A 144179-nucleotide genomic window follows, 5' to 3' on the forward strand; every position below is an offset into this window, starting at 1 on the left:
TACACAAACCCATTGAAATGAATGGGTCCGGATTCAGTGCGGGTGCTATGCGTTCACGTCACGCTTTGCACCCGCGCGGATAACTCGCTTGTGTGAAAGGGGCCTAAGGGCTTATGCACACGAACGTGTTTTCTTTCCGTGTCCGTCCCGTTTTTTTTGCGGATCGTATGCAGAACCATTCATTTCAATGGGTCCGCAGAAAAGCGGAATTTACTCCGTGTGCATTCCGTTTCCGTATGTCCGTTCCGCAAAAAAATAGAACATGCCCTATTATTGTCTGCATTACGTACAAGGATAGGACTGATCTATTAGGGGTTCCACAAAATAGGGAATGCACACGGACGTCATCCGTATTTTTGGCAGATGCATGAGCCCTCAGAAATAATGTTCAGAAATACATTTTTACATAATGTTGGATGAAAAGTGCACATTCATTTTTATTTTAATGGCATCGGCCGCTTTTGATGCATTCTGTGGATCTTCTGCTTTCCGTCCATCACAGCAAATAATTGGAAAAATCCTGGCAGCGCTAGATTCTGGTCTTTTAACCCAGAAGAGGATTATTGCAGCGTGCTAAACGTTATCAGCTCCGTCCTGTGACTAAAGTTGCATTCAAAACCGTGAGGATTTTCTGGTCACGTTCACGGTCTCTGTAGTAAATCACTGCCCCGGGGTAAAAGCCAATATCAACCCATCCCTCATTCTGAATGAACCGCCCGGACCTTACACCGCGCAGATGTCCACGATTTTGATAACCTGATAATGGGACGATTAACTTGCAAGCGAGATGATTTTTCATGTTTATTGATTTTCCCTGACAGCGCTGAGACACCTTACACATACAATGTCATCAGGGTGACTCCTGTCATTCAGGGGCAGATGCTCCGCGGCCTGACTGCATAGAGATGGTGCATATATTTGGCTCTATCCCCAGGCTTCACAGTCAGCTACTAAAAGCGGTTTCTAAAATACTTTGCATTTTGTATTTGATTTTATGTTGTCACTAGTGCAAAGATTGAGGGAAGGCTGCAAAGCCACCTGTGACTTGTATAGGAAAAGGTTGTGCATTAAATCTAGGAGTAATAATCATAATAAAGGGAGACTAATCTTAATGTCTATTTGGTTTCCATTTGAATTTAAAGGAGTATTCTGACTAATGGCATGTATGTGCAACGTGCCGCCCCCCCAGGGCCGATCGGGTCCCAGTGTTAAGGAATGCCAAGTGGTGATACGGTTTGACAGTTTTGGGTCACGATGCTCCTACCTGGATACTGTTGCTCCCCCGGGGTTAGGCTCCGTGGCATTCAAGGAGTTGTAGTTGTTGGAGTAAGTTGAGTCCAGACATGGTGAAGTTTAACGGTTTTTATTTGAATAAACTTGCGATAACCTTGAGTCATCCAAACAATACTTGATCTTTCTCTTGGCTCCAGCAGGCTAAGGGTAAACTGGCAGGGAAACTTGAATACCTTGCTTTCTCTTTCTCTGCTGTACTAATCTCTGGCTTCAGTCTAGTTACTGGAATTTCTAGCAGTTCTGGTACCTTTGAGTGGGGTGCCTTTGGCCATTGACCCCCTCGTAATACTCAGTCTATGCATTGCAAGGAGTATGGTGCTCTATGAGCTGCTTCCCCTGGGGCGCTCCCCTCACTGCTCCATGTCTGGTCCCTTTGGACTCCAAAACTGCCTCTACCTTCCGCCAACCCCTCCCCTGATGGAAGCAGGATTAGCCCACTTCTGCCCAAAAGTGGACTGAGAATGGAATGGTCAGTTCCATTCTACCCAAAGATCTCTCTCTGCCAGATATACCCACCTGCTGGACAACCAGGCACAGTACATGAAATACAATACATACATTACATAGCAATATTAGAAAAACACAGTATCAGAGGACCTGGTATTAAATACACAGGTGACATTATTTGCTAGCCATTAGAGACAGTATCTGGGTGTAGGAATGGTAGTGCCCTCTCTGGGTTACGACATATGGAGTCAGGGGCATTATGGGAGCACCTGAAAATACCTTCTCCAAGCAGTTCAGAAAACATCCAGTAAAGGGCTACAGTTCTTTCTACTACAGTTCTTTCTACCACCACTAGAGGGAGCACACAGCAGATGAAAAAGAGCTGTACAAATCCCAATACAGTGTGCTCCCCGTGGTGGTGGTTGCAAGTAGACAGAATATTTTCATGTTACAATATGGATCTGGGGAAGGGAACCCATGTAGAAAGCTGGCAAAAAGCTAACACATTTGGACTCCCCCCCCCAAAGGAATATGCACCTAGATTCATAATAAAATGTCACTGGACACTGTTGATTGTTTTGCATGACACCAGGTTGCTTAGATGCAGGGGTGGATTTGGCATTTTGGGGCCCCTAAACAAAGTTATATATTGGCCACCTCACCTGTTGTACTGATAAGCTTCGTCCCAACAGCCCACTAAGCCCCACTCTAAGCTTAGCAGTGCAGCCTGGGCATTTCTACTATTGCACTACATTCATGAAGGGCCCCCGGACAGTATGTCTGGCTTATTCATTTTTTTTATTTTTTTTTTATTCAGACACCTGCTTGTGTCCCCCCCTGCACTTTCAAATCTCTACTGAATCATAGCTGTTTTAAACAGCAGACACCTGAGGCTAATGTCTGCGATTGGCGATAATGCCGATTGAAGACATTTAGCTCCTGAGATGCCATGGTCATTTGCGACCACGGCATCTAAGATGGCTTTCCTTAAGGAGCAGTTCGTTGTCTGCCATAGCCTGGATCTCTCTGAAGAAATCCATGCTCTTATAGCTGTAGTTCTTATGGAGGCCTGCAGGTGGCTCCATAAGAACATGGAAAATCCGCAATAGTAATTTATTGCAATGTAAATCGGAAGCAATCTGAAGATTGCATGTTCAGGTCCCCTAGTGGGGCTTAAAAAAAGTAACACAAAGTTTTAAAAAATATGAAAAATATAAAAAATACAAATCACCCAATTTCAAATAATAAAAAAATATAAAAAATTAACATCATTAGCATTGTCACATCCCAAAATGCCTGAAGTATTAAAATATAAACGTATTTATCCCATGCGGTAAACGCTGTAACGTAAAAAAAAACTAAAAATGACTTTTTCTTTGTTGCTTCACCTTCAATTTTTTAATAAAAAGTGATCAAAAAGTCATACACATTCCAATATGGTATCAATAAAAACTGCAGATCTCCCTGCAAAAAATGAGCCCTCATACAGCTCCAAAGATGTCATTATAAAAAAGCTATGGGGGTCAAAATATGTCGATAAGGGGAAAAAAAAAATTCACAATTTTTTTCCCCCCAGTATTAAAAGACAAGAAAAACCATATTGTGGTATCATCATAATCGTACTGACACAGAGAATGAAGGGTGCAGGTCAGTTTTACTGCATAGGGAACGCAGTAAGAATAAAACGCATAAAACTGTGGTGAAATACATATATATTTTTTCCAATTTCACCCCATTTAGAAACATAGAATGTGTCGGCAGATAAGAACCATTTGGCCCATCTAGTCTGCCCAATATACTGAATACTATGAATAGTCCCTGGCCCTATCTTATATGAAGCATGGCCTTTTCCTATCCCATGCATGCTTAAACTCCTCCACTGTATTTGCAGCTACCACTTCTGCAGGAAGGCTATTCCATGCATCCACTACTCTCTCAGTAAAGTAATACTTCATGATATTACTTGAAAACCTTTGCCCCTCTAATTTAAAACTATGTCCTCTTGTAGCAGTTTTTCTTCTTTTAAATATTCTCTCCTCTTTTACCTTGTTGATTCCCTTTATGTATTTAAAAGTTTCTATCATATCCCCTTTGTCTCTGTTTGTAATTGTTTCCCCATCTTCCCATTACATTTGTATGCAATATTAAATGGTGCCATTAGAAAGTACAACTTGTCCCGCAAAAAAAACAAAAAAAAACATACGACCCAGCATTTTTAGATTTCTAATCCAATAAAAAGATAATTTCAGCATGCATATGGAGAGTGTTATGCTTCCCATCACCACCAGAGGGAGACATAGATGCATCTTGTGCCAGCAACCAGTTATCAAGGCAGCTTCACTGTACGGAGCATCACTTGTGGTCCTGAGGAGAGCAGAGAAGCTGAAGATGCAGCTGTGAGGACCGGGCTTCTTCTCTGGACTAAAGCATTCATCTTATTGTCCATGGGATGGTGGTAACAGAATTTCTCATCTCTCCCCTGGAACTCTCAGTGTCTTTTTATGTCACTTGCCCGGTGAAGCGCCCAGGAGGACTATGAGTGCAGAGTGCTCCAGTTACACCACGGTTGAGAAGGTGCTGGTTGGGGCTTTTAGCTGTCCAAGGGGAGACAGCGACCTTGGAGCCATATATTGCTGCGGCTTTAAGGACTTCAAATACTGCTGCGATGACCCGAACAGTTTCTTCCCCTATGAGCACAGTTACATGTGGTGGCTGAGGTAAGTCGGCTGTCTTTAGCACTGTAAGTATCGGTTTGAGATAAAAGAACTTCCTTTGATGGTCAAGAAAAAAAATTCAAAGAACTTTTGGGTCAAATGTGTTTTCTTTGCGTTTTTTACAGATGTAGCAGAGCTGAATTTGTCATTGACGCATGGTAACTCATGGGCTTACTATATAGCGGTAGGGTTACCTGCAGTCTTATGAATAATAGTAGGATGAGCCCTGCCACATGTGTTACATCTAACGTCAGGGTAGTTGTAGAACAGTGCACCATGCCGGCGTAGTGCCAGGAATATCTCGCAGTGCTATGCAGAGTGACTCCCTGGATAGTTATAATGTCACTATAACATACTGCCATAGGTTTCATACAGTAAAGAAGCTCGGAGAGAACATAATGGGACACATTCACTAATCCTGAAAAACTTGGGCAGGCAGAAGCTGCGCCAAAGTTACCACAGGGCTGGAAAAAAAAATTGGTGCATGGATAGACTAAGAATGTTGTCACATCTTAAGGGATCATACACACGACCGACCGTATGTATTTTGCGCATCTGACATCTGTGTTGCATCCGTTTTTAGTTTTGTTTTGCGATCCAGTATAACAATGCCTGTCCTTGTCTGCAAAGCGGAACGGATGAGCGGACATACGGATATGGAATGCGCACAGAGGCGTTTTTCAGTTTTTTTCCAAGCCCCATTGAAATGAATGGTTTCGCATTCAGACCTGTAAACAAACGGCGGTACAGAACCGGAAGAAAAATAAGTTTGTGTGCAGCATGAGCCCTAAGGGCTCATGCGCACGACCGTGTTTTCTTTCAGTGTCCGTTCAGTTCTTTTTTTGCAGCCTGTATGCAGAACCATTAACTTCAATGGGTCCACAAAAAAACGGAAATTACTCTGTGTGCATTCCATTTCCGTATGTCCTCAAGTCCATTCCACGAAAAAAATAGAACATGTCCTATTCTTGTCTGTTTTGCGGACAAGGAAAGGCATTGTTACAATGGATCCGCAAAAAAAATAAAAATAACTGATGCAACACTGACGTCAAACGGTTGTCATAAATTTTTTTGCTGCTCCGTGTTTTGCAGACTGCTAAATACATACGGTCATGTGTAAGGCCTCATGCACACGCCCCTTGCCCGTATTGCGGCCATAAACAGCGGTACTGGCCGCGTGCACCCCGCATCACGAATGCGGACCCATTCACTTGAATGGGTCCATAATCCGGAAGGTCCGGGGCGGAATGGAAGCACAGAACCCCACTGAACCACTACGGAGTGCTTCCGCGAAGTTTCTGTCCGTGCCTCAGCACCACAAAAAGTAGAGCATGCACTACTTATTTGCGGTGCGGACATACCACGGACCCATTCAAGTTGAATGGGTCTGAATCCGTCTGCAGTATCCGCACGGGTGTTGCCCCTGCTTGCTTCCGCAGGTCTGGCCGCAAAAGTGCTCTGCCAAATAGACCCCAGAATGTGAACAACCCCTTCTAGTGTCTCACTCCCCTTTCCCATTAGCCCATACTGTCACCGATGAAGACTCCGCGGAAGATATTTACTGAATGCACCAGACTTCTGGCCTCATTTATACCAAAAAGCTGGCGCAGGATTGTCTGAATCCAGCGTGAGACAATATGACACATTTCTGGAGCTTTTTAGTCCAAGGGGGTGATGTATCGAATGCGCTGTGCCAGAAAAGTGATTTGTGTCTGTTTCATTGGTGGAGTAGGCAGTTTGTGACAAATTTATGAAGTGTTTGCACCATTTTTAGGCTGCTTTGCCCAGCGTTTTACATTGACTATGGGTCAGTCGAGTGGGCAGAGCTCCATTTTTAGTCACATTTATCATTGCAAAAAGTTGCAAGTGTACTCCGGTCCCCGGATGCAGCCTTTGTGAAGAATTCGTAGATATTCCATGAAACAAATGTAACAAAAGGCGCGTGACATTTTGAATTTTTTTGGCAAACAAATAGGCAGAAGCCATGACAGACACTCCAGGAAAAGTTGCATGTTGATACGTTGACCCCTAAGTTTATGCTGCCCCCTGTGTTTGCCCCATTTGCTTCGTAAATAGGTCTAAAACGTCATGTAAAATTGTGACGAGTTCTAGATGCGATCACATCAGTTGATATGTTTGCTTCAGCAATGGGGACAAACTCTTAAAAGAAGTTGTTAACCCCCGGGGACCTACTACAGACCTCTTCAACGTGGCCGGATCTGCGGTGGTAATCATGCTTACCTGATCTGTGCCGCTGGGTTCCGGCGCCATCGCTTCCCTGTCGGGTGCCAAAGGGATTAGGTCTCTCCATATTAACATTCATGACTATTGCAGCCAAAAACTGTGACCCAGTGACATGACACATGGGTGACATGTCGCTGCTGCAGCCAGTTATTGGCTGCAGCAGCTACGTTTGACCCACGTCAAACTGGATGTTGATGGAGACTTGAGACCAGCGGGCCTGAGGGAAAGCAATGGAGATGGAACCCAGAGGCTGGGGTCAGGAAAGTATGATTACCACAGCTGGTCTACTGTAGGGTCTGCCCAAAAGGCCCCCAGGGATAAACAACCCCATTAAAGGGGTTGTCTGGGTTCTGAGCTGTACCCTGACATATCCCCTTCTTCACCCAGACAGCCCCTCTGATGCTCTCCCTTGCCCTGTGCTGAATGGCGCAGAAAAAAGGGCTTTTTCACTAGATCTAGTGACATACCGGGTCTCTGCTAGGCAGAGGCTTCTACCTAGCTGTGAAATATTCTTTTTATGGGTGCAGGGCAGGGCGGACAGTTTGGTTTTCCCACATTAGACTACTGTACAATTCCAGGAGTAAAGGACCGCAAGCTTTGTACAGACATTGAGCTAGCAAGCAATGCTGAGAGATTTCGGAAGTCTGCAGCATAATGAATGCAGCTCTGGACTATAAGGCCTCTTTCACACGGGCGAGATTTCCGCGCGGGTGCGATGCGTGAGGTGAACGCATTGCACCCGCACTGAATCTGGACCCATTCACTTCAATGGGGCTGTGCAGATGAGCGGTGATTTTCACACATCACTTGTGCGTTGCATGAAAATCGCAGCATGCTCTATATTGTGCGTTTTTCACGCAACACAGGCCCCATAGAAGTGAAAAGGGCTGCGTGAAAATCGCAAGCATCCGCAAGCAAGTGCGGATGCGGTGCGATTTTCACGCATGGTTGCTAGGAGATGATTGGGATGGAGACCCGATCATTATTATTTTTCCTTATAACACAGTTATAAGGGAAAATAATAGCATTCTGAATACAGAATGCATAGTAAAATGTCCATTGAGGGGTTAAAAATAATAAACAAATTTAACTCACCTCATCCACTTGGTGGCGTAGCAGATCTCCTCTTCTTTCTTCAGGACCTGTGCCTCCACACAACCCTGTCTCTGAGCTCTACAGGCAGTTCTTTCCTCCTCATGGCTTGGTATTTTGCTTTGATATGCATTGTCAGCCGTGAGACCTTATCTAGACAGAGCTGTGTATTTCAAAATCATGTCCAATCAACTGAATTTACCCCAGGTTGACTCCAATCAAGGTGTAGAAACATCTCAAAGATGATCAAGAGAAATGGGAAGCCCCCAGAGCTTAAAGTCAAGTGTCCATAGTAAACACAACTACCAACACAAGTTTTGAGCTTGGAGAAACCTCTTCAAGAACAGATGGTATAGGCGAGAGCTGTAAGGCTCGGAAGTTGATCAGGAGGAAAAAACTTGGTGGTGTTAGTTGGACAGCTTTGGCAAGTGAGGGCTCTTTCACATATATCGGGTGGGGCCTCAGATCCATCTGCCTGTAAAAGAAAACAAAAAGATGATGTCAACAGGACTTTGCAGCTACGGTTCTACATTATAGGAACACAGCACGCAACGGTCCTACAGAAAGGAGTGACCTCTGAGAAAGCAATAGTGCATGTCCCAAGTTCTGAAGGACCTACAAGTGGAGTTATCTTCAGCTTCTTTGGTTTCATGGTGGTAGTTTGGGTCATATTAAATAGTTGACGTGTTCTTTGTAAGTAGAAAGTCTTTTACAGAAACTGCAGTTGGATTATTGTTTCTCTAATGATAACCTACCTGAACACACATTTCTAACCACTCAGGAACATACAATGAAGCTGAAGGTCATAGGCATCCACTTAGCACGCAGAGTTTAGGAGCCTTGAAAATGACTGGCAATGCATCCATATGATATAATAGGTTCATATTTCCATGGAACCTCCTGGTGAACAATACATGTGTCATATGTTGGGAAACAATGAAGATTGTTAGGTAGTTTGCTGCTTTTTTTTTAACCGTTTCTTCTCAACTCAGTGGTTTGTTTATCATTGGGGATGCACCTAGTACCTTGGAACCGAACCCGAGTTTGGGAAATGTTTCTTTACAATACATTCTAATACTCTCTAATGCTCCTGCTCCGTACAGTATTAGAACAAAGTTTTATGCGAATTAACTTCGGATGTTTCATCCAAAGTCAATTCGCTCATCCCTATTTATCATGTTTGTTGGCTTTCTTTCCATCTTTTGCAATTGCAGCTGCTGCTTCCATTAGGTGCAGGGTAAAATGTTTTGTCAATATCTTGTCTGACAAACTGGTTTCCAACAGAGACTGAGACTGGTAAAAATGTGTATTGATTGATGTCAGATACGGGGGATTGTTTAGTTCTTGTTAAATTTTATCTTAGTATTGATCCTCCAAAACTATTGTTCTTCAGCTCCAGCCCTCAGGGCCCACATGTTGGTCATGATTCGAGAATATCTCACAGAATTAATACTTGTGGTAAGTCCTGACACACTGACATTAATTATTTTACTTGCTCAACACTAAGGAAATCCTGAAAACATAACCGAAAGGTTGGCCCTAAAGACTGGAGTTGAGGAACGTTGCTCCAGAAGACAATGTTAAAGGGGCTGTGCAGCCAGTACAAATTGATGACCTATCCTCGGGATTGGTGGGGGTCCGACTCCCGGCATCCCTGCCGATCAGCTCTTTGAAGAGGAGGAGGAGGCGCTCATGTGAGAACTACATTCTCTTCAAGATTACAATGCGTGTCTCGGAAGTCTCCGTGGCACGGTATAATGCTCATTTCATTTACTTGGATGGGATGAGCACTTGTAATTGCACTTTGGTGCCGCCGCAAGTGAGCGACGCGCGGTGAAATCTTATTGTCGCACGACTCATGTCACCGTGTAGTCTTAGCCTAATAGACAAAGATAGCCATGTGCTCTGCACAATTCCAAGTACTGGTGGGGGGACAGAAGAGGCACAGCATTTTGTCAGTTCCATAGACTTCAAAGGGGTTATCTAAAGTGTAAAACATGCCCCCCAATCAGGGGTGCACCTAGCCTTTCTGCTGCCTGAGGTGAAAACTGAAATGACGCCCCACATTGCCAATTTCTTAACCTAACCCCTTCGCCACAATAAAAGCGCCTATAGCCCATCGTCCTTCCGCTGCCCCCCTCTTGCCCCTACCTGAGGCGATTGCCTCACCTGGCCTCATTGGTGGTGCACCCCTGCCCCCAATTCCCAGGCCCCTCGTATACATTATACTTACCCCGCTCCCCAGCACCCGCATTGCTCCTGATCCCCGCGCGGCCGCTGCGATGCTAGGGAGGCTCGTCCCCGTCATGGCAAGTATAATGTATTTGAGGGACCCAGGCATTGGGGGCATGTTTTACACTTTGGATAACCCCTTTAAATGGAATAGATTGTTATTCTTAATTTTTTTTTCGCACGTGATATACACCTGTAATCTGGATACAATCCGTCCAGAAAAAACGTAAATACTGAGCGCAATTGCAGAAAAAACGGATTGAACTTGTGTGCAAAACCATCCGTTTTTCCCGGAACAGATCCTGACACAATACATATCGCTTGTGTGAAAACTCTGCTTTGTTCCATTCCTTTGTTATTGGCTCCTGAATAATATGACTAATTGAACAACTATGTGTATTTCTCTTGTTAAAGGGCCATGGCGGGTGGGGGGTGGCCACAGGGTGTGACTTGGTTGCATGTGGACGGCCACTCCATCAGGACATACCCTTAGGCTGGGTTCACACCTACGCGCTGTAAAACGCTCAACAAGGAAAAACCAATGCTTCCCTATGGGAATGGTTCACACCTGGGCGTTTTACAGCGCGTACGATCGCGCTGTAAAACGCCCGACGCCCCAAGAAGTACATGAGCTTCTTTGGGGCGTCTTGTCGCGCGTTCCCGTACATAGACTTTCGGGAACGCGCGACAATGGGCGTTCGCTTGTCTCTGTATGCGCGATTGCAAACGCCGGTACAATCGTGCATACAGAGCGCTCCACCGCGAACGCTCAGGTCTGAACCCAGCGTTACACATTCTGAAACTGACCAGTCAGCACTGAGTGTGTCAGGCAGTGTAGGGTCACATCCTATTGACAAGAGGAATGGTAACCCGGCTCTGAGTCTATTCGTGCGTTGCCAAGAGGAATAAGAGAGGAACAGCACAACACAAGAGTTCTAAGAAAAAAAACTGGCATGCCAGGAGAGCCTCCCTTCATTCACATCCTCTTCCATACCTCGGTTGAACTTGATAGACATGTCTTTTATCAACCGTACTAATGTTGTTACTATGTCACATGCTGGGACAGGTCCACTTTGTAATGAATCTTTTGCCCAAATGTGGAGCATAAATGTTATTTTTTCCAAATACGTAAAATTTTTTTCTGCTATTAGCCCCATTTAGGCTACTTTCACACTTGAGATTCGGCAGAGGATCTCAATACTAGAAAAAAAAGTTTCCGTTTAGTCCTCATGCATTCTGAATGGAAAAAGAGATCCATTCAGGATGCATCAAGATGTCTTCCGGAACTTCAGCATTCCGTTTTGTGACCGGACACAAAATCGCTACAAGCTGCAATTTTATGCCCGGTTATAAAAACTACAGATCCGGAACTAAAAACAATGTAAGTCAATGGTGACAGATCATTTTTTTTTTTAGGAGTCTAAAAAAATGGATCCGTCACCCGTTGACTTTCAATTAATTAGTGACGGATCAGTTTTTTTCTGATTTGATTTCACACAACTGCATCCTAACGGAACGGATGCATCATGATGTGTGAAATCAAAACAGATCCGTTTAATTATTGAGATCCTCTGCTGGATCTCAATACCGGAATTCACAACGCAAGTGTGAAAGTAGCCTAAGGGTACTTTCGCACTAGCGGCAGGGGAGTCCGGCAGGCTGTTCCGGTGGGTGAACAGCCTGTCGGGTCCGTCCTGCCGCTAGTTCACGTGTGCCCCTGGACTGCCGCTCTGTCCCCATTGACTATAATGGGGACGGGGGCGAAGTTCCGGCGGCAGCACGGCAGCGCACGCCGAGAGGCAGCCGGACTCAAAGTACTGCATGCAGGCTGAAGGTTCCCATCTACACACCCTCTCTGTGCACCCTATGGTATGGTGGTACCTGTGGTGCACTGAGGTACACGATGAACAAATTCTCCTATATGGCAGTATTTTTTATTTGTACCTGCATTAGGGCTCATGCACACAATCGTATGTATTTTGCGGTCTGCAAAACACGAATTCGCAAAAAAAAACAACAGATGACATCCGTGTGTCGTCCGTGTTGCATCCATTTTTTTAATTGCGGATCCATTGTAACAATGCTTGTCCCTGTCCGCAAAATGGACAAGAATAGGACATGTTCTATTTTTTTGCAGAACGGACTTGCGGACATACGTTTACGGAATGCACATGGAGTCATTTCCGTTTTGTTTGCAGACCCATTGAAATGAATGGATCCGCATACGGGCCTGAAAAAAAAACGGAACGGATATGGACCAAAAATAAGTTTGTGTGCATGAGCCCTTACCGTGATGTTCCTACTTTATTGTAGTATGGAGCATACTGTGGATGGATTTTGTGTTCAAGTCCCTTTTGGTCCTGTTCAAGCAAAACAATTCTGTTACCCAAATAGAAACTGTCAGCAAGCAGTGTGTTGGATGATAATGAAATAGCACTGTTCTGGTTTCTATTAGATGAATAAAAAACGTGTTACTGAATGAGGCCCTTATATCATTCACTGACTTAAGAGAGCGGTATCAAGTCTAGTGGTCTGATTTTTATAAGTACCTTCAATTACGCCACCTCCTAGCATCCAAGAACATTACACACTCTACACACTCCTCTATGTATGCTGCATATTTCCAGAACCCCAAAATACGAAAGGGAGGTATTTCTCAGCAGTTGGCAACTTAATGCATATCTGGTGGACCTGCCCTGCTGTCCACCGTTTCTGGTCCACAATATTGTTACTTATAGGTGCTGTAATAGGGAAGGCGCTCCCCATGTCCCCGGAACTAGCATTGCTCTCCTTTGAGCTGGAATGTTTAGATTTAGCAGACCTCACTATTGCTTTTCATATACTAACAGCAACGAGAGTTGCAATAGCTAAAAGGTGGAAGAGTAGGGACATCCCAACCATACCAGAAATCATTGCTAAAGTCCACTATAATTATGGCATGGAACTACTAATTGCAAAACAGCTTTGCCGATTATCATGTGTCAGCGCCAGGTGGCGAAAATGGGCGTCTTATATATCCAAACACTATCCATCTTTGCCAGATCTACAAGTGTAGAAGATACATACCTCAATTTTACTGCTTGATTTTAAATGTGGCGCAGTGTTTGATATTGTTCGTTTGTTAGTCGTTCTTTCACGGCCTTGTTTTTTTTTTTTTTTTTCTTTAATATAAATGAAAACTTTACATCCAATGTCTTCTATTCTGCATACTTGTAATGTGATGAGCAAATTATACTGTACTGTACGGTAATATGACATTGTGGAAGATGATGTATGCTATGATTTTCTAATAAAAAATTTGTGAAATAAAAACGTGTTACTGGACATCATTGTCTCATTGTATAGTCTGATAGACATTCAGCATGTGCTCTTCTTTCTGCAGCGTGGGGGCACTGGTGGGCTTATCCATAGCAGCGGTGGTCCTGTTGGCATTTATCATCACCGTTTGTGTTCTCTGCTACCTGTTCATCAGTAACAAGCCGCACAACAAGCTGGACACTGGGCTGAGCCTACAGACAGCAGGTGAGCTGAGACTTCTCTGGGCTATGAGCCATCCGTCTGTCCTATATCCTTCATGGTAGAGAGGACACGTAGGTGCAGATCAGACTTTAGACCATGCAGCTTTGTATCCATCACCACCAGCAGTGAACCCACAGTGGATTCACCATCTATATAGGAGGTTTTTTTTTCATTTGTGTCGACTGCTACAGAAGGACAATATCTTGTATTTCACTTTCAATGACACGGAACTGCTGGAATTAAAAAGAAAAACAGCCAAAAGTTCTAAAAAAATTATAAAAAAAAAGTTTTCTATGAATATGGAGTTAAAGTGTCCCTTTAAGGCTACATGCACACGACCGTATTTGTTTTGCAGTCTGAAAATTGCGGATCCGCAAAAAACAAAAAACAAAACGGATGACGTCCGTATGTCACCCGTTTTTTTTTTTTTTGCAGATCCATTGTAACAATGCCTATCCTCGTCCTCAAAACGGACAAGAATAGGACATGTTCAATTTTTCTTGCGGGGCTACGGAACGGACATAGTGATGCGGACAGCACATGGTGTGCTGTCCACCTCTTTTGCGGACCCATTGAAATGAATGGGTCCGCATCCTATCCGCAAAAAAAACCAAAACAGAACGGACACGGAAACAAAATACGTTCGTGTGCATGTAGCCTAAGTCAAATGGGGACAAGCTAGACTAGGTTTAGTGTCCCTTTTAAAGAAATATATCAAGTGTTTTTATTAATCAAATGTAGCAATTTTTATTTTATTTTTACATTTTGTTACTATTTATTATAAAACTTTTATTATTAGAAAAACCTCCCCCATTTTGAAAACCCACCCTTTCTTCCTGTATTGCCAGTATAGCTGGCCCCTAATAGAACAGTCCTATCCTTGTCTGTAATGCGGACAATAATAGGACATGTTCTATTTTTTTGGGGCGGAAAGGACATAGGGAAACGGAATGCACACAGAGAAAGTTCCGCAAAAAAAACGGAACGGACACCGAAAGAAAATATGTTTGTGTGCATGAGCCCTAATACAGTCTCCATTCAACGTTATGGGAGTTCCGAAAATAGCCGAGCGCTGGTTCAACTATTTCCGGCAGTCCCATAGAAGTGAATTGGGAGGTGACTGTTCATGCGTGGTGCACTCTCCATTCGCCACTATGGTAATGAAAACAGCTGACCGCACTCGTTTGGCTGTTTTTGGAAGTCCCATAGCAATGAATGGAGAGCACCTGCACATGCGCAGTGTGTTCTCCTTCACGTCAGGGGGCTCTATTCTGGAGATAAGAGTGATATGCCATCAGAGTCTGGGATGGGTATATTATCTGTCATGAAATGACCCACTCTTTATTGGAAACGATACAACTCTGTCCAAACTGTCCCAGTCTAAACAGCCAAGCTTAAAAGTGAACAGCAAAATAGGGCAACTCACCCTACTGCAGGGATCAGCAACCTCCGGCACTCCAGCTCTTCTGAAACTACAACTCCCAGAGTCCTCCTTCTACTTCTATGGGAGTTACAAGAACGGGCCAATAGGTGTGCATGCTGGGAGTTGTAGTTTCACCGCAGCTGGATCGCCGGAGGTTGCTGATCCCTGCCCTACTGTGTGGGTCCCAGTTTTCAGTGTGAATATTTCATGAATTGGTTAATATGAATAGCCTTGTAAAAATGTATAACAATAACAAAGATGTTACAAATATGTTCATGGTAAAAGCATGATAGAATGTGTCAGTATGACCTTCCCTTTAATGCATGAAATATTGCACCACGACGTGGCCCAGCAAGAATGAAACTCAATTCAATGGATCTAGGGGGTAGCTGTAGTGGTACAGTGCGTGCCCTGGGGTAATGGATGCCAGGACCGGGGTATCTTTGCCCTGTGTCAAGAACTGCGTTATCGAGAAAATGAGTGATCAGTGTCGTCTTGTCACACGCCAAAATCATGACCGAGAAAATGCCAGGCTATTTATGCCGATAATGACAGCCTTGTCAGATACATACTGCAAATGAATGAACTTGTCAGCATTTCTCATACACTAAATGCTTGACTATCTGTCTGTCAGTTCCAACTATTCTCTAATGTGACTCATGTTTTAGAGATTGATTCCCCTGTGACTCATTTCCAGAACTGTAATATGGATCCTTAAAGGGGTTGTCTCACGCCAGCAAATAGCATTTTTCTATCACATTATACACTGCTCATTTTCATGGTTACGACCACCTTGCAATCCATCAGCGGTGGTCGTGCTTGCCCATTATAGGAAAAAGCACCAGTCTCTCTGCTGGCCGGCATGTAGTAATGAATCCCTGCAGATGTGTCTTTGCAAATTGAGTCCATTCCAGAATACGGTATATCATGTCCTACAACCAGGACGTGTTTCGGCAAACATGCCTTTATCAACAGGTACATCCTAATAGAAACACAAGTAGTATATATACAGAAAGTCCTGTCTCTGGTGGCCCGGGACCGTGGGCTGCACATAGGCTAGTGCTTTTTCCTATAGTGTGAAAGCACGGCCACCACTGATGGAACCATGGAAATGAGCAGTGTATAATGCAATAGGAAAATGAACCCAGCCAGCAAAGGAAGCAATATGGACAATCACAATACATTAGTAAGTAGATCGTATTAACTTCCTCTGCATAATAAATGCCACTTGCTGAAGTGAGACAACCCCTTTAACCACTTTAACCCCGCTAGCTAAAACCCCCTTCATGACCAGAGCACTTTTTACACTTCGGCACTACACTCCTTTCACCGTTTATCGCTCGGTCATGCAACTTACCACCCAAATTAATTTTACCTCCTTTTCTTCTCACTAATAGAGCTTTCATTTGGTGGTATTTTATTGCTGCTGACATTTTTACTTTTTTTGTTATTAATCGAAATTTACTGATTTTTTTGCAAACAAATGAAATTTTTCACTTTCAGCTGTAAAATTTTGCAAAAAAACGACATCCATATATAAATTTTTCGCTAAATTTATTTTTCTACATGTCTTTGATAAAAAAAAAATGTTTGGGCAAAAAAAATGGTTTGGGTAAAGTTATAGCGTTTACAAACTATGGTACAAAAATGTGAATTTCCGCTTTTTGAAGCAGCTCTGACTTTCTGAGCACCTGTCATGATTCCTGAGGTTCTACAATGCCCAGACAGTAGAAAACCCCCACAAATTACCCCATTTCGGAAAGTAGACACCCTAAGGTATTCGCTGATGGGCATAGTGAGTTCATAGAACTTTTTATTTTTTGTCACAAGTTAGCGGAAAATGATGATTTTTTTTTTTTTTTTTACAAAGTCTCATATTCCACTAACTTGCGACAAAAAATAAAAAATTCTATTTAGGGGCCCAAATGTGTGAGAAGTACCTTGCAATCAAAATGTGTAAAAAATGGCCTGTGAAATCCGAAGGGCGCACTTTGGAATATGTGCCCCTTTGCCCACCTTGGCTGCAAAAAAGTGTCACACATCTGGTATCGCCGAACTCAGGAGAAGTTGGGCAATGTGTTTTGGGGTGTCATTTTACATATAACCATGCTGGGTGAGAAAAATATCTTGGTCAAATGCCAACTTTGTATAAAAAAATTGGAAAAGTTGTCTTTTGCCAAGATATTTCTCTCACCCAGCATGGGTATATGTAAAATGACACCCCAAAACACATTCCCCAACTTCTCCTGAGTACGGCGATACCAGATGTGTGACACTTTTTTGCAGCCTAGATGCGCAAAGCGGCCCAAATTCCTTTTAGGAGGGCATTTTTAGACATTTGGATCCCAGACTTCTTCTCACGCATTCGGGCCCCTAAAAAGCCAGGGCAGTATAAATACCCCACATGTGACCCCATTTTGGAAAGAAGACACCCCAAGGTATTCCGTGAGGGGCATTCCTAGAATTTTTTTTTTTTTGGCACAAGTTAGCGGAAATTTATTTTTTTTGTATTTTCTCACAAAGTCTCCCTTTCCGCTAACTTGGGACAAAAATTTCAATCTTTCATGGACTCAATATGCCCCTCACGGAATACCTTGGGGTGTCTTCTTTCCGAAATGGGGTCACATGTGGGGTATTTATACTGCCCTGGCATTTTAGGGCCCTAAAGCGTGAGAAGAAGTCTGGAATATAAATGTCTAAAAAATTTTATGCATTTGGATTCCGTGAGGGGTATGGTGAGTTCATGTGAGATTTAATTTTTTGACACAAGTTAGTGGAATATGAGACTTTGTAAGAAAAAACAAAAACAAACAAAAAATTTCCACTAACTTGGGCCCAAAAAAATGTCTGAATGGAGCCTTACAGGGGGTGATCAATGACAGGGGGGTGATCAGGGAGTCTATATGGGGTGATCACCCCCCCTGTCATTGATCACCCCCCTGTCATTGATCACCCCCCTGTAAGGCTCCATTCAGACGTCCGTATGATTTTTTACGGATCCACGGATACATGGATCGGATCCGCAAAACACATACGGACGTCTGAATGGAGCTTTACAGGGGGGTGATCAATGACAGGGGGGTGATCAGGGAGTCTATATGGGTGATCACCCCCCTGTAAGGCTCCATTCAGACGTCCGTATGATTTTTTACGGATCCACGGATACATGGATCGGATCCGCAAAACGCATACGGACGTCTGAATGGAGCCTTACAGGGGGGTGATCAATGACAGGGGGGTGATCAATGACAGGGAAGTGATCAGGAAGTCTATATGCGTGATCACCCCCTTGTCATTGATCACCCCCCTGTAAGGCTCCATTCAGACGTCCGCATGTGTTTTGCGGATCCGATCCATGTATCAGTGGATCCGTAAAAATCATACGGACGTCTGAATGGAGCCTTACAGGGAGGTGATCAATGACGGAGGTGATCAGGGAGTCTATATGAGTGATCACCCCTATGTCATTGTTCACCCCCCTGTAATGCTCCATTCAGAGGTCCGCATGTGTTTTGCGGATCCGATCCATGTATCAGTGGATCTGTAAAAATCATACGGACGTCTGAATGGAGCCTTACAGGGGGGTGATCAATGACAGGGGGGTGATCAATGACAGGGAAGTGATCAGGAAGTCTATATGCGTGATCACCCCCTTGTCATTGATCACCCTCCTGTAAGGCTCCATTCAGACGTCCGTATGCGTTTTGCGGATCCGATCCATGTATCCGTGGATCCGTAAAAAATCATACGGACGTCTGAATGGAGCCTTACAGGGGGGTGATCAATGACAGGGGGGTGATCAATGACAGGGGGGTGATAAGGGAGTCTATATGGGGTGATCAGTGGTTCATAAAGGGTTAATAAGTGACGGGGGGGGTGTAGTGTAGTGTAGTGTAGTGTTTTGTGGTACTTTACAGAGCTGCCTGTGTCCTCTGGTGGTCGATCCAAACAAAAGAGACCACCAGAGGACCAGGTAGCAGGTATATTAGACGCTGTTATCAAAACAGCGTCTAATATACCTGTTAGGGGTTAAAAAAAATCACATCTCCAGCCTGCCAGCGAGCGATCGCCGCTGGCAGACTGGAGATCCACTCGCTTACCTTCAGTTCCTGTGAGCGCGAGATGACGCACGGATGCGTCCAGGAGGAATAGATCAACCACCTTCCGGACGCATCCGTGCGTTACATGGTCGGGAGGTGGTTAAGATAGTCCATCAATATCTGATTGATGGGGGTCTGACTCCCACTACAGCGCCATACATTTAGTTGTGGCTATGTTTGGTACTGCACCTTGTCTTGAGCTGATTGTCAGGGGTCCTGGGCATCAATGTTACAGTAGTGGAAAACCCCTTTAATCACAATTACAACAGAGGATTCTTAATGACCAGATTAACCTTTTTTTTTTTGAAAGGTGTAGAAGACAAAGTGGAGTAAGGGATGGCCACCCACAATTCTTCAGTATTTTAGTAGGTAGACCAGTGTGGGGGGAGGTATTATAGATGATATCATGGAGATCATCAGTTTACACACTAAGGCTTCATAAATTTTAACCCTGCCAAAGACAGATCTCCAACACATTGTACTTGAACCCATCTGGTCATGCTTCTTGGAGTCATTAGTGTAGGTTGGTGATGGTCTGAACATCTCAATACTGCATTCAGATACTTGTGCATTGGTCACAACCATTGTACGTCCATATCAGATACTTGCTGCTCTACAAGTCCTGTTACATAAAGCCATGACTTTCCTATCTTGGAGACTATAGTTGACCAGGCTCATTAGATCAATTTAGGACAAACATGAGGTCTGCAGCAGTTGATCTCTCTCTTTCTGTTCAAAGCAAAACGCATGCTTGCCTCATCTGATCATGTTTATGGGGGAGTCTGAAAAATAGCTACTGGCAGAATGAGTGCTCCACTGGATATGGTCGGCTTTACAAAGTGTTTGGGCTGTGTTTGGTCTCTACACCACCAGTTGTGGAGGAATATTGGTTAAACAGTTCACTTTACATTTGAATGCAATCTTGCTATGTTTTTCATGTTGTATGGAATTCTAGGGGTTAAGGGTTCTCTAGTGCAGCGCTGTATGGCCTCCTCATGCTGCCGTACTGGCACCATAGAGTGCTGCATATAAGGAAATGTTCCTCAATACATCCAGCATCTTGTAGAGCTGGACAGATTTTTTTCCCCTGTTGGTTTTTATATGGAATCTCACAGAAAATCAATCAATTGCGCTACAAAAAGTCTCTGGAGGAAATTGAATCCATTCTACTAGGGTAATTTGCTTTGAAATGTACATATATTAATAAGGTCATCTGGTGTTATAGAAATAAAGCATAAAATGCAACTGTCAGAAGTTCTGACCTTACTAAACTGCTGACTGCAGTAGGTAATGGCTGGGGAGATCAGAACAAACATACCTTTAGTGAAGCTTTTTTTTTCAAAAGTAGTTTGAATATCAAGTTTTATTCTGCTCCTGCAATTGCCCAGGAGGTGGACATTAATATGCTTCACAGCCACTCCCCTCTGCTTTGAGCGACATCCAACCAAGAGGCCTCTACAGCCCCTCCCAAAGCACATGGGCTGTGAAGCACCTGGCAGGAGCAGAATCTGGCAGAAAAAAACTTCTTATTCTCACTACTCCTGATAATGAATCTTACACAAAAGTTATTTTTGTTTTGCTCACCCCAACCCTACCTAATGCTGTCAGCAGTTTAGCATGGTCAAAACTGCTGAGAGATTTTCTTCAGTAATTGTACAATGAAAAGTTCTGCAAAATTCTAATATATGTTGGCACAGATTTACTAATGTGTCTGCTCCAAAAACCTGCCTGTAAATTGGCCTGTTTTGGCACATCCAGGGTTTCCACAGTTTTTCTAACTTGCTAGGCAAGAGGAAGAGCTTTGCTGGAAGGGGCAGTGCTTCAGAGAAAAGGGGGAGGACCTAAAATGCACAATTTTTTGCCAAAATTTCGCCACGATTCTGGCGTAAAATTCTGGCTCAAAATGAGTCAACCAAGAGTTGGCATAGAATCAGAGAAAGTGTCCATCTCTGCACCACATTTATTATCCAGCCTGAGCCCCTGTGATAAATCTGGTTCAGGTCTAGACAATCTTTAGGATTGGTAAGTCTGGGCCTTTGTCTTTTGTATAGTCACCCCTAGAGATCCAGGTTTTGCCACCCTGGATAAAACAGCTTGTATTCCCTTCATGCACTTCCCATGACCCTTGGACAATTTCCTCAAATCGGCAAAGGGGAATCCTGCATGTGTTCTCACTACCCAAGGTTGACCACCCTCTCTTCAGGTGCTCCATAGCATCTGCGGAGCCCACCTTTATGTTGTGTACAAACTTGTACTTGCAATCAAGAATATTTTCTAATCCCTCATCACTCAGTGACGTGATTATGTCACAGAGCGCTGGTAGTTAACGCTGTTCCATAATAGTATGTCATCGTCATGACTCGGGCTCAGGAGCTTGTGAGTGCCAGCTGTGTAATGAAAAGAGTCTGTAATGACCCATTATGTTAAAATAGCCCATTATTTAACTTTTACTGTGAATACCCTAGAAAAAAACTATTCCAGAATTTTCATTTTTTGCTCACTTCACCTCCCCAGAAAATTTAATAAAAATGATCAAAAGGTCTCATGCACCCCAAAATGCTATCAATAAAAACAATAGTTCATCCAGCAAAAAAATAAAACTCTCTTTTTTGAATGGGTAAAACATATAAATTTGGTATCTCCATAATCATACTGATCCACACGATAAATTTAACGTGTCATTTTTGTCACACAGTAATGACCGTAAAAGCAAAACAATGGAGCAATTGCGTTGTTTTTTTTTTTTAAACACGGTGGACTTTTAAGTTATGCAATTCAACTGATGTACCCCAAAATGTTGCCAAATAAAAAAATACTTCTTGCCTGGCACAAAACAAGCCCTCATATGGTTATGTAAAACTAAAAAAAGATCAAAAAACGAATCAAACTAATTTGCCAAGTCTTAGGGTATGTTCACACTAGCGTTAGGGATTCCGTTATGGCTTTACGTTATAACAGGGTTATAACGGAACATAACGGAATCCATAGGACGGAATGCAAAACTGAAGCCTTTAAGAGGCATTCCCTTTGGCTCCGTCCTAATAGAAGTCTAAAGGAAAACATAACGGATCGGTCTGGGTCCCATTATGCAAGACGGAAAACAAAGTCCTGTCGACAGGACTTTGTTTTCTGTCTTGCATAATGGGAACCAGACGGATCCGTTATGTTTTCCCATATACTTCTATTAGGACGGAAAGCAAATGGAATGCCTTTTAAAGGTGTCCCAATGCACCGTCACAATGCAAGTCTATGGGCAGCAAAATGGATCCGCCCTTCCATTTTATGGATTCCGTTATGTTCCGTTATAACCCTGTTATAACGGAAAGCCATAACGGAATCCCTAACGCTAGTGCGAACCCACCCTTAAAGGGGTTTCCAACTGTTCAAGCACAATGAAGACAGAGATTGACCCATGCGGCCAGAACCAAGCATTGGGGAAAAGTATGTTTCCCCTGACAAGTCCCGCTGGGTGGTGGGAGGAGGGTTAGTTAAAAAACACCTTAAGTTACATAGCCCCTTTAAAGGGCATCTGTCAGCAGATTTGTACCTATTAAACCGGATGACCTGTTACATGTGCACTTGGCATCTGAAGGCATCTGTGTTGGTCCCATGTTCATATGTTTTAATATATGCAAATGAGCCTCTCGGAGCAAAGGGGATACGCTTTAAATACCATAGTAGGCCGCTTCCTTAAAGGGGTTAAAGTGTCCAATACAAGTTGGTTGGGTCATCGTCCCAGACACGTACTTATTGACCTGACTGAGCTTGACAAAGTCATCTTCTTGCCCATGGCCACCAATACATAGATGTATCTCACAATGTTGGTTCCTACAGGATTTGGCGGGGTGATAATGATAAACCGATGTGTGGTGCAGTATACTGGACATCTCCACCACGCTCGGGTGCTTTAACCTGCTCCAGACACTTACCTGCTGACTCTAGATTACATAAGTCCATGATTAATCATTACCTCGATCCGGAGGCTCAGGAATAAAATACATTGCAAAAAAATCTAAAGCTGATATTTCTTAACTTCTTCATATTAGCCGAACAAAGTCAATTAGGTGGATAAGCGGTTTACGTAAGCTCGTTTGGCCGGCTGCCATGGATTTCCTCGGTTGGAGAGATCTTTAATGAGAGAAAGCGCTAATTTAACAGCAGAATCAAGATGAACCATAACAAAGTATTCCAAAGTGACAAAGAGCAGAGCAAATTACATCTTTAATGTCCCACAAAGACAGAACGAGGAGCGACCTATTTTTGAAGTCCTTGTCTCAGATCACTATTGGAGATAGAAAGTAGGACAATCCTCTTATCTGGCACCCGGCAAAGGGAGTTCTTATTTTCTAGTTCCTTATATTGCACGTCTGTAAGTCATTAGTCATTTGAGATAGATATATATATATCTCCTGTAAAACAATGTAAGGCTACTTTCACACTAGCGTTTTTGTTGGATCCGGCAGGGTTCAGCCAAAACGCTTCCGTTACTGATAATACAACCGTCTGCATCCATTATGAACGGATCCGGTTGTATTATCTTTAACATAGCCAAGACGGATCCGTCATAAACTCCATTAAAAGTCAATGGGGGACGGATCAGTTTTCTATTGTGTCAGAAAAAATGGATTCGTTCCCATTGACTTGCATTGTGGGTTATGCTGCGGTTTGCTCTCCGGTATGAGAACCCAACCAAACGGAACGAAATGCATTTTGGAACATTCTGTTCAGTTACGTTTTGTCCGCATTGACAATGAATGGGGACAAAACGGAAGCATTTTATTCCAGTATTGAGACCCTATGGCGGATCTCAATACCGGAAAATATTAACGCTAGTGTGAAAGTAGCCTAAGCTGACGGAGTAGTTTTGCCCTAATGCATTCTGAGTGGAAAAGGATCCGCTCAGAATGCATCAGTTTGCCTCCGTTCCTTCTCCATTCTGCTCTGGAGGCGGACACGCTGCTGAAACACAATGTAAGTCAATGGGGATCCGTCCTGAAACACAATGTAAGTCAATGGGGACGGATCCGTTTCTATGACACGATCTGGCACGATAGAAAACGGATCCATCCTCCATTGACTTTCAGTGGTGTTCAAGACGGATCCGTTTTGGCCATGTTAAAGATAATACAAATGGATCCGCTCTGAACGGATGCAGACGGTTGTATTATCTGAACGGATCCATCTGCGCAGATCCATGACGGATCCGCACAAAACGTGAGTGTGAAAGTAGTGGTTATTTCTCCAAGATGTTTGGAACAACCTCCATGCCGAGTTCCTTCAAAAACTGTATGCAAGTGTACCTAGAAGAACTGATGCTGTTTTGAAGGCAAAGGGTGGTCACACCAAAAATAGATTTTTTTAAATTTTTGTTGCTAATTGTTAAAAATAAACCATTAAGACTTTTTGAAAGCTTTCTTGCTTTGCAGCGTTCTTCCCACACCTGCCTAAAACGTTTGCAGAGTACTGTATGTAGATCAAAATTTTGGCATTTTATAGAAGGACAAGGAACCTGGTTCATAATTCATGAGATCTCAGATGGCCAGGTTTTCGTGGAGGTGTTATACCTTTCTAGATCTCATCACAAAAACAATTTACAGAAACACAATACTGAATTGTAAAAAGGAAATTAGTATTCCTTTATGGTATAAGACTAATTAAAACTTGTAAATTTAAACGAAATAAATTAAGTCCAGCTCACTCACCAGCATCCGTGCACGGAACGAGTCAAGGTCGGCACTTCTCACATGTGAAAAAATGAAAAAAGTTCCAGCACCGGATAAAATTTTCATAGCTTGTCTTTATTCGGCGTTCAAAATCGTAGAAAACAAACAGTGGACATCACCTCCAAGGTTTACATGTTTCAAGCCTCCTGGCTCTTACTCATAACCTCCAGGAGTGGCCTAAGGCCTCATGCACAGGACAGTTGTTTTTTGCGTCTGCAAATTGTGCGTCCGCAAAAAAAAGCGGATGCGGCATCCGTTTTTTTTTTTGAGGATCCGTTTTTCCCCACAGATCCCTTGTAATAAATGCCTATCCTTGTCCGCAAATGTGAAAAAAGTAGGACATGCACTATTTTTTTTGCTGAACGGGACGGAGGTCTGAACGGGACGGAGGTCTGTGCTATAAGCAATGCGCCGCACAGACCTTTCACTTACCAGTAGGAGGAGCGCCCGGCCGGCCACAGACAGCGCAGACTTTCTTCTATTATATATGCTGGTGAGCTCCCTTTCAAGCATCTCTTGAAAAGTATCCATACTAGCTGTTCGGGAATCTACTGGATAATATTTTGGGTTTGTAATCTTCAACTCTGTTCTATCATTCAACGGTTCCCGTAAATGCATTGTTTTCTTTCTGTAAGTTCATGAGGCAGACCATTGAGCATTGTTCCTGAAAAGAAAAGCCGGTAAATTCATTTTCATTTGTCGATGTGTTTTACGGACATTGTTTTCTTCCATCTCCTTCTCAGAGAAATGTCTCTTTAACGTTAGATTCCTCACAAATTAGAACTTGTGTCTGGGCACAAAATCTCCTAAATTTCTTAATGAACTAGTTTAAGCCACCGACCTTGTGGGTTTATAAATATATATCCCCTGGGCTATTGAAGCTTTGCAGGAGATTTTCTTTTGCACTTGAGATTTACTTGCACGGGCAAACTGAAGTGGCTGGCCTTGTCTGAAGAAACCTTCCGTACAGAGGTGTTCGAAATACTCAGTCCTGAAGGACACGCTCCACAGATCTATATCATCTTCTTTCTTGGCTACGGATCCTCTGCAATTGTTCACACTCCAGAATATTGTGTATTGCTTATAGCACAGCTGTGGAGAAAAGGTTGACTTCTACATAAGGTTAAGATTTGTAAAGGAAAGTATTATTAGTCACATTGATCTTTTCCACGTACATGGAAGGCAATGAACTGACTCATAGTTCTAGCATGGTCCTCAGTGAACTGAATAGTTGGTTATAGCCAAGTTATAGGTCAAGGATGGTTCATCTTATTATCAAAACTTAAGGTAAAATGCTGCAGATCTGAGTTCTATTCTTTTTTTTAAATTAAGTAATTTTTTATTAGCAGTTTTTAATATTACAAACGTAAGGCCCCAACCCCCACATACCCTCCCCCCACAAACCATCAGTGTGATGCCCTCCATCTTCCACAGCTGCAGCATCCGGTTACATCAGTGCAATTGCATTTAAAGTACACAGGCACAAGCCCCATCCCTACAACATTCCCACAAAATATTGAAAGACAGTTTATGATCTTATAATCGAAGTTGGACCATACATCTGCCATCGGCCATACCCTCCCCACATTACATATCGCAAAAGCATACCATGTCTTCAGTGAGAAATCGCCAATCACCGAGCCAAATACGTACAATGATCGATAAAGCCCTCACACTAAGCCCAGACGGTATCTGTGAAGTTCCCTGGACGCCAACCCGGGGGCATCAATCCAAGGAGTCCAGAGCTTTTCAAATTTGGCCATGGCACCCCTCTTTCTATAGACCCCTCGAGATCTGAGTTCTATTCTGAAAAAGCAGCAAGGGTTTCCCTCTAGAAGCTTTAAAGTTTAATATACAGTACAGACCAAAAGTTTGGACACACCTTCTCATTCAAAGAGTTTTCTTTATTTTCATGACTATGAAAATTGTAGATTCACACTGAAGGCATCAAAACTATGAATTAACACATGTGGAATTATATACATAACAAAAAAGTGTGAAACAACTGAAAATATGTCATATTCTAGGTTCTTCAAAGTAGCCACCTTTTGCTTTGATTACCGCTTTGCACATTCTTGGCATTCTCTTGATGAGCTTCAAGAGGTAGTCACCTGAAATGGTTTTCACTTCACAGGTGTGCCCTGTCAGGTTTAATAAGTGGGATTTCTTGCCTTATAAATGGGGTTGGGACCATCAGTTGCGTTGTGGAGAAGTCAGGTGGATACACAGCTGATAGTCCTACTGAATAGACTGTTAGAATTTGTATTATGGCAAGAAAAAAGCAGCTAAGTAAAGAAAAACGAGTGGCCATCATTATTTTAAGAAATAAAGGTCAGTCAGTCCGAAAAATTGGGAAAACTTTGAAAGTGTCCTCAAGTGCAGTCACAAAAACCATCAAGCGCTACAAAAAAACTGGCTCACATGCGGACCGCCCCAGGAAAGGAAGACCAAGAGTCACCTCTACTGCGGAGGATAAGTTCATCCGAGTCACCAGCCTCAGAAATCGCAGGTTAACAGCAGCTCAGATTAGAGACCAGGTCAATGCCACACAGAGTTCTAGCAGCAGACACATCTCTAGAACAACTGTTAAGAGGAGACTGTGTGAATCAGGCCTTGGTGGTAGAATATCTGCTAGGAAACCACTGCTAAGGACAGGCAACAAGCAGAAGAGACTTGTTTGGGCTAAAGAACACAAGGAATGGACATTAGACCAGTGGAAATCTGTGCTTTGGTCTGATGAGTCCAAATTTGAGATCTTTGGTTCCAACCACTGTGTCTTTGTGCGACGCAGAAAAGGTGAACGGATGGACTCTACATGCCTGGTTCCCACCGTGAAGCATGGAGGAGGAGGTGTGATGGTGTGGGGGTGCTTTTCTGGTGACACTGTTGGGGATTTATTCAAAATTGAAGGCATACTGAACCAGCATGGCTACAACAGCATCTTGCAGCTGCATACTATTCCATCCGGTTTGCGTTTAGTTGGACCATCATTTATTTTTCAACAGGTTAATGACCCCAAACACACCTCCAGGCTGTGTAAGGGCTATTTGACCATGAAGGAGAGTGATGGGGTGCTGCGCCAGATGACCTGGCCTCCACAGTCACCGGACCTGAACCCAATCGAGATGGTTTGGGGTGAGCTGGACCGCAGAGTGAAGGCAAAAGGGCCAACAAGTGCTAAGCATCTCTGGGAACTCCTTCAAGACTGTTGGAAGACCATTTCAGGTGACTACCTCTTGAAGCTCATCAAGAGAAGGCCAAGAGTGTGCAAAGCAGTAATCAAAGCAAAAGGTGGCTACTTTGAAAAACCTAGAATATGAAATATTTTCAGTTGTTTCACACTTTTTTGTTATGTATATAATTCCACATGTGTTAATTCATAGTTTTGATGCCTTCAGTGTGAATCTACAATTTTCATAGTCATGAAAATAAAGAAAACTCTTTGAATGAGAAGGTGTGTCCAAACTTTTGGTCTGTACTGTATACATATACACTCACCTAAAGCCACCCCAATCTCCCCGGGAACAGCCTGCCCCCCCCATGCTGACCCTTGGTGACAGGGACAGCTGGGGTGCTCGTTGGAGGACCAGGCATGGCCAGCAGGAGCGGCGCAAGCCCAGGAAGACAGGGGGTGACCGGGACCCTGCCGCCTGACGGGATAGTTAGGAGGCCATATCCACAGAGAACCTGTCCCTCACCTGAGGACCGCGGCGTCGACTAGTGCCCCCGTACCGACCCCCCCCCCCCGTACCAGTGAAGCCCAGCACCCGACGGAGGGGGGGGAACGCAGGAGACGCCGTGCGGGTCCCCCGACCGGACTTGCTCTAGTCTGCAGGGAGAGAAGTGGGGGTGCGTCAGCACTGCAATTGGGCTCGACTACCCAGCCGGGACCACTTACCGGAGGCGCCGCGGTCTGGATTCCACGAGGACGCGAAACCGGAAGTGGCATCACAGACGGGCAGGTAAGACCGACCCTAGACTATGGCCGGGCCTGACGGACCAGAATTGATACTCACCTGGTTATGGAATTTGATGAAAATTGAATAGATACCGTACTGGAGGCCGGCACCACCGACCGAGGTGGAGGCCTTGTTTATGAAAGGCCGAAGGCACTGAGACCCTCCAACGTGCTGCCGTACAAACAAAGAACAATGTTTGAAAATCTAAATGCACTGGGAATATTACCAACCTGGTTGTGTCAGGCCGTACAGTCTGCCCCTAAGGGTAAAAGAAAACATGGCCTAAATGCTTCAGGCAAAACAATGATGAGCCAACAAACCAGGATGACATGCCCCCCCGGGCGTGCTGCTAGGTCATGCATGCTGCTATGGGCGGATGTGTGCCAAGATTGGTGAAAAAGACCCCTTGGACATACTTAGACAGGACACCATGCCGCCGGGGCGGCTGACGCGACATTGCCTGAACGCTTCAGACAGACGTGCAACAACAGACGAGTAAGACAACCTGGACGTACCAGACAGGACCACGTGCCACCGGGGTGGCGGACGTAACATTTGCCCGAACGTTTCAAGCAGACGTGCAACAGGAGATGAAAATGACAACCTGGACGTTCCAGGCAGGACCACGTGCCACCGGCGTGGCAGACATACTTTGCCTGAACGCTTCAAGCAGACGTGCAACAGGAGACGAGTATGACAACCTGGATGTTCCAGGCAGGACCACGTGCCACCGGCGTGGCAGACATACTTTGCCTGAACGCTTCAAGCAGATGTGCAACAGGAGACGAGTATGACAACCTGGATGTTCCAGGCAGGACCACGTGCCACCGGCGTGGCAGACATACTTTGCCTGAACGCTTCAAGCAGACGTGCAACAGGAGACGAGTATGACAACCTGGACGTTCCAGGCAGGACCACACGTCACCGGAGTGACCAACATAATAACGCCTGAACGCTTCAAGCGGACGTACCACATGAGACGAAAAGACACCCTAGATGATCCAGGCAGGACAATGTGCCACTGGAGTGGCGGACGTAACATTGCCTGACCGCTTCAAGCAGACGCACCACAATAAACAAAATGACAACCTGGGGTTCCAGGCAGGACTACATGCCACCGGCGTGGCGGACGCAACAATGCCTGAACGCTTCAAGCAGACGTACCACAATAGACAAGTGACAACCTGGACGTTCCAGGCAGAATCATGCGTCACCGGGGTGGCCGACAGAATAGTGCCTGAACGTTTCAAGCAGACGAGCAACGAGAGAGAGAGAGACGGGTATGACAACCTGAACATGCCAAGAGGGACCACCTGCCACTGGTGCGGCGGACATCACATATGGGATGTGTGAACGTGCCTGCGGCCAAACCCCCGTGACACCTACCATACCCGTATAGAAATCAGGACGTACCACCTACTGCAAGTAAGGAATCCTTGGCATGGAGTGGAGCGTCAGATAACTGACCAGAGGCAGACACTGCAATATGATGAAGCATGACAACAATAAATATATATATATATATATATATTTTTTTTTTTTCTGGCTCCAACCAAGCTTTCCACAGAACGCCGGCCCTGCTGTTCCCGCACGGAGAGCCCCACAACACCACTCTAGAGCAGGTAACGTAGAAATATATAGAAGCTTGGGGTCTTCATATCTGACAATCACAGCTCAGTGAGGCCGCTGGTTAAAAGTACAGTAGAAGCAGATCTATGTGGTATAGTTGGACAGTGGAACCGTGGTGGCGAATGTACACTTTTTTTTTTTTTTGCACATACCTAATACTATGCCACCAAAAATGGCCGTGCGATGCACCAGGATGCTGCCACCCTGGCCAGGAACCTAATGTGCGCCGTGAAAGGAGCCTGTGCATATGCCCTGCCGTATGAAGCAGGGTGATGACCTGTCATGCGGGGACACCTGCCGTGCTGCTGAAAGAAAAAACAGAATGGAGCACGGCCAAGCGAGAGTTAAATAGGACAATGATGCAACCGGACCCCCCTGATCGCGCCTTATAGGAGATCATACCGTGAATGTGGTAGCTCAATGCGTATGACCATGAATGACAGCAGCTCCCCCGGCTGCAGGAGGGGCCCACTGGTACGGCACGTGTGTTGCCGGGGGGCGGGGCCGCCGCGCGTGCCTAGCAACCGGCACTCGCGGCCGCCCCCTGAACATGCGCCTGCACGAGACTGGCCAGCGCCGCCCGACATGGATGTGAGCCGGCCAAGGCACTCCCCCCAACGGACATCGGCTTCCACCGCACCGGGGTAGGTACAACACGAGCCGCGCGCTCGCCTCTGCTGCCGCTGCCGATGCCCGGCACCGGCTTCCTAACTTACCTGAGACCGCACGAGCCGCTGGACGCCGACCTGTCCTGATACTCACCCAAACCCTGGCTTAAAGGTGCGGGACGTGCAGGAACCAGACGTAACCGGAAGTACCTGGCTGCACGACCCGTCCCTTGTGAACCGAGGAATATATATAGCAAAGGGGCGGGGCCTCTTCCCCTCCCACAAATTCAGGCTGCACGGCAGCCTTATCTACATATATATATGGGCTGGGCTGCGAGCGACTGTTCCGGCGTCTAGCTCGTGGTGTCTGTGATCAGTGGACCACTGACGAAGGGAAGGAGTTCCCGAAACGCGTCTGGGCCGCACACCTGTATCAGAAGCATCTCCGCAACAGACGCATGGCCATGCAAACAATCTAACTAGCGGAAGAAGCAAGATCCCTGAGACGCTTAGTACAGAACTTCCAACTACTGCTGTACAGTCCAGGGACATACTACTTACGAAATCCCGCGAGACCTGGGAACAGCTGATCACAGACACCACGAGCTAGACGCCGGAACAGTCGCTCGCAGCCCATCCACCGCACACGTCCGGCTGGACGTCCTCGAAACCAGAGGAAGGTAGGAACATTATCAGTTCATACCTCATGCGGTGAGGCTTACCAACGGAAGGTGCATATCTATAAAATTATTGGCATCTAAGGATATCAAGTCCTACCTATGTGGTAGCGGACATTGCTGAATCCATCTGCATTATTGTTGGGCTGTTATTGGAGCAGTACATAAGAGCCAGCTAAATTTATTGACTGTTGCTATATGCGCATGGGACATTGTAACACATCGGTGTAATTCATTTGCTACATTATCAGCCTTGAACAGAAGAGACTGTTACTATTTAACCATTCCCTAAGTGGCATCTTTATTGTATTTTAGTTTATATGGTCCATTTGTATGTTATATGTCACATTGTCATATGGTGATTTAATAAATAATTTTATGCATCACTAACTGGTTCCAGGTGTTGAGTGCTCGCCCTCACTTTCAATTTCTGTTACATTTATCACTAGAGGAGGGGTGATCCTCTATATTGGGCTAGCAGCACCATCCAGAACCCCGCCTGAGGTGAGCCACCAATTTTGAGATCTTAGACCATATATATATATATATATTTATTTATATATATATTTATAACCATCTATAATTTATGTCTAATATTATAGGTGTGAATGACAGGATTATATATATTTTATGTCAACACATTTCGGCACATCAGTAAATCACATCTCTGTATTTAAACCAAAGCAATGACAGAATTAATTAACCTCTTGATGGAGGAAAATGCAAAGCCCGGCAGAGTGCTCTTATCCTGATGAGATTTAATTTTGGTTAAGGTAAAATTAAAGTCAATGATGTACAAAAAAATGGCCTAATGCAAGTAATCTAATCATGGTACAAAATATTACTTCTCTACCCACTTCATGGCAAGTGCCTCACGGTGGCCTGGGTGCAGCAGGAATTGATGTCCCCGGAAATCGTGGACCAGAATTTCCGTTCCTCTTGCGGTTTTCAGAGTCTGGATCCAGTTCCTGAGGTCTCTGCGGCTGGGAGAGCTTCTACTGATGCCACCAACGTTCCGGTCCAGTCAAGAAGAAGGGGAAGGCGCAGAGAGGGACGGCGGCCTGTGCAGCATTTTTCCCAGCAGCTCCACTTAGGTGTTGAGCACGGAGGGAGTGCGTGCCTGGAAGATGGACCACAGCTGCAGGATTTCCCTAGATCTTCTTAAGGTGTCCAGGCTTCTGCTTCTGTGGGTGGTGAGTGCACCAGTGGTCTGAGTTCTGTGATTGCTTCCTTATCCTCTGTGCTTTCCTCCTTAAAGGATTTTGTCCCCCCCCCTCCCCCACCTCCTGAGCCGGCTGGTGTGACAGGCGATTTTTTGGACGCTTGGCGGTTTTCCGGTCAGGAGGTGGGAGGGGATTCGGATAGTGAGAAATCTCTCCCAAGGCCAGTTGCAAAACGGAAAGGTGTTTCCGAATTGTGTTATAAAGAAACATTGCCATGTGAATTATCTCCTTTAGGTTTTCATCTCTCCATGTCGGTGAAGGAGATGATATGGAGAAATTAATTTGTAGATATGTGATCTCTTCTTCCCGCTTCTAAAGATTTTGTTTCAAAGCTTGAGAAGCGGGAAGATAAGTCTGAGGAGGACAGAAGGCGTCCCATTCCACGGACTTTTAATAATTGGCTTCAAGCTTACTGTATTTTTTGTAGCGTGATGGGAGAGAAATTTCCTATTTCCTTTTTCAGCATTTAGATAATGTGTTAGAGGCGTATAAAAATTTCGGGGGAATTGGTTGGTTTATATATGATGAAGGTTTCAGACAGAGGCTGTCGGTGTATCCTAGCATGCGTTGGGGTGCAAAGGATGTTGGTCTGTGGCTGAACTTATTGTTGCCGCAGCGTTCATCCTTTGCGACTGTGAGGCAGCAGGCAGCTCCGTCAGCCTCGCATTCGCAGTTATTTAGGAAAAGCACTTGCTTTGCATTTAATGAATCGCAGTGTAAGTGGCCTGCATCTTGCAAGTACCGACATGAGTGTGCTTTTTGTGGAGGTAGCCACCCGCTGGTTCAGTGTTATAAAAGAGCTAACATGCCGGCCCAGCCTTCCACAAAAGAGTATGTGTCTAAGAGCTTGGACGCCAGTAAAGCTGGAGAACATGCGTCCTTGGCTCGAGCGTTACCCAAATTTAATGATGGCGGAGTTGCTTCTGGATAGCTTTGCTTTTGGTTTTCGGTTACCGTCATTTTGTGGCTCTGGTTGTGAATGGGTCAATAATTTATCTTCTGTTGATCAGTTCCCTTCAGTGGTTCAGTCCAAGTTAGCAAAGGAATTGGCCTTAGGTAGGATTGCAGGTCCTTTTTCCTCTCCTCCTTTTGCTAATTTTCGCCTTTCTCCATTAGGGGTGGTACCTAAGAAGGAGCCTAATGCTTATCGTTTGATTCACCACTTGTCCTTTCCTTATGGGGCGTCATTGAATGATGAAATCAATAAAGCATTATGCTCTGTTAGGTATGCCACCTTTGATTCTGCTGTAGATTTTGTGCGGGGTTGTGGCAAAGGCGCTTTAATGGCAAAAGCGGACATACAGTCCGCTTTTCGTTTATTGCCGGTCCATCCTTCATGCTTTAATTCTCTAGGTTTCCAATTTAATGGTTTGTTTTACTTTGATAAATGTCTTCCTATGGGATGTTCTTTATCATGTTTTTATTTTGAAGTTTTTTCTTTTTTTCTTGAATGGGCGGTTTTGGTGAGATGTATGCGAGGAGCAGTTATGCATTACTTGGATGATTTTTTGTTTGTTGGTCCGGCGGGTTCTGATGTATGTTCTGAATTGTTGGAGTCCTTCTTTGCGGTATGTTCTGAGTTCGGTGTTTCGCTAGCGGTGGATAAGACGATTTACCCGGTTAATCGTTTGGAGTATTTATGAATAGTCATTGATTCGGAAAAGGGTGTGTGTTGTCTCCCATTGGATAAGGTTGCCAAGATATGCACAGTTTTGTCTGATTTATTAAAAAGGCATAAAGCTACAGTGAGAGAGATTCAGTCGATTTTAGGTATGTTAGCTTTTGCTAGTAGGGTAATGCCGATGGGACGAGTATTTTGTAGGAGATTGTCTTCAAAAATTTCAGGTATTAGGAATTCAGCTTTTCATGTTCGGTTGTGCAGAGAGGTTAAAGAGGATTTTGTGGTTTGGTTGGAATTTTTTCAGCAGTATAATGGTAGGTCATTTTGGCAGGAGGATTTTGTTGTGGCTTCATCTTTGGATTTATTTACAGATGCTGCTGATTCGTGTGGTTTCGGTGCGTATTGGAATGGGCATTGGTGTGCTGCAGAGTGGCATCCGGCATGGGTATCGAATGGGGTCACTATAAATATTGTTCTGTTGGAGCTATTCCCTGTTGTGGTGGCTTTGGTTTTATGGGGTAGTTGTTTCTCTAATAAAAGGATTATTTTGCATTCTGATAATAGGGGTGTTTTATTTGCAGTTAATTGTTTGTCATCTAAGTGTCCGTTGGTAGTTAAGTTGTTGCGTCATTTAGTTCTTCTGTGTTTAAAGTTAAATATTTGGCTGAAGGCTCGTCATGTTCCTGGGATAGATAACTCTATTGCTGATTCTTTGTCACGTTTTCAGTTTCAGAGATTTCATCGGCTGGAGAAAGGGGCCGACCCAGAAGGGGAGCTATGCCCAGGGCATCTGTGGAATCTGATTTGGTCCTAGGCATGTCGTATTTGCAGTCATCGGTGGCTCCTGCAACGTGGTTGGATTACGGTCGGTCCTGGGGTCGGTGGTGTCGGTTTGCTGAAGGTAGAGGTTGGTCCCCTTATGTCTGTGGCGAAGTTTCGGCTTTAGCTTTTTGCTTAGCATTATTTTAGGATGGTTTGGCTTATGCTACAGTTTTGAGAGTTTTGTCTGGGATTTCCTTTTTTCTTAGAATTTTAGGCTCTCCTTCCGTTTTAGATTATTTTCTGATCAAGCAGGTTTTGAAAGGATACAGGCGAGGTAATTGTTTTCCTGACAATAGATGTCCTATTTCACCAGTGTTGTTAGAGGCTTTGTGTCACGCTACTTCTAGGGTTTGCTTGGATGATTTTGAAGCATTGCTTTTTTCCACTGCATTTTGTTGTATGTTTTTTGGTGCGTTTAGAATTGGGGAGTTGTTTCCCAAGAATGGAAGGTCAGGTTTGGGCTTAGAGGCTCAGCACGTTCATATTCATGTTAATTATGTTTAAATTTTTCTTCCATCATCCAAAGTAGATCAATTGGGTAAGGGTACCTGGATTCGTATGGACAAGATCAGGTCGGTTTCTATTTGTCCGGTGAGTATGTTATCTCGGTATGGGCATGTCAGACCGGTGGGTGGTAGCAGGTTTTTTATTCATGCGAATGCTTCTCCATTGACTCAGTATCAGTTCAGGTCTGTTCTTTCAAAATGCTTAAGGGATTTGGGACTTGAGAGTTTCCGCCTCACATCGCATTCCTTTCGGATCGGTGCTGCCACGTCGGCAGCGGAGTCTGGTTTGAGTACGTCCATAATAAAGAATATTGGTAGATGGTCATCTAATAGTTTTAAGCTATATGTGCGTCCTGATTTTATCATTGTTTAATGCTTTTTGTTTATAGCTTTTACAGGACTCACCGTATGGATCGTCGCCCATTCGTTCGTGCATTGGGCCCATAGAAGAGCTTTGGAAAGGTCGTACGGTGACAACCTGTCCTTGTCTACAGACATCGTTAGAGTGTATTGGAACGGGGTCAGGGGCTTGCGTTGGGATGGTTTGTTGGATGTAGTTTTGGAAATGTGTTCTTTATACCCTGATCCTGATGTTATTATTTTTCATGCGGGAGGCAATGATGTGGGAAAGTTCAGTACTATTGAGTTGGCCTTTTGCATGAAAAGTTCTATGGTCAGGTTGTTTCCTGACGCCCGTCTTGTTTTTTCTGAAATGATTCCTCGTTTGTTATGGTTGTCTTGTCCAAATTTTAAGTACTTGGATAAGATCAGAATTCGAATTAATCGGATCATGGCTCGTTTTATGCCGCTAGTATGGGGATTCTCTTTTCGCCATGTGGACCTTGAAGGTGGTTTGCCCGGCCTCTATTTTTCAGATAAAATCCATTTGTCAGCAATTGGTTTGGATATTTTCAACCTAAACTTGCAGGCGATGATTGAATTAGCAGTTGGTGGGGTGGGGCCCATGCCGCCTGTTTAGTCGGCATGCTCCGGTGGGTAAAAGTCGCTCACTGATAAGGTGAGCGGACGAGTTGAGTCAGTAGTTTAGGCCGAGCTTATGGCTGGTCTAATGATTGGTTTGTTAATAAGATATTGATGATGAGTTAATTCATTGGTAATTTATTTTATGATGATTTATTGTTAATTAAATTTTAAGCTAATCTTTAATAAAGTGGCCGTGGCCTTATTTATTCCACCCATTCAAGGTGTCCGCGTGTATTTTGTATTATTTAAGGTATTGTGTAGCTGGTTATAGGTTCTGGGTATGATTTATAATCCCATGTGGCGGAATTGATATGAGGAAAGAGGTGAGGCGTCCCCGTGAAAAAATAGTGAGCCTTTTGTTGTGGGTCTGATACTTAGATATTGACAGAGGTTGTGAACAGGGCAGCAACTGTTCCAATCGCATATAACGGGAGAATACGGCCATTTCCCTGCTGATCCGTTTTGGATTTTGGCAGCCAAACAAGGATGGAATCAGAAAATAGCAGGACATTATCTTTTTGTAAACCGCCTTGTAAAAGCGGTCCGTTGTGATATTAAGTCGCTAATGCGAAAAGTCCTGAAAAACAAAAGGGGTAAATGCAGAACGAAAAAGGAGTGTTTCGGAAGAATCAGCAAACACACCAGTTGGTCTGCGTTTGTCTGTTTTTGTGCAGGGGGATTTTTTTTTTTTTTTTTAGCCCTGAACAATTTTCTTAACCAAGAAATGGGAATGTACTCCCTCCCATTCCATTAACTGACACAGATAGGCTAGTGTGGGTAGAGTCTTAGCGGCTGCCGCACTAGAGGCTCCTTGAGACGGCATGGCCTCCACTAGACCTAGAGTGGCGATGACTCAGCTATGATGATCCCGTATTCCCTGTTCCTTGTTTGCAACATCGAGCCATCGTAGCTAGGCACTGTAATAGGATGGGAAGGTGCTAGGAGCTATGGATTGCTTCACCAGGTTCAGCAATTCTTTGAAACGCTGTTCCATAAGCAGGGTGGCACTGCAGTCTGCAGAGCCATACTGCGAAACCTGGTCATCTGGAAGCGGGACAGAGGGTCTGCTAAATCATTGCATACCCCAGGAACATGTTTTGCCTTAAACCAGAGATTTAGCTCTAGGCAACGAAGGATAAAATGGCGCAGTAGGGCGAGGACTGGGAGAGAGGATGAGGTAGACCTATTCAGGACATATACCACGCTAATATTGTCTGTCTAGAATACTATGTGTCTTTTTTTCATCTCCTCTCCCCAAACCTCGACCGCTGCAACCATGGGAAAGAGCTCCAGACATGTCAGATTACGGAGCAATGGTGATCCTTCCCATAACTGTGGCCATGCTGTAGCAAACCATTTACCCTGAATGTAGCCCCCCATGCCTGTGCTGCCCGCTGAATCTGTAAAGAGTTCTAAATGGGTATTTGGGATCTCAGGCAAGAGGCGCCAGTAAATTCTGACAGAAAGGAGTGCCACACTGAAAGGTCCTGCTTGATAGATTTTGTAATTCTTCTAAAAAGGACTGCTGAGAACCCAGCCACGACCAGGGCAGCAATAACTCCCCCATCCCCCCTTTTAGACACCCCACTCCCAAGGGAAATAAACACAAGACTCCCATATGTTGGGTGGTGATCGGCCACAGCTTTATTTACTTTCTCCTATCAACAGAAAACCAGAGCCTTGAACTGCTCGAACCATCACTTATCAGGAGCGGTATCCAGGCCGCTGGACTCCCAGCGGGCAAGTCCGCCATTTCTCCTTTACTCCATACTGTTATTTATGTTCATACCGCCAGCTGTGACTTAAGAGGAAGTATAATTGGTCCAAACTAGAAAAGGAAACACAAATCAGGAACACAGAAAACAATGGTAAATATCTGGGAACACCCGGAACCACAACAAAGGGGCAGGCGGGCGGGCACAACTGCTGGCCGGCCAAAAGGGGGGGGGGGGGGTAAAATGGCAAGGAGGGGGATTTATACTGGAGGGGAGGTTTCCTTACAAGTACAGGAAGAGGAGGGGGCAGGAAAACAGCACTGAGTGCTTTAACTCCTGCACTGCTTGCCTGGTGCTAAACCAAATCCCCATAATAAACTCTAGAAAAAAAGGGGTAGGGGGACCGCAGAATGTGGCCATCAAGCGGGAAGGGGGGGGTCACAACAGTTCCCGCTCCCCCTTCTTAACCAGTCGGGGGCCCTACAGTGCGGCTGCTTTACGCCCTTAGTAGCAAGGGACAGCCTGCGACAAAATGCTCTGCCCATAGGAAGCACCCTGCTGGCAAATGTGAGATGCCCTAGTAGGGACTGAACCTGTCTAAGGGTAGCCTTTTTGGAAGACAGGACTTGGGACAGGAAGCCTTTTAAGTTGGTAAATTTTTGTTAGGTTTGACGGAATACCATCCTATCTACATCGATTTGGATGCCTAAGAATGTAAGGACAGTTAGTGGACCCTCTGTTTGTATCTCAGCTATAGGGACCCCAAAATAATTGAGCATGCGACGGAAAGTGTTTAAACAATGTAACCTTACCTCAGTACCTGCTGGGCCTATGAAAAGGAAATCATCTAAATAATGCAGTAAAGATGGGCGTCCTGACTCCTCAGAGACCACCCACTGTAAGGGTCCATTCACACGTCCGCATTTTGCGGAACAGAATTGCGGACCCATTCATTTCTATGGGGCCACACTATGTGCTGTCCGGATCCGCACTTCCGGATCTGCAATTCCGTTTTCGAAAAAAATAGAACATGTCCTATTCTTGTCCACAATTGCAGACAAGATTAGGCATTTTCTATTATTGTGCCGGCGATGTGCGGTCAGCAAAAACCGGAACGCACATTGACGGTTTTGTGGATCCACGGATCTGCAAAACAAATACGGATGTGTGAATAGACCCTAAGAAAGAGCTAAATATTTCAAAGTAGCAACAGGATACGGAGCATCCCATTGGTAAGCTCATATCATAGTAGTAGTGTACCTGTAAAAAACTGCGGAGGAGGTGGAAGCATTCATGGTGAACCGCCAAGAGACGGAAAGCCGACTCAATGATGGATTTTGCCATCAATGTTCCTTAACCAGCTTGCCTCGATACGAGTAATGCCCTATTGAAGGAAGCGTAATGAACTTTAGACTCAACTGATCGATTTCCAATTGAAATTTTATTTTTTTTGCAAGCACCTCTGGATCATTTTTGGTTGAATTCACATTGTCAGCAAAAGATGGGTCGTCGCAGTGAGTGAAGTGGGTCCAAGACCCAGATGTAAAGCCGTCACGCAGTACGGCTGCTTCCCTAGTTTTGGGATAATGGGCGAGTCTCGGTTCTCGGTTGCTGATGATACAGGTGGAGGGATGGGGGTTATGAAGGTGTAGCCGTAAGGCTCACAGACTCAGGGGACATACTGTTAACAGTGCTGGGATGCACAAGTGATGGGCTGAAGCTGCAATGTACTTTGTGCTGAAGAACTAATACTGAAGGTAGAAGCTACGGTAATTCCTCCTTCCCAATGGGGGATGACCAATAAAGAGAGGGAAATCAGAACTAGGTTTTGACTGAAATATGTGACCCAGACATGACCCCTGCTCTGCTGGATGCTCAGGCTAGTCATGACCTCCATGGCCTCCATACAGAGGCCCAGAAAGTCACTGAACACAAGGCTGCCCTACATGTTCCTTTTTCTAGAGCTTTTTGTATCTGTAATTGAAAATACTTAGACCGTGAAGAGGCAGAGATCTTTTTTCTTTTTTTTCTTTTTATATTCAATCTAAATTGCATCTAGAAAATACAGACTTCTGGTAAATAAGTTGAATGTCTTTTAATGTGCTTTTAGTATCTTCAGAGCTTCTTCTAAAGTCCATTATTAGCAATAATGCAGTTAAAAGGGGTTATCTGGTTCCCACTGCTCCCTCTCTATTAGAACATGGTTAATTAAAAACGAGGAGACCTGTTCTTAAGACCCTCATCTACAGGGGAGCACCAAGGACTTTTGTCTAGGGGGGGTCCGAAAGGCAAAAAAATGTGGCATGTGTAGTGCGCTGTGCTAATTCAATTTTTCAAAGCCCCCTTTATATTTAAAAATGCGGGGAAGGGCTGATTCTTTTACTTGGTGATTCTAAAAGCTCTGTAGGAATAGAACAATGCGGCGAGCGATACGCGCCATGATTTTTTGGCTCCGCCCATTATTAAAAGCCCCTCCTACATATAATAGGCCACTCTCAACAAACACTGTACAGCTGACATTCTATAGTTGCGGTCTGTCTCTACACATCATCCAGAGAGAGGGGGAGGCCTGTCCTGGCTGCACTGCCTGCTTCACATCATACAATAGACAGCCGGCTACAGCCAGGAAGCTCCTCCGCTCTCCTCCCTCCCCAGATCCTGCTCAAGGCCTGTGGTTCCCCCCACCATCTGCCACCCGCCCGTGGCCTGCTGCCCCCCTTGACCGTCCTCACCCAGCTCTGAATCCTCCTTCTGCAAATGGCAGGGGGAGGAGCCGGAGCATCTCCTCTCCCACATAGCGCCCCCTACCTCTTACATCCAGTGATGTCACCTTTGTTGTAGACGTTCTCTTTCCTCATCTTCTCCATTCAGACCAGACCGCCATGATGATTTTTCAGCCATCTCCCGTCTCTGCAGAGATTAACAAACAGACATTTGTTTCCCACATTTCCATCATCTTCACATCTTCTGAACACCCTTTCCTGCCACCCCCAATACTATACTGCAGAAACAGTCCCTCTGGAAATACTACTACCACACAGATAGTGCCCCCAATACTGTGCCCGCTGTGCCCCCAATACTATACTGCAGAAACAGTCCCCCTGGAAATACTACTACCACACAGATAGTACCCCCAATACTGTGCCCGCTGTGCCCCCAATACTATACTGCAGAAACAGTCCCCCTGGAAATACTACTACCACACAGATAGTGCCCTCTTCAACAATTATTGACACACAGTGCTCTAAAAAAATAACTGCGCCCAAACACTAATATTATAAAGATAATGTCCCCCAAAAATTATTGTGCTAAGCTGATACTGTGGCAGGGTGCCCCCCCAAAGTAACAGGGCTCCCCAAAATAGAAATAATTCTCTGCCAGAGCACACTTAGTAGTAATAATGCCCCCATAGTGCCCATACTAGTAATCATGTTCCTCATAGCCCCCCAGTAGTAGCAAAGCTCCGCATAATACCTCCTAGTACTAATAATTCTCCCTACAATATGACAGTACATGAAATACCCCCGCTTAGTGCCCGCTGTTGAGCTAATGTCCCCATAATGTATGCCAGTATAAAATACCCCTATATAGTGCCCCAGTTAATGCCCTCATAGTGCTCCTCTCCCCCTTCCCCATAGTGTCCCCCATAATATGCCAGCAAAAAATGCCCCTTCTAAGTGCCACCATATGCCCCAATAGTGCTCCTCTCCCCCATAGTGCCCCCAAATAATGCCCCATAGCGCAGCTTTCCCCTATAGTGCCTCCCATAATGTGCCAGTAAAAAAATGCTCCTTAGTGTCACCAGATGCCACAATGCCCCCCATAATGTGCCAATAAGAATAAAGGCCCGTTTAGAGCCCCCACTTCCCCTTAGTGCCCCCAAATAATGCCCCTATAGTGCCACCAGATGCCCCATAGTGCCATTCTCCCCTATAGTGCCCCCATAATGTGTCAATAAAAAAAAGCCCCTTTACACCCCCAGATGCCCCCATAGTGCTCCTCTCCCCCATGGTGCCCCCCCATAATGTGCCAGTAAGAAGTGCCACCCCAAAAAAATGGGTCTGTAAGAATTGTCAGATGCCCCCATAGTGCCAGCTCCCCCCCTCCAAAAAAAATAAAAATAAATAAATACACTGATACTTACCTCCTTCAGCAGCGATGTGAAGCAGGCCTCTTCCGGCCTGTGTCCCTGCTGTGTGCTGCCCGGCTCAGGCGGTGCGATGATTACGTCATTGCGCCGTCTGAGCCGGCCTCTGATAGGCTGCAGGCATTAGTGCCTGCGGCCTATCAGAAGAACAGGGGAGGGACACACCTCTCCCTCCCCTGCCGCAGCACAGCACAGCCATCTGTATCGCTGTCCTGAGGACGGCGATACAAATGGATATGGAGATGAGCGCTTCCATCTCATCTCCTACTGCCTCTCCCCCCCCCCCCCCCGCGCTTTCGCAATTACATCCAGGGCCAACTGAAATGGCATCTCTAAATAAACGCTGCTATACTCATTGAATAGTGGGCAAAGGCTTGGGTTTTAGCGACTACTTGCATCTACTTTGTAATTACAATTTTGTAGCATCTAATCTTAAGGCTCTATGATATGTTATTCCTTTATTATTCCTGCTAGAAATGATGAATTAATTACTAGCAGCTTGCAATGAAGGTCCTGCAGGATGTTACAGGTTAGGGGTGTACAGTCTGACAGGGATACACTGTCAGCACTGATTGGATAGTGTCAGGCTATGCAGGAACACCCCCCAACTGGTCACACTCATCTTGACCTTCATTGTAAACTGCTATAAATTCATTCAGAACTTCTAGCAGGAATAATAGAGAATTGCATAACATAAATTCGTAAGAATAGATGCTCCAGAATAGTTATTTCATGTGGAATGCAAGTAGTTACTAAAACAGACATGTCAGAAGAGAGGACAGGTCCTTTTTAAGCGCCTTTTGAAGACTGGTGATAGGTGTGAGGTTCCTCTGATATTCTAGGTGGTAAGGCATGCTGGGTCTTCACTTTGTGATTGCTGTTGCCCCCCCACACACAAGCCCACCAGATGGAAGACTACAACACGACCATAGCCAAATGGTTTACCATTAAAAACAATACTTTATCTTCACTCCTACTATTTTTCATTCCTACTACTGGTTCTCATAATTAATGGGGCACCTTACTGATGGTCTCCAGCCCCATTATCAAACTCATACTGATATGGGAGTAAGCTCATGGACAATCAGGGGAAGTTGGTCCAATAAAAAAATAAAATAAAATTGGCTTTCTAATATTTAGGCTTTTCAAGATCTCTGCTTGTAGTCATTAAATGGGATTTTTTTTTCTACCATGAAATAAAATGGGGATGAAACCAACCAGAACAAATTCCTCTCCCCCCAGGAGCCCTATAGGAGCTTCATGTATGGTGTCTTTAGCCTCGATTTCTGGAGATCATGAAAATCATTTGCAGAAAATATATTAGAAAATTGTATAACTTTTTGTGATACAGTCATACTGTAAGTCCCTCGAAGGCATTCATCTTTTTCTCTTCTTTAGATAACTTTATAAGCCCCAAGATTAAAGGGGCAACAGTCTGCAGGGCAGAGTACTCCTGTGTAGACCTCCATCACACAGCACGTGCCAATGAAGGGAGCATGTCTTAAAGTGCATAGGCGTGTTATGTTTTATTATAGTTGATCTTTATCATGACTGTCCCCTGATGTAGGAGAAAGCCTAAGGGAACCACTGGCACTTCTGACACAAAAGAGGACACCATGGTCGGGGAAGCCCTATGACAGATTTTGCATTGGGTCCCAAGAGATTCAGATTCGTTCTCTGTATGATGGCCAGGACATAGACCTCAGCTTAGGGATGACATTTTAGACTAATGGCATGAGGGACAGCAGTTTTGTCCCTATGACACTGGCTGACCTGTTGCATGTGCCCTTGGAAGCTGAAGGCATCTGTGTGGGTCCTATGTTCATATGTGCCCACATTGCTAAGAAATCGAAATGAGCCTCTAGGAGCAACGGGGGCGTTACCATTACACCTAGAGGCTCTGCTCTCTCTCTGCAACTGCCGCTCCCTCTCTACTTGGGTTTGACAGGGCCAGGTAGTGTAACCATCATGACACCTGACGCTTCTCACTGCTTTCCCTAGGCTGAGTGACATCACGTCCATCGTTCACATGGCCTAGGCCTGTGATGGCGAACCTCCGGCACTCCAGCTGTGGTAAAACTACGATTTCCAAGATGCCCCCTTGCTTGGCTGTTTTCAGAACTCCATACAAATGAATGGAGAATGCTGGGAGTCGTAGTTTCACCACATTGTCTGTGGTTGGCTATTACAGACCTAGGCGCACCTTAGCTCTATTGAAGTGAATGGGACTGAACTGCAATACCAAGTGCAGCCACTATACAATATACAGCGCTGTGGTTCAAGCAGAGAGAAGGCTGTGGTGCTACTGCAAGTGCCAGTGCCTTCTCAAACATTTAACCGGGGAAGGGGGGAAGAGGATGGGGAACCAGGTGTCTGATAGGTCATCAGGATTAAAGTCTCAGAAAACCCATTTAAGGCTACCCTCACACCAGTGGTGTGCCCAGTGGGGGGTGGGTGGTCTGCCCTGGGTGCCGGCTCTCAGCTCTCTCAGGGGGGTGCCAGAACAGAAGCAATGAGCGCTTCCATCAATACAGATGGAAGCGCTCATTGCTTTTCCCTTTATAAGATACAGTGCAGCACTTACTGTCTGCAGGAGGAGGGGGAGTAAAGCGCTGTGAGCGCTGTACAGTACTCACCCCTCCTCCTGCTCGCTCTTCTCAGGGTCCGCGCTGCTGTGTCCTGGCTGCCTGCAGCGTCAGGACGTACAGAGCGCACTCTGACCTGACGCTGCAGGAGGTCAGGTGACTGCAGAGCGGGCCCTGAGAAGAGAAGACAGCCAGGACAGGGAGGGTGGCGGCAGGAGAGGTAAGTGACTTTATTATTTCACAGTCTGATCTAAGGTCTGATATGGAGGTTTAATGGGGGGTCTGGAGAAGTCTAATGGAGGTCTGGAGTGGTCTATGGGGGGTCTGGAGGTCTGATTGGGGGGTCAGGAGGTCTGACTGGGGGGTCTGGAGGTCTGACTGGGAGGGTCTGGAGGTCTGACTGGGGGTCTGAAGTGGTCTATTGGGGGTCTGGAGGTCTGATTGGGGTCTGATTGGGGGTCTGGAGGTCTGACTGGGTGGTCTAGAGGTCTAATGGGGGTCTGATTGGGGGTCTAGAGGTCTGACTGGGGGGGTCTAGAGGTCTAATAGGGGTCTGATTGGGGGTATGGAGGTCTGACTGGGTGGTCTGATTAAGGGTCTGGAGGTCTGATATGGGGGTCTGGTCTGAGGTCTGATATGTGGGTCTGAAGGTCTAATGGGGGTCTTATATGGGGTTCTGAAGGTCTAATGAGGGTCTTATCTGAGGTCTGATATTGGGTCCGGGTCTTACATGGAGGGCTAATGGGGGTCTAATCTGAGGTTTAAAACTGGGGTCTTATATGGAGTCTGACATAGAGGTCTAAAGGGGGTTTGGTCTGAGATTGGGGGATCTTATTTAGGTTTTATATGGGGGTCTGATCTGAAAGGAAGTTTTTATTTATTTTATTACTAGTGCACAATATGAAGGGGTGTTTTTGCACTGACACACTATCTGTGTGGTACCAGTATTTTCAGGGGGCTGTTTCTGCAGGAAGGTATTGGGGAGCACAGTGGACACAGTATTGGGGGTGGCAGGATGGGGTGTTGAGAAGGTGAGGAGGAGGATGGAAAAGTAGGAAAATAAGATGTCTGTTTGTTAAACTCTGCAGAGACGAGTCGCAGCGGAAAGAAGTCACCATGGCGGTCTGGTCTGAGAGGAGAAGAAGAGAACATCTACATCAGAGAAGAGAAGTCACTGGATGTAAGAGGTACATATGTGGCGCTGTATGACCCTGTATGTTCTGTAGCGCTGTATGTAATATTTTCCAAGTATGTCTTTAAAGGGGTTGTCCGCTTTTTTTTCTCGTACGAGCGCTGCCTTCTCTGCTCTGTTTACCTGCTCATCACTGCAAATGCTACAGCGAGCAGGTGAACAGAGCAGAGAAAGCAGCTCTCATATGAGCGCTGCCCTCTCTTCAAATAGCTGGGGGCACAGAAGGCATTACTACTATGGAGGGGGCACAGAGGGTATTACTAATGTGAAGGAGGCACAATTGGCATTTCTACTATGAAGGGGGCACAGTGGGCATTATTACTGTGAAGGGAGCACAATGGGGATTTCTACTATGGAGGGGGCACAGAGGGCATTGCTAGCACAGTGGGCATTATTACTGTGAAGGGGGCACAATGGGCATTATTACTGTGAAGGAGCAAAATGGGCATTATTACTATGAAGGGGCACAGTGGGCATTATTACTGTGAAGGGGCACAGTGGGCATTATTACTGTGAAGGGGGCACAGTGGGCATTATTACTGTGAAGGGGGCACAGTGGGCATTATTACTGTGAAGGGGGCACAGTGGGCATTTTTACTGTGAAGGGGGCACAGAGGGCATTAGTAGCACAGTAGGCATTATTACTGTGAAGGGGGCACAATGGGCATTATTACTGTGAAGGGGGCACAATGGGCATTATTACTGTGAAGGGGGCACAGTGGGCATTATTACTATAAAGGGGGCACAATGGGGATTGTTACTATGAAGGGGACACAATGGGCATTATTACTGTGAAGGGGGCACAATGGGGATTATTACTATTACTGTGAGGGCATTACAACTGTCAAGGGGCATAGAGAGGGCATAACTACTATGAGAGGGCCCAATGTGGGCAATACTACTGTGAGGGGGCACCATTTTTTTTTAAGTACCCGCCCTGGGTGACAAACACCCTAGGCACACCACTGCTTCACACTGCGTTTAGCAATGTCCAAGTGCGATATGTGCCAGGAATGATCCCGACCCATACGTCAGTTGTATCCATAGATTCCCATGAAGGAAGCCAACATTTTTTCCATTTGGTCTTCTTTGGGTCAGTATACATTGGCCACACCATTTTCTTGCTATATGGAATAACACAGTAGATTGTGCTATGCCATACAATCATTCAGTAAAAAATAACGTATACTGTGCAGTATACATTTATTTTTTACCGTGGGGAACTGTGCCTGTACAGTGGCATCCGTTGGAGGTATACATTGGGACATGTATTGACAGTGCAATGTGAAATCCAGCTGCCGGCTTTCTCACTGCGCCTGAGCTGAATACTGAACGGGACGGCGCACGCGCGAGATTCAAACGGCAGACGGGGCCAGCAGGAGAATCAACTCTGGCCTGGCCCTGTCTGCCTTCTAAATCTCGCGCCTGTGCCGTAGCGATCTTCAGTCGGCGCAGGCGCACTGAGAGGAGGACCTCGCTCGGCTGCTCCTTCCTCAGTGCGCCTGCGCCGTTGATGTCACATCTACACCCGGCGCAGGCGCACTGAGAAAGGAGCGGCCGAGCGAGCGTCCTCCTCTCAGTGCGCCTGCGCCGACTGAAGACCGGTGCGGCGGAGGCACGAGATTTAGAAGGCAGACAGGGCTAGCCAGAGGATGAGAGCGCTCGCTGGCCCTGTCAATCAACAGGAGGAGGGGGCGTTTTTTTGAAAGGAGGATGCGGCGGTTACCAGCAAGTAACCGCCCTACTTTCTGGTAGTGAAGTAATTAACATATTATAAAAGTGCGGTTTTTAAAGAAACTAGACAACAGAAAAGGGTAAGAGCGCTATATATTGAAAAATCGCACTATAAGGATTTTAATTAGCCCAAAAATGAAAAATGACTTTTGGGGGGTGACAGAAGCCCTTTAAGTGACTTGAGATTCATAGACTTTAGGAGGGGACTACACTAAGTCAGTTGCTTTTCATTGCACTGTATTTTTTCATTCTCTTTTCTTGTGTATTCCCCATTAGTATGGGTTCCATTATTGATAGTGCAGTCCAGTGCACATCTTGCATGATGTATGAAGTCCTGAAGCAGCTGTTTGAGCGTACATATTTTTGTTCAAAATGTGAGCAAATTGCCCGTTTGCACATCCTGTATCTAAATGGGTAAGTTTTGACACTTAGAAGCGTTGGCAATTTGGAAAAGAGTTTGCTGCTCACTGCACTCTATCGGATAGATGCGGGGGAGGGTTGTAGTATGTAGGATCAGGAAAGTGAGGTAGCTGGGTAACAGAAAGCGGGGTAGAAGGAAGAGTCCAAGGGAGGCTAGCCTGGATCTGACACACCCCAATAAGTTTGCAAGGTTCGCAGATGAGAGGGATGTCAGTTCAGGCATAGGACAGCTGCTAGTGTTGAGCGAATTGTTTAGGGATTTAGGTCACACGCTCAGGGCAAGGACCTCAAAAGTAGCATTTTCCGAAATAATTCCTGTGCCACGAGCCACACCAGAAGGGCAGCGGGAGATTAGGGAGGTTAAAAAGTGGCTCAAGAACTGGTGAAGGAAAAGTTTAGGTTCCTGGAGAACTGGGTCGACTTCTCTGTCGGCTACAGGCTCTATCGTAGGGATGGGCTGCACCTTAGTGGGGAAGGTGCAGCTGTTTTGGGGATGAAAATGTGTTTAAACTGGGTGGGGGGAGGGGTAATTACATTATAGAAGGGGAAGATAGTGCAGATAGAGACTTGGGGCCAGGTAATGGAACTGGGGGATGAATGGAAGGAGGGACTAGAACAGTTCAGAAGGAAAGGTGTAGGGTAAAAAATATACATAAACCGCTCAATTGTAGGTATTGTGAGGTTTCGCTCTGGTAGATAGGGTAAGCGGCAAATAGATAGGGTACAGAGGCAAAATACAAGTTCTTAACTCAAAACATCAGTGTTTATTCACACTTGAGGCAATTACACAAAACAGCACGTAACTTTGCAGTCTTGGTGTTAATTCACACACAATGGAAAGTTCATCTAGCACAAGTCACCTTGCTGGCAGCTCTTCCTCCAGTAGTCCACAGCAGGCTTTAGGGGGCCTGTTTTGCGGCTCTCAGCCCTCCAGAACGGCACAAAGCCTCAGATCCTAAAAACAGAGACCTCTCTGCTGCACCCAGCTGCCTATTTAAGGACAGCCAGGTGCTGCCAAAACCCAGACCGGCACTTAAACTCCTGTCCGGTATTTACCCTCACCTGGCTGGAAACCAACCCAGCCGCACATGCTGGGAGGGAAATACCTGCCTTGTCAGACACAACCCCTCACTGTGTCACAGTATACTAATGCCAGAAGCCTGACTAATAAAACTGGGGAACTGGAATTAGTGATGTGTGAGGAGGACTATGACATAGTGGGAATAACTGAGACATGGCTGGATGATAGCTATGACTGGGCGGTTATTGTACGAGGTTACAGTCTGTTTAGAAAGGATCACCAAAACCGGAGAGGGGGAGGGGGAGGGGTCTGCCTTTATGTAAAGTCCTGTCTAAAGCCCACAGTCCGAGAAGATATAAGTGAGGGACATGAACATGTGGAGGATAACAGGCTGAACTGGATGGACAGATAAACTGTTACTATGTTACTTTGTAAACCCTTTCAATGTGTCGCTAGACTGCACTTTCTTCCAGTTTAGAAATAGCCTTTATTGTCTTCATTTGTGGTCTCCTGATGTTTCGTCTGTGCTGTTTATCGATACAAAGAAATGAGCAATAAATGACTGTGTATCCCTATAGTCCAGATTAAGAAATCACAAAAGAATTCATTGGAGTGGTTTTAGTAATGGATTATATTCTCCACAGGTCTGACTGGAGCCACGCTGGGCAGTTGAATGCAGACTTTGTTTTCGGTCGCACATGTGCCTCCATTGGCTTCCTTTCATGTTGATATTGTCTGGAAATAGTAACGCTGGTTAAATGTTCAGAATTTATCATTGGAGCCCTGTAGATCTTCAAATCCTCATCTGGGGAACACATATATCATATCATTAGGTATGTCTGTATCTCTGTGCCATCGTAATAAACGTAGCCTTACAGGAGACCATCAGCAGGAGTGAATACAGGCAACCTGTGGCTGGAAGAGAGATTTAGAATGTAATGTCTGAGAATAGAATCCTTTTTAATGGTGGCATTTTATTATATTTTAGCAATTTAGTTAGGTTATTGTTACTATTATTGTTATTAATAGTAATATGACGTTTAAAGGGGTTGTTCGTTTTAAATCCCACCCCAAGCAGTGAGACCTTTAAAGAGAAACATACCTACCTGCCCCCTGGCTCTCTTTCTCATCTTTCAAAATCTGTGTGCTCCTGCTGCTGCATCTGACTGGCTTTAGTACTGTCTCCAAGAGGCTAGTCACTGCTGGGTCATGTGCCACCTGGGGACACCTCTAAGGCCTGTCATTGACTGCAGCAGTGCATGTGCCCCATCCATGCAGATGTTGACAGACCTGGACTGGAAGTGCAGTGCAGACAGCCTTGAAGCCAAGTGGCGGGAACAGGTAAGTACCGGTATTAAGCATGTAGGTAAAAACACCGGCTCATGTTTTTTATGATATTTATATCCGTACTGTTACGAATAAGAACTTTCGAAACGCGTTAACAGCTTACACCTATGAGAATTGAACCTTGTATTATCTGTGCACGTTTGATAATAAAGCCGGAGAACTTGAAACTTCAACAAAAAGTGAGTGCTGGAGTCTGAAAATTTGTCTATTGTTTCTGCATACCTGTAAAGAAGTACCGGTATATTGCTCTTCACAGGTCCCACTGCCTAGGTGGGAATTAAAAAAACAATAAATCCCTGGCAAAGCTAAGTGTGTGAAGCCTGTACATGGAGCCCCTAAGACTCTGTATTCCAAGCTTTTTAGGTAAGCCGTCTGGTACTTTTGTACTGTATACTATACTCCCCTAATGGCTATGGTTCTATTAAACAGTTTGTGATGGAGCATGCCTGTGACGAATACCACGCCTCGTGCACGCTTGACATCACCTACTTCGAGCTCACGAGACGCGGTATGGTCACGGGTTACCAAGACGTGACGTTACGGCCTCCAGAGGAGCAGGTAAGGTCAGCGTGGTACAGTTTACACAGACACCTCCTGTCCACGCGGGCACAGAGAGGCAACGAGCTGAGAGCCTTTTCACTGCCGCAGTGAAACAGCGCCATCTCAGCCCGGGTATACTGCCACCAGCTTCTCGTTTGATATAAGCCCGGTCTGCTAACGGGATTATATAGGGTAAGAAACCAACCCTGAAACACCAAAAAACAAATATATCATAAATATCTCGCGTGGAGTTATTCGTATCAGCACCTATATAGCTCAAAGAGCAGCCACACAAAGAATAATTCTAATTAAATATCTTTATTGGATATCCAACATACAAGCTGGTATATCAATTAAAACACATATAGAAAGCAGTGCATACTGAGAACACAACAGTGTTACAATAATTGTATAAAAACAGAGTAGGCTCCAAACCACTAAGGGACTAGTATCCCCCCATACACCATGAAGCAGTATCAGCTAGGTGGGGCACATATGGCAAAAAAGGCATCCAGAACATATATATAGACACTCCTAACATCTAGAGGAGTGTGAGTCAGAATGCCACCCACATCCAGCGGAGACTGCAAAGGGGGAGGGGGGGAAAAAAAAACACAGTTTAAAGTGCAAATGCAGAGAAATTCCTACTGACCCTGGTCTGGAACCGCCGCCCGACGATCGTTTCGCAGAATGCTTCCTCTTGGGGCCTACTAAACTACTCAAAACTGATCTCCTATATACTCCCGGCATCCATAACCATCCAATCAGCACACACTCACGCAGCTGTCCATGTTTAGACAGATCAGTAGCTTCTAGTCATGAGGGACGTGTCCAGCCAATGGTCAGTCGTCTTTGGTCTCGTCATCGGTCACCTGATTATACGGTATCAGCACCGCCCATTCCTCTCTCCATGTGACATTCCGGCACCATTCCGTCCTAAGTCCCGAGCACTCCTCCATCCAGAGTCACGCTTCACCTTCATCTCCCTTCATATCACATATTGCAGATGAGCGATCGTGCGTGGCATTCAAGTAATCCAGTGCCGTCAAGCGATCCGCGTCATGTCTCAGTTGCAGGGCCGGTGGCGCCAGAGAGTGACGTCATCCCCTGTATAACACCGTGCCTCTGCATCAGCCTTGTTTCCTGGCAACTGAGTCATGAGGAGGGTCACATGATCGGCCCAGTTGTATCTCACAACTTTAACTGTTGTTATTTACGGACACAGTCCAGGGTCAGTTATATATTATCAGCGCAAGTATAGACAATTACATATAGTGAAAATGATACTAGTACAGCAAACTTATCGTTACACACATATGTATATGATATATCAAAAATTCCATATTTACATATATAAAAAGTTGGAGTAAACATCTCCAAATAATCAAAGTGACGCGTGCATGTATAAATCATTATTATCCTACCAATGTGGAAAATGAAAAGGTATAACAAACTGCATAGTGGCATTACTGCCAATCCCCATAAATTAGGCAGAGAGCACTAAAATAAAGTGCTACAGTGTAAATTACATTTTCTTAATACCCTATACTGTAAGTTGCATCCTAATGATATACCACAGTATAGCATACACCCTATTAGTGAATAAAGCTAATGAGTATACTTTTATGGAGGTCAGGTGTTTGAAGTATCCAGGTCCCCCAGCCATTATCTTGAAAGCTGGGATCCAGTTGATGCTATACCGACCCCCACCTCCCATGACACCCCTAAGACCAGGTGTGTTCTGATACCATCAATACTCAAAGTGCCTGTGCATGTGCTCAAATAAAAAAGTGAAGGACAGAGACAGGAAGAGGTGTTAGAGAAAGTGCCAGTGCGCGTGCTATAACAAGGGTTACATTGATGGTATCCAGAACCCAGCTCGTCCATTCATGTATCATCACCATAGATGTATGAAATCCAGTATCGCATATGCCCCATTCGATCGATTCTATCTAGAGAAAGAACCATCATATGCGTCCTCAAAGGACTTCCATGGATGGGAGAGTCTAGGCCACCTTAGTCTTCTCCACAGCATTTTTCTTCATTTCTCTCTATTTTCCTATATTCCTTTTCTTCCTTTTTTATATTACTTCGCTTTTTCTCCTTTTTTCTTTTTTCTTTCTCTCATATTACTTATTTGATGCTGTAGATGTCTCTCAACCACATCCATTGGCCAGGGAACCCAATTGTATGTTGTCTAGATCTTTAAACCATGCTGAGACAGACCAGGATCCACGGGAAAACAGGGATAAATATATAAGAGATCAGTAATGTATTAAAAAACAATGATACAGATACAGAACCACCGTATGGCTGCAACAACAAAAAGCAGTCAAACATTCATATCAAGAAACAAGGACATAACCAAATCACTGCTAAAAGGACACAAAAATATACATCATTACCTCACGTAACTAGCAATGATTAAAATGAACCAATCCTACCTGGTGGTTCTGTGATGATCCAGACTTCGGAATATCAATAGGAGGGAAGATAATCTAGAGAAATGGAGTATAGCTGTTATAATCATTTAATCCCACAGGGGCCATGGATTTCAGCGTATATATCCAGCGTGTCTCTCGCTGGGCCAATAACTTCTTCCAGTTCCCACCTCTTTGGGAGATCATAACATGATCGATCCCTCGAAAGCGTAAACTTGATCCATCGCATGCGTGTTCAGCTTTGAAATGTCTTGGTATGGTTGTTAACAGTTGTGTATCAGTTACCTCCTGTGCTGCTTCAATCGCTAGCACATGTTCACGAATTCGTTTTTTAAACTGACGCGAGGTCATCCCCACATAAATTTTTTCGCAGGGGCATATGGCCCAGTATATTACCCCCACCGTTGTACAATCGATGGGGTGAGTAATTTTATACTCTTTCCTATGCGACATGTCCCAGAAGATATCGCTTCTGTCCATATTTGTGCATGCGACACATTTTCCACAGGGTTTATTTCCCCATCGTGGGCCTTTTGAACCGAAGGGGTTGGGGGGGCGTATTACATAGTGACTCTTTACCAAAAGATCCCTTAGATTTTTGCCCCTTCTAAAGGTAATGCTCGGATGTTGTTTCAGTTGGTCCTTCAGACCGGGGTCGAGTTTTAGGATCTCCCAGTGTCTATCAAGTATCTGGGTGATCTCTTTGTTCCTACTATTAAATGTTGTTATAAATCTGATCTCCTCTGTATTCCCCCCTGGTCTCTTACCTTGCAACAGGCTTGAACGTTTCGATGAACTTGCTCGTCTATATGCTATTTCAATTGATCTCTCAGTATAATTACGTGCTTGGAATCTATAGCGTAGGTCTGTTGCTTGGTTTTCAAATAGATGGTCTGAGGAACATATCCGTCTGGCCCTCAGAAACTGCCCCACAGGGATATTTTCAATCAATCTTTTTGGATGTGCTGAGTCAGCTGATAGTAAGCTGTTAACCGAGGTGGGTTTTCTATATAGATCTGTCACTATTTTACCATTCTCACCTACGCAGATTTTGATGTCCAGGAACTCCACCTCCGTTTGACTTGTGGTAGAGGTTAGTCGGATATTTAGGTCATTCCTATTCAATTCATTCATGAATCTGTCGAATTCCTCATTAGTGCCCTGCCATATGATCAGCAGATCGTCAATATATCTCCCCCAATATTGCACCTTCTGTGCCAGTAATGTTACTTCAGTTTGGAGGATTTCCCTTTCCCACAGCCCCAGGAACAAATTAGCGTAAGAGGGCGCACAAGACGCCCCCATCGCTGTCCCCTGGAGCTGTAGGAAATGGAGGCCTCCAAACATGAAGAAATTGTGTGTTAGCACGAATTCTAATAGAGCCATAATGAACTTACGTTTTTTGGTAGGCATGTTTGAGTTCTGTAGAAAAAAGTTTGTTGCCCTCAGACCATCTTCATGTTTTATGGAAGTATATAACGACTCCACATCGCAGGTGGCCAGGAGCATATCTGGATCCAAGTGCAGATCTTCGATCTTCCGGAGTACGTCAGTGGTGTCCTTTAAAAATGATGATAGCTCTTCAACATAGGGATGTAGATGATGTTCAATGTATTTGCATACTACGTCATTTATGCTGTTAATCCCGGAGACGATTGGTCTCCCAGGCGGCTGTTGCAAATTTTTATGTACCTTCGGTAAAAAATACATAGTTGGAGTTACCGGATGTTCTGTTAATAAGAAGGACATCTGCTGCCTAGTGATGACACCCTCAGTCACTCCCTCTTCCAGGATGACATTCAACTCATCCCGGAATTTCAGGGTTGGGTTGAATGTCAGCCTCTTATAGCATCTATGGTCATTCAATTGGCGCCAAGCTTCCTTTTCGTATGCATTACGGGGCCAGATTACTATATTACCTCCCTTATCCGCCCCTTTTATGATCACATCATTCCAGGCTTTCAATTCTCTTATTGCTTTCTTTTCGCCCCCAGTGCAGTTATCATACTCCCCCTCTGCAGAGATTTTTTCTAAGTCTCTACAGACCAGTTGGACAAAGAGCTCAACATTAGGAAATAAGGAAATCGGTGGAAATTTTCCCGACTTCGGTTTTAACCGTTTTGGAAACTCACCCATTTGGTCAGCAGTCTCCTGTTCGTCAAGTAACTCCACAAGAGTGGATAGGGCCTCCTGCTCTGCTCGTGATGGAAAGTTTGGGTCCTCTCTCTGTTTGAATAACTTCTTTAAAACCAATTTGCGTGCGAATAGTTGCACGTCTTTCACTGTAGAGAAGAGATCCATATTACTAGATGGTGAAAAAGACAATCCTTTTTTCAAGATATTAATCTGATCTTGTGTCAGCACATGTGTAGATAAATTAATTACCTGCTGGGTGTTTCGGGTCGGATCCATGCGTCTCTTTCCCCCTAGATTTTGAGGTTCCTCATTTTTCCGTTTCGTGAAATGTTGCGGGTATCTCCTGAAACCCTGAGGTCCCGTAGATTCGTCCTCACTTCTTGATGTCACCGAAGATAAGGAGGTGACTCTGGAGCGACTCCTTATTTCAGTGTTCTTCCACCGATACACTCTGTTATTTTCAAAGTCCGTGCGGTCCCTCTGTAGTTTCTTAGATTTTGTCGTCTTGATCTGGTTTTCCCATGTCAGGAAAGAGGTGTCTATTTCCTTCTTATATACTTCCCATTCGGTTATTGGCATATTCTGAGTCAGTTGTGTCTCAGTATCATCAATTTCTTTTTCTATTGAGGTGAGTGTTTTATTGTTTAGCTCAATTATCAATTGCATCAGGGTACCTGAGCAGGTGTTGCAAGCCGCCTCCCATCTTGAGCAAAACTCACTTTCTTCCCTTCCAAAAGACGGGAATATTTGAACCCTGAGGCCCCTGGGGATTAAAGACTTAGCTATATATTGCTCCAGGGTAGCCTTGTTCCACCATGTTCTCAATCTTTTGTGCTGCAGATTTTTAAAGCACACTTTTAGTTCCCTCATATTTCTTAGTCCTGGATCATCACCACCGCTCGCGCTCCCAGCAAACACTGCTTCTACTTGGGTTTTCCAAGTTTGATCACGTGATCTAAAATCCATTATCCGATCTTCTGTAATACAACAGGCCAAAATCATGAAACACCAAAAAACAAATATATCATAAATATCTCGCGTGGAGTTATTCGTATCAGCACCTATATAGCTCAAAGAGCAGCCACACAAAGAATAATTCTAATTAAATATCTTTATTGGATATCCAACATACAAGCTGGTATATCAATTAAAACACATATAGAAAGCAGTGCATACTGAGAACACAACAGTGTTACAATAATTGTATAAAAACAGAGTAGGCTCCAAACCACTAAGGGACTAGTATCCCCCCATACACCATGAAGCAGTATCAGCTAGGTGGGGCACATATGGCAAAAAAGGCATCCAGAACATATATATAGACACTCCTAACATCTAGAGGAGTGTGAGTCAGAATGCCACCCACATCCAGCGGAGACTGCAAAGGGGGAGGGGGGGAAAAAAAACACAGTTTAAAGTGCAAATGCAGAAAAATTCCTACTGACCCTGGTCTGGAACCGCCGCCCGACGATCGTTTCGCAGAATGCTTCCTCTTGGGGCCTACTAAACTACTCAAAACTGATCTCCTATATACTCCCGGCATCCATAACCATCCAATCAGCACACACTCACGCAGCTGTCCATGTTTAGACAGATCAGTAGCTTCTAGTCATGAGGGACGTGTCCAGCCAATGGTCAGTCGTCTTTGGTCTCGTCATCGGTCACCTGATTATACGGTATCAGCACCGCCCATTCCTCTCTCCATGTGACATTCCGGCACCATTCCGTCCTAAGTCCCGAGCACTCCTCCATCCAGAGTCACGCTTCACCTTCATCTCCCTTCATATCACATATTGCAGATGAGCGATCGTGCGTGGCATTCAAGTAATCCAGTGCCGTCAAGCGATCCGCGTCATGTCCCAGTTGCAGGGCCGGTGGCGCCAGAGAGTGACGTCATCCCCTGTATAACACCGTGCCTCTGCATCAGCCTTGTTTCCTGGCAACTGAGTCATGAGGAGGGTCACATGATCGGCCCAGTTGTATCTCACAACTTTAACTGTTGTTATTTACGGACACAGTCCAGGGTCAGTTATATATTATCAGCGCAAGTATAGACAATTACATATAGTGAAAATGATACTAGTACAGCAAACTTATCGTTACACACATATGTATATGATATATAAAAAATTCCATATTTACATATATAAAAAGTTGGAGTAAACATCTCCAAATAATCAAAGTGACGCGTGCATGTATAAATCATTATTATCCTACCAATGTGGAAAATGAAAAGGTATAACAAACTGCATAGTGGCATTACTGCCAATCCCCATAAATTAGGCAGAGAGCACTAAAATAAAGTGCTACAGTGTAAATTACATTTTCTTAATACCCTATACTGTAAGTTGCATCCTAATGATATACCACAGTATAGCATACACCCTATTAGTGAATAAAGCTAATGAGTATACTTTTATGGAGGTCAGGTGTTTGAAGTATCCAGGTCCCCCAGCCATTATCTTGAAAGCTGGGATCCAGTTGATGCTATACCGACCCCCACCTCCCATGACACCCCTAAGACCAGGTGTGTTCTGATACCATCAATACTCAAAGTGCCTTTGCATGTGCTCAAATAAAAAAGTGAAGGACAGAGACAGGAAGAGGTGTTAGAGAAAGTGCCAGTGCGCGTGCTATAACAAGGGTTACATTGATGGTATCCAGAACCCAGCTCGTCCATTCATGTATCATCACCATAGATGTATGAAATCCAGTATCGCATATGCCCCATTCGATCGATTCTATCTAGAGAAAGAACCATCATATGCGTCCTCAAAGGACTTCCATGGATGGGAGAGTCTAGGCCACCTTAGTCTTCTCCACAGCATTTTTCTTCATTTCTCTCTATTTTCCTATATTCCTTTTCTTCCTTTTTTATATTACTTCGCTTTTTCTCCTTTTTTCTTTTTTCTTTCTCTCATATTACTTATTTGATGCTGTAGATGTCTCTCAACCACATCCATTGGCCAGGGAACCCAATTGTATGTTGTCTAGATCTTTAAACCATGCTGAGACAGACCAGGATCCACGGGAAAACAGGGATAAATATATAAGAGATCAGTAATGTATTAAAAAACAATGATACAGATACAGAACCACCGTATGGCTGCAACAACAAAAAGCAGTCAAACATTCATATCAAGAAACAAGGACATAACCAAATCACTGCTAAAAGGACACAAAAATATACATCATTACCTCACGTAACTAGCAATGATTAAAATGAACCAATCCTACCTGGTGGTTCTGTGATGATCCAGACTTCGGAATATCAATAGGAGGGAAGATAATCTAGAGAAATGGAGTATAGCTGTTATAATCATTTAATCCCACAGGGGCCATGGATTTCAGCGTATATATCCAGCGTGTCTCTCGCTGGGCCAATAACTTCTTCCAGTTCCCACCTCTTTGGGAGATCATAACATGATCGATCCCTCGAAAGCGTAAACTTGATCCATCGCATGCGTGTTCAGCTTTGAAATGTCTTGGTATGGTTGTTAACAGTTGTGTATCAGTTACCTCCTGTGCTGCTTCAATCGCTAGCACATGTTCACGAATTCGTTTTTTAAACTGACGCGAGGTCATCCCCACATAAATTTTTTCGCAGGGGCATATGGCCCAGTATATTACCCCCACCGTTGTACAATCGATGGGGTGAGTAATTTTATACTCTTTCCTATGCGACATGTCCCAGAAGATATCGCTTCTGTCCATATTTGTGCATGCGACACATTTTCCACAGGGTTTATTTCCCCATCGTGGGCCTTTTGAACCGATTAAATGATTATAACAGCTATACTCCATTTCTCTAGATTATCTTCCCTCCTATTGATATTCCGAAGTCTGGATCATCACAGAACCACCAGGTAGGATTGGTTCATTTTAATCATTGCTAGTTACGTGAGGTAATGATGTATATTTTTGTGTCCTTTTAGCAGTGATTTGGTTATGTCCTTGTTTCTTGATATGAATGTTTGACTGCTTTTTGTTGTTGCAGCCATACGGTGGTTCTGTATCTGTATCATTGTTTTTTAATACATTACTGATCTCTTATATATTTATCCCTGTTTTCCCGTGGATCCTGGTCTGTCTCAGCATGGTTTAAAGATCTAGACAACATACAATTGGGTTCCCTGGCCAATGGATGTGGTTGAGAGACATCTACAGCATCAAATAAGTAATATGAGAGAAAGAAAAAAGAAAAAAGGAGAAAAAGCGAAGTAATATAAAAAAGGAAGAAAAGGAATATAGGAAAATAGAGAGAAATGAAGAAAAATGCTGTGGAGAAGACTAAGGTGGCCTAGACTCTCCCATCCATGGAAGTCCTTTGAGGACGCATATGATGGTTCTTTCTCTAGATAGAATCGATCGAATGGGGCATATGCGATACTGGATTTCATACATCTATGGTGATGATACATGAATGGACGAGCTGGGTTCTGGATACCATCAATGTAACCCTTGTTATAGCACGCGCACTGGCACTTTCTCTAACACCTCTTCCTGTCTCTGTCCTTCACTTTTTTATTTGAGCACATGCACAGGCACTTTGAGTATTGATGGTATCAGAACACACCTGGTCTTAGGGGTGTCATGGGAGGTGGGGGTCGGTATAGCATCAACTGGATCCCAGCTTTCAAGATAATGGCTGGGGGACCTGGATACTTCAAACACCTGACCTCCATAAAAGTATACTCATTAGCTTTATTCACTAATAGGGTGTATGCTATACTGTGGTATATCATTAGGATGCAACTTACAGTATAGGGTATTAAGAAAATGTAATTTACACTGTAGCACTTTATTTTAGTGCTCTCTGCCTAATTTATGGGGATTGGCAGTAATGCCACTATGCAGTTTGTTATACCTTTTCATTTTCCACATTGGTAGGATAATAATGATTTATACATGCACGCGTCACTTTGATTATTTGGAGATGTTTACTCCAACTTTTTATATATGTAAATATGGAATTTTTGATATATCATATACATATGTGTGTAACGATAAGTTTGCTGTACTAGTATCATTTTCACTATATGTAATTGTCTATACTTGCGCTGATAATATATAACTGACCCTGGACTGTGTCCGTAAATAACAACAGTTAAAGTTGTGAGATACAACTGGGCCGATCATGTGACCCTCCTCATGACTCAGTTGCCAGGAAACAAGGCTGATGCAGAGGCACGGTGTTATACAGGGGATGACGTCACTCTCTGGCGCCACCGGCCCTGCAACTGGGACATGACGCGGATCGCTTGACGGCACTGGATTACTTGAATGCCACGCACGATCGCTCATCTGCAATATGTGATATGAAGGGAGATGAAGGTGAAGCGTGACTCTGGATGGAGGAGTGCTCGGGACTTAGGACGGAATGGTGCCGGAATGTCACATGGAGAGAGGAATGGGCGGTGCTGATACCGTATAATCAGGTGACCGATGACGAGACCAAAGACGACTGACCATTGGCTGGACACGTCCCTCATGACTAGAAGCTACTGATCTGTCTAAACATGGACAGCTGCGTGAGTGTGTGCTGATTGGATGGTTATGGATGCCGGGAGTATATAGGAGATCAGTTTTGAGTAGTTTAGTAGGCCCCAAGAGGAAGCATTCTGCGAAACGATCGTCGGGCGGCGGTTCCAGACCAGGGTCAGTAGGAATTTTTCTGCATTTGCACTTTAAACTGTGTTTTTTTTCCCCCCCTCCCCCTTTGCAGTCTCCGCTGGATGTGGGTGGCATTCTGACTCACACTCCTCTAGATGTTAGGAGTGTCTATATATGTTCTGGATGCCTTTTTTGCCATATGTGCCCCACCTAGCTGATACTGCTTCATGGTCTAAGAAACCAACCCGCGGTAGCTTATAACTAGTCCGAAACACGGACGTGGGGATACGTGATCAAGATACAAGATAGCACAAGATTAAATTATATATTTAATCGCCTTAAGGGCACACTAGATATACCACAATATACACAGAGAATATATACAGTGGTCTGAGGTTACAGATACAGGTGATATAGGTACAACAGGGTTAAGCAGAGCAAAAGACAGTTACCGGGTAAGATAAAAGTTCCTTTGGGTTATAATGGTGGAATAGTCCTTGGCTGCAGTCACATGGGGGCATATTGGCATGATGTGACCCCCTTCAGAAAAGACCCCGCTCGCTGGCTTGCATGGGCTCATGATCAGTAGCCGGCCGCTCCCCTCTCCTCCCTGCTTATGGGTAGGGTCCACCCCTCCTTCTTTGGTGCTGGCAGCAAATGACCCATAAAACCCCTTAGGGCTCATAGCCCCAGACCAGAATGTCGCAGGAAGATGGTTTCGGGCCCAATTGATCCGCCCGGGTTCCAGCTACAAGCATGGTACCGTTATTTGGTTTCTGTGGAGAGATATGTATATCTCCCCTCCCGGGCATCCTAGCATCAAGCCATGACTACGTGGATGTTTGCCTTTGCCCCAGGATCGCAAAAAGAAACCGAATTATGCCTGGGATGGCCGGACGGTTCATAATTCCTTATGAAATGTAGGTGCCAACATGTCTGGGAGCTATCATTGATCCTGGGCTGAGACCTCCTGCTGGGGGTTTTCCTGCAGGACTAGCTTGCCTCCAAACTGTCTGGTTGAGGTGTGACTTTATCCACCTGGGGCCTTCCCTTGCTAGCTGACAGCAGATGGCCAGGGGGTGAGAACATATTTTGCATGTACACTGACTGTGTACATGCCAAAAGGTGAATCAAATGACAATCAGGGCTGCCAATAAATGATAATCCATATTCCTCACAGCCAAACCCCTGTACAGTTTTAAGGTGCTGGTGGGCGAGCAACAGTATGTGTCACATACCCACTGTCCCAGCATATGACGTGGGCATGACTGCAAGGAAACAACCTATCTCCACTCACTCAGTATTATGATCACCTTTCATTCAAGCAGTAAACTGAGCATAAATCACACCCCAACACAGTCCACTTGCCACCATCAACCGAGTTCTAGTGGCTGGATAGGCAGTCCAAAACATACACTCTACTTTCCAGCAGTGAAATCATTAAACACTCTTTGAAAGGCTGTGGATTCTTTTAGCACTTACAAGGACTAAACATTTTAAAGTTTTAAGCTTTAATAAACAAGGTGCGGCACTTACAAAATAAATAAATAAATGAATAAAAGGATAAAACCAAGCAAAATAGTTATAAAATAAAATGGAGAAAATAACATGAGACCTAACACTTAGGCTAATTTCAAACAAATACAAACTACAAAAAATGGCGTGGTGTCAAAAGGCAGAAAGTGCTGAACCCCATATGCATATACCCAGGGGAGCAGATCCTGCACCTGTGGCCCGTTGCTAATGGTGATCCCCAGCAAAAATGCATACAGTGGAGGATGCCCGCAGCAGACCACAAGTACCACAAAAAGACATCCTACAATACGTGCTTGGGCTCAGATATGTCCTTCACATAAGGATATATTGTCTAAATTCTCAATTTTAACACCAGTTTGAGGGTTTAGTCAGACTTGTTTGTTTGCATCCACAGTAGTGCACCTTCTTTATTAATGTTAATTTCACACAAACCTGTTTGGTCTGGGAAACAACTCCATGTGATGGCTGCATTACCTATACCGAACATTTCTCCTCTCTGACCAAAACTCACAGCATCATAATGACTTATAATACTATGTGTTCCTGCTTGACCAGGATCTGCTGTACTGTACTCATGGCTAGAGATGGCCTTGCGGTTCACCTGGCGGTCGTTTTGAGGTGAACTTTGCGCGTTCGCGATTTGCAGAGCATGCGAACATATGGCTATGTCCGCCGGCGCCATATTCTTTTGCATTGCACCGAACTTTGACCCATGACACATCCATCAGGTGGGACAGGACAGCCAATTGAGAGGTTTCAGCACATGGACACACCTCCACCCTATCACAGAACCCAATCTGGCAGCGATTTTACATTCTGTGTTTTGCCAGTGTAGGGAAAGGTTGCTTTGTGGAGCAGGGACACCAAACGCTAGCTAATAGGGCCACAACTGGTAAAGGTGTGATAGGTGTGATATACTGAGGGGTGTGATATACTTATAATATACTTTCTAACATAAAAAGTATATTATAGTGCATTTGTATTGTGCAGCAGTTGTGTGCGGTTCTGCTGCGATATCACAGCTATACAGAGGGACAAACGCTATTGGAACAACTAATTGCAACGGGTGTGATTGACCTGTTGCCGCAAAAAAAAAACGATTGAGGGGTGTAATATACCAATAATATTCTTTCTCACGTTGAAAGTATATAGTGCATTTGTATTATGCAGCAGTTGTGTGCGGTTCTGCTGCGATACAGCAGGTATATAGAGGGACAAGCGCTATTGGAAAAACTATTTGCAGCGGGTGCGATATACCTGTTGCCCCAAATAAACAGGGTGATGTGATATAACTGTTGTAGGAAAAAAAGTAATCGAGTGGTTTGATATACAGTACAGACCAAAAGTTTGGACACACCTTCTCATTCAAAGAGTTTTCTTTATTTTCATGACTATGGAAATTGTAGATTCACACTGAAGGCATCAAAACTATGAATTAACACATGGAATTATATACATAACCAAAAAGTGTGAAACAACTGAAAATATGTCATATTCTAGGTTCTTCAAAGTAGCCACCTTTTGCTTTGATTACTGCTTTGCACACTCTTGGCATTCTCTTGATGAGCTTCAAGAGGTAGTCACCTGAAATGGTCTTCCAACAGTCTTGAAGGAGTTCCCAGAGATGCTTAGCACTTGTTGGCCCTTTTGCCTTCACTCTGCGGTCCAGCTCACCCCAAACCATCTCGATTGGGTTCAGGTCCGGTGACTGTGGAGGCCAGGTCATCTGGCGCAGCACCCTTTCACTCTCCTTCATGGTCAAATAAATGATGGTCCAACTAAACGCAAACCGGATGGAATAGCATGCCGCTGCAAGATGCTGTGGTAGCCATGCTGGTTCAGTATGCCTTCAATTTTGAATAAATCCCCAACAGTGTCACCAGCAAAGCACCCCCACACCATCACACCCTCCTCACTCTCTGTTGAGAGTGGACCCTCCTCACTCTCTGCTGTGTGCACCCCCAAAGACACCACCATAGCCCCTCCACTTGAGCCAGAGGAATTATTTTCCCATCCATTCCCAGACCTTACCGATGCGCAGCTATTCTTGACACCGGATTAGGAAGAGGAGGTGGCAACGGCCGCCACCCAGCAGTCTGAAGACAGTACCCAGATCAGCCCAAAGACGGAGGTCCCCGCTGTTGCTTCCTACTCCAAGATCTCAAATGTCAGTGGTGGTGAAGGTGACGATGATGACGTGTCGATGGATGTCACGTGGGTGCCCACAAGAGAGGAAGAGGAGGGGAGTTCAGAGGGAGAGACAGAGCAGCAGAGGGGGAGTAGAAGCAGGCAGAGTTTGCAGGGCACAGGAGGCAAAAAGCAGACTGCAACTGTATCTGGAATGAGCCATCCACCATGCGCGGTCACTTCTGGCGCTCCCAGGATGCCGACACATGGCTCCACAGTGTGGGCTTTTTTTAACGTGTCAGCTGCGTGTTGCCATTTGCAGCCTGTGCTGTCAACATGTAAGTTGCAGTAAGCCCAACACTCACCTAGGGATGACCGCCTTAAGAAGGCACCTGGCCTCCCATCACCGAGCCCAGTGGGAGCAATGCGGTCAGAACCCACAAAGCCACACTCCTGGCGCTACACGTCCTGCCTCTTATCCTCTCTCCTCCCACCTTCCACTGTGCCGTCGTCGCGTTCATCTGGCAGAAGGCAGGCTTCCATGGCCCAAATGTTCAAGCATAAAAAGTTGAAGATGCCGGATAACCCTCTTGCCCAACGGCAACGACCGCTGGCTTGTCGAAACTGCTAGCCCGCCAACTACTGCCATATAAATTGGTGGACTCGGAGGCCTTTAGAAAATTTTTAGCCATTGGCACACCACAATGGAAGGTCCCCTGAAGGAAATATTTCTCCCAGAAGGGCATCCCAGAGCTATATGGCCACGTTCAGCGGCAAAAAAATATATCTCTGGCACACAGTGCAAAGATGCATCTGACCACAGACATGTGGTCTAGCAAACACGGGCAGGGAAGGTACATAACTTTTACTGCCCACTGGGTGAACCTTCTGACGGGCGTCAAGCATGTAGCCCCTGGCTCCCATGTGGATTTGGTGTTATTGCCACGGATTGCATGTAGGCCTGCCTCTTCTTCTCCTCCTCCTACTCCATCCTTCGTCTCCTCCTCGGCTGACTCCTCCTTTTCCACTGCTACCGCCTCTTCCGCTGCGCCCCCCAAGCTCCCCAGAACCTATTCGACGTGCCAGGTAAGACGTTGCCATGCTGTGCTGCGGCTGTTGTGCCTGGAAGCCAAGAGCCACACCATCCCTGCACTGATTTCAGCTCTGCGGTCACAGGCCGATCAGTGGCTAACCCCGCTTAATTTGACAGTTGGTAAAGTGGTGTGCGACAACGGTGCCAATCTGCTGAGCGCGCTGAAACAGGGCAAAATGACACACGTGCATGGCACATGTCCTAAACTTAGGCATGCAGCGATTCGTTGCCAAATATCCCGGGGATCCAGGACGTCTTGCGGCAGGCCAGGAAAATCTCTGGCCATTTTAGAAGCTCTTACACGGCCATAGCTCGCCTTGCTGACGTTCAACGGCCTGTCAGACGTTCGATTTGTGACAGCCCGACTTGCTGGAACTCCACCTTGTATATGCTTGATAGGCTGCTCCAGCAGCAACGTGCCATTAACGACTACCTGTACGAACTCTGCAGCAGGACAGGTTCTTGGGAGCTTGGTTTCTTTTCACTGCGCCAGTGGCTGCTCATGTGCGATGCATGCAGACTTCTGTGGCCATTTGATGAGATCACCAAACTGGTCAGTCGCAGTCAGGGAACTATCAGTGACATCGTACCTTACGCCTTGTTTCTGGAGCGTGCATTGCGTCATGTCTGATCAAGCTGCCGAGGAGCAGGAAGATGAGGAAGTCGCAATGCTGAATGAATTACTAGGGGTGCTACTCCATCTGAGAAAAGTCAGCAGGAGTCTGAAAAGGAGTCAGAGGAGGATGGTGGCTGGGAGGAGGAGGAGGAGCAAGAAGAGCAGGCTTTGAGGGGGACTTTAAACTTTTTGGCGGATCTCTGGTGTTGTCCGTGGCTGGGGGGAGGAGACCAAGGACGGCATTCTCCTGGGCGATGAGCAGGAGCCAGGACACTCCACTGCTTCCAATTTAGTGCAAATGTGGGCCTTCATGCTCCAGTGTTTGAAGAGGGACCCCCGTATAAAAAGCATGAAGGGCAAGGACCAGTACTGGGTGGCAACGTACTTAGACCCCCGGTACAAACACAAAATGGTGGGCATGTTACAAGCATCACAGAGGGCTGACAGAATGCATCATTTCCAGGCAAAGTAATGTTGCGGATTCTGGCAGAGGAATTTCTACCCACAGACAAACAGTTGCGAGTACCAATCCTACAGTGCATGCAAGAAGAGGGCGGTTTGAAGATGTGTTGGTCACTTCAGATATGAGATCATTGTTGCAGCCAACCCATCAACAGCCGCCCTCTGGATCCAGCCTCAGGGAACGCCTAGACCGGCAGGTGTCCGACTACATTGGGTTAACGGCCAATGTGGACGCTCTGAGAAGCAAGGAACCCCTCATGTGCAGGCTTGACCTGTGGCCAGAGCTGGCACAATTTGCCATGGAACTCTTGACTTGCCCCTCGTCGAGTGTCCTGTCCGAAAAGACATTCAGCTCAGCAGGGGAGATCGTGACCGATAAGTGTACTACCTCACATTTCTAAAAATGAATGACACATGGATCTCTGAGGAATTCAACACCCGTGACAACCACGTGTAATTGAATTTCCTCATGCCAGCCCACACATATCTGCCACCACCCAGAACAAAGAATGGTCCTTGTCTTATGTATATACAGCGGCATAAAAGACCTTTTCTGTCAGGTGAATGCCTAATTTTTGGGGCCTGTACTGGCCTACAGTAAAATTTGTATCCAGTGACCGCCTAATGTAGCTCCAACCACATCATCACAAGTTCTTTTCTATCAGGTGAATGCCTAATTTTTTGGGGCTGTACTGGCCTACAGTAAATTTTTTATCTAGTGACCGCCTAATGTACCTCCAGCCACATCATCACAAGTACTTTTCTGTCAGGTGAATGTCTCATTTTGGGGGGCTGTACTTGCCTACAGTAAAATTTGTATCGAGTGACCGCCTAATGTACCTCCAGCCACATCATCACAAGTTTTTTTCCTTTAGGTGAATGTCTAATTTTTGGGGCCTGTACTGGCCTACGGTAACATATTTAGCCATTGACCGCCTAATGTACCTTCAGCCACATCATCACAAGTTCTTTTCTGTCAGGTGAATGCCTAATTTTTGGGGCCTGTACTCCTGTGGCCTAAAATAAAAAATTTCTAGGCTTCAGCAGGGCACATTTTTGAGAGTTTCCCTTTAAGACGCATAAAAATAGCCCCTGAATAAAATACATATTTTTTGTAGGAATTTTTGCCAATGATCCCCCTCTGGTATGTCACTGTCCATGTTGTGGGACTATTTGTGCACTTGTTGTGGGTCTATTTGTGCACTTCTGCAAATATGACCTGAAGGTCTTTTAAGGTTCACCTGCCATTAAAGTCAATGGGGCCCGCCGCAAATGGGCAGTACGGGAACATTTGATCGCGAACGCATGTTCGCGTTCGCAAAATGTCCGGGACGATGTTCGTCTATCACTACTCATGGCATTATGTGAATACAATACAGTAGACCCTTGATCAGGCAGGAGAAACTTACATCATCGTAAGTCTTTATGATTCCATGAGTTTTGGTCAGAGGAACAATCTTAGTATTTATTTGGTGGATGGTGTTTTGCTTATATTAATCCTATTTACTAATTAACTCAATTGTGGTCCCATTGGACCATACATTAATTTCTAAGTCTTTAGTGTATTTTTTACAGTTCAAAAATATCAGAAAACCCCATTTAAGGCAATGGTTGATCAGTGTATATTTCAATTACACATATATATATATATATATATATATATATATATATATATATATAACTTTGGGATAGGCTTTCTGATCTTATGATCACACATGGCAGGATACAATCCTTCCTTGGCTCTAAGTACATGGCTTATATGGTCCAAATTATGAGACTTTATAAGCCAGTTGACTAAATAATGGTTTAATTCGGCTTTCAAGTTCTGTGCTTAAAAATTGTAATGGACGTACCGATAAGTCTTTGTACAAAAGTGTTATTCATTCATAGTTACATAGTTAATACGGTTGAAAAAAGACATTAAAGTCTTTTTCTTTTGATCAATGTCAAAAAAGACAAAATTAAAGCCACTGTGAAATAATGATAAACCATGAGAGGTCTAAGAAGGAAGGAATACCTCTCACTGGTACTGGATGAATATAGATATTTGAGACCCCCTTGAGATGATCACACGTTAGACGATGTCTAGTTCAAGAATCAAAGTATCCGAGATGAAACCCTCTTCTCTTTTTGGATCCTCTTTTTCAGCACAAAATGAAAGTCTGTTCAATTTTTGAAGCCCTGCTCAATGCATAAAAAATACATCAGAAACACATAAATAATGCATACAGCTGTGCATCCAACTTGGTGATGCTCCTCCGTGAAACTCCCAGTCCCTCCATTATATTTAGTGTGAATAATGACCTGGCTGGTTTACAGGGAAAAAAAAGTGAGAAAAAACAAGAATCCTCATAAATTAATAAATCATCTCTACAATGCACCAGGCTTTTGAGGAGTCTTATCGGTTCTCGTATTCTTATGTTCACTTTCACAACCAGACTTTTTTTTTATTGACTTAATGTTTCTAAAATGAAATGCAAGGAATAAGTAAAGCTGGATTTACACGGTTCCTTCCGGACAGTCGGCTGCTCGTTCAGTGAGGGAGACCACGCATTTACAAGCAGCTATTTATTTCACTGTATGAGGACGAGGGATTGCTATTGCGCTCCCTCATCCTCATACAGAATCATGGTTTTTGAGCAGCAGATGGCTATTAAGATGGCACAATCTGCTGCCCAGAAGCCATTGTAGTGCTCTGGAGCAGGGAGTACTTTGACATTTGGACCCTTCAGACTGTACACTGATGCATACAAAAAGGGCTTGGGCGCAGTATTGGCGTCACGAACAGGATCTGGTCCAACACCAGCAGAGTTATTGTGGATCCAGCTCCAGTGCATCAAGACAGCAAGTGGTGAGTACAGAAACCCCCCGGCCCATATCCGAGGTGAACCAGCAACATATAAGCATCTGTACTGTAAGTTTTTCCCTTGTGGGAACAACGGAACTTTATTAAAGAGGACAAGCTCATGACAGGAACAGAGGCACTCAAGTACACACAAGGAACAACGGGTATGAACTCACTGCGCCACTGACTGGCAATACTCTGGAGGGGCGTGACTAATCAACACCTGGTATTCACTAGAGCCTCAAATGGTGAGGATAGGCTTGGGCCAAGGTAGTTGCCAGAGGCTACTCCAGAGCACAAACCGAGTCAGTGGCAGCTGTTCCAGACAGACCAGGAGATACCTACGAAGGTACCAATAGTACTAGAGTCCACAGACAGACAGGCAGAGACATACCAGCAACAGGTGCAGGTTACCTGTGTCGCAAGCAAAGGGAGCAAGCGGCTCCAGGCAGAGCTGCACACGGAAGGCGAAAGGGCATACACAAACACGGGAATTCCCCCTCTGGGGAAACCAGGAACCCCCTTCCGGAGGAACTAACAGACTGACATGAACAAAACATCAGAAGCAGAAACAACTGCCAGACAGGACACGGGACAGAACAGAATCAGATGCAATTAAGCACTGCTAGGCAATACATACTAAATGGGTAACAGAAAACATGACAAACGAGATAAATGCAGAATCAGGTGAAACCACACCGCAGTGCAGACAGAATGACCCCTAGGATCAGCAGCAAGGGGACAATACCCAACAAGCAACACTTTCGTCTGCAAGGGGCCTAAATCTGTGTTAGTGAGCACTTCTCCTTTGCCGAGATAATCCATCCCACCTCACAGCTGTGGCATATCAAGGGGCTGATTAGACAGCATGAATATTGCACAGGTGTGCCTTAGACTGCCCACAATAAAAGACCACTCTGAAATTTGCAGTTTTGCCTTACTGGGGGGAGGGGGTCAGAAAACCAGTCAGTATCTGGTGTGGCCACCATTTTCCTCACGCAGTGCAACACATCTCCGTTGCATAGAGTTGATCAGGTTGTGGATTGTGGCCTGTGGAATGTTGGTCCGCTCCTCTTCAATAGCTGTGCGAAGTTGCAGAATATTGTCAGGAACTGGAACACGCTGTCGTATACGCCGATCCAGAGCATCCAATACATGCTCAGTGGGTGACATGTGCGGTGAGTATGCTGGCTATGCAAGAACTGGGATGTTTTCAGCTTCCAGGAATTGTGTACAGATCCTTGCAATATGGGGCCGTGCATTATCATGCTGCAACATGAGGTGATGGTCGTGGATGAATGGCACAACAATGGGCCTCAGGATCTCGTCACGGTATCTCTGTGCATTCAAAATGCCATCAATAAAATGCACCTGTGTTCGTTGTCCATAACATACGCCTGCCCATACCATAACCCCACCGCCACCATGGGCCACTCGATCCACAACATTGACGTCAGCAAACCGCTCACCCACACGTCGCCACACACGCTGTCTGCCATCTGACAGAACACTTCTCCAACATGCCAGACACCATTAAATGTGAGCATTTGCCCACTCAAGTCGGTTACGATGACGAACTGCAGTCAGGTCCATACCCCGATGAGGACGAGTATGCAGATGAGCTTCCCTGAGACGGTTTCTGACAGTTTGTGCAGAAATTCTTTGGTTCTGCAAACTGATTGTTGCTGCGGCTGTCCGGGTGGCTGGTCTCAGATGATCATGGAGGTGAACATGCTGGATGTGGAGGTCCTGGGCTGGTGTGGTTACACATGGTCTGCGGTTGTGAGGCCGGTTGGCTGTACTGCCAAATTCTCTGAAACGCCTTTGAAGACGGCTTATGGTAGAGAAATGAACATTCATTGCACGGGCAACAGCTCTGGTAGACATTCCTGCAGTCAGCATGCCAATTGCACGCTCCCTCAAACGTTGCGACATTGTGGCATTGTGCTGTGTGATCAAACTGCACATTTCAGAGTGGCCTTTTATTGTGTGCAGTCTAAGGGACACCTGTGCAATATTCATGCTGTCTAATCAGCACCTTGATATCCCACACCTGTGAGGTGGGATGGATTATCTCGGCAAAGGAGAAGTGCTCACTAACACAGATTTAGACAGATTTTGGAACAATATTTGAGATTAATGGGTCTTTTGTGTATGTAGAAAATGTTTCAGATCTTTGAGTTCAGCTCATGCAAAATGGGAGCAAAACCGAAAGTGTTGCGTGTATATTTTTGGTCAGTGTATATAATGATGATGAATGTGACAGACAGTGCCAAACAATCAATGTTTCTAGTTGTTCCTCTTTTTTTTATAGTCTTGGCCATAAACTTCAGATACCTGTCCGGTGAACAGCTATTTCCCCCCTCCCCCTACTTGGCCTGGACAAGGGTGCATGTGTTCTCACTGGGCCTCTTATCTCCCCCAAAACAAAAGGATCCATCGTGTTGAAATCAAATTGTCCGAAGTCCGACCCTTCTCTCCCCCAACATCTGCCATCGGGGGAAAGTCAGAAGACTCCTTATACACATTAGATGGTCGGCCGACGGTGCCAACTTACAGTCAGTTTCAGTTTTCATTAATCTAAGGTCAGATTCACATGTGCGGATGTGCATTCTATCTCGACTGCCAGTTTAGTGACCCAGACTCCCAGCTTCATAGCTCCCTGTTTTAATGTGAATTAAAAAGATTTAAAAAAAAGAAGCTTACGCAGGCTAAGTGAATAAATATATTTACTAAATGTGAGAAAAGAAAACAATAAAACAGAGAAATCACATACAGAGTAGTAAAAGTAAATAACAATCACTAGCCTGCAACACAATATGATATGGGGGGGGGGGGGGGGGAACTCCTGTCGCAACACAATATGATATTGCATGGTGATACAAGATAGAGATAGATATGCATCCTACCTAAATGATGTTCAATGGAGTTCCAATTAACTGTCTGGGTGCACCATGTTTATACCTTTCAGCCCCTCATCCTAAGGATGTCCAGTGTGCAGCATCACTCAGGAATGTGGCCTTCTTAGCACAATGGGGGTTGTGTATGTCTAACTATTCATAACTCACTACATTATATAGAATATAGAAGGGGACAGAATTAAAGGGGACAAAACCAATCAATTCTTAATTAAGTCTGTAAAATACTCTTACAACACATTTCATCCCTGTTTTTTTCCACTTTAATTGATTCCACCTATCCCAAAATATAGAAAAGTAGCATCATGACCTATTCTAAATAACAAAATATGAACCCTAGTCATTTAACAGAAAACCAATTTGGAACCGTTGGATTTCTAAAAAAACACACTCCCAGAGCTGTGATAGAGAGTGAGCTACAGCAGAAAGGGCTAGCCCTCTGAGCTGTATAAGGATGGAAGGATGGATATGAGATAGATAGATTAGATAGATAGATTTATAAAGGAAAGTTCAGAATTGGATTGTAATCAGTGTTCATTCTGCAGCTGCAAAAAAAGGGGGTCAGTCAGCACATACCATTGCCCAGGTGCGTGCCGCCATGGCTAGAAACACAAATAAAAATACCCAATGCAACAGCACTCTGCAAACCAAATAAAGTACAATAATGCCATAGTAATAGAAAATATTCTGGTGCTAATTAGCTAATATTTTCTATTACTATGTTATTATTTGGTTTGCAGAGTGCTGTTGCATTGTGTTTTTTTCTTTCATTCTGCGGCTACCTGGGAAATCTGAAAATCTGAAATATTGTACATTCAGATAAATGCTGAGAGAACGCGTTGTTCAGTGTTTTCAAAACCTTGAGAATTCAAAGGGACTAACTACCATATAGAAATGGCAAATAAATGAACTTCGGCCAACTAAAATGATCATGAATATACGCGGAAAAAAATAAAATATTCTATTCTATATAATGATGATGAATGTGACAGACAGTGTCAAAGAATCAATGTTCCAAGTTGTTTCTCTTTTATAGTCTTGGCCATACATTTCAGATACCTGTTGGGTGAACAACTATCTCTCCCCTCCCCCCACTTGGCTTGGACAGGGGTGCATGTGCTCTCAATGGACCTCTTATCTCCCCAACAACAAAAGGATCCATCATGTTGAAATCTAATTGCCCGAAGTCCTTTCGCTCTCCCCCTTAACATCTGCCATCAGGGGAGAGTCAGAAGGTTCCTTATACACATTAGATGGTAAAGTGATAACTATTTTATGAGGTATCACTATCTGCCTTAAAAGCAGAGAAATTCTAATTTTGAGAATTGTGAATTCCCCCCCCCCCGTAAATTTCATTTTTTTATACATAAAGGTGAACTATATCTACTGATATTTGCTAATGTCATGAAGTACAATCTGTCTCAGAATGGCTTGGATAAGTAAAAGCGTTCCAAAATTATTACCACATGTCAGATTTGCAAATAAATGAACTGATCCTTAAAGGGGTTGTTTCATGGCAGACAATGGGGGCATATTGCTAGGATATGCCCCCATTGTATTATAGACGCGGGTCCCCCCACCTATATCGAGAACGGAGCCCTGAAAGTATCGGAGGGCACACAGCGCATGCGCAGCCGCCCTCTATTCAATTTCTATGGGGTCGGCAAAAGTAGCCGAGTGCTGGCTCGGCTATTTCTGTCGAGCCCATAGAAGTGAATGGGAGCGGTGGCCGGTCATGCGCAGTACACTCCCATTCACTTCTATGAGGAGCTGGCTTGGTGGTGGTCAGACCGGAGTCCTCCAGCATCACCTTGCTGGACTCCGTTCTTGATATAGGTGCGGGTCCCAGTGGTGGGACCCGCACCTATAAGACAATGGGGACATATCCTAGCGATATGCCCCCATTGTCTATGATGAGACACTCCCTTTAAGGTGCAAAATGATAGGGTCCTGAAGTGGTTAAAACTTAATTTACTTCTCTCCACCCCTGCATCAGATGAATTAAATAAAACAGACAAAAGTCCTTAGAAGTTTTGTCGGTCCATCACTACATTTAAAAAAAAAAAACTTTCCAATGGTACCATAGAGGACGTCTGCCGAAGTAAAATAAACTTTGCTAAACTGTAAACCTCATCTAATTATTTTCATATTAAGATTAACCCCTTCCCGACCAGCGCTGTAGGACCTGCTGTTCCCGTTAGCCGGACCCCTGCTGTATGCGCAGGCATAGGTGTTTTCAGCGCTGACTGCAGCATGTGCGGGGTGTGTGGAGGGAGGGAGCTCCACGCTGCTGTGACAGGGACCCGATGGCAGGAAAGGCAGCCCGATGCCTTCCATGTAAGCCTCTGAGATCCAGCTCCCTGGTAAAATAATGTTTTGCATAATAAAAATAATAAAAGTTTCAAGTAAAAAAATAAGTGTTCTTTTCCCGTAATTAAGTAATGATTTATTTATTTTTTAAATAGGAAAAAAAAGAAAAGTATATTAGGTATTGCCATTGCCACATCCGTATCGACCGGCTCTATAAAAATATCACATGATCCACTGTGCAGTAAAAATAAAAAAAAAAACAGTGCCAAGGGTCACCTTCCCTCACAAAAAGTGTAATACCAAGCGATCAAAAAGGTGTATTTAGGCCAAAATGGTACCAATCAAGCCGTCATTTCATCCCGCAAAAAATTTGATAATCGTCGAAAAAATTAAATAAATATGTCTCTCAGAAAATGGCAACACAAAAACAAGATTTAATTCTGTTCAAAAATGGATTTACTGTGTAAAACTTAACAAAAATAAAAATAATAGACATATTGGGTATCGCCGCTTCCGTAACAACCTGCTCTATAAATATATCACATTATATGCCCCCTCAGGTGAATTCTGTAAAAAAAAAAAAAAAAACTATGCCAAAACACATTTACTGTGTAAAACTTAAAGGGGTTGTCCGGGTTCAGAGCTGAACCCGGACATACCTCCATTTTCACCCCGGCAGCCCCCCTGACTTGAGTATCGGAGCAGTTCATGCTCTGATGCTCTCCTTTGCCCTGCGCTAAATCGCGGGCAAAGGCATTTTTTGGAGATCCGGTGACGTACCGGGGCTCTCCATGGGGCTGCCAGGAAGCCCGGTGACGTCACTGACGGGCGCTGATGGCACTGATGGGCAGGATTTAGTGCTAGGGCAGCGCTAAAGCCCGCCCATCCGAACTGGTGACGTCACCGAACACACTGCTGGGCAGAAGTTTCCGCCCGGCAGTGTGTTATTGAAAACAAAAGAGACCTTGCCCTGCGCGATCTAGCAGGGGGGCTGCTTGGGTGAAAATAAGGGTATGTCCAGGTTCAGCTCTGAACCCGGAAAACCCCTTTAACAAAAAAAAAATATTAGACATATTGGGTATCGCTGCTTCCGTAACAACCTGCTCTATAAAAATATCACAATATATGCCCCCTCACGTGAATACTGTAAAAAAATTTTTTTTAACTAAGCCGAAACAGCCTTTTTTTTCACCTTGCCTCACAAATAGTGTAATACCAAGCGATCAAAAGTCTTACCCTAAAATGGTACCAATGAAAAGGTCACCTCATCCAGCAAAAAATGAGCCCCCACATAAGACAATCACTCAAAAAATAAAAGCCAATGGCGCCAATAAACCAATCCGTTAAAATCTGCGCTGCAAAAGCCATATGGCGCTACTTCCGTTCTGAGCCCTGCCATGTGCCCCCACAGCAGTTTACCACCACAAATAGGGTGTTGCCGTATTCAGGAGAAAATGGGTAACAAATTATGAGGTGCTTTTTCTCCTGTTACCCCTTGTGAAAATGAAAGATTTGGGGCTAAAGCAACATTTTATTGGAAGAAATTAAACTTTTAATTTTCACAGCCAAGTGTTTTCAAAATCTGTAAAACGCTTAGGGGGACAAAGTGCTCAGTGCCCCCCTTAAAATATTCTTTGAAGGGTGTAATTTCCAAAATGTTACTTTTTGTGGGTTTCCACTGTAGGGGTACTTCAGGGTCTCTTCAAATACAAAATGGTGCCCAAAAACCATTCTAGCAAAATCTGCCTCCAAAATCCATATGGCGCTCTTTCCTTCTGACCACTGCCACGTGCCCATAGAGCAGTTTACCACCACATATGGGGTATTTCTGTAAACTGCAGAATCAGAGTAATGCATATTGAGGTTTAGTTTGCTGTTGACCCTTGCTGATTAACATGAAAATTTTAAAATTTCATGTCCATTTTCCTTTAATTCTTGTGGAACACCTAAAGGGTTAACAAAGTTTGTAACATCAGTTTTGAATAATTTGAGGGGTGTAGTTTCTAAAATGGGGTCATTTGTGGGTGGTTTCCATTATGTAAGCCCCTCAAAATCACTTTATAACTAATAGAAATTTTGTAAAAAATTAGAAAAATGGCTTCTAAACGTCCTAAAAAAATAAAATGACATTTACAAAATGATGCCAACATAAAGCAGACATATGAGGAATGATGACTGATAACAATTTTATGAGTCATTACTATCTGTCTTAGGGCTCATGCACACAAACGTATTTTCTTTCCGTGTCCATTCATTTAGATTGGTCTGCAAAAAAAAAGGAAGGTACTCTGTGTGCATTCTGTTTCCGTATGTCCGTATTTCCGTTCTGCCAAAAAATAGAACACTGTTCTATTAGGGGCCAGTTCCGTTCTGCAAAATACGGAATGCACACGGACGTCATATGTATTTTTTTTTGCGGACCGCAAAATGCATATGGTCGCGTGCATGAGGCCTTAAAAGTATAGAAATTCGAATTTAGAAAATTGTGAATTTTTCTATTTTTTTTGTAAATTTGGGATTTTTTTATAAATAAAGGAAAAATATATTAAATTTAGCACTGTCATCAAGTACAATGTGTCACGGGAAAATAGTCTCAGAATGGCCTGGATAAGTAAAAGTGTTCCAAAGTTATTACCACATATCGGATTTGCAAAAAATTTCCTGGGCAGGAAGGTGAAAACTGACCCAGGGCAGAAAGGGTTAATACAGTATTTGACAGATATTTATCAAATTAATTTTGTTCTATTACATTTATCTATTCATAGTACATTGTAGTGTGAAACTAAAAAACACACATACATGCACATGACCGTATGTGTTTTGCGGTCTGCAAATTGCCATCCGTTTTTTTTGTTGCAGATTCATTGTAACAATGCCTAAAACGGACAAGAATAGGACATGTTCTATTTTTTTTGCGGGGCTACGGAACGGACATACTGATGCGGATAGCACACGGTGTGCTGTCCGCATTTTTTGCGGACCCATCAAAATGAATGGGTCCGCATCCTATCCGCAAAACAAAAACTGAACGGACACGGAAACAAACAACGTTCGTGTGCATGTAGCTTTCACCTTATGCCCTTGATTGTCGAAATCAGGGGCGTAGCTAAAAGCTCATGGGCCCTAGTGCAAGAGTTCAGCTTGGGCCCCCCTTCCCTCAGTGCTTGTTTAAAAGGGGCAGGGGAGCACATAGCCTTCCTGCTGCCTGAGGCAAACATTAAAAGGGCACCCCCTCATGCCAAATTCTTGACCTAACCCCTTCCCTACAGGCAAAGGTGTAAATTGACCAGTATGCACTTTCTATAATGCCAGTGTCTTATGTGGCACAAGGGTCTTTGGGCCCCTCAGGCTCCTGGGCCCGGTACCTCTGCACCCCCTATAGCTACGCCCCTGGTCAAAATAATAAAACACAACACCATTAATATCACATTTATTCAGACCCACTGTTGTAGTTGAGTTTACCCTGCGCTTCATACCGTTTGGTATTTTGGTTTGCAGTTGTACCCATCTTTTCTTGAAGTTGAAATGAATAGTCTTTTTCATGAAGGCATACACTAGAAACACATAAAGACCACTTTTTCCCTTCCAGTTGGATGGTGTTAGTAAAACATTCATCACGTAAAAGTCACTATATAACAATACAGACATGAACACTTAAAAGGCCCATTGGAAACGTTTTCATCACAAATTTTTTACTCCGCCTTCTTATTCTCATATACGTTCACATTTTCATTCCTTGCTGCAGCATTATATATTCTTACATTTGTAATGACTCAGAGTGCCATTACCACCTATGCACCCCGCTACTATCTCCTATGGTTAACCTAATGTCATTCTGTGTATTTATTGCAGGACCGTCACAATGTGCATTCTCTATTTTGTAACTGTAATGTTCATGTAGTTTACCTGGTTCACCAGAAGGTGGCAGCAAGCATGGCAGAGCAACATTTACATAGAGTGGAACCCTCTTTCTATTCTAACCCTCTCTCTAAGGAAGGGAGGAGACTAGTTAGTGAGAGGCAGTCTAGCATACCCCCTGCTAGGGGAAGGAAGCAAGGCTGTGCACGTCGCTGATGTGCCCACGTCAAGCCCTGTATAAGCCAGTCAGAGCACCTTCCGCTCTGCTGGATGTGGAAGCCAGAGCTTAGAGCCCCTGAAGCAAGGAGGAAAAGTTCCCTGGACAAATCTAGAGTCAGACTAGAGAATAAGTTGCAGCATCCTGCTGAAGCAGAGATTCTATTTTGGCTACATGCACACGACAGTGAAAAATGGCCTTCACATGGCCATTTTTAGCACCAGTGAAAGTCTATGGGGCTATTCACATGGCCGTTCTTTTAACGGCCACTGAATAGTGTCCGTCCAAAAATAGGACATGTCCTATTTTTGGCCGTTTTCACGGCTAGACGGACCCCATTGAAATCAATAGGACCTTTTTTTTACGGCCGATTGACAGGAGTGCACCTGTCTAACGGCCGTTAAAAATGGGTACACAGGCCATTTAGGGGTTAAAAAAATATAAAATCACCTCATCCACTTGCTCGCGGTGCGGCAGTCTCTTCTCTCTTCATTGAGCAGTTTCTGCCGAAGGACCTGCGATCTGCGTGGTGACGTAACCACGTGGGAGCGCGCAGGGACATCATCGCGCACCTTCGGCAGGTCCAGTTCTGTGAAGAGAGAAGAAACTGCTGCAGCGCGAGCAAGCGGATAAGGTGAGGGTTTGCATTTTTTTGGGGCTCCGGGACACTATTGGGGCATTATATAAACCATAGGGGACATTATAAAGCTGGGGGCCCTAAAAAAACAAAAAGGAACACACTATGGGGGGCATCATTTAATATGGGGCCCTACATTGGGGGCATTATTAAAGCTAGGGGAGGTTAAAAAAATTATATACACTATGGGGGACATTTATTTAGCTGGGGGCCTACATAGGGGCATTATAAAAGCTGGGGACACTATAAAAAAATTATATACACTGCTGGGGGCGGCAAAAAATAAATAAAAAATTCCTACAGTATGGGGGACATTATTTTAGCTGGGGGCCTACTGTTCTATGGCTGTTCTCAGAAGGGTGGGTCAAATTCATCAATTTTTAACGGACATGAAAAACTGATGCAAAACGGATGCAAAGCCGACATGAAAAACGGACACACGGCCAGAAAATGGATGCACACTGATGCAAAATGGCCATGAAAAACTGACAGTGTGTCAGTTTTTAACTGACTTTTTTTTCACTGTCGTGTGCATGAGGCCTTAAGCTTGTCAGCACAGCAGAGCCAGAGAGCAACAGATGTAGCAGAGATAAGTTTGCCTGCCACAGTTAATGCTAAAGCCTGCTGGGAACCAAGACAAAGCCTGTAAACCGTTTGGAGAAACATTTATTCAAGTAAAGCTGCTGTTCAACTATATACAAGGTCTGGACTCAATTTATTCTTCATCCCACAATTCAACTACCCCCTTTGTCTGCTTCAGAGCCAACGCCTGGTGTTCCAGTGTATTCAGGTAGGAGCACCGTGACACGTGCACAAAACATTAAGGGACATTGTAGGCCACCCTACACCACTTGGCCATGCCTACACCTGGGTACCAACACCATTTCTTAAAGGGACTCTGTCCCACTGTCGCTTCATTGCAACTGGCGTCACAAAACACTTATCTCATCTCAAAGGGACCCCTTGCGGACTGTGCCTCTGTTGCACATTCACACACAGCTCATAGCCACACCTTATTCTTGGAGTACAGACTTCACACACAGCTCTGCTAAAATGCATCAAATTCTTTTCCACTACAACTTCACTCATTCACAACAGCTTCTCAGAACCCCAACCCATTCCCATTCCAGTGAATGGCTGCAATACTGCTCTAAGCCCCCTCTGTGTAATATCCCTGAAACTATACAGCCACTAAGCTTTCCTGGAAACACATATACCACCACACCCGTATTGAGGATGATCTCTATTGCCTGTGTCTGCCATTACTTGCCCACATCTTCTGGTCTTCACTTTGTAATCAATCAAATGCTTATCTACACTTACAATAAAAAAAGTTTTTTGTTAAAACCGAAAAAGGTACCCCATGATATCACAAATCCCAAATAATTTTAAATGCCACATGGTTATAAAGAGGTATTCCCATTTCAGACATTGGGGGCATATCACTAGGTGGCCATACATGTGCCTTGACTTGCAGGCTCCTTCTCAGTATGGGTGCGGGTGCCAGAGGTGGGAAACCCTGGGTGCTCCAGCCACCACTCTCCTCGCTCTGTTCCCTGGGACCAGCACCTATCAGACAATGGGGGCATATCCTAGCGAGTTGTCTGTGATGGGAATACCCCTTTAAAGCTGCTAGGCTTCCCACATTCAGTAGTCACCCCCTCCTTTGGTGCCCTTATTATCCAGCTTTCCTGAGATACATGCACACTACAACACAGGAACAAGTGAATGGACCTTGGCTGCAATAACAAACACAGCCACTACACAATGTATGGCGCTGTGCTTGCTAAGCATGCTTACCGGCCTGTTCAAACAGCTGATTGGTTGGTATTCCAGGAGTCAGACCCCACCCCTGAGGATAGTTCATTAATATAGTGCTCCCAGAAAATCCCTTTAATACTGTTAGGAACGAGAGTGTCTCTTCTCAAGGGAAAAGCAAAAGAATTGGACAATGCATAAAATTACTGATTAGTCATTTTTGAACAAATTGTATATAACATGGCTTTTTTTTTTTGCCTTTAGGCACTGAACAAAACTCTCTGGAGGGCCCCAGCCGGTCCGGCCAATCAACAGTGCCCAGTGGCTTTAAGCGTCATTTTCTGAGCCATAAATTGGACTGCGATAATCAGCCCCAAGACCCGGACAGATTGTTTCAGAGATGTTTCCTTGCCACTGTGACAACCATCAACGTCCAAGGACCTTCTTGAGCTCAGCCGTCATCGCAACAAGTATGTATGGTTCACTTCCTCAGCCCTAAAATACATCCTGTACTGACAGCCTCATTACTCCCACTCCGTCAGGGCCAAAAACATATTTTCCACAGGTTTTTGCTTCATGTACTAATTTCCGAAAAACTTCAGCTGCATGTGAATTTTATGCTTTGTGCAGGAATAAAGTTCCAGTCTGGTTCCACATAATGAATTTTAAAACAGCACAATATTTATCCTCAGGTTTTCAAGTTGCAGAACGCTCAAAAGGAGAAATAAATCTGGAGGTTTCGGTCATAAAATTCATCACGTTAAACGGATTTCCAAAAAATGTTAAACTGGAATAGCTGAGCGTTGTACTGGGCTATTTCCAGAACTCCTATAGAAATGAATGGAGTGACAGCACTTTCTGACCCACCGCTCCGTTCATTTCAGGGGGGCTCCACAGAGTGAGGGTCACAGCGGTAGGACCCCATTCGATCTAATAATTACCCTATATAACTTAGGTTATAACTTGATATAACTGGACTACCCCTTTAAAGGACATCTGTCAGCAGTTTTGCACCTATTGCACTGGCTGACCTGTTACATGTGCACTTGGCAGCTGAAGGCATCTGTGTTGGTCTCATGTTCATATGTGCCCGCATTGCTGAGAAAAATGAGCCTCTAGGAGCAACGGGGGGCAGGGATGCCAACCGTCCAGAAAATCCTGGACAGTCTATAAAAATAGGCAACTTTTTTCCTGTTCCCGTTAAAATAATTAGATGTGTCCGCGCTTTTTTGAGGTTGGTGGTTCTTGACTATATTATTATGGTGGTAATTATCATCATTTTGCAGCTCACAGTAAGGGCTTATGCACACGAATGTGTGCGCCCCGTGCCCGTGCTGTGAAACGCAAATAGCAACTGCAATGCAAGGGCACTGGCCGTGTGCCAACTGTTTGCGGATGTGGCTCTGTTCACTTGAATGGGTCCATGATCGACAAGATTCAGTCCGCACTGCAAAAAAATAGAACATGTTCAATTTGTTTTGGGGTGCGGTGGCAATAGTAGTGCTTCTGTGGGCTTCCACTCCATACCTCCGCTCCACACCACTCCGTATCTCACGGATTGCGGATCCATTCAAGTAATCTGTGATACGGAGAGCTCACATATTACAGACCCGCTGTTTGCGGGACGCAATACGGCCACAGGCCGCTGAGTCCTAAATGCTGGTAATGAGCTCCTATAAGTATATTGAGCTGTAGACCGGTATTACTTATAATCTTTATCATTCATTATGGTTTTCCAATATGTCCTTAAAAAATGTTGGCTATCCACGATTTTGGGATAAGTTGCCCAGAAAATAAAAATTCTGGTTGGCAACCCTGGAGGCTCTGCTCTTTCTACAACTGCCGCGTCCCCTGCACCTTGATTGATATGGCCAGGCAGTGTAAACGTCATCACACCTGGTCCTGTCAATCAAAGTGCAGAGGGCGTGGCAGTTGTAGAGAGAGCTGAGCCTCTAGGTGTAACGGAAACGCCCCCGTTGCTCCTACAGGCTCATTTGCATATAATAAATCTTCATTTTTCTCAGCAGTGCGGACACATATGAACATAAGACCAACACTGATGTCTTCGGCTGCCAAGCGCACATGTAAAAGGTCAGCCAGTTTCACAGGTGCAAAACTGCTGACAGATGCCCTTTAAGCAAAGAGTAAAGTAAGAAAGAGATATCATTGTGACTGAAATGTTGACTGATTTCAGTCTCTTGCCCACAGTTACAAATAGTTTTACTGTACCAAATATTTGCCATCGAAAAACTGATTCTGCTCTAATTTGTATGTTTTTCTTCTTTTTTTTCCCCGTAGGTCGTTGTGCGAGGATTCGGTGTTTTCAAACAGCTGCTTGGCTTTGATCTCTTGTGCCCACCGCCTTACAACCTACATACCATGCGTTCTATCAGTAAACCTTTCTATTGCCTCTTTTACATTGTTAGTCTTTGAGTGGCATTTGTACTAATCTTTTTCCAGAAAAACAGTCATTTCCAGAAATGAAAAGGTCTTGGAGGCTTTGATGGCATTAGAATTGGAAGAACAGCTTGCCGTATGAATGAGACGGATCTACTAGAACAGGAATCTTAACATTTATTCCTGTCCCACTTGGATACGGGAAGACTAACCACAGCCTTTAGAAACTCGTTGAAAATACAGTCTCTTTCATTTGATGCATATCCTAGGAATTAAAGGGGTTGTTCAAGTTGTTGATATTGATGGCCTAGCCTCAGGATAGGTCATCAATAGCGGATCGGTGAGGGTCTAACTCCCAGCACCCCTGCCGATCAACCGTCTGAAGAGGGTGTTGCCTTCAGTGAGTGCCGCGGCCTCTTCCCAGGCTATTGACATCACATTCATTGGTCACATGGCGTAGGTGCAGCTAAGTCCCATTCAAGTGAATGGGGCCGAGCTGCAATACCAAGCACAGCCGCTATACAATGTACGGCACTGTGCTTGGTAAGCTATGAAACATCTGATTGTTAGGGGTCCTGGGTGTCGGATGCCAAGTGATCTGATATTGCTTACCTATTCTGAGGATGGGTCATTACTATCAGGATCTCAGAAAACCCCTTTAAAGGTGTAATTTTGGCATTTTTATTACCATCAACTTAGGATGGCGTGAAAAAACAAACTGGGTAATATTCACCTTACCGCTTCCCTGTCGGTCTCTGTATCCTCGTCTCCAGCAGTTACATTTTGACACAGATATGTGACTGCTGCAGCCAAGCATTGACTGCAGCGGTGACCTAAGTAGTGCCTGCTGCAGCCAGAGATTGGCTGCAGTGGTTACATATCCATGTTGAAACATCAATCCTGGAAGCTGGGAATGGCGGAGTATGGGAGCAAAGGGGGTCGTCAAGGTATTACTCATTTTGTTATTTTCCACTAGTCTATGCTTTTAGTGAAAATTTCAATGGGCTGGACAACCTGTTTAAAGAGTAATTCGACCATGTATGTCTTTACATTCTGCATAGCCATCTCTCCTTGTCCTGCCAAACAAGAAGAAGAGGGAGGAGCTGGCAGAGGAAGTAGGAGGAGCAATTGTGCCCAGAGTGGTTTGGGCCCGCCCTCGGTGTACTTAACTGGTCATTTGCATATGGATTGAAGTACATTTTCTCCAGAATGAAATAACGTATTGCTAAGTCACAGGTAGCACTGAATTCAGCTGAGCTAGCTCTACGAGGCACTGTGCCTGGTTCAACTGAGAATTTTCTCCCTTTAAGCTCTACATGCTGCAAATTGCTCCAATATGTGGTTCTGCTGTCGATATTCTGCAGCAGGACCAAAAGGCCATAGCTTGTCCTCTCATGGCTACGATTATCCACCCTGGGTGCCCTGGTACCCGTTCTCTGGTTCTGACTAAGCCACACACCCAGTATCTGCACACACATGCACCCTGCCCATGTTCAGTCCAGCAGAATCTCCTTCCTTAGATGCCCAGAACAAAGATCCGACACCCCCTGCTGGAGTTGCAGGTTACAGCAGCATCTCTGTGGTAAGACACTATTGTTGCTGCTCCAGTGGCCAATGTGAAATAATGGAAAGTCATATAAAAAAAAAATACCACAAATTTTATTTAATTTTTTTTATAAAAACCCAATCATTTCCCTTTAGTTACTGTACCCTTTCCCTTATTTTCCTAAGACAAAAGATGATAATTATGTTATGTCTGGGATTTTGACTGTTCATTCCTAATATCGTTCACTAATTTTAAATATAAGAAGTTGTAAGACCAAAGTCAACATTTGCACATGTCCTAAACTGCTGGTACATCCTGATGCCTCACTGGTGTGACATGGTGGCTAGAGCTAAGTGTTGAACCTGTGCCTTTAATCTTCAGGGCACCCTTAGGTATTGCCTTTTCTACTGTGCCCTATAGCAATGAAAGTTCTCTTGTTTTCATGTATAATCAATGATGATAAATATTCAACGACCAACTTAAACAATTCAAAGGCTATGTACACCTTTGTGGGATTTTTTTTATATTTTATTGATTGCATTTTACTCATTTTGGGCTAAAAAATATTTTTTTTTCAATTTTTCTTAATTTAAAAAATATTCAGCTATTCTGTTGCAAAGGGTTAATTCATTGTCTAGCTGTGTGAATTGTAATTTTACTTTTACTTTGTTCCAGTCATCTAATAAATCTTATCTCTAAATTACTAAAAGGTCATAAATACCTATTTAAGCAACATTCTTTTCAGTAAGAGAAGAATTAGGTTATAATGAGTGTTTAGGAGGTCAGAGATCCGAAACTGTCAGCTGAGCTGCCTGATGGAACACAGTAAAAATACAGAGCCTGCTTCTAGAGAATCTCAAGGCTGTGCAGAGAAAGGGGCTCAATATTTTGTAATAAAGACTCAATACAACGTGCAACAATGATTTTGCTACTGAGAGAAAAACGTGATTTATACTAAAATGAGCGCGCTGATTCCAAATACGAACTCGGAATTTGCCTGACATGTCTAGATTTTAAGTTATATGTGCAAAACCTATTCAGTTATAATATTAATGCATTATATTGGAAATATTACAATGGGCAAGGCCAGACCTGTCCGGACGCACTCAGGCTGATGTCAGCAGTAAGTATATAAGGCAAGCTGGACAGATTTTGATAAAGTGATCTGTTATAGTGCTATCAGTTTTGAAACTTAAGATAGATAAATGCAAATGTGCTAACGATCCAGACAATTTCTGCTACATATGTGGCAAATACACTACTTATGATCAGCGCAAGAATCTGACAAAGTGAGTGCGTCTTGCTTGCAAGTATTACTTTGACTGTAAAATTGGAGATCAAGATAAAAGCTGGGCACCTCATGTTTGTTGCACTGTGTGTTACTCTGGGCTAACACAGTGGTTAAATGGTAAAAGGATCGGCATGGCTTTTGCAGTGCCTATGGTTTGGCGTAAGCAGAAAAATTACCATTCAGACTGTTACTTTTGCATGACTAAAATCGCTGGATATTCAAAGAGAAAAAAGTCACAAATTGTGTATCCTGACTGTGAGTCTTCTCTTAAACCAGTACCACACGATGTAGAGAATCCAGTGCCTGCCCCTCCCACAGCAGGAACGGCAATTAAAACAGACGGTTCTGATCCTGATGAAGAAGATGTTGATTGTCACAATGTATTTCCTGATTCAGAACGACTGGAGGGTCAGTCACACTAGCTGAGCCAATCAAATTTACATGATATGGTAAGAGATCTGTCATTATCTAAAGTAAAGTCAGAACTGCTAGCTTCTAGACTTCAGGAATGGAATTTGCTACAACGAGGCACCACATCTTCACACTTTTGTCATCGACATACCAAGTTAGGCTACTTTCACACTAGCGTTTGGGGCTCCGCTTGTGAGTTCCGTTTGAAGGCTCTCACAAGCGGCCCCGAACGGATCCGTCCAGCCCTAATGCATTCTGAGTGGACGCGGATCCGCTCAGAATGCATCAGTCTGGCACCGTTTGTCCTCCGCTCCGCTCAGCAGGCGGACACCTGAACGCTGCTTGCAGCGTTCGGGTGTCCGCCTGGCCGTGCGGAGGCAAACGGATCCGTCCAGACTTACAATGTAAGTCAATGGGGACGGATCCGTTTGAAGTTGACACAGTATGGCTCAATTTTCAAACGGATCCGTCCCCCATTGACTTTCAATGTAAAGTCAAAACGGATCCGTTTGCACTATCATGAAAAAAAAAAAAAAAAAAACATTTTTTTTTTTTTTTTTTGTTCATGGTAATGCAAACGGATCCGTTCTGAACGGAGCTACCGTCTGCATTAATATGAGCGGATCCGTTCAGAACGGATCCGATCGAACGCTAGTGTGAAAGTAGCCTTAGTTGCATACTATGCAATGGAAAGCGATGTCTGTTTCTGTACTGATGTAAATGGTCTTATGATGGAGTTAGATTGTACACATGTTCCCGATGAATGGAGGCTATTCATAGACTCTAGCAAAACAAGTTTGAAAGCTGTCTTGTTGAAAAATGGTAATGAAAAACCATTTGTTCCATTGGCTCATGCGGTTGGAATGAAAGAGACCCATGCTTCTATGGAGTTAATTTTGAAAATGATCAAATACTCAGAACATAAATGGAAAATTTGTGATGACCTGAAAGTGGTAGCACTGCTGCTTGGCCTACAGTTAGGGTACATAAAGCATATGTGTTTCTTTGTCAAATTTCTTTTTATTAGAAAAAGGCACAAAGGTATGTGGAAATACATACGACTCGTGTACCAGGCGCAGCTGGATAAATGCTTAATCAGCAGACACAACAAGCCATAAGTGTTAGATTACATAACAGAAATCATCTATAACCCGTGCAAACAAGTATCTGACGGGATAGGGACGACAAGACAAAGGAAAGAAGGGAAGGGAAAGGGAAGGGTGGGTTAAGTTAGATGTCAATCCAGTAACATGTGTCCTCCATTGTCCTAGATTAGAACTTGCGATATTGCATCCAGGGGGACCATAACTTAACAAATACCGCTCTAGAGTGATTCTCCCAATGGGCCAACTCTTCAAACCGGTATAATTGGTCAATTTTCTCGATCCACATCACGGACGAGGGGGCCGATTCATTCTTCCAGAGGAGAGGAATCAGTAGGCGGGCTGCCGTTATAAGCATGGTGGGTAGGTTAAACTTAGAAGGGGTGAGCGTGCTATTAGGGCACCAGAGTAGCAGAAGCTTTGCATCCAGACTAACCTGGGTATTACATATCTTATTTATAACTGCCAACACTTCCAACCAAAAAGGTTTAATTTCCTCGCAACTCCACCAGATATGGGATAAGGAACCGGGACCTCCTCCACACCTCCAGCAACTGTTCGGGATAGCGGGATTAAGCTTATGGAGGAATTCCGGCGTTTTGTACCATCTTGTAAGTAATTTATAAGAGTTAGCTTGAATCCTAATGCACCGGTTAAAACCGTGTGAGTGTGTGAGGATAAACGCCTTTTCAGGATCCGATAAAGTTACGGACAGTTCCCTTTCCCAGGCTGCTAGGAACCACAGGTCTGGAGGTGCGGAGGAGAGCAACTCCCTGTAAAATGTGGAGAGAGGTCTCCTTGGGCGGAGGGCATTAGAGAGTTTCCCCTCTATCCAAGAGGGATCCTTAGTAGGCCTAGGAAGCTCTGCTAGGAGCGCCAAATCTTTTTTGAAAGCCATGGCCGCCAGGAAAGAGGCCTCCTGGACTCTCGGGATTGTATAAACCCTACTCCAGTCAAGAACACCTGAGTCAGTCAAGATGTCTTGTATTGTAAAGTTAGAAAGTATTGCCCAGATTCCTGACGGCCCAGAGGTGGCAGGATGAAGGTAAGCCTGCAGCAAATACAAGGGAAGTTTCACGCTAGAAAACTTGAGGGTCGAAGACCTATATAATTTGGACCATTCCAATAACAAACCCTTCCATAAGGGCGATGTAAACTTATTATTGGCGGTGCATCTGTTCAAGCCCCACAGAACCAGCCTATCCTTATAAGAGAGCATAGCACATTCCAGTCGGGAGACAAGGCCGGGAGGGCGCCAGGAGAGGAGGCTCAGAGCTCTATTTAACATTGACGCTCTGTAATAAAGGTAAATGTCAGGAAGGCCGAAACCTCCCAACCTTCTCTCCCGAGTGAGAGTGGCGTACGCCAGTCTAGGGGAGCTGCCTGCCCACACGAATTTTGATAATACTCTGCGAACCTCCACGAAGAAGGAATGGGGTAGCCAGACAGGAAGTGTTTGGATGAAGTAAAGTAGTCTGGGGACAATAAAAGCTTTGACATAGTTCTTCCGTCCGATCCATGAAATAAACGGCAGTTTCAGGGATTGTAGATGAGATTTAATGGATTTTAATAAGGGGACATGGTTCAGCTCAAAAAGCTCTTCTGGTTTTGCTGAAATATTAGTGCCTAGAAATGGGATTGACTTAGAAGCCCAAGAAAAAGCCGTGGAGCCCTTGATCGTCTCGACAGTAGTGGGAGGGCAGGAGATATTCAGGGCCTGTGACTTAGTGTAATTAATCTTAAAGTTTGAGACCTTTCCATATTCTTCAAAAAGGGCTTGAAGTCTGGGGAAAGAAGTTAAGGGGTTAGACGTTATGACCAAAAGATCATCTGCAAAAGCAGCCGTATGATGGGTCTGTGACCCCAATTTGATCCCTTCAATGCCCGGATCTTGCCTGATCTTAGCCAGCAGGGTCTCCATGACAATAACAAAGAGAGCAGGTGAGAGTGGGCATCCCTGTCGCGTCCCATTAGTGATAGGAAAGGATGGGGAGAGTGTCCCATTAATACGTATTCTGGCAGAAGGGAGCGAATAAAGTGAGAAGATGGATTGGATGAACTGATCCGGAAGGCCAAACTTCGACAATACTCGTGACATGAATTGCCAGCTGATCCTGTCGAAGGCCTTCTCTGCATCTGTACTTAGAAGGGCTAGGGGTACCGAGTGCTGTCGGGCATGTGTAATCAATTGTATGACACGGACCGTATTCTCACTCCCCTGTCTGCCAGAGACGAATCCCACCTGCTCCTCGTTGATAATGCCAGGGAGAACCACCTGAATCCTTTGAGCCAAGATCTTGGCCCACCATTTCACATCTGTGTTAAGAAGCGAAATAGGGCGGTAGCTCCCGCAGTTTAGGGGATCTTTATTTTCCTTATGAATAACCGTGATGTGGGCAGAGAGTGATTGAGGAGGGAGATAGCCTCCTTTTAGTAAGTGATTGCATAAGATGTTAAACTGGGGGATTAAAATATGCTTAAAGGTTTTGTAGTAAGAAATGGTGAAACCGTCGGGGCCTGGGCTTTTCCCTGAGGGTATGGATGAGAGGACCTTACCAATTTCAGTATCAGTGATAGGGGATAAGAGCTGGGCGGACTGCGCTGTAGTGAGTGTAGGAAGCTGGAGAGAGGAGAGGAATTTCTCTGTTGCTTCTCCAAGCTGCGCTTGTGACATTCCATTCAGTGTTTTAAGATTGTAAAGGTCTCTATAGAAGGCACAGAAGGACTTCGCAATGTCTGGAGTGCTTTTATGCACCACGCCATTGTCATCTTTAATTGCAGCAATAAAGAATCAGTGTGCTGCTTCTTGACTAGGGCGGACATCAACCTGTTTCCTTTGTCCCCATGGGCATATGAACGGAATTTAGCTCTGAGTAAGAGCTTGGCTGAAGTGACATTCATCAGGTTTTTGAGTTTAGTGCGGGCTTCTGAGAGCTCTAAGGCGCAGCTAAGAGCCTGTGAGGTTTTATGCGACAACTCTAAGGCCTGGATCTGAGTGAGTAGCTGCACCATGGCTTGGTTCCTTTGTTTTTTAATGTGGGCACCCAGGGCTATAAGTTCACCTCTCAGGACCGCTTTGTGGGTTTCCCAGATAATGGAAGGGGAGGGCGCGTCAGGGCCTGAAGCATTCGTTGTGAAAAAGTTTGTTATGATAGAAGACAATTTAGTGGCATGGGAGGGGTCTGAAATAATGGTCTCGTTTATCCGCCAATTCCATTCCCTCTTCGGGAGGTCCTGCAGAGAAACATCCAAGAACACAGGGGCATGGTCAGACAGGGTGATGTTCCCTATATGGGACCCGATAGCCCTATTAGCAAAGGATTTAGAAAGGAACAAATAATCTAATCTATGGTAGGACCGTTTGGCAGCTGAGTAGAATGAAAAATCCTTACCAGAGGGATTTGTGATACGCCAAATATCTAAAACTCCCAGCCTCTGTAAAGCCCGTTTAAGGCGTCTCAAGCGAACGTGTGTAATGGCAGACTTCCCATTTGAAGAATCTAGCGTAGGTTCAAGGGTAGCATTGAAGTCACCGCCCAAAATAACCATTCCCTCTTTAAAGGAAGACAGTAAGCCAAGGGTCTGAACGAGCCAAGCAACCTGCCCTCTGTTGGGGGCATATACAGTTGCTAGGGTAACAGGAGTGTCAGCGATAGTGCCCTTAACAAACAGGTAACGACCCTCAGGGTCTGCAGAGTCGGCAGAATGCTTAAAGGGGAGCTGTTTGTGGATCGCTATGCTGACACCCCTGCTAGCCGAACTATACGTGCTGTGGAACCACTGGGAAAACCGTTTGGGGGGCAATTTTGGGGTCTTACCCTCTTTGAAGTGGGTCTCCTGAAAGAAGGCTATAGACACTTTATCCCTCTGTAAAAGGGCCAGGATTTGGGACCGCTTGCAAGGCTCGTTCATTCCCCGGGCATTAAAGGAAGATATCACAATAGACGACATTCTGAAATAGAAAGCGGACAATCAGCATCTGACTATGCAAAATATGACATCTGGTGTTGTAAGAGGGGGGGGGGGGGGGGAGACACACAAGGGAAGGAGGGGAGACACACAGGTAAGGTATAGAACAATAGTAGTGCAAATACAAATTGCAAATTGCATAGGGAGCTCTACTGAGCACCTGACTGTGTGACCCTTTCTCATTTCGGCAACCAGCCGGGGTCCGTCAGGCGGGGGGTCTCGCAGAGCTAAAGAGGACCACTGAACGGTCATCTAATAAGAAAACGAAAGGGGAACAACCCGTGGGTAACGTCGGGTTAACCCCTGCAGATTAATAGAGGAGCAAGGGGTAGGCAAGGTCCAGAACTATGAATAAACCTGAGTCTGGAGATGTATGAGGCTCAACATAACGGCAGAACAATGTTCTCCACAACAGGCGGACGGGACTGGTCAGGGATCAGCTCCATTACCCGCATGGGCCAAGGAGGTTGCGTAACTTCAGACCATAAGGCCCTAAGCCCCGGGTGTTTCAACCGGAGCAGAAAGCAGGCCAAACAACTTCACCAGCAGATCATATGCTCAGGTTGGAGGGTAAGTAGATTTTTCAGCCCTAGCTTTGGGCGACCTCTTGTTGTAGACAGGGCGCCATTCAGCTGCCTGGGGTGGCGGGAGCAGCGGTTCCTTCATGTCCGCCGGCATCCATGAGGGGATCTCAATCGGGGTTAACCCTAGCTGGGCCCAGCTGGCTTTCAAGTCCCCCGGTGAGCGGATGGAGATCTGTCTTCCGTTCTTGAGGACCGCGATCCCGAACGGGTAGAGCCATCGGAACGGGGTGCCCGCAGCTCTAAGGGCTTCCAGAAGTGGCTTAAGAATGCGCCGCTTAGCAAGGGTGGACGGCGCCAGGTCCTGAAAAAACATGACCGGCGCGCCTTCATACTGCAGCTGCTCCTTCTCTCTTCCCGCTCTCATGAGTGCTGCGGTGTCGACGTAACTGAGAAGGCCGCAGATTACATCGCGTGGAGGCTCGGTGTGCTTAGGTTTAGGCCTAAGCGCCCGGTGGATTCGCTCAATTATTATCCCGCTTGCTCTCTCCGGCCCCAGCAGGTCAGCGAATATCTCGTGTGCTACTTTATCAAGCGCCTCATTAGCAAACGCCTCAGGAATCCCTCGGATCCTCAGATTCCTCCTGCGACTCCGGTTCTCCTGATCTTCAACCCTGAGGAGCGCTTCGTTCAGCAGGTCAGTGTGAGAACCGATCGCCCTGTATGTCTGTTCTTCCCTCTTAAGAGCAGCCTCCTGCGCGCTTTCCAGGTCCGACACCCGGTGGCCTATGTTCCGGAGGTCTTCTTTAATTTCAGACAGGTCTTTCTTGATCGGAGCTAATGCCGAATTCAGCACATCCAGGAGTGCCGCTTTAGTAAATGAGCCTCTCTGTTTCTTAGATCTGCAAGTCGAGGCATCCGAGACACTGCCGCCATCTGTGTCTTCTTCTATGTCGGAATGCAGGGCCGCAGCCGGCGCCATCTTGGGGGTCTCAGCCGACCGAAGCTTCGGCTGCTTTCTCAGAAATTGATCCATGTCAGGCTGTTTAGATTTGACTGGAGTCGATTCCACTGGATCCTTAGATCGATCCTTGCCCACTTTGCCCATCAGAGCTGTGCTGTATGCTGATTTTGGGGGTTAAATCGCCGACAAGGTTGAGGAGCTCAGCAGCACGCAGCCATTCAGCTAGGCAGCCAGGCTCCGCCCCCCAAGCATATGTGTTTCTTGTGCCTATGGAACAGTCGTGATGACAACAATCATTACAAAATGAGACAGTGGCCTCTCAGAGTCGAGCACACAGTTGGTCAGTACAATGTACAACACAAATTACTGGTCGATCCACTTCAAGTTTATCTTCCTCCCCTTCACGTTAAACTTGGTTTAATGAAACATTTAGTAATTGTACTTGATTGTGATGGAAATGGTTTCTAGTATTTGAAGGAGAAGTTTAGCACACTGAAAACTGATGCTGATATAAAGGCCGGAATTTTTATTGGCCCTGAAATCAACAAACTAATGCATGATGACACATTCAGAACAAAACTCAACCCTCTGGAACTGTCACGAGGGTGTCAAGAGCCACGCCTGACTCCGTTATACCCGGGGTCAGGAAGTCGCAGCGGGTGGCTGCGCGCTCTATGTCTAAACACGGTGTTTCTTAGTGTTTGTTTTCTGTGTTTGCCTTGCTATCCCTTTTGTCTCACTCAGGGATCCGTAGCTTCTCCTCCTCAGCTGTTTCTTGTCTGCCACTCCCAAACTCCTTATATTCTCCTCTCACACTTCTCTTGTTGCCAGTTATAGAGCTTCCTGCCTGGACATCTATACTGACCCACTGGAGCTGAGAATCTGGTTGTTGTTCCAGAGTGCTACCCTCCGGATCCCTGTTGGGCTTTTGTTGTCTCCTGTTGTTGCCCACCTGGGATTATATGTTTAGTTTGTATTGTCTGTCCTCCCCTTGGTGTTTTCCTCTAGAGCTAGTGGTGCGGACTAGTGTTCCCACCGCCCTGTTCACTATCTAGGGCTCATCCTAGGGAAAGCCAGGGTTTTAGGCACGTGATCGGCGTACGGGTGAGGAACCCGTCTAGGGACGACAGGGCAGCCAGGTGCCAGACGCAAGGTGAGTCAGGGGTCACCACCTTCCCTCTCACTAGGGCAGGGCCTCCCTCTGTTCCTCCCTCCGTGTCACGTATGTGACAGTTACGCCGATCGTGATATTATAACTGGCCCTTATTTTTTGGAAAAAAAAAAAAAGAAAAAAAAAAAAATTTATTTAATTTTTTTTTTTTTTTTTTTTTTTTCTCTCTACTTAGAATCCAATATGGATCCTATTGCTGCTTTGGCAAAACAGCTTCAAGGCCTGTCTTTGGAGGTGGCAGGATTGAAGGCGTCTGTCCTCCAACAGCAGCAGCAAATGCAGCAGACCGTAAGCCCAGCGGTTGCTATGGGTAACCAGGTTGTTACAGAACCCAAGGTTGTTCTTCCTGACAGATTCTCTGGGGGAAGGGACAAATTTGTGTTGTTCCGTGAGGCCTGCAAATTATATTTTAAGCTGCGCCCTTACTCCTCAGGTAATGAAGAACAGCGGGTGGGGATTGTTATTTCCCTGCTTCAGGGGGACCCGCAATCCTGGGCGTTCTCGTTACCCCCTGGTTCCCAGGCTCTCCGGTCAGTGGAGGGATTTTTTGGGGCTTTGGGTCTCATATATGATGACCCTGACCGTGTCGCCCTGGCTGAGTCGAAGTTACGGAGACTCCTACAGGGAGATCGGCCAGCAGAGGAATATTGCTCAGAGTTCCGCAGGTGGGCTACGGATACTCAGTGGAACGACCCGGCTCTCAGGAGTCAGTTCTGCTCTGGGTTATCTGAAAGGGTTAAGGATGCGCTGGCGCTGTATGAGACCCCCCTTTCCCTTGATGCTGTTATGTCCCTCTCTATCAGGATAGATAGACGTCTTAGGGAGAGATCGAAAATTCCTGAGCAATCGGTAACCTCTCCCAAGCAGCAGTTAGTCTGTACGGACTTGGATGAGCCTATGCAGCTAGGAGGAACTTCTCGTCAGGTCCGTCCTCCTGAGGTTCGCCGTAGGTGGGGGGCTTGTTTTTTCTGTGGGGGGAAGGGTCATTTCATTAATGTCTGTCCCTCCTTTCCCAAAAACAAAAGACCGTCGGAAAACTACTAACCCCAGGCTGTGCGGAGGATGTCAGCCGGGGGGTATACGTTTCCTCCATACGAACATCTCAATTTGTGTTGCCAGCGGTTATTGTTTTTGGTGTTAAGACGGAGTCTATTTCTTTTTTTCTAGACAGTGGTGCAGGGGTAAATTTGATAGATGCCCATTTTGCCCGCACTATGGGTTTGTCTCTCTGTACGCTGCAGAGACCCATTCCCATATTCGCTATTGACTCTGCTCCTCTGTCTCAGAGAAACCTCACTCATGTTGTCCATAACTTACATCTTCGGGTAGGGGACCACCATAAGGAGCGTCTTTCATGTTACGTTCTGGAGGGCCTTCCCTCTCCTGTGGTATTGGGTCTTCCCTGGTTGGTAGCGCACAATCCAGTGGTGGATTGGCAGGCCAGGGAGATATTGGAGTGGAGTGAGCATTGCAGAGAGAATTGCTTAAATAACAATTGCTTAATCGCCTCCATAGCTTCCCTACCTACATTTATTTCGGACTTTGAGGACGTTTTTTCTGAAAAGGGTTGTCAGAAGCTACCACCTCATCGTCCTTATGATTGCCCGGTTAACCTGATTCCCGGTGCAAAATTACCCAAGTCCAGGTTGTATAATCTTTCGGGTCCAGAGAGACAAGCCATGAAAGATTATATCTCCGAGAGTCTGGCCAAGGGACACATCAGACCCTCTTCTTCACCCGTGGCTGCAGGGTTTTTCTTTGTTAAAAAGAAAGATGGGGGCCTGCGTCCTTGCCTAGATTTCCGTGAGCTAAACCGGATAACCGTCCGAGACCCATACCCTCTTCCTCTCATTCCTGACCTTTTTAATCAGATTGCGGGTGCTAGGTGGTTCTCCAAACTTGATCTTAGGGGGGCCTACAATCTGATTCGTATCAAGGAAGGGGATGAGTGGAAGACAGCTTTTAACACCCCTGAGGGGCATTACGAAAATTTAGTCATGCCTTTCGGTCTGACCAATGCCCCTGCTGTCTTCCAACATTTCGTTAATGATATTTTTAGTCATCTCATCGGCAGGTTTGTAGTCATATACCTAGATGATATCTTAATTTATTCGGCTGATCTGAAAACACATGAAGTACATGTCAGACAAGTACTGCAGGTCCTACGGACGAATAAATTATATGCGAAAATTGAAAAATGTGTCTTCGCCGTTCAGGAAATACAATTCCTGGGATATCTATTATCTGCTTCAGGTTTCCGTATGGATCCTGGGAAGGTCCAGGCAATTTTAGATTGGGATCTTCCTGAGAACCTTAAAGCTCTACAACGGTTTTTGGGTTTCGCAAATTTCTACAGAAAGTTTATTAAAAATTATTCAGTGATCGTTAAACCCCTTACTGACATGACTAGGAAGGGGACTGATTTTTCTAAATGGTCTGACGCCGCTAAAATTGCATTTTCCTCTCTAAAAGAGAGATTTACCTCGGCACCTGTTCTAATTCAACCTGATGTCTCCCAGCCTTTTATTGTTGAAGTTGATGCGTCGGAGGTGGGAGTGGGGGCTGTATTGTCTCAGGGTCCGTCTCCTGGCAAATGGCGTCCTTGCGCTTTCTTTTCCAAAAAATTATCTGCAGCAGAAAAGAACTATGATATTGGAAATAGGGAACTGTTGGCGATTAAACTGGCGTTTGAAGAGTGGCGTCACTTCTTAGAGGGAGCAATCCACCCCGTCACGGTAATTACGGATCACAAAAACCTTCTGTACCTAGAATCGGCTAAGCGTCTCACCCCTAGACAAGCTAGGTGGTCGCTATTCTTTACCAGATTTAACTTTGTAATCACCTATCGTCCTGGGGCAAAAAATACCAAGGCAGACGCATTGTCTCGTAGTTTCCCTGGAGGGGGTAATGTTAGTGATCCGGTACCTATTTTACAAAGAGGAGTGGTTGTCTCGGCTGTACACTCTGTTCTAGAGGGAAAGGTGTTAGAGGCCCAGGGGGACGCCCCGGCCTCTTGCCCCTCAGAGAAATTGTTTGTACCGTTAAACCTGCGTCTTGAGTTATTGAAGGAACATCATAATTCGGCACTTGCTGGGCACCCAGGTAGTAAAGCAACCTTGGAGCTATTGTCTCGTCGTTTTTGGTGGCCAAGGTTGCGTCAGGATGTAATAGATTTCGTGTCTACTTGTTCTACTTGTGCACGCGCGAAAGTCTCTCATACACGTCCAGCAGGGTCTTTATTGCCACTTTTCATCCCCAATAGACCATGGACACATCTATCAATGGATTTCATCACTGACTTACCTTTGTCTGCGGGTAAAACAGTTATCTTGGTAGTAGTAGACAGGTTTAGCAAAATGGTACACTTTATTGCGCTACCCGCACTTCCTAATGCTAAGACTCTTGCTCAGGTGTTTATCAGTGAAATCGTGAAGCTTCACGGGGTCCCTTCCGATGTGGTTTCGGATCGGGGAACCCAGTTTATTTCTAAGTTTTGGAAAGCTTTTTGTACCCGTTTAGGGGTACACTTATCCTTTTCCTCAGCTTTCCATCCTCAGTCGAATGGACAGACTGAGCGTACCAACCAAAACCTAGAAACATATTTAAGGTGTTTTGCGTCTGAAAACCAAGAGGTGTGGTCATCATATTTACCGTTAGCCGAGTTTGCCATAAATAATCGCCGTCAGGAATCCACTGGCAAGTCACCATTTCTTGGTGCATACGGTTTTCATCCCCAATTTTGTACTTTCAAAGAGGGGGGGTCTTCTGGGGTTCCCGAAGAGGAACGGTTTTCTTCATCTCTTTCATCGGTATGGCAGAAGGTGCAAGCTAACTTGAAAAATATGAGTGGTAAATACAAATGCATGGCCGATAAGAAACGGTCGCCAGGTCCGGACCTAGGAGTGAATGACTATGTGTGGTTGTCTACTAGGAATATTAAGTTGAAGGTTCCCTCTTGGAAACTGGGTCCTAGGTTCATTGGTCCTTATAAAATTGTAGCCGTCATTAACCCTGTGGCTTTTCGCCTGGAGCTACCTCAGACTTTTAAGATCCATAACGTCTTCCATAAGTCGTTGCTCAAGAAGTATGTTCCACCTCTAGAACCATCACCGCTGCCACCTCCTCCTGTTGTTGTGGATGGTAATCTGGAGTTTCAAATATCCAGAATTGTTGATTCTCGTCGGGTCCGCCGCTCTCTTCAGTATCTGGTGCATTGGAGGGGTTACGGTCCCGAGGAAAGAATGTGGGTTCCAGCGTCAGAGGTAAACGCCAACAGGTTGATTCAGGCTTTCCATGTCTCTCATCCGGAGAGACCTGGTCCTGAGTGTCCGGAGGCCCCTCGTGAAAGGGGGGGTACTGTCACGAGGGTGTCAAGAGCCACGTCTGACTCCGTTATACCCGGGGTCAGGAAGTCGCAGCGGGTGGCTGCGCGCTCTATGTCTAAACACGGTGTTTCTTAGTGTTTGTTTTCTGTGTTTGCCTTGCTATCCCTTTTGTCTCACTCAGGGATCCGTAGCTTCTCCTCCTCAGCTGTTTCTTGTCTGCCACTCCCAAACTCCTTATATTCTCCTCTCACACTTCTCTTGTTGCCAGTTATAGAGCTTCCTGCCTGGACATCTATACTGACCCACTGGAGCTGAGAATCTGGTTGTTGTTCCAGAGTGCTACCCTCCGGATCCCTGTTGGGCTTTTGTTGTCTCCTGTTGTTGCCCACCTGGGATTATATGTTTAGTTTGTATTGTCTGTCCTCCCCTTGGTGTTTTCCTCTAGAGCTAGTGGTGCGGACTAGTGTTCCCACCGCCCTGTTCACTATCTAGGGCTCATCCTAGGGAAAGCCAGGGTTTTAGGCACGTGATCGGCGTACGGGTGAGGAACCCGTCTAGGGACGACAGGGCAGCCAGGTGCCAGACGCAAGGTGAGTCAGGGGTCACCACCTTCCCTCTCACTAGGGCAGGGCCTCCCTCTGTTCCTCCCTCCGTGTCACGTATGTGACAGTTACGCCGATCGTGATAGGAACTTGCAGCTTGGGATGTATTTGTACTAGTAGTGCAGAACTTCCTTGGGAACAGACGAGCTGAAAACTATGCTGAATTAGTAGACAACATGCTTATAGCATATGAAACACTTGGCTGCCGAATGTCATTAAAAGTGCATTTCTTACATTCCGATCTTGACTTTTTCCCACCCAATTTGGGACACATAGGTAACGAACATGGAGAGCAGTTCCATAAAGATATTTCTACAATGGAAAACAGGTATCAAGGCAGCTGGAATCCCAACATGATGGGGGACTACTGCCGGTTTTTGCAACGGGAAAATATGACCATTCCCAAACGCAAAAGCAGATGCCTAAAGCACTTCTAACAGTACTGGGCCTTGCTCAAGTAGGACTTTTAAACTGAAAAACAAGACTTTTTGAAATTTTGTAATTCCATTACATTTTCATACACTGTTTACTACGCAAACTTTGATGTAGATCAGGTAATTGTTGGAGTAAAACGCTTTCTGTTCAAAATTATTCGATGCTTTCCAAGTGCTTAATTTATTTAGGCATACTCATGCAGAGCAAACTTTTGTGACGTGTTACAACAATTCTGACTTCGGATTTGTAATCCGCACACTCGATTTAGTATAGGACAAATGTATTTTGCCCAATAGCAGATGAAAAGTTTTTTTTTGTTGCGTGGTGTCAACATCCAAAAATACTACTATATGAGATATTATTATCTAATCCATAATGGACGTTTGGTATTTGATTATTGCTATTCTATTGTTAGCTACAAAAGCATTAAGTATAATGTATTATTAGGGGTACTAAGGTGGTCAGTTGTATGCCGACTCAACACCTCATAGCATAATAGGTCATTGCCTTTAACCGCGGGGTCATGCTTAGCAAAATTTCGTGACGTGTTACAACAATTCTAACTTCGGACTTGTAATCCGCATACTCTAATTAGTATAGGACAAATGGATTTTGCCCAGTAGCAGACAAATTATTTTTTTGTTGCGTGGTGATATGAGTGCAATTCGATAATATAAAAATTGCCCCCAAAGGTGTACGTAGCCTTTAAGGGTCTGTCTCTTTAATGTAAAAAAAATTAGACATATTCTAGTACATGAAAACCTCTTTCTAACAAAGCTAGACACAGCCATGAACCTCACATGGATCCAGAGATTTCCCCATGAATTGCTCCAATGGCTCTGCTAGATTAATTTCAAGCTCTCAACTCAGGGGGCATGCTCTTACTGCTGCAGCTCTCTCACTGTAACTGTCACAGCTTCTAAGAGAAGATCGGGACGGTGGCAGTTGAAGAATGGAACTGGGGATGTGCGTCCACCTCAGTGAGGTGGACAGAAAAATTAAAGAAAGAACAAACAACAGGTGGCGGTATACTGACTTTATTGAACTTCTCAGTGGCTATACTAAATGTTTAAATTTACATGCAATTAGAAAAGCATTCAGATCCAGATGCTGGCTTGAAAAATGTAGAATATTTTTTTGTGAAATAGTTTTTGTGAAATGGCACAACATAGAGCCATATGAATAGATGCTCCAGAATTGTTATTACATGGGGAATGCATGTAGCTATTAAAACAGACATGTCAGGAGAGGGGAGAGCTCCTCTTTAAAGTGCATCTGTCAGCAGTTTTGTCCCTATGACACTGGCTGACCTGTTACATGTGCACTTGGCAGCTGAAGGCATCCATGTTGGTCCCATGTTCATATGTGCCCGCATTGCTGAGAAAAATTATGTTTTATTATATGCAAATGAGTCTCTAGGAGCAACAGGGGCGTTGCCGTTACACCTAAAGGGCTCTGCTCTCTCTGCAACTTCCGTACTTTGATTGACAGGTCCAGGCAGTGTAAATGTGGTCACACCTGGCCCTGACTTCTCCTAAAGTCAAAGAGCAGAGGGCGCAGCAGTTTCAGAGAGAGCAGAGCCTCTAGGTGTAACTGGCCACGTCCCCATTGCTCCTAGAGGCTAATTAGCATATATTAAAACATCACTTTTCTCAGCAGTGCGGGCACATATGAACATGGGACCAACACAGATGCCTTTAGCTGCCAAGTGCACATGTAACAGGTCAGACAGTGTCATAGGTACAAAACTGCTGACAGATGCCCTTTAAATAAATAAAAAAAACTACAGTAACAACGTTCACTGAATGTTAAACAAATTTTTCATGGTTGTTCTCATCTCCTTTGCAATGGGGTGACAAGGACTTATCCAGGACGTATAGTACCTGCTCTCTACCCTTCACTTCTCTTTCTGTGGCTTGTCAGATAGTTTGGCATCGGTTACACGATGGACGGGTAACGTTTACCAAACTATCTTTCTTCCACAGGGCAGAAGAAAGGACAGGTTTTGTAAAAAGCCTAAGGGAGCCCCATTTAAAGCAAATCATGTAATCAGTGATAAAAGTAATGATGATCCAAGGGAGCAACTTTCGAGAGACGCATCTTTGTACTTTTGCATTTTGCATTATGACTTTTGCACTATTTTTCATGATGTTTGTTGAAAAGACTCATTAGCTCCACTTTTATCTATTTTTCAATGTACTGGTTTGAGATAATGTTATGTACATAATTCTTCATAGATCTATTTGTTGTATGGTGATTTCATAATAAACCTGACCAGTGTTTTAATTTTTCTTTTATAATAAATCATAATAAAAACAATGCTGCTAGTATTCTTAAAGGGGCTGTCTGACCCTCCTGCCCCACCCCTAAGAAAAATTTGTGAGTGGTGGGAAACTGTACCCTGCTTTTGAAAGACCATTCTAGCTCTGAGACTCCTGTTGCTTCTAGTCCCTAGTGGACTGGAAGTGATTGATGTCTGTGCTCATCTTGACCTCTGAAGCCATTCAGCGGCTGCAGTGGTCACCAATTGTGGACACATCACCATCTGTGCAGAAGTTGACAGGCAGGGAAGTTCCACGAAGAAAGCCCGGGAGCCATAGAGCGGCAGGAATGGCATGAGCAGGCGAGTATGGATTTCTTCACAGGTAATGCTAGTGGTGGTGGTGAGATGTAAAAAATTGATTTAATTTCATAATTCTAGTTCCATGCAGCCACCACTAGGGGGAAAAAACAAAGCACAGATTTATACAGCTATTGAACTCAATGAGACCTGTTTAAATCTATATGCAGTCAGCTCTACTTTTATGCAGGCTCATGGTCAGCAGGGGAAACAGTTCAGTGTCATTCCCCACAGATCCCATAGTAGTTGTGTTGAGATACCGGCTGTGGACCAACCCCCCCCCCCCCCCCCCGTACACATGCATGCTCGCCTCTTGCCTATTGCTATACATGACCAGCCTGGCTAGAGGACAAGGTGATACAGGATGGGGTCGGTGTCACGGATGTTCCATCGACAGGTGGCAGGAGATCTGTGAGACTGGCAACACGTGGTTTGATCTGACATGTTTTCCGTTTGGATCAAATGACGTCTGTGTTGTTTCTGGTGCTTGCCTCACCTTCATTCCCCAGTAGGGTCATTTAACCATCTCTATTTATTGTTTCTCCCAATATGTTATGCGGTTTATAGCTTCAGTTTGAGTTGTGGATAGCTGGTGTGTGGATCTCAGCTGAGTTCCTGGTGCTGCCATAGCCACTTGAAGTTAAAGGGGTTGTCCGGGATTAGGGACATTAGTCTAATAGTAATCTACTGACATACACATTAAAAACATGCATGTACTACCTTTTCTACATCCAGTAAATTCTTGTCCGGAAATGAGTATTTTCTTGTCTTCAGTGACGTACCGGGTCCCTGGCAGGCGAGCAAAGCTTCCTCCTCCGCTGCTCAGGGAGCCCGGTGATGTCACTGGCAGCCTAGGTAATTATGCAGAGAGGATGGAGGGGCGCTAAGCCCCGACCCTCTAGTCCGGTGACGTCCCAGGGCATGGAGCTTTATAATGAATGGAGGCAGGAGGATAAATATGTATGAGTTGGGCGGATCGATGGAGGAATGGACGATGTGCAAGAGGCATGAATATGTATGAGCGGGGCGGGTGCAGGGAAGCGATGTTAGATAATAGAAACCAGGAGATGCAGCCCTGTACTGGGACCCACAGTGCGGTGCGGCAGGAAGTGATCGCAAAGATAAACAGATATTTAAAAAAATGTTGGGGACTGTAGAAGTCATGATCCAGTGTAAAAGCTACCTAAAACCATCTTGGGAACAAAGACTTGGCTACAAAAGGTGAGTAAGATGTTTTAAAAAAAATAAGTTTGATAATTTTTATTAAGGCCTTAAGGAGACTCCTGTTCGTTCTTCCTTTTGGAGGAACAGGTTGTCTCAGTACTGACATTAATACCAGGGTCCTATAGGGTGAGTTAGGACATTAGGTATTCCTGTGTATGACCTCACCTACCTCTGGGGTCTGTTCATACTGGTAGTTAGTCAGGACTTTGATTAAGGTTTTACTAGGAGGTGTCCATCTCCTTTCCCTAGTTTGCAGGCCTAATTCCCTCACTTCTTTCCCTCCTATGTTCAGTGTGGTGTTTCCCTCCCATACCCGAGTGTGACAATCGGAGTACCCCCATTTTGGAGATGTGGATCCCTGTGTACAATGTACTGAGATTTTTGTCAACAATGTAAGAAATGGAAGCAGGTATATCAAACTCCTTAATCAGTATTTGTGGAAGCAGGTATATCGCAGCCCTCAATCAGTATTTTGTGGAAGCAGGTATATCGAACCCCTTAATCAGTATTTTGTGGAAGCAGGTATATTGCAGGCCTCCATCAATATTTGGTGGAAGCAGGTATATTGCAGGCCTCAATCAATATTTGGTGGAAGCAGGTATATCAAACCCCTAATCAGTATTTTGTGGAAGCAGGTATATCGCACCCCTCATTCAATATTTGGTGGATGCAGGTATATTAAACCCCTTAATCATTATTTTGTGGAAGCAGGTGTATCGCACCCTTCAATCAATATTTTGTGGAAGCAGGTGTATCGCACCTCTCAATCAATATTTGGTGGAAGCAGGTATATCAAACCCCTTAATCAGTATTTTGTGGGAGAAGGTATATCACACCCCTCAATCAGTTTTTGGGGGGGCAACAGGTATATCACACCATTTGCATTTAGTTTTTCCAATGGCGTTTGTCCCTCTATATAACTGTGGTATCACAGCAGAACCGCACACAACTGCTACACAATACAAATGCACTATAATATACTTTCTATGTTAGAAAGTATATTATAAGTATATCACACCCCTCAGTACCTCAGTATATCACACCTATCGATAGCACACCTACACCAGTCCTTAAAAGGATTTTGTGGCCCTATTAGCTAGAGCTTGGTGTCCCTAACAGTCTGTCCCTGCTCCACAAAGCAACCTCTCCCTACACTGGCAAAACACAGAATGTAAAATGGCTTCCAGATCAGGTTCTTTTATAGGGTGGGGGTATGTCAATGTGCTGAAACTTCTCAATTAGCTGTCCTGTCCCACCTAATAGATGTGTCATGGGTCAAAGTTCAGCGCAATGCAAAAGAACATGACGCAGGCGGACATTGCCATATGTTTGCATGTTGGGCAAACCACGAACGCGCAAAGTTCACCGCGGAACGACCGCCAGGCGAACCAGAAGGCCATCTCTAATACAAATGACACCATGCATCGTTAGATGATTGAGGCCTGCGATATACCTGCTTCCACAAAGTCTGAATAGAAATGTCTCCTGTCTATGAGTCCACTGATTGTCTACCATACCACATGCCTGGGACCTGGTTATAGCATGATATAGTATGATAGCATTGTTCTGGAAAATCACAGTATGGAAACCATTCCTCATTCAACTGCCAGGAGGAGACAGATTAGACATTTATATTTCATACTATCACCTGAAGGAAAGGAAGCGAACAGTACTTTCTTGGCACTTCAATAATTCATTCCTGTTCTCTGTGTACATGTATTTAGCAGGAACATAAGGATTTTAGCATACTACCAAAAGCTAAAATTCACGAGTTCAGTTTAATATTTTATAAAGTATTAGCATTGATTGTTGTGTACAAAATAGCTTTGTGACTTTATACCAGTATTTCAATTGTAAAAGGTAATTCTAAAATGAGTTACTGGCACTGTTTGTTCATGTCATGGTCTTACCTTCTTACTGTTCTCCTTCGTTTGACATGTGCTGGCGGCCATCTTGGTTTCTGGGTTTCTTGTAGCCTCCCACCCTGCGGCTTCTCCTTCCCACTGGGAGGAGCTGGATGCCTAGCTCATATATATAGGAGGTCTGTGGCTTCAGTTCCTTGCTTGGTCCTCCTGTGTTCACATGCTTCTAAGACTGCTGCTGCTTCTGGTTCCTGATCCTGGCCTCGTCTGACTACCCCGTTGGTTCCTGATCCTGGCTTCGTCTGACTACCCTGCTGGTTCCTGATCCTGGCTTCGTCAGACTACCCTGCTGGTTCCTGATCCAGGCTTCGTCTGACTACCCTTCTGGTTCCTGACCTCTGTCTACGCAAGACCCTGCTTCGGTTTAGCCACCCGTTTGGACTTTTGCTTACGGCTTGATTTTCAATAAAGCCTTCTTATTTCTACTTATCTCTTGTTGTACGTCTGGTTCATGGTTCCATGACATTAGGACCAAGCCATGAATTTTGACGGTACAGGGCCATCCTCGCTACCTACGCTGGTTGCCAGACTTGATCAGCAGGATCACCTGTTGGGTCGGTTCGCTGTGGCGTTGCAAACCCTGCTTGAACGCACGGCTCATTTCGCTTCCGTTGCCGATGGGTCGGTTGTCTCTCCTGGGCCCGCTCCTACTGCCGCTCCGGTTGTTGCGCCAGAGTCTACCCCGACACCTGTTGCTGCGCCTGCGGTGTCTCGGGGTATGACCGGTTCTGCCCCCCTTCCACAGCGCTTTGGGGGAGAGCCAACTCAGTGCAGAGGTTTCCTTAACCAGGTGGGCATTTATTTTGAGTTGCTGCCACATGCCTTTCCTACTGAGAGATCAAAGGTGGGCTTCTTGATCTCGCTGCTCTCGGACAAGGCCTTGGCCTGGGCCAGCCCTTTATGGGAGAACAACAATCCGGTGGTTGCCGAGTTTTCCGGTTTTGTTGCTTCTCTTCGGAAGGTATTCGATGTGCCGGCTCGTGCTGCCTCTGCTGCGAAGCTCCTTATGTCCATCAGACAGGGTTCACGATCCGTAGCTGAATACGCCATTGAGTTTCGTACCCTGGCAGCAGAGGTGGGCTGGAATAATGAGGCTCTGGTCGCTGCTTTCTCTCATGGTCTCTCGGATGCCTTGAAGGATGAGGTTGCAGCTAAGGACCTACCAGTGGAGCTCGAGTCTCTTATTTCTTTCCTGATTTTGATTGACACCAGACTCAGGGAGAGACCTTCCTTTAAGGAGAGCCTGCGGAGGTCTTCTAACAGATTGGCGCCTACGTTTGCTGTCCCACCCGTGCCTCCCTCTCCTCCCACGCCTCCTGGGGATGACTCGTCTGGGGGTGAACCCATGCAGCTGGGGTTTGCTCGCCTGTCCGAGGGGGAGAGGGTACTCCGGAGACGCGAGGGCCGATGCATGTACTGTGGTCTCGGTGGGCATTTTCGGTTGGCATGTCCGAACCGTCCGGGAAACGCTCGCACCTGAGATCCTGTCGGGGGCAGATCTTGGGTGGAGTCTCCTCGTCCCCGGTTTCCCGTGTTGACAAACCACTGATCACTGTTGTCCTCTCCTGGGTCGGGGGCTCGGTGACGACCCAGGCGTTGGTGGACTCTGGTGCTGGTGGTTTGTTCATTGATAGTGTGTTCGCTGCCGCCAATTCCATTCCTCTGCAGCCTTGAGGTTCCCCACTGGCTCTTGAGGCGATAGACGGCAGACCCCTTCTGCCGCCGCACGTGACTCATGAGACCCTTCCAGTGGGGATAGCCATTGGTGCCGTTCACAGAGAGTCGGTCTGTCTCCAGGTGATTTCGTCTCCACACTACTCGGTGGTCTTGGGGTACCCCTGGCTCCAGAAGCATAATCCGACTTTCGATTGGAGATCGGCCGAGATCCTCTCGTGGTCACCGCAGTGTGGGGCTAGTTGCATCCATGGGCCTGTCAAGTTGCTGTGTACTTCCTCAGACTCTCTGTTGCCTCCTGAATACGAAGAGTACCGGGATGTATTCGATAAGGTGCGCGCGGTTGCCCTACCTCCGCACCGCCCATACGATTGTGCCATAGAGTTACAATCTGGTGCCGTTCCTCCTTGTGGCAAAGTCTATCCACTGTCGGTAGCGGAGAATGAGGCCATGGAGGAGTACGCGAGGGAGGCGCTTTCACGCGGACACATTCGCAAATCCTCGTCCCCGGCAGGGGCTGGATTTTTCTTTGTGAAAAAGAAGGGCGGTGAGTTGAGGCCTTGCATCGATTACAGGGGTCTCAATCGCATCACGATCAAGAACGCTTACCCGATACCCTTGATTTCCGAGCTGTTCGATCGCCTCAAAGGGGCCACGGTCTTTACCAAACTCGACCTGAGGGCGGCATATAACCTGGTAAGGATCAAGGCGGGCGATGAGTGGAAGACCGCGTTTAACACCAGGACCGGTCATTATGAATCCTTGGTTATGCCCTTTGGGTTGTGAAATGCGCCCGCAGTCTTCCAGGAATTCATTAACGATGTTTTCCGTGACCTGTTGCAGCAGTGTGTGGTGGTCTATTTGGATGACATCTTGGTATATTCTGAATCCATGGAGGCCCACATTTTGGATGTCAGACGAGTGTTGCAACGGTTACGAGAGAACAGGCTGTTCGGTAAGCTTGAGAAATGCGAATTTCACCGATCCCAGGTAACCTTCTTAGGTTACATCATTTCCGCTGAGGGGTTCTCCATGGATCCTGAGAAGGTTTCGGCTGTCTTACAGTGGCCCCAGCCCAGTGGTCTCCGTGCCCTGCAGCGCTTTTTGGGCTTCGCCAATTATTATCGGAAGTTCATCAGGGACTTTTCTATGCTAGCCAAGCCTCTCACGGATCTGACCAGGAAGGGCAGTAATTTCCAGGTCTGGCCGCTCGAGGCCATCCGAGCTTTTGAGGCTCTAAAGTCCGCCTTTGTGTCGGCTCCGATTCTGTCGCATCCCAACCCTGGGTTGCCCTTTGTCCTCGAGGTGGACGCGTCTGAGACGGGAGTAGGCGCCCTTCTGTCTCAGCGTAGAACACCAGAGGGTCCTCTGCTTCCTTGTGGGTTTTACTCCCGGAAACTGTCTTCCGCGGAGTGCAACTATCAGATTGGTGACAGGGAGTTATTGGCCATCGTGCAGGCCCTTAAAGAATGGAGGCACTTGCTCGAGGGTTTGGTGGTTCCGGTTCTCATCCCGACGGACCACAAGAATCTGACCTACCTTTCTGAGGCCAAGAGATTGACACCACGTCAGGCCAGATGGGCTCTGTTCTTGTCACGTTTTAATTACGTGGTCTCCTACCTACCCGGTTCCAAGAACATCAGAGCGGATGCCTTATCACGGCAGTACTCCGATCTGTCCGGGGAGGAGTCGATTCCGACTTCGGTCATACCTCCGAATCAGATCCTGGCCGCCATTCGCACCAGCCTGACCTCTCCCCTGGGTGAGCAGATTTTGTCGGCTCAATCTGGTGCTCCCTCTGGGAGACCCAACGGCAGGTGTTTTGTGCCTGAGGAGTTGCGCACTCGGTTGTTGCGAACCTACCATAACTCCAAGGCCGCGGGGCATCCTGGAAAGAATCAGCTGTCCTGGGCTGTTTCACGTCTGTTCTGGTGGCCTTCTCTACGTTCCGACATCGCCGCATATGTAGCGGCATGCTCCGTTTGTGCCCAGAGTAAGTCCCCTCGGCACCTTCCGTTGGGCCTTTTGCAACCCATAGCCACCGGGGAGCGCCCATGGTCACACCTGGGGATGGATTTCATTGTGGACCTCCCTGCATCCCGAGGCCATACGGTCATTCTCATGATTGTGGATCGGTTTTCCAAAATGTGCCACTGTGTTCCTCTCAAGAAGTTACCCTCTGCACAAGAGTTGGCCACGATTTTCGCCAGGGAGGTCTTCCGGTTGCACGGTTTGCCCAAGGAGATTGTGTCGGATCGGGGGAGTCAGTTTGTGTCCAGGTTCTGGCGCGCCTTTTGCTCCCAGTTGGGGATTCATCTCTCTTTCTCCTCGGCCTACCACCCTCAGTCCAATGGGGCCGCAGAACGATCCAATCAGGCCTTGGAGCAATTCCTTCGTTGCTATGTCTCCGATCACCAAGACAATTGGGTTGACCTCCTGCCCTGGGCTGAGTTTGCCAGGAACACGGCGGTGAACTCTTCCTCTGGGACGTCTCCCTTCATGGCCAATTATGGGTTCCAACCTGCCGTGTTACCGGAGGTATTCTCTCCCCAGGATATTCCGGCTGTGGAGGATCACCTTTCCGTCCTACGTGCTTCTTGGGTACAGATCCAGAGGTCCCTTGAGGTCTCTGCGCAGCGCCGGGGAGACTCCAGGCTGATCGCAGACGAGCGCCCGCTCCTTCCTACCAGGTCGGAGACCGTGTATGGTTGTCCACCCGCAACCTCAACCTTCGAGTGCCCACTCCCAGCTGGCGCCTCGCTTTGTTGGTCCCTTCCGAGTGCTTCGCAGGGTAAACCCGGTAGCCTATGCCCTTGCGCTTCCTCCTGGCATGCGGATCTCCAACGTGTTTCATGTCTCCCTGTTGAAGCCATTGGTGTGTAATCGTTTCACTTCCTCGGTTCCTCGGCCCCGTCCGGTCCAAGTGGGCAATCGTGAGGAATATGAGGTGAGCAATATCCTGGACTCACGCCTGGTCCGCGGTCGGTTGCAGTTTTTGGTCCATTGGCGTGGTTATGGTCCAGAGGAGCGTTCCTGGGTTCCCTCCGCAGATGTCCATGCTCCTGCTTTGCTCCGAGCCTTCCACGCACGCTTCCCTCAGAAACCGTTCCTTACTCCGCGGAGGAGGGGCCCTTGAGGGGGAGGTACTGTCATGGTCTTACCTTCTTACTGTTCTCCTTCGTTTGACATGTGCTGGCGGCCATCTTGGTTTCTGGGTTTCTTGTAGCCTCCCACCCTGCGGCTTCTCCTTCCCACTGGGAGGAGCTGGATGCCTAGCTCATATATATAGGAGGTCTGTGGCTTCAATTCCTTGCTTGGTCCTCCTGTGTTCACATGCTTCTAAGACTGCTGCTGCTTCTGGTTCCTGATCCTGGCCTCGTCTGACTACCCCGTTGGTTCCTGATCCTGGCTTCGTCTGACTACCCTGCTGGTTCCTGATCCTGGCTTCGTCTGACTACCCTGCTGGTTCCTGATCCAGGCTTCGTCTGACTACCCTTCTGGTTCCTGACCTCTGTCTACGCAAGACCCTGCTTCGGTTTAGCCATCCGTTTGGACTTTTGCTTACGGCTTGATTTTCAATAAAGCCTTCTTATTTCTACTTATCTCTTGTTGTACGTCTGGTTCATGGTTCCATGACAGTTCACCCTTGCAATGCATTTTTACTGCTCCAATGCATCTAAAATACAAAATAAAACTAGGCAACTTTTAAAAACGTTTTTAATAAAAATGTCACTATGTTTTGTGTAGACAGCTCCTTTGCAGACCTTTATGTCTGTAGGGTTGCAGAATACAGGCAAGCCTTTTGTAGTCAGATCTTGCAGTCATGTTCCATTCTGTCCCCTACTTTTTGCTAACCTACCAAATAGATGGTATGTTTCTAGTCTATTAACATCGAGACATATTGATCTACATAGGAGCTGTACACACAAAATGGTACAATATTTTTAACCAAAATTAGTATATTAGTATGCTTGCTCTTTTTATGATACATTGGCAGGTCTGGTTTTTATACAATACAATAAAGTTATCCCCTATCCACCAATGGGATGGATAGTTTCTATGAAACTCCCAAAGAAATGAGTGGGGAGGCTGTGTGCATACCCAACCGGCCACTCCGTTCATTTCAGGGGGCTCCAGGAGCTACAGGGCCCTGTTCTTGTGATCGGTGGTACTAGCAGTAGGACCCCACCAATCTAATAGTTATCCTCTATTTTGTGGTTAGGGCAAACCTTTACATAACCAAAATATCCCTTTAAAGAGGTTGTCCGGGTTCAGAGCTGAACCCGGCCTGGACATACACATCATTTCACCCAGGAAACCCCCCTGATGTTAGCATTGGAGCATTTCATGGGCTCTTTTTTTTTTACAATAACACACTGCCGGGCGGAGGCTTCCGCCCAGCAGTGTGTTCGGTGACGTCAACGGCTCTGATGGGAGGGCTTTAGCACTGCCCTAGCCGTTTTACAGGCTAGGGCAGCGCTAAAGCCCGCCCATCAGTGCCGTTGACGTCACCAGGCTCACTGCTGGGCGGAATCCTCCACCTGGCAGTCCTATGGACAGCCTGGTACGTCACTGGAACTCCAGAAAATGCCTTTGCCCTGCACAATTTAGCACAGGGCAAAGAAGAGCATCGGAGCATGAACTGCTCCGATGCTCAAGTCAGGGGGGCTACTTGGGTGAAAATGGGGATATGTCCGGGTTCAGCTCTGAACCCGGACAACCCCTTTAAATGCTATCTACTCCTTTGGCGGCATTTTTTATTATTATTTCATTGTACTCATTTTGAACTAAAAATCATTTTTCTGTTGGTCTTTATTAAAATGTTGAGCCCCTTTCTCTGTACAGCCCTGAGATTCTCCACTACCAGGCTCTGTATTTTTATTGTTTCTGTCAGGCAGCTGAGCTGATGGTGCCTTATATCTGATCTCCTAAACATTCATTATAGCATAATTCGTATCTTAATGATAAGAAGCTGTGGCTTAAATATGTGTTTTTGAGCCATTAGTAATTTAGAGATAAGGTTTATTAGATGACCAGCACAAAGTGAAAGTATACAATTCACACAGCTAGACAAACAGTTAACTGTTTACAACAGAACTGTTGAATATTTTTAATAAAGACCAGCTGGAAAAATGATTTTTATTTGAAAATGAGACAATGCAATCATAAAAAAATTTCCCTCTAAGGTATACATAGCCTTTAATTCAGGAACAGTTGTTACATTGCCAGACCCCAGCAGCATTTACAAATCTCAGTGTAGCAGTGAGCCAGTGGTTGCACTTACTAAATGGCCCCATAAAGGGGTTTTCTGTCCTAAAAAAACTAATTCTGAGCTTATAGAGTTCCCCTCTTCTACCAGTCTGAGCAAGGAGCAGCTACATAGACTTGCACTTGCTTTCCCTGAATTACATGGACAGCCCAATGGTTGAATTGGATCCCCTTGATATCTTCATAACACTGACAGCCAAAGATCCCCGCATAATAGTGACAGCTGTAGACCTCCCATAACATTGACAGCCACAAAATCCCATATCAGGGACAGCCTTAGAACCCTATACCAGTGACAACCATAGACCCCATATCAGTGACAGCCAGAACCCTATATCAGTGACAGGCTTAGAACCCCTATAACAGTAACAACCATGGACCCCATATCAGTGAAAACCATAGACCCCATATCAGTGACAGCCAGATCCCTATATCAGCGATAGTCAAAGATTGCCCATAACAGTGACAACCATGGGCCCCATATCAGTGATGGCCAAAACCTTATATCAGCGATAAATCCCCTCATGAGTGACAGCCATAGTCCTCATAATATTCACAGCCGTAGAACCCCATATCAGTGATAGCCTTAGAACCCTATATCAGTGATAGCCATAGATCCTGCATAGCAGTGGCAACCATAGACCCCATATTAGTGACAGCCAGAACCCTATATCAGTGATAGCGATAAATCCCCTCATAACAGTGACAGCCATAGATGCCCCATAGTAGTGAAATCCATAGACTCCCATAAGAGTGACAGCCATAGATCCCCCTAATAGTGATAATCAAAGACTGCTCATAAAAGTGACAGTCATAGATCCCCCATATTAGTGACTGCCATGGAGCCCCATATTAGTTACAGCGATACATCTCCTTATAATAGTGACAGCCATAGATCCCCCTAATAGTGATAACCAAAGACCACTCATAAAAGTGACATCCATATACCCCCTATAAGAGCGACATCCATACTACCTGAAATACCAGTAACAGCAATAGACCCCTAATCTCCATAACAATGACAGCCATATACTCCCAACCTCCATAACAGTGACAGCCATATACTCCCAATCTCCATAACAGTGACAACCATAGACCCCCCCCCCCCCCCATGACACCACTGGATTTCTTTAGTGTGCCTGCCATAGACAGACTGTCACAAGATCCCCAGTAGTAGAGGGAGCAGCACTGCAATGACGAGCTTTGTCAACGACAAGGTTCCGGTGATGGAACTACACCCAAACAGCTGGCTGGTGGGGGTCCTGGGTGTTGGACCCCTGCTGATCAGTTAGTGTTGACCAATCCTTAATATTGGCCATCACATAGTAAAGTCTGGACAACCCCTTTAAGGTAGAAAAAAAGAATCTCAAATGCAATATTAACAACATTAAAATTAATTTGTAATGTTTTCTATACCGATCGTGTCTAATTCTGCAGTACTCTGATGACAGCATCAATTATCACGGACCCCCCCCTTCCTCCCAATGTGATTATTATGTAGCTAAATATCTACACCTTTATAAGTCATTACTCACACTAGTAATTTGCTTTTGTTTTCTTTTGACATAGTTATCAATAGCTTTCATTATAATCATCCTGCAATTTGCAGCTTACGGTATTTTTTGGCGTGCGCCATTGTCAGACCCATCAGATGCCATTGTTTCTTTCGGTGGTGTACTCTATACCTCTTGTTCTGATTAATGTTTTTGTGTCTTACCTCCTTTGAATATATTTTATCACCTCTTTAACAATATAGCACAATTTATTATGTATTACCAACAGTTCTGTTTATTCAGTAGCTCTATGCCACCTCAAAGGGGTAATACCGTCTGGGACACTGATGGCATATCACTAGAATATACCTTCAGTGTCAGATAGGTGCGGGTCCCACCTTTGGGACCAAGAATGGGACTCCAGAAGTGATCACAGACAGCTACGCATGTGTGGTCACTCTCCGTTCTCTGGTATAGGAGTTCTGAAAATAGCTGAGCTGCAACCTACTGTCTTTATCTTAAAGGGGTGGTCTATTTCTGGACAATTTTTGCTACGATAAGCTGACCACAGGATTTACCACTGCTGGGACCCCCAGTGATCACTTGCAATGAGTGGCAGAACAAAATAGGAAAAGTACAATTCTACTGCAGCCATCACAGGGTAAACTGAGCATTATACATCGCTTATTGGAACGGATGGGCTATTTGTGTACAATGTCTGCTGTGGACCCTGAACTGGAGGAGAGTGCAGGCTCTCTCTCTATATATATATAACCTACTCTATATGATACATTTCCTTGTGCTACATGGCCTGAAATGAATTCAGGGACAGCAGACTCTCTCTGATTTAATGTGAGGCCAATAGGCACAAGGAGAGGTTATCATATTAAGTATGTTTGCATCTAATGAGGTCACCTTGCCGTGGTGGATGGGTACAAATGAATTTGATCAATATATATTTGCTAAGTAGCTCATATTCATTTTATATAATAAATATAGTATTAGTTTACACATTGTATGTTTACATTGTGTTTGCTTTTATCGTTTTAGCCATGGCGGCGCGCACCTGCGCATTCACTTAGTTTTACAGGATGTGCTTACTTTGTCATTTGCTTTTGAGTGGAAAAATCATACCCTTTAATTGAGGTATCGATCTCTGGGTGATAAAACAGCTGCTCATTTCAGCTCACAAGTCCAGCTTCTTGCAATTTTACACGTTAACGTCTTGTACATTTTGTTCTTGCGTGGTTATATGAAGTCTACACGCGCAAGCCATAGACCGTGGTTGGGTGAGGTTACTTAATTGAAAGATTTTATTAATATGAGATTTATAGAATAGCACTTTCTTATCTGATAGAAGCTTGGTTAGATAGATCATACAGGTGACATTTAATATAGTCCTTGGCTATAAGTCCACGGCCCATGCATAGATTTGTAATATGGCCCCAGACGTGCAACCTAACTGGACCAAAATACAACATTTGTAATATCCACACATGTATACATATACATACACCATATATATGCAACACACATACACATAAATACACCATATACATGGTACACATACATAAATACACCTTATACACACTACACACACACATACCACCCAACTAAGGATCCAAACTATCAGCAGCGCGCAAAGAAATAGAAGTGAACATCTCCAGCTGCCCTGACACCTCCAGAGCACTGGATCTGGACTCAGCCGGTAACACAGTTCTCCGATCTAGTTGTAATTTTAACAACCGGATTTGGAGAACTGGAGGGAATTGGCTGAATCCCATGCCTGGACGGGATCCATAAATGCCTACGTTTTTTACAAATTCAAAATAAGTCTAAAATGATGTGCAAATTAATTTATTAATATATCTTGATAGCAGTCAGAGCTTTGTTCTTCTGATTCCAAGCTCCAAATTGACTGCATACTGCAGGGTCGGAAATTGACAGTTGGGGTGATTTTGCCCAAGATGGTGGCTGCCCTGCTCTCCATTGATCTGCAAATGCATGAGGATAACATGGCAGCTTCGATCCGCTCTGCTAATTCTCGCAAGCACTTGCAACGTGCGCAGGTGGAGGAGGTAGGCACAAATTGGGTTCTTGGGGTTTCATCTCCTTGCAGCTGGCGCACATGCCCCGAGCATTACTTCTCCAGGGGCTCCAGTGCTTCCAGGGGTTGACACATTGACCATGTTGCTAACCCTACTGACTCTTCTATCAGAGGACCCATCAAGCACTTTGCTCATTCCAGTTGTCAGGGTCACTGGACATCGATCATTGGACAGCATCTGCTGTATGCATGGGAAATGAATAGAGAAACTGACTTTCTGTCCACACATTATGTGGGATCCAGTGGGTCTCATTGTTAGTACCATAATCTAACTGAAAAAAATAATGGAGGTCGAAAATACATCATGTAAGTTTGTTACACAAATGATTATGTATACCAGCACATTTCTAGATATTTAGTTCTGTGAGTGTCTCTTTAAGGATTAGTCTACACCCTTCCTCCTGGCCTGGTCTATGCCCTTGTCTTTCTTGCACTAAATCTGCAGGCACCTGTGGTCTTTTCTGCAGAAGTGCTTTATGCATATTCCTCACTGCTCTTTTCTTTTCTTCCCTGGCTGGCAGGCCTGTCTAGTGCTCACCCCCAGCAGGAAGAGCGGAAGGTGTTTGAGTGCACCCCACCTTGGCCCTTCCTCCTATCCTCTCATTTGTGGGTGTTATGAAAAGTTGATAATTTTTTAAGGTACAACAACCCAGTTAAGGATTAGTACAGGACTAATAAAATATAACATAGATGCATTCTTCCACCTATGGGCTGTGGCTGGCATTGTACAGTAGCTCAGCTCCATTTAAGTGAATGTAGTTGAGATGCAATACAACACACAACCTGTGCACAGGTGTGGCGCTGTGTTTCTAATCTTGCACAGTCCCCTTTAAGCCAGCCATCTGTTTTATTGCTTTTCTAGTGTATTTGTATGAGGAAAGAGACGTTATCTATGATCTTGTAGCTTTCGGCTAATGGCACTTGTAGGATACAGGATATACATTTTAAGGTGAATTTTAGTTAATGTTCATGCATTCACCTGTCGGCTTTCGCTGCCCTTTGTATATAAAAAGATTAAAAAATATTTGACTTTGATCAAAGACTTTGATGTTCAAACGATATTGTGTTTGGAAAAGCATCTGACTCTTCTAGCGAAATAATTCCTGTTGTGCTTGAAGAGGGGCGATGTAACCGGCTTACAATGAACCTTCCAGTGGGGATACACAAATACAACTAATGCAATCTCAAAAATATTGCTGAGCACTTCACCTAGAAGACTTCCTGCCATCTAATACAGCAATTTAAAGAACTAAATAAATTGCATTTTTTCATAATAAAGCCGCACAGGGGATCTTTGCTCCGGCACCATTCGTATAATTTGTGAGCTTGTTAATTTAAATTGGAAATTCTTCTTCGGAGTCTGAATAAAACATTGTCTGGAGTCAGGACAAATATAATTTGCTATTTGTTGTCTGGATGGGAAGCAGAAATGTAAATGTTAAGTGCATTTGTTTTTAATATTTCGTCCATTTTCCCTGTTGTGAACTGTATACTGTATATGCCAGGTTTTGTTTTACTTTGCAAAATCCTATTAAGAGTACAACAAATTGAATCTACTGCAGGGGTGCAGAGCAAATTCACATTCCCTGTGGATTTACACTCTCAGGTCAGAAATGGCAATATGTCCACTGGTCACAGATTTCATCTCTTGTGGAGCTTCCTTATAAGCGATAAGCAATGCAAAGTTGGTAAGCAAGAATAAATACTAATTACCGGCCCATAGTTCCCGCTACATAATGGTATTTGGTGGGGTGAATTGGAAACAGGAGGGTGCCCATTATATTACATAATAAACCCTCTCACTTATAAGTGTGGTCTTGTTTTAAGAAAGATAGGAAAAGGAAGATAGGAAAATAACAGCCTTATTAAAAAAGATACAAGCCCATCTATTGAAGGGGGTATCCAGGAACAGCATATTGACAGCTGATCCTCAGAATCAGATTGATAGAGGTCATTTAGACAGCTGATGGGCAAACACAGTGATGTCACAGTACAAGGATAATAAACACAGTGATGTCACAGTCTAGAGCAGGCATGTCCAAAGTGCGGCCCTCCAGCTGTTGCAAAACTACAACTCCCAGCATGCCTGGATAGCTTACAGCTATTAGGGCATGCTGGGAGTTGTAGTTTTGCAACAGCTGGAGGGTCGCACTTTGGACATGCCTGGTCTAGAGATAAACACAGTGATGTCACAGTACAGTGATAATAAACACAGTGATGTCACAGTACAGGGATAATAAACACAGTGATGTCACAGTACAGGGATAATAAACACAGTGATGTCACAGGACAGGGATAATAAACACAGTGATGTCACAGTACAGGGATAATAAACACAGTGATGTCACAGTACAGGGATAATAAACACAGTGATATCACAGTACAGGGATAATAAACACAGTGATGTCACAGTGCAGAGATAAACCTAGTGATGTCATAGTAAAGGGATAAGAAACATAACTGTATATGTTGTCATGCGCAGGTATAATGCATGCTTGATGTCACATTAATATAGCCAGCCTGTGCTACCACTCCGCACACAAACCTGTCTTTATAGTGCACCTGGAACATATTTTTTTATGCTTGCTAATAGGACTTACAACTTGAATATATATAACTCAACCAAATTCAGAGCACACTACTGCCACTTTGCAGCTTTGCGGGGTTATCCAAGACAATAAAATGCCACCCCTTACACTGATTCTACTTACCTGGCTCCCCGATCCCTGTGCCGCTCCTGGTCACCACACCGCCGCCGCAGCTTATCCCCGTGCACAGATAAAAACATCCGGTGTCGAGGTGGGGCAGCCAATGGCAGGCAGGAACGGGGATGAGCCTCCCTAGCATCACCCACGATGCTAGGGAGGCTCATCCCCACCTGCAATTGGCTGCTCCCCCCAACACTGGATGTTTTCATCCACGCACATGGAGAAGCTGCAGCAGCGGTGTGGTGACCAGGAGCTGGGAGCCAGTTAACTATATTCAGTGTGAGGGGCCTGGTACATGGGGTTTTTTTTTTTGTCTTGGATAACCCCTTTAAGTGCTGCTCAGCAAATGCTTTGTATAAAATAAAGGATCAAAGGAAAAATTTCAAAGGGATTTAATCCTGGAGATGGACATAAAAAACACCTCAAACAGAGATTGGCGTTAATTGAATTATATTGTGCAATCAGTAAAACATGGTATAAGTGTCTATGCAAAAATATAAATGATTTATTATACAATAACTAAAAATACAATCAAAGCTTAATCAATAGAAAAAACTCAATAATATGCAATAATACACAGTGATATGCAGTGCCCTAAAGTTCGCCACTAGATGGCTCTAACACAAATACCAGCGTTCCATATTACCTCTCAAAGATAAAATGTAATACAACCGTCTCGACCACAATTATGCAATATACTATCAGTTGATTATACACAGAAACTTAATAGTGATAAGGATAGATACGAACCCTTGCTCTGCTCAAACTATAACCAATCTCGGATATCGGATAGTATTGCTACACAACTTATGAATTATCAGGCCTAATATTGACTAGGGAATGTGGATATTCCAATCAGAGAGTTTCTCCGATATCAATATTAGATCTTTAATTCAGTAATATGCATCTTAACTGAATAGTGATAATATTGATGTAGCACTTTTAACATTATACATCTGCACTAAAGCGGGGAGTTACTAAATATCAAGCCAATTAATTCAATCAATACTACACATAATAAAGTTATACGTTACCCGAGAATGCAGATGATATGCAGAGTCTAAGGGAAGTCAGCTCTAAGTCTGTTCTGATCATTGGGCTTTTCCTCCTGGGGTGTCTCTCCTCTCTCTTTGTCCTTTTTCTATCTTTTTTTTGTTTCTCTGTGTTGCCCCCCTTCATGTGTGTGTGGTTTATGATCACAAACTTATCAGTTAGACACACCTTCCTAGCTTGGAATTTTCCAATCATTGCTGGTTAGGCGTGTACATATGATAATGACTGTGATGTCACTGTATCACCCAGAATGCATTTCTGCTGTTGGTGTAATGTTACTCATTTGTACCTAGGTGGCACTATTGCATAAGCTACTAGCATCATACTAGTAAGGGTTAAATGTCCAGGTCTGATTTCGTCTTATATTCCATACACATAACATAAGGAATCCTAAATCAGAGCTAAGGGATTATCTTTGACACATATACCAATTAAAGCATAGACATTTGGCACTAATTAGACATCTCCCAACTATCAAATTTATGGTACCGATACGAATACAACAGACCTTGTGCTCTCACAGACGTGTGTCTCCTCTGTTACTCCAACGGTTGATTGATTGTTAGTTAAAATAACACTATCTTACTAACAAAGTTTACACTTAAAATTCTTCTCATCATGCTTTAGGAGTGTATGCGTTCCTAGTGAGAAATATATAAGATAATAGATGCATTGACGTCCTTCATAATATCCAATAATATAGTACAATACATGTGTCCTATTGATTATCTTATACTAAAAAAACTAAGGTTCATTATATGTATACATACATTGCAGATTTTCTGCTTCATCAATAGACATTAAACCGTAGGGATAATTAGTACCATATGCATCTAGAGAATATCCTTATCTCAGTCATAAATCTATAAGGAGACAAGAATGACTCTTCTCAGACTGGTACATCTACAGAGAAGAAATTATATGAACTGTGTCCTTTCCATGAACCTCTTTCGGCCTACTTTAAAATGCATACAAAATGGTGAATATGTCACAATATGGCCTCTCATATATAATCAAATCCACTATAACTAGGATATTTAGATATCAATGTTATACACCTATAAAAAGCACAACAAACCATAGGACACATCCAGCGCATGCACAAAGTTTTGTTTTCCCTGTAGTGTTTGCCGGCACACGAGGACACCACCAGCATCTTTAGATCACTTCAGTCTATCTGTGGTGAGCCCACTAGTAGTGGGAATTTAATTTTATTCATCAAGGCACCATTACTTGGATTGGACAATTTAAACTATTTAAACAACTCTAATCAAATAATAAAAAACTATCAAGACCCGTGCCACAGCTTGGTGGGTCAACAGCACTTTATTCACGATACTCACCTACAGGGGTGTAGCTAAAGACTCATGGCCCCTGGTGTAAGATTTCAGCTTGGGCCCCCCTTCCCTCCCATGCTTTGTGGTCAGGGGCGGGGAAGCACATAGCCTTCGTGCTGCCTGAGGCAAAAGTTTTAATGCTCCCCCCATGCCAAATTCTTGAGCTAACCCCTTCCCTCCAACCAGAGGTGTAACTTGACCAGCATACACTTTCTATAATACCGGTGTCTTCTTATGAGACACAAGGGTCTTTGGGTCTCCTCAGGCTCCTGGGCCCAGTAGCGACTGCTACCTCTGCACCCCCTATAGCTACGCCCCTGGTCACCTATAACTATTATTGTCTTCAATTTGGCATTGCTGGTCATATTTGAACTTCTATGAGGTTAACTCTAAATTTAGAAGGGATTTTCTCTATTTGACAGATCTGTCATATATATGTGTTACTGCAGTGCCTGCAGCAGATTTTATTTTATTAATCAAAACAGGTTTTAGGCAGGCATTACTGGTAGTTCATGTTATTTTATTCCACATACTGACTACTGTTATGTTTTTACGTATACAAATCGATTACCACTTGATTGATTATATCATGTATTGTGGACTATCTAATCTATTAAATATATTTAGAAATATTTTACATTGAGGGTATTCATTGCCTACAGATCCTTATGTTTTTTTTTTATTTCCTACTATACCTTTCAACTTATTGAATATTTGGATCTTGTGAGCCGTCCTTTTCGATTTTTTTCAGTTTCAAGAAGGGATAATGTGCATAAAACAAGAAGCTCCAGCTGTCTATAAAATCACATTATGATTTAATCCATCTTCAATTAAAACGATACAACAGTAGTTCATCCGTATCCTACATGTTTCAAGCTTCTTATGAGCTCTTGTTCACAGCATGGTTTGTTACAAAATGTATCTGCTATTTAAAAGAGCATTGAACCTCAAATGTATCTTCCTAAGTTGCTCTCCCTTACGAGTGCGCATGCAGGACACAGAGAAGAGGATGCATGCAAAAGTCAGAAAGGATCAGAGGAAAAACATCATCCATAAATAACAAGTACATTTTTATACACATGTGCCTTTTCTATACCATAAAAACGAAAGGATTTCATAGTGCCGCTGTGCACCGCAATGAACTGCACTTGATGCTCCAATGCGCTTTTTTCCCCCTAGTTGTACACTCTGTATAGGATTATTTAAAATCTATTTTATATATAACATGGTCTGAATGGAAATTCATGAAGTCATTGATGTTATATTTTTTTATCATCGCATTCGCTGGCATTGAAAAAAATATTTGTCTTATGGGCATAACATCTACATTTGGAAAAAAACACTTTTGGCTTAACCAAACTTTGTCCACCTCAGAAGACTTAAAGGGAACCTGTCACCAGTTTTATGGTGTCCTAACTAAGGGCAACATAAATAAGTGACTGATTCTTTTAGCAAAATCCTGGGTCACTTTCTTTAATTGACCCAGTCAATCTGCCAACAACTTGTATTGAAAAGCTCCAGCTGATAATGATGAGCTCCGACTCTCCCCGCCCACCTGCTGCTGAGTGACAGTTATTTTCCATATGAATCAGCAGCAGGTGGGCAGGGGAGTGGCTATAGCTCTGAATTAAATATACGCTGGACTCAATGACATCACGCCGGACTCCAATCAGCTCATTAGCATGCGGCATCTTTGTGTGTATATTATGAGGTAACCATCTGTCACACCAGTAAGTGAATACATCTAAGGTACTTTTTAGTAGGTAATGATTGTATATAATTAGTTAGATTATAATCAAATATCCACATGACAGGTTCCCTTTAAACAGGTTATCCCATGATTGATGTAAAATATGAAAATCAGACATCATATAGTACGTGACAATACCTTTCTAACAAAGCTAGAACAAGCTCTGTACCTCACATGGATCCAGAGATCTCCCCATCCAGTGCTCCAATTGCTCTGCTAGATCAGGGGTAGGCAAACTCTGGCACTCCAGCTGTTGTGAAACTACAACTCCCAACATGCATACTAGCTCTGCTCTTCTAGGAACTCTCATAGAAATGAATGAAACATGCTGGGAATTGTAGTTTCACAACAGCTGGAGTGCCGAAGGTTGCTGACCCCTGTGCTAGATTTTGCAGCTCAGGGAGCATGTCCTTTTTGCTGTAGCTTTTTCCCTGCAAATGCCACAGCTTCTAATATGCTTTATATGCTTGGTGGCAGTTGAAGATTTAAACTGAGTGACCCCCTCAGTGAGGTGGACAGGAAATATGGAAAAGAACAAACAGCAGGTGGCGCTGTACAAATGTTTAATTACATGCAATTACAAAAGTATTCAGATCCAGTTGCTGGATTGAAAAATGTAGAATATGCTTTGTGGCACAACCCCTTTAAATAAACTTGGGGACAACATATCCCCCAAATTTTTACCACATTTGGCTACACATCTGATTCCATTTTCCATAATTTTGCCTAATGTTTTTATGGCAGCCCAGTCTAAACAGCCAAAGGTCTACTGTTCAGCGGAGAGCAGGGGCTTTGCTGTGACATCAGAGCCGCACTCCTGCTCTAACAACCTGGACCAGCAGAAGTGCTGATCTGGGCCGTTTAACCGCTTAAATGCTGCGGTCAGTAGCGCCTGTGGCATGTAAGTGGTTACAGAGGGAATGAGATTGTGGGGTTCCAATGTCAGCACATGCAGGCTGGGATCTAATGGAAGCCCAGGCCTGACTACAGTGTGTCACAGCAGCCTGTGCCTCTCTGGTGTAGCCTGCTGGTAAGTGTCAGTATAGCACTGACAGTAAAATACATTGCACTGAATGAATAGTCCAGTGTATTTTAGAAGCAATTTAAAAGATCACTTATTTTAGTCCCCTATTCCAAGATGTCTGTGTGTCAAACTCTACAGAGACAAAACGCAGCTGAAATGATTCGTCATGGCGGTCTGGTCCGAATGGAGAAGATGAAGAAAGAGAACGTCTACATCAAAGGAGGACACATCACTGTATGTAAATGGTATGTGGCGCTGTATTCTCCTGTATGTGTTACAGCGCCAAAAGTAATGTTCATCCACGTGTATCTTTAGCAGTAGGGCTGGGGGCAGAGGTTGTAAGGGCAGGGGGGTCGCCATTTTAAGTTTCACCTCAGGCAGCAGAAACGCTAGAATCGCCCCTGACATTGCTAAACAATTTCCTTGCACTAATAGTAATACGCCAGCAAGAACCATTATACATACAGTTGCAAGAAAAAGTATGTGAACCCTTTGGAATCATATGGATTTCTGCACAAATTGGTAAATTGATCTGTGATCTGATCTTCATCTAAGTCCCAACAATAGACAATCACAGTCTGCTTAAAGTAATAATATATATAATGGATGGCTGGCACTCTACTTGAGCGTATCTTTCCTCGGTGCTCAGTGATGGAAGATATCTCCACAATAATATTATGAACTAATTCACGGCACTCAAGTTTTTTGCAAATGAAACTTGAAAGTTTATTTGAAAGCCACCAGTGGTTGTCAATTTAATTAGGCCAACGTTTCGGTCCTCCCAGACCTTGTTCACGGCCTGTCAATTACAATAACAGTAAATAAGTATATGGAAAAAAATAGAAAAGAAATATATAATAAAGAACATTGTCAAATATATAAAAAATAAAAAATAATAATAAATATGACCACAGGAAAGCAAATACAGAGAATATTTATAATATATACACAACTAGTGTATAGTTGTGTATATATTATACATATTCTCTGTATTTGCTTTCCTGTGGTCATATTTATTATATATTTAAATTTTTTATATATTGACAATGTTCTTTATTATATATTTATTTTCTATTTTTTTCCATGTACTTATTTGCTGTTATTGTAAATGACAGGCCGTGAACAAGGTCTGGGAGGACCGAAACGTTGGCCTAATTAAATTGACAACCACTGGTGGCTTTCAAATAAACTTTTAAGTTTAATTTGCAAAAAACTCGAGTGCCGTGAATTAATTCATAATATGCTTAAACTAATAACACACAAAGAATTAGATGTTACCATGTTTTTATTGAACACACCATGTAAACATTCACAGTGCAGGTGGAAAAAGTATGTGAACCCCTAGACTAATGACATCTGCAAGAGCTAATTGGAGTTAGGTGTCAGCCAACTGGAGTCCAATCAATGAGATGAGATTGGAGGTGTTGGTTACAGCTGCCCTGCCCTATAAAAACCACACACCAGTTCTGGGTTTGCTTTTCACAAGAAGCATTGCCTGATGTGAATGATGCCTCGCACAAAAGAGCTCTCAGAAGACCTACGATTAAGAATTGTTGACTTGCATAAAGCTGGAAAGGGTTATAAAAGTATCTCCAAAAGCCTTGCTGTTCATCAGTCCACGGTAAGACAAATTGTCTATAAATGGAGAAAGTTCAGCACTGCTGCTACTCTCCCTAGGAGTGGCCGTCCTGTAAAGATGACTGCAAGAGCACAGCGCAGACTGCTCAATGAGGTGAAGAACCCTAGAGTGTCAGCTAAAGACTTACAAAAGTCTCTGGCATATGCTTACATCCCTGTTAGCGAATCTACGATACGTAAAACAGTAAACAAGAATGGATTTCATGGGAGGATACCACAGAGGAAGCCACTGCTGTCCCAAAATTGGAAGAAACACACAACACTATGTGTGGAGAAAAAGAGGCACAGCACACCAACATCAAAACCTCATCCCAACTGTGAAGTATGGTGGTGGGGGCATCATGGTTTGGGGCTGCTTTGCTGCGTCAGGGCCTGGACGGATTCCTGTCATTGAAGGAAAAATGAATTCCCAAGTTTATCAAGACATTTTGCAGGAGAACTTAAGGCCATCTGTCCACCAGCTGGAGCTCAACAGAAGATGGATGTTGCAACAGGACAACGACCCAAAGCATAGAAGTAAATCAACAACAGAATGGCTTAAACAGAAGAAAATACGTCTTCTGGAGTGGCCCAGTCAGAGTCCTGACCTCAATCCGACTGAGATGCTGTGGCATGACCTCAAGAAAGCGATTCACACCAGACATCCCAAGAATATTGCTGAACTGAAACAGTTCTGTAAAGAGGAATGGTCAAGAATTACCCCTGACCGTTGTGCACGTCTGATCTGCAACTACAGGAAAGGTTTGGTTGAAGTTATTGCTGCCAAAGGAGGTTCAACCAGTTATTAAATCCAAGGGTTCACATACTTTTTCCACCTGCACTGTGAATGCTTACATGGTGTGTTCAATAAAAACATGGTAACATTTAATTCTTTGTGTGTTATTAGTTTAAGCAGACTGTGATTGTCTATTGTTGTGACTTAGATGAAGATCAGATCACAATTTATGACCAATTTGTGCAGAAATCCATATAATTCCAAAGGGTTCACATACTTTTTCTTGCAACTATATATATATAAATATATATATATAAAATTTGTTATAAAAATTGTACTTTATATTTTTGCAGGCTTGGAGGGCCCAATACTGAGACCCGAACCCGGACATTTTCACTGAAGTTTGGGTTTGGGTTTGGTGCTCGGGTGATTTTATTATTTTCCATTCTAACATGGTTATAACGGAAAATAATAGCATTATTAAGACAGAATGCTAAATAAAATGGCCATTGAGGGGTTAAAAACTCACCTCATCCACTTGATCGTGCAGCCAGTATCCTCTTCTTTCTTCTTTCTGCAGGACTTGCAAAAGGACCTGCGATGACCTCACCGCGCGCACCATGTGGTGAGCGCGGTGACATCATCGCAGGTCCTCCTGAATGAAGATAGAAGGACCTGCGGTGACGTCACCGCGCTCGCCACGTGGTGAGCGTGGTGACTTCACCCCAGGTGCTTTTGCAGATTCTGCAGAAAGAAGAAAGAGGATAATACTGGCTGTGTGATCAAGTTTATGAGATGAGTTTGTTTTATTATTTTTGACCCCTCAATGGCTATTTTATTAAGAATGCTATTATTTTCCGTTATAACCATGTTATAAAGGAAAATAATAAAGTGAAGTTCGGGTGCCCAATGACTTTAATGGGGTCTGGGGGCAAGTTCGGGTGATGAACCCGAACTTTGACCTGAAGTTCCGCCGAACCTGCCGAACCCGAACTTCACCGGGTTCGCTCATCCTTACACATTATACTTTATTCCATCTTTAATTAAAACCATACATCAGGAGTTCATCCATAGCCTATACGTTGTTAATCAAGGCAGCGAGGGAGGGGCTGGAGCTTGGGAGCAAGAGTGACACCCTCATTGCTCCAAAGGCCTAATTTGCATATTAAGAAAAAATATCATAATTCGGGAACAGAGCCTCGGATCGACACAAGAACCGCAGGATTTTAATCAGGTGAACCACAGCGATGTGCCTATGCAAACAGCTGGATGGGGAGGTCGATGGTGACAGATTCCCTTTGACATAAATTGCATCAGTTATACCCAGAAATCTCCTTTAAGAGGTAGTCCCATGTAAAACTTTTGTGGTATATTCACGGGATTTGACAGTCCAGAGAATTTGAGGTGTAGATGTGTGTGCACATACATGTGGTTCTCTGATTTGTAGTTTATTGGAATTGGGGGGATACATCCACTACTGTACAAATGAAATAGCCACCACATCTCCTCATCTCTGGAGAGCCAAAAAGGGGACACCCATTTTTCTGATAGGTGGGGATTTCACTTCTAGGACTCTGACCTATCAGACATGTATGGCATATACTGTTGAAAATGAGAATTATAATTTAAAGGGGTTGTCCCATGAAAAACATTTTTCAAACCAACATGTAACTGCATGTAATTAAAATGTATAAAATTCTATATATATATATATATATACACACACATTTTACTGAATAATAGTAAAGACAGCAGGTGGTGCTATAGATAGTAGATAGAAGATAGACAGATAATAGATAGAATATAGATAGATAGATAATAGATAGAATATAGATAGATAGATAGATAGATAGAAGATAGATAATAGATAGATAGATAGATAGATAATAGATAGATAGAAGATAGATAGATATAGATGGATAGATAGATAGATAGATAATAGATAGATAATAGATAGATAAATATATAAATAGATATATAGATAGATAATAGATAGATAGATAGAAGATAGATAGATAATAGATAGATAGATAGATAGATAGATAGATAATAGATAGATAGATAGAAGATAGATAGATAGATAGATACATAGATAGATAAATATATAAATAGATAGATAGATATAGCACTACCTGCTGTTTGTTCCTTATTTCTTTGTCCACCTGCGGTGCTCATACATGTTCAGTTCCATTCTTCTGCTTCCACCAGCCCCATATTCTGTTAGAAGCTGGGACGTTTATAGCAAGAGAACAGCAGCAGCAGAAAGGACACACCCTATGAACCGTATGAAGGAGAAAGCTGCTGCAGAAAGGGCATCCTGAATTTCAAACCCATGGCTTTAAAAAAGTTTTGTTCTTGATTATCCCAGCTCCATTGCACATTTATTGAAATTTTTTATTATTGGAAGTAGAGATGAAGGTCAAATCATAGAAATAATGAGAAACAAATGATCGCGCCTATTTCTCATCATTCTTTGTGAGGCTTTCTGCAGACATCAGAGCTAAATTCTTCTTTTGCTGTTATGTTTTACATGAGGTTCAGGGTCCTTAATATGGTTTAATTAGTCTTAAAAGGCCGGTCCGGCAGATCAAAGGCTTTTATGGCTGAGGTGAAACATGCTTCCAAACCTTTGTGTAATGCATCCTAGTAATAGTACTATATGGACTGTAAAACACACTAAAATCTGTGCATTATCCGTAATGACGCCATTAACTACCAAACATGATATTTGAGGCCCCTTGCAAAAGACAGACTGAGCTCTTGTCATGTAGCTCCAAACAGTAAATTCTGAAGAAAGTCAGAAATGGCGCCGGAGCATCAAATGTAGATTTAGTCTGGAATATTGATGAATGAATAAACCTTGAGGTGCATAAAGTCTATTCATGTGACATTCAGCGATTGGCGATTCTGCTTCCTGCACCGTCGGTGTATTACACTCTGTGTGCTATCTAAAGTCTCACTAATTGGTAATCCAGGTGACTCCCCCATACGCATGTGTGCTTGGTTCAGCCGAGTGTTTTCTCAATGAGGTGAGGGGTAATTCTCCGTCATACACCTCTGGTGGCAGCTTATCTTTCTTGAGGAAAAAACGATCGGGCATGCTGAAATGCAGCACATCCCAATTGTATTTTCCCCGACGTCATCTATTGGGAAAAAGTCAGCACACGCCCATACACATAGACGGGTGGACGGGCGTTCCTGTGGAAATTGGACAATTTTAGTGAATCGGTGTCCTATGGTTAAGGAACACAAACTACTTGGGAGGTCTGTGAGGGCCGGTGTGAGGTTTGGTGAGGGGATTAGGAGCTATCTAAATAGGTGACCCTACCCTTAGGCATCCTCCGGCCTGAATAATAACCCTGACTTTAGCATCTTCTCTTCTGAGTTACCCCTTACCGCCCCCTTGGTTAGATGTGGACAGGGAATTCCCCATCTATGTTTATTGGTAAAAAGTAGATATGGTTGCGTATCTGTCTCGATACATTGGTTGAAACTAGGGATGATTATGCGAAGATATGCGCCGGTCCCATGCACTGGTGTGTGCATAACTAGCATTTGGGTCAGATGACGTGATTTGGACAGCTGACCATTCCGCTCACGTGGCCCGATGACGTAGCCGCCGCTTGGTGATGACGTTCGGGTTGCGCGGTGGTCAGCTGACTTGGTCATGTGATCGGGACTGGATTATGCCATGGGAGGCGCAGTTGTACTGGAGGAACGCCGAGTGAGGATTGCGGCGCAGCCCCACTGGAACAGGATATGCATGGCGGATCTATAATCTAAGATGAGGATACATGGTGATCGTACAGACAGCCACCTGATGTGAGTATACTGTGAATGTGATTTACGCCAAGCAAGGGTGTTTTTAATCTTGGATTAATCATAGAGGCACCTATTACACTGCACTTGTGGTTATTTAAGGATGATATTGTTCACTTCTATATTGCTTGATAAAGACTTGTTTAAGTTGAAATGTCACATTTTTTGTATGCTGCTGGACAAATAAAAGATAAGATTTTCTGATTACGGAAGAGTGCTGTGGATCTTCTTTGAATTATCTGCATATTAAGGAATCCTTGGCTTGGATCCCAATCGGCGAGCACCATCTTTTAGACCATTGGGTACCAAGAAAATAAACATACCCTAAAAAGAGGGTATGTTGTGCTGCTGATCTTGTTTCCAATTATAGAGGGACACCTATAAGTGTTTAGATCAACTAGATATCATTGGACCCAGCCATCTAGATTTTACTGGACAGCCATTCATTAGGGAGTCCATGTCCGCCATATAATGGTATATCTGCCCTGCAAAACCTCTGTCTGTTTTATATTTACATCCAACTCTGGGACAACTTGATGACAACCAACAAAGTGACAAGTATGGCTTACACAGGGGTTGTCACAGCTTTCTGTCTCTTTAGGAGGTAATGCCTTCCCCCTGATATCAAAGCAAATTTTCTTTTCACAAATCTTGGTAGGAGCGACAACCAACGTGGGAGATTTCATGGGTATATGGGTTTTCATTCGGTTTTCTCGGTAGCACTATAGATGCTGTAACTCTGTGATATAACACTGGCGAGGTGTTCTTTAAAGGGAGTCTGTCACCACTTTTTTGCATGTTAGACCATTAAAATAGGGTTATTTGATCCAGCCAGAACATAAAAACGGTACCTTTGTGGTAGAAAACGGACTTTTCAATTTGCAGAAAACGAACTTATAAGATTATTTTCGGAGCCCTCTCAAGTGCCCAGGGCGGTCTCTCAATCCTCAGAGCCCAGGCAGGCACCTCCTAAACGGCTGATAACGCCGCCCTCCGTGCGCCTCTGCCCGCCCGTTTACTCCCCTCCCCTGTCCCTTTCCACTGCGGCTGTGCGGTACAAATCGTAGCGGGCGCATGCGCAATGCGATGCCCGCTCCTGGCAGGGCATCGCAATACCTATTGCGCATGCGCCGGCTAATCGCCGTTTAGCCGGCGCATGCGCAATAGGTATTGCGATGCCCTGCCAGGAGCGGGCATCGCATTGCGCATGCGCCCGCTACGATTTGTACCGCACAGCCGCAGTGGAAAGGGACAGGGGAGGGGAGTAAACGGGCGGGCAGAGGCGCACGGAGGGCGGAGTTATCAGCCGTTTAGGAGGTGCCTGCCTGGGCTCTGAGGATTGAGAGACCGCCCTGGGCACTTGAGAGGGCTCCGAAAATAATCTTATAAGTTCGTTTTCTGCAAATTGAAAAGTCCGTTTTCTACCACAAAGGTACCGTTTTTATGTTCTGGCTGGATCAAATAACCCTATTTTAATGGTCTAACATGCAAAAAAGTGGTGACAGACTCCCTTTAATAAAGATACCATCGTCTTGTAGCACAAATTTCCTACATCTAAGATTTAATGCCCCTGGTTGCTGTTTGAACAGAAGACATCTGAGGCCTCGTGATTCACTGTTCCTTCCTTGATACTGTTCTGTCGCCTTCCCGGGTAAGTTCAATGTGTGTCTCTCTGTAGAGATCTGTGATCTTCCAGTATTGTGCCTTGAATTATGCTACAACTTCTCTTACATGTAGTTACAAGTCCTCAATACAATGTTAATGTCTGAACTGCTCCAGGAAGCTGCAACGGCAATCGAAATGTATTGAAGGTAGCGTGCTGCACATGTCTACATGTGCTCTGTCAGTACCAAGCGCTCCAATGCGGAGTGGACGTGCCTAAGACTCAAGAAAATAGGGTAGTACGTCCTATGTCCGTAAATAGGACAGAATGAAATACTTAGTGATTAGAGGCTCACCTTTTAGAGTTTTGCTAAGATAAGCCCAACTCTACTGTAGTCGTATCAAATGAGGAAATAGTTAACTTCGGGTGTGCGGCCGCAGGATAAGGATCCAATGTAGAAGAATGTCCAGTCCCTCTTCACTGGCCGTAGCGTAAATAATAGAAGAAATTCTGCTTTTTGCCGCTCCAAAACCCGGTCAAGGCAAACTTGAGTTTCAAACTTCTTTTTATTCCAATAAGATAGGTTTCCAATAAAAACAACACATTTCGGGGAATTAAGATCCCCTTCCTCAGGTTAAAAGAATAAGTACCAAGCGCTCACAATAGAGTGCTACAGCTAAATAATACAGTCATCCAGTTACATGTAATACCGCTATACAAGGGCCAAATATTATCGCCACATCATGACCACATACTGTATTACTACCACACGGTGACTGATTAATATTAACGTATTCTTAATGAATAAAATACCCTATGCAGAGACGAATATTACCACCATATAGTCACCATTAGTGTTGAGCAAAGTATAAAAAATTTTGATTTGGCTGCTTTGCCGAATTGTGTAATACTTTGTCACGAAGCACATTTCTTTGTAAGTAGAGGGTGCATTGACAGGGAGTGGCGATTGTGCCGCGCCCCGTCACTGTAGATGCCGCGTTAAAAGCTGATCACAGCATCTGACAGGAATATAACAGTGTAAAATAACATAAAAACATTTCTAAAATCATACTTATCTCATCCATTTGATCGCAAAGAGCCAGACGCCAGCCATTTTGATTGAAGATCTACCGTGAAATCTCGTGTGGCCCGTCACACGGGATTTTGTGTGAAATCTTCAATCAAGATGGCAGCAGCCGGCTCTTCGCGCTCAAATGGATGAGATAAGTATGATGTTTTAAATTTTTTTTTACTGCCATTCAGGGAAAATCAATTCGCTACCTAGAAGCACGAGGAAATTCGGCTTCTTGTCGAATCGAATATTCCCTGAAATTCGGATCAAATTCCACTTCATGGAGTTCAATTCTCTCAACTCTAGTCACTATATAGTGGTAGATACCAGTTCTATAAAGGTGGTCTGCAGATCAATATGACAACTTCTCCTGATGACTGCAGAGTTTGCTGCCCAGATATCTTTGGACCCCACTTCTATACAAAGACCAATATTACCACTATGAGGTCACCATGTAGTGGTAGATACCAGTTCTATAAAGGTACTCTACAAATCATAAAAGTGATTACAGTTTAGGTAATCCTGTAGCTCACAGGTGATTGGACCCCTTCATTTTCCCTTTCTTCTCTAAGCGCTTCTATACAAAGACCAATACCTGTATTACCACCATATGGTGTCCATATAGTGGTAGATACCAGTTCTATACAGGCGCTCTGCAGATCATAAACATGGTTACAGCTCAGGTAAATCCAGTGGCTCACAGATAATCAGAGTCCTTCAGCTTCCCTTTCTTCTCCATTTGACCAGACCACTATGACGACTTCTCTTGATGACTGCAGAGTTTGCTGCCCAGACATCTTTGGTCCCTCACTTCTGCAGTCCATTCCCACCCTCTCTAGCAATACAACCACAATCCTTTAACACTGCCACCCAGCTGCCACCACTAGTACTGTTCCAGCTGCCCAGGATTTCCCATGTGCTATATCCACAGTGCAGCCCAATACCCCCAGTGGTATGGGGGAAAGTGGATATAGATGAAAGCAGAACATCCCATAGCAAACTTTTAGAATCCAAAATGAATATAGACCCCAGTGCAGATCCTCCACCCCAAACTAATCAGCAACTCCAAAATTAGTTAAGGACCCAAACTAGATCCTAAAATTAATTATGACCTCCAGACCAGACCCCCTAAACACTGTAAATTCAGACCATGAAACTCAAAATGAATCAGAATCAAGACCAGACCTTAAAGGGGTTATCCAAAACCTATAATAACCCCCCCAATGCCCGGGCCCCTCATATAGATTCTACTTACCCCAGCGGTGGCCCTGCGGGGAGCAGGGGCGATGCGGGTGCTGGAGAGCGAGGTAAGTATGACCTATATGAGGGACCCAAGCATTGGGGGTGTCATTATAGGGGTTGGATTAATCCAGATCTCAGATCAAACTTCAAAATATGTCTACATCCAGACTTCAGTCGTGTTCCTGATTTTCTGTATTTTCTATCATCTATGTTACATCTTACATTTCAGAGCACTATAGCACTGAGCTTTTAATATTTTAGCCCCTCACTGTGCATCAGTCCACTAAACTGATCAAGGCCAGCATCAGTACCCAGCATACCCGGGCAAGTGCCGGGCCCACAGCACAGCTTCCAGAGGCCAGAAGCAATGAGCGCTTCCATAAAAACAGATGGAAGCGCTCATTGCTGGAGCTGGGTCCCGTCACTCACCGCTCAGCTCCCCGCGCTCCTCCCCTCCTTCAGGCCGGTGGCACACATAATGGTGAAGCAGGAAGATTTCTCCCTGCTCCACCATTCAGCCTGCAGACACAGATCGCGCTGCTGGCTTGTGTGGGTGGAGCATGCAACATGGTAATCAGCATAAGCTCCGCCCACACAGTGCTGCAGAGCGATCTGTGCCTGCAGGGAAGAGAGGTATGTGAGCTTCAGGAGCGGGACAAGGTGAGTAGTTTTTTTTTTTTTTTTGTTTTGTTTTTTAATACAGAGGGGTCACAGAGGTCTTTATTACTATGGAGGGAGCACAGAGGTCTTTATTACTATGGAGGGAGCACAAAGGTCTTTATTACTATGGAGGGAGCACAAAGGTCTTTATTACTATGGAGGGGGCACAGAGGAATTTATTATTATGGAGGGGGCACAGATGTCTTTATTACTCTGGAGGGGACACAGAGGTCTTTATTACTATGGAGGGGGCACAGAGGACTTTATTACTATGGATGGGGCACAGAGGTCTTTATTACTATGGAGGGGGCACAGAGGACTTTATTATTATGGAGGGGGCACAGAGGTCTTTATTACTCTGGAGGGGACACAGAGGTCTTTATTACTATGGAGGGGGCACAGAGGACTTTATTACTATGGAGGGGGCACAGAGGTCTTTATTACTATGGAGGGGGCACAGAGGACTTTATTACTATGGAGGGGGCACAGAGGTCTTTATTACTATGGAGGGAGCACAGAGGTCTTTATTACTATAGAGGGGGCACAGAGGAATTTATTATTATGGAGGGGGCACAGAGGTCTTTATTACTCTGGAGGGGACACAGAGGTCTTTATTACTATGGAGGGAGCACAGAGGACTTTATTACTATGGAGGGGGCACAGCGGTCTATTACTATGAAGGGGGCACAGAGGTCTTTATTACTATGGAGGGAGCACAGAGGTCTTTATTACTATGGAGGGGGCACAGAGGTCTTTATTACTCTGGAGGGGACACAGAGGTCTTTATTACTATGGAGGGAGCACAGAGGACTTTATTACTATGGAGGGGGCACAGCGGTCTATTACTATGAAGGGGGCACAGAGGTCTTTATTACTATGGAGGGAGCACGGAGGTCTTTATTACTATGGAGGGGGCACAGAGGTCTTTATTACTATGGAGGGGGCACAGAGGATTTTATTATTATGGAGGGGGCACAGCGAACTATTACTATGAAGGGGGCACAGAGGTCTTTATTACTATGGAGGGAGCACAGAGGTCTTTATTACTATGGAGGGGGCACAGAGGTCTTTATTACTATGGAGGGGGCACAGAGGAATTTATTATTATGGAGGGGGCACAGAGGTCTTTATTACTCTGGAGGGGGCACAGAGGGCTTTATTACTATGGAGGGGGCACAGAGGTCTTTATTACTATGGAGGGGGCACAGAGGTCTTTATTACTATGGAGGGAGCACAGAGGTCTTTATTACTATAGAGGGGGCACAGAGGAATTTATTACTATGGAGGGGGCACAGAGGGCTTTATTACTATGGAGGGGGCACAGAGGACTTTATTACTATGGAGGGGGCACAGAGGTCTTTATTACTATGGAGGGAGCACAGAGGTCTTTATTACTATAGAGGGGGCACAGAGGAATTTATTATTATGGAGGGGACACAGAGGTCTTTATTACTCTGGAGGGAGCACAGAGGTCTTTATTACTATAGAGGGGGCACAGAGGAATTTATTACTATGGAGGGGACACAGAGGTCTTTATTACTATGGAGGGAGCACAGAGGACTTTATTACTATGGAGGGGGCACAGAGGTCTTTAAGAGGCTCTATGGCATATCTACAGTAAGGGGGGCACATATCTTGGCCTATCAACTGTGAGGGGGCACATATTTTGGGATATCTACTGTGAGGGGGCACATATCTTGTCATATCTACTGTGAAGGGGGCACATATCTTGGCATATCTACCATGAGGGGGCACATATCTGTGAGTAGACCTGAGGGACTGAAACACTGGGTAGAAAATAAAAGTAGGCACATAAGGACTGATTCACATATATCCGCTCTGTGGCATGCTCTGTGTAAGGTATTTAATCTATAATACATGCAGTTTCATTGCTGTAAGCGCCGTGCAAAAGGCAACAAGGGGGCCCACTGAGACTTTATCACCCAAGGGCCCACATGATCCTGGAGCCGGCCCTGAAACTGAAGATTCATTGGGAATGAGGGGGGACCTGATGATAATAATGACATTAGATCTCATTTGGAGCTCAGCATCTCCTGGGGCGAGATTTATTGGACTCTATGCTGCTCCAGTTTGCATAGTGACATGTATTGCCATACATTACAAGAAATGTATTCGTTCCTACAGCCATGTGTGGGAGGCTGAGGTTTGGAAGCATGCAGGATGCTACATTCCAGGTATACAGTAATGTACAGTGTGCCACGAAAAATAAAAATCGGATATTTTCTTACTGTATACTTTCCAGACCACTTCCGCTTCAGGCACTGCTTGCTTGGCACTACCTTATGTGCATACTTACACTGGACAGAGTCAGGACTGGGGTGTACAACACTAAGTGCAATAAAGGCCCGGGGAGCAGTGACTTTTTGTATCATTACTGTCAAGGCAAGTGGGGATAAGAGGAACACCAAGTAAACAAACAACAACAGGTAAACAGACTAGGCCCCAAAGCTAGGGAGGAGGGAATGGTAACCTAACAATCCCTGAGCCTCTCCCTGACTGCTGATAGTATGAGCAAGTCCTGATGGTGAACGAACTCATACACTGGAACCTAAGCCCTGCTGACACTGAAGCAAACCCTAACTTAGGGAGAGGGGAATGAGACAGCTGGTACCTTCCACTGTGAAGGGACCAGCGTCTCCCTGAGACCTAGAAGTAAGACATGCACAAAGGAGAAAACAGGAGGACTTAGCTTGTGACGAACGGGAAGACGAGAATCCGCAAACAACCAGTATAGAACTCCAGAAGGAAAATATCAACCGCAAAGTCAGCAGTAAGAGGCGGACTTAAATAGAGCCTCTCAAAAAGCTAACAAGCAGAACCTGTGGAGAGGTGGGATCCAGCCCACAACAACAAACAGAAAGGGAACACAGAAAAACCTGTCAGATAGACTCACATGCTGCAAGTCTATCCGATCTTCTCAGATCTCTCACAGGGCATGCAGTGACAATTGCTCACTGCTCCTTGGGCCCCGTTTTGGTTCAAGCCTGTGACATTGTACTCAACTTTATCTGCCTCCTGAGGCAGGGGTGCAACTAACCTTTTTGCTGCCTGAGGCGAAAAAAACTGAAACTGTGCACCCATGCCAATGTTTTTACCTAACCCCTTCCCTCCAGCCCTACTGGTAAAGATATACTTGAAAAAAATTACATACAGAGCTACAAAACATACAGGGTAGTACAGTGGGCACATACCTCTTACATCCAGTGACGTGTCCTCTGATGTAGACATTCTCTTTCTTTATCTTCTCCATTTAATCCAGACCGCCATGATTTTTATTTATTTTTTGCCTTCTCTTGTCCTTCCCGCAAGGTCCAAGGCTGAATCCTGATAGCAAGTGAAGATTGTAGTGAGTAGTAGTGAGATTTGAAAATATGGGTAAAAACAAGGACCTTGTTCCAAAGAAGAAAACTTTGAATGATAAAAATGTATAAATGGTGCTGTTCCAAAGGAAAAAAATAACTTTTAATGATAAAAATGATATAAAAATAAATAAAAAATATGTAATTAAAATGGCGCATTTCGGAGATGTAATAATATGTTTGATTTGTCTGAAGAAGGAGGTTGTACGCCACCGAAACATGTCACACTTGACCGGTTTTAATTATATATTTTATAGATTTTTGTATCATTTTCATCATTAAAGTTTTTTTCTGTGGAACAGCACCCTTGTTTTTACCTTCACTCAATAATTAGATAAAATTTTGATCTAATACTTACCTAATAGGCATACATGATGGTGAAATGGTACATTATGTGTAATCTATCATTGCATAATAGGATATAATATGGATGATGAATGTAACTGTTGATGGCTTTTTTGAAGAAAGAGTACTATCATTATTACATTCATAATACTTACCTAGTGGTACCTCAATAGTAGATAAATGTGTACAGTAAATTTATTGAACAGAATTTTCCAAGTTTATAAAAAAAAAATGATAATAATGCCCCCATAGTACCTCCAGTCATAATTGCCCCTATAATGTGTGCCTGTACAAAAATACCCTTATCTGTGCCAATAGAAAAAATGCTCCCTTATGACATGTGCCAGTACAAAAATAACCCTTTTAGTGCCCCATGTAGAAGAAATGTCCCCATAGTGTGCCAGTACAAAAATGCTTCCTTATAATGTGTGCCAGTCGATAAAATGCTCCCTTACAATTGGTGCTAAGTACAAAAACTGCTCCTTTATAACGTGTCAGTACAAAAAACTACCCCCTTTTAGTGCCTCCAGTACATGAAATGTCCCCATATTGTTCCCCTTATAATGTGTGCCAGTACAAAAATGCTCCTTTTTACAGCCGCAGTGTCCCCATAGTGCTTTCTCCAACAAAATTATGCCCCCCACCTCACTGTGGCCCGTCAGCATGCTGCCAAATAAAACTAATAAACTCAAATACTTACCTCCATTCTGCTGTCAGCGATGCGGTGCAAGACACGGACCTCTTCTAGTCTGTGCTCTGAGCTCTACGCAGCCCGGCTCAGGCAGCGCGATAATGATGACACCGGCCTCTGATAGGTTACAGGAACTCGGACTAAAGCCTATTAGAGGAAACGATGGGCCAGGGAGACATCGGTTCGTGTCCCATTACGGCATGCAACTGTATTGCGGCCCTGAGTACAGCGATGCAGTTGAATATGTAGTTGATCAGAGTTTCCACAATGAAAGTGCTCAGTGCCCATGGCCCTTCTGCTGCCCCCCTCTTGCCCCTACCCGGTGCTGACTGAGGCGATCGCCTCACCTGGGCTCATTGGTGGTGCACCCCTGTCCTATGGATGAGGATACAGTTGAAAGTGGCACTCACTCAGGCATGCCACCATCCAAGGGCACACTGTGCCTTTTTTAAGAATCCCCTCCTGCATCCTGACTCCCATAATAAAAGGGCCAGAGCATCGCCCTGACACAGTGGCCCCTCTGGTACTCTGTAATAAACCGCTCATAGCGGATCCACTCATAATGACTGTACAAATGAGCGCAGAAAGCTGCCACCATCTATTGTCTAATGAGCGGTGGAGGGAATTACTCAAGTTCTCTGTTACCACAATTGGTGAGACACTAAATCAACACTAATGGAAATACCGAGGAAAGGAATTACATTTACATTATCTTGTGCAATGTTCTTTTTAACATGCTTTCATGGAGTCCAACTCCCCTATGTGTTAATTATTGTCAGTTGTCAAGGCAGCAAGAAATAATTTTTATTGAGTAAATGTCATCTAGACATAAGCAGAAATAATGTGCACAGAAAAAAGAAAAAACTTGCTGGGATTTGTAGCTTTACAATGTCTCACTACACATCAGCTGTTTGAAGAGGCCATGGTGCTCTGGTGAGCGCCACCGCATCCTCGAAGCTTACCAAGCACAGCGCTGTCCATCGGATAGTGGCAGTGCTTGGTACTGCAACCCAGGCCCATTCACTTGAAGGCGACTTAAAGGGAACCTGTCATGTGGATATTTGATTATAATCTAACTAATTATATACAATCATTAACTACTAAAAAGTACCTTAGATGTATTCACTTACTGGTGTGACAGATGGTTACCTCATAATATACACACAAAGATGCCGCATGCTAATGAGCTGATTCGAGTCCGGCGTGATGTCATTGAGTCCGGCGTATATTTAATTCAGAGCTATAGCCACTCCCCTGCCCACCTGCTGCTGATTCATATGGAAAATAACTGTCATTCAGCAGCAGGTGGGCGGGGAGAGTCAGGACCTCATGAATATTCATGACTCATCATTATCAGCTGGAGTTTTCAATACAAGATGTTGGCAGATTGACTGGGTCAATTAAAGAAAGTGACCCAGCATTTTGCTAAGAGAATCAGTCACTTATTTATGTTGCCCTTAGTTAGGACACCATAAAACTGGTGACAGGTTCCCTTTAACTACACCTAGGCCGGTGATGGCAAATTATTTAGAGGCCAAGTGCCCAAACTGCAACCCAGAACCCACTTATTTATCACAAAGTGCCAACACGGCAATTTAACCAGAATACTACTGTCATAAATCGATAGGTATAGTGCAGCCCTAAGCTCCACCTACACCGCTATCCCTACCTACTTGCGCGGTCCATCCTAACTGACGGTGCGCAACTGGACAGCAACTGGACGGCGGGGGCCTACAGGGAGTGAACAAGGTGGAAGAAAACAAGAGAAAAAGACAGCAAACATAGAAACGTAAGCTAGCAGGCTGGGTCAGAAACCAAATAAGCAAATAACCAACCAGAACAAAATGGAAGCCGAGGTCAATAGCCAGGAGGTCACATCAGCACAAAGGAATAACACAGGATCAAGGTCAACTACAAGCCGAGGTCATAAGCCACGAGGTCGCGTCAGTACACAGGAATAACACAGGATCAAGGTCAACTACAAGCTGAGGTCATAAGCCACGAGGTCGCGTCAGTACACAGGAATAACACAGGATCAAGGTCAACTACAAGCTGAGGTCATAAGCCACGAGGTCGCGTCAGTACACAGGAATAACACAGGATCAAGGTCAAATACAAGCCGAGGTCGAATACACAAAATCACACATGCAGGAAAATGCTAGTGGTGTAATAAGACCAATCACAGGCAACTTGTGGCCAGCAGGTTGCCTGTTAAATAGACCAGACTGCATGGTCACGTGACGTGGCCGGCGTCATGTGACCCTGCATCAGCCCCAGCCAAAACCCTGAGCGCCGACTCATACCCGTCGGCCCTCGTTCCTGCACCCTCTCGTTGCCTAGGGAATAGAGGACGCCGGCCGCGCTGAGGAAGTGTGCGCCACTGGGTCCTCCCCACCCCCTTGTTACCAGGGAGATGGGGATGCCGGCTGCGTCCGACACCGGCTCCTCCTCCCTCTTTATCAGCGGGACGCCAGCGGCTCTGCAAGGAGGGAGCGCACCGCCGATTCCCTGTTACAACTACAGTCCAATATCATATATCTTCCATGTTCTTTATCATTTAGCTATAATAGCCTGCCTGCATTCAGTGCGCTGCCTGCGCTGTTCATAGTGCGCACGGTGCTGATGAATGGCAGAAATGGTCTAAGGCATATTAGTACGCTTTTCCAGGGAGTGGGTGCCCACAGAGAGGGCTCTGAGTGCCACCTCTGGCACCCATGCCATAGGTTCGCGACCACTGGTGTGGCGGATTAAATAGAACAAAATTCTAACCGATATGAGTATGCTCAACGGATTAATTTGTGCCACGACACAGGCAAGGCTCTGCAGAAAGGTGAGCACAAAATTAGATGTGCAGCTCCTTCCCGCAAGGTCCAAGGCTGAATCCTGATAGCAAGTGACGATTGTAGTGAGAAGTAGTGAGATTTAAAAATATGGGTAAAAACAAGGACCTTGTTCCAAAGAAGAAAACTTTCAATGATAAATATATATAAATGGTGCTGTTCCAAAGGAAAAAAAAACTTTTAATGATAAAAATGATATAAAAATAAATAAAAAAATATGTAATTAAAATTACGCATTTCGGAGACGTAATAATATGTTTGATTTGTCTGAAGAAGGAGGTTGTACGCCACCGAAACATGTCACACTTGACCGGTTTTAAATATATATTTTATTGATTTTTGTATAATTTTCATCATTAAAAGTTTTTTCTGTGGAACAGCACCCTTGTTTTTACCTTCACTCAATACTTAGATAAAATTTGTATCTAATACTTCGCTAATAGGCATACATGATGGTGAAATGGTACATTATGTGTAATCTATCATTGCATAATAGTATATAATATGGATGATGAATGTAACTGTTTTGAAGAAAGACTACTATCATTATTACATTCATAATACTTACCTAGTGGCACCTCCATAGTAGATAAATGTGTACAGTGAATTTATTGAACATCCCCATAGGGCATTCCTATGTGCATGTTAACAACTTTGAATTTGTGAGTACCATAAAACCTTGTTACCTTTTGATATCGAGGGTATTGCACCATCTTTTCTGTCCTTTTGTGAAGGTATTTTGACCCGTGTTGGAATCAGCAGTCGGTGGCTCACGGCGGGATCTAAGGACCAGCTGGAGGTGTATAACAGCTTCCCTGTATGTGAAATACGTACCTGTGACTGTTGCTTCTGAAAGCTGGATGCGAATTCAGTTCCCCATCTTTATAGGATTCTGTTTGAATGACTGACATAAATCACCAATATATAGCGCGGTTCCCATACCTACTGTTTTATTTTGTCATTGAGGAGACTGAACCTACTCCATTAAGGGTACCGCCACTTTGTCTAGCCCCTCACACCAAATATCATTTGTTTTTAACCCCTTTTAAGGACTCCTGATGTTGGATTAAAAAACTGCATCAGAAAATCTAAACATATGGCAGCATCCTAAGAAACAAGACAGGCATCTGAAGGTTCGGTTACACGGCGATCTTGCTTGAGTGACAGCTGTCACG

At 44.6% G+C, this 144179-nt stretch overlaps 1 protein-coding gene across 2 annotated transcripts; it reads left to right on the forward strand.

Moving 5' to 3' along the window:
- Positions 1–4020: 4020 nt before the first annotated feature.
- SHISAL2A (shisa like 2A) lies at positions 4021–84680 on the forward strand. Of its 2 annotated transcripts, XM_044302244.1 has the most exons (4): positions 4021–4457; positions 13405–13544; positions 82349–82554; positions 84383–84680. In XM_044302244.1, the coding sequence occupies exons 1-3, from the start codon at positions 4276–4278 to the stop codon at positions 82531–82533; spliced, it is 507 nt and encodes a 168-aa protein (XP_044158179.1). In that variant the 5' UTR covers positions 4021–4275; the 3' UTR covers positions 82534–82554; positions 84383–84680. The 2 variants fall into 2 exon arrangements, 1 of the variants encoding a protein (XP_044158179.1); XR_006390928.1 differs by lacking the exons at positions 4021–4457; positions 13405–13544; positions 84383–84680 and adding an exon at positions 32581–32853 and having other exon boundaries at positions 82349–82479.
- The last annotated feature ends 59499 nt before the right edge of the window (positions 84681–144179 follow it).

This window comes from Bufo gargarizans, chromosome 7 (assembly GCF_014858855.1).
Source record: "Bufo gargarizans isolate SCDJY-AF-19 chromosome 7, ASM1485885v1, whole genome shotgun sequence".
NCBI lineage: Eukaryota > Metazoa > Chordata > Amphibia > Anura > Bufonidae > Bufo > Bufo gargarizans.

Bases quoted from the DNA above. Each gene is read 5' to 3' on its own strand.
- SHISAL2A (XM_044302244.1), top strand. From the start codon at position 4,276: ATGAGTGCAGAGTGCTCCAGTTACACCACGGTTGAGAAGGTGCTGGTT. The intron at 4,458-13,404 runs GTAAGTCGGCTG...TTCTTTCTGCAG, and splicing joins AGTTACATGTGGTGGCTGAG to CGTGGGGGCACTGGTGGGCT. The intron at 13,545-82,348 runs GTGAGCTGAGAC...TTTTGCCTTTAG, and splicing joins GCTGAGCCTACAGACAGCAG to GCACTGAACAAAACTCTCTG.